We start from the raw sequence: 103,081 nt of genomic DNA on the forward strand, positions 1-103,081 counted from the left end.
TACCTTGAAGCTGAACCTTTTTTTTTTCCCCATAGAGTGCCTTTTCCCATGAAAATTAATGGTATAGCTAAGTGCTCAAGTGTCCTTTTCATAGAGATTCAGGTTGGCTTTGGAGGCAAATAAGGAAAAAACTACACATGACAACAAACTACTGGCAGACAAAAAAATCTCAAACCACCATATTTTTTACAGAAAGAGTATAGGAAAAATTGTTCCACATATTTTTAATATACATGGACAGTGGGTGGAAATTTTAGGAAAGCATATATTTCCTTTTTAACTTTAAATATATTATTGTTTAGTTAAGGAAAGTAAATTATAAGGCACATTTAAGTCCTGCTTATGATAAAGTGTGTGTATTGTCCATGATACAGATGATCTGATAAAGATATTTAAAAACTGACATTAAATTTTTGCTGCTTTTATTACATTATGTATCTACCAGATTAATAGATTATAGCAACAGTACAAATGCCATGCATTTATGAATCTGTTGCAATAACAAACACTCTTTCTGAGCCTGAAGTGAGAACCTTGCAGATGTTAGTAGTTGGTAGTGCATTTCTGTTCTCAAACCTGCTTTCTCTATAAAAAAAAAACCCAAAATTATCCAAACTAAGTCTCACACAAATTCTAGAGCTCACAATGACAATTGCTGCTATAGCACACTAGCCTCACAAAGGCAAATTGTCTGGCTACCAAATGCAACTCAGTTTTGTTATCAGAGTCTTCTTTTTCTCTTCTCCAGAGTTCCGCCTGGAGATTGTGTTAAATTATGAACACTTCATTCTCCAGGTGGAACTGGATGCTTTTATGTATTAGAATATGATATGCTCAAGACATCTGAGAGCTCCTATATTCTCCTGACATTTCATCATAATCACCTGATCCATTTTAGAGTCAGTGAACTCTTCTGACAATACTCAAAGTGCATTTTGATGGAGTCTATATTTATACGGACTGTACCTCTTCATTCCACGGAGCTTACTTGAATCCTTTCCCAAGGATTTCCTCTGCAGGCAAAGCTCTGACTTCAAAAGGTGGTTGCTCTTTCTTAGATTCTTTACCCATAATTACACCTATTACACTGGTCTTCTGTTTCAACCTCACTACCCCGACATGCTTTTCTGACACGCTGAGGTTTGCCAATTTGTACATCCCTACGAGGACTGCAAGCAGAAATGTAAGAATGTGAAAAAACCAGAATTGTATTAAATGAACTAGATACTGTAAAAAGAACATATGATGACACAGCTGGAAATAAGCTGTCTATTAGCTAATAGGATTAGGAATTAATTTCCCCCTTCCAACAGCTTATGCCTCACTTGTCCACTATGGGCAACCAAATACCTTATCCTGAAAAGCTTTGCTTTCATCCCTAGTATAGTGAAAATAGCAGACTAAATTTTCAATCCTTGCAATTATTTAAAACTTTCTGATGGGTAGCTTTCTACTAGAAAATGCTAATTACACAAAATCTAAAATTTCTTTTCCTAAAAATCTGTTGACAGAATATAAGCAAACCACATGTTACTCTTACCCTCTTGACTACTGAAATACACCCAAACATGATACAGAAACCCCTGAAGTTAAACAATGGAATAAAGCAATACTGAAACAAAACACCTAAAGTGTATGTTTTACTCCAAACATTTTGAAAAGCCCTTTTAGAAATCGTAAAAGAGACTTTTCAGAATTTTTGTTTCATGGAAAGTTTGAATTCTTGCAGGGAAAAAAAAGAAAAAATTGAATAAGTTAGATCAATTTTTAGTCTAGCAAAACAATTCAAATATTTTTGGGAACAAACACTTTGAGTTATAACAGTATTTTAAGATCACAGCTACACCAGACTGTTGACATTTTTGAAAAAAAATTGTTATATGAATAAATACAAGCACAGAATTAGCAAGTAAATATTAGTTAAGGAATGCTAATGAGAGATAACCAGTTCTAAAAAGAAATATGAAAGGGGGATCATGAAGTACAAAAAAACAAAGAAGGCAGCTGTGTTAAACTTGCTAGAGGTGAAACAGCCTACCTTTGCTCCACTGGAGCAGATCTGTAAATGGTGTAGAGAGCAGCACAGAGCATGAGAACGAGTTAGCAAGTGAAGGGCACATGTTTTGGAGCTTTCATTGACATGAGCTGAGAAATACAAGAAGTACAGAAAGAATTTATAGAGAGTAAAATAACAGTAATGAAACAATAAGCTTGAGGATGTGGGATGTAAAACTGTATGTACAATGGGACAAAAATATCCAACTTGCAGTATTTATCCATTATGAAAAAAACCCTATTTTAATTATTTACACCATCTCCTATATGTTTATCAGACAGAATCTGTATTCTGTCTACTATCTAGAATTCTGTCTACTATCAAGAATGTGCAGACAAAAGGGATTAGTGACTACCACAAACCAGAGACTGTCTTAAAATTCCTATGGTCTATGGGGATTTCTAAGCACTTCTTTCCAGAAAAACTGAAATACAACTCCTCTCTGCCGGCGCAGAGAGGAGCAGGAGGCGCCTCGACGGCAGCGAGCGGAGCGGGGCTGGGCCACCCGCGGCGGGACTCCCGGCGCTATTCCCCCGCAAAGAGGCGCCGGGGACGCGGCCGAGCCGTCCTGGGCCCCGCAGCCCCTCACCCCGCACATCTACCAGACCTCGCCGCGCCGGGCGGCCGGAGGAGGGGGGGCGGCCCCGCCCTCTGGCCGGGCGGGGCAGGCGGGGGACGGCCGAGGGCAAAGCTGCTGTCGGCCAAGGGCGCTGGGGAGGGTGAAGCAGCAGTGAGGAGCCGCTGACTGAGGAGTCTCTGGGAAGCGTCTCTCTGCTCGTCGTGTGTCCCTCCCGCGCCCGAGGCAGTGGCGGGGAAGGTGACTCGGGAAGATGGTGACCGTGGTGACGAAGCTGGTGCACTACCTGCACCTGAGGTAAGGGCGGGCGAGCGCGGCCACCGCGCTGCTCCTCCCGCCGGGTGCGACACCTGGGCTGTGCCGGAGCCGCCGGGAGGGAAACCGCGGCGCGGTGCGGGAGCGAGTGGCAGTGGCAGTGGCAGTGGCGGGGGTGTCGCCGCGGGTTGAGCGTGTCCGCTCCCGTCGGTGCCTGACCCGCCGGCCGCTCTCCTGCCCGGACTCTTCCCAGCCGCTCCCAGAAGCGCGTACTGCGGCACAACAGGAGAACAAAGCGTGTCTGTGGAAAATACCCGTTATTAGTTTATAGTTTGGAAAGTTGATGTCTCTAAAGTACTTGTGTGGCGTAATTATAATAGCATGGATTAGACAAATTGCATATTTTTTCTTTTTTTTTTTTTTATACGGCTTCTGTCATCCGTTTAGTATCATGCATTCTAAATAGCATTTAGCCGATAAATACAACTATTTTTGACTTGAATGGAGAGAAAGCAAAAAAGTATGCAGTCCTGGTGATGTTCCACTTGTATTTTGTTGAATCACAGTTTTCCTTACGTATATGAATACTTTATGTGCATCAAAATAGTTGATCAAGGGGAGCATGCACTGAGCCAGAAATTTAATTTGTGAAAGCAGCGATATTTTGTTGCAGCATCCTCACATAAGGCATACCAGCTCTGGGAGCTGCTTTAATTACCTAATTTTTTCCAAGTTAGCCAGAGAGTGGAAAAAAGGGCAATCAATTATACTGTAACTTTTTATTGGTATGATTTAAAACTCAAGTCCTAGAATACCTGCAGTCTCTCGTTTTCTGGAGTTTTTTAAACAGTTATTAAGATAATAGTACTTTAACATGAATTACGTGAGAGAAGTATGTAATGTCACCAGTTTTTAACCTGTTTTTTAACCGCTGTTTAACCTATTCCGCAAGTCTTACCAAAATCACAACTCTAATTTTATAAAATTTGTGCAGTTTTATGCTGCATTCCTTTGCTGGGAAAATAGAGAAGGAAGTCAAGAAGGAAAAATCTCTGCCAGTTTCTTACTCCTGCCTCTCTTTTCTTGCCCTCCTCTGAACAGTGGTTATTTGTTTAGCAGCACATTACTGCTGTTTTTGAACAAGAGGTTCATGACTCTATTTGCTTTTTAAACATCAGACTAAAAGACGATCTCAGCCTCAAAGACTTAATAATATAACAGGAATTAGGAAACTGCTTAATGCATAAAGCTGAATGAAAGTGGCAAAGCAATAAAGTTGTGTTCTTTAACCAGCAGCAACCTGATCACTGTCAAGTGTTTTGTGGGTATCATGAGAAAAGATGCAAAGAGGCTAACAAGTTCAATAAACTTAAGCTCTTCTCGTGCTGCATGAGCATCAAGAGATTGAGAAAGCGTGAAGAACATATCTGAAAGTTTAATAAATGCGTGGTTAGTGCCTTTTCCGAAGGCGGAATTTGAGTAGTTTAGTACTGGGTGAAAGAAGTCAATAAAATTAGGGGAGATGTTAAAAAGCCCATCAGTTTGCTTTTATGGGAGAAGAAGAGCCATTGGAGATGTGGCTGAAAAGGGACTCAGTAAATGCAACATTTGAAGGACTGGAATTTATTAGACCTGAAGGTACATGAGTTAGGATAAAATTCCATTTGTCAATGCTAAATAAGGGCATAGCTACTTCACTGAGTTTTGCTGGAGTGGTAAATAGTGGCAGTATTTGACAGGACATAAATGAGCAACAGTTGTTCCCTGGAACCAGTACACATCAACAAGTGGGCATATTTGCACACAGAACAGATCAGGGAAGGGTACTCTGTCATCTTTAGTGAGTCTGTAGGCTTAAAGTGCAGATTGATTTTAGCAAATTCACCTAATACTTTTGTCCATTCATATCACAAAATTGTGACAGATAGGGAGTGGATGTTTCAATCAATGTCAGTCAGGCATAAACAACTACTATTAGGCATTACCAAGTGCTTATTATTTGTGTCCCTTAGCAAGTGACCAGCAATATAAAAATGAATTCAGAAAACAGTGATGTAGAAAAGAGGGCATACATATGAAATTATCTGACATATTCCTGAAATACTGTGATTTCTGATTAAGCCATTTTATTAGGATTCTGGCTAGTCATGCAATAATATTTTTTTTACTATTAATGAGAATTGAAGTTGTTAAAAATCAATTAAGTGCAAGGAACCCCAAAAAGTAAGCTGTCAGACTGAGTTAAGAATAGTTTGGTAGCTGGTGTGCTGGGAAAAATGCTTATCAGCAGCATTATGACTTTTTCTCCCCCTACACAGAAATCCGAAGGGTCATTTGTCACTTTTGTATTCCGTGTAAATTCTTAACCATTGAGGCCTGGTCCATGAATTGGATTTTAAGGTTATGCCACAGTTAAGTGAATAAATACTGTGCTGATATATAATAAGAAAAATAAATTTAAACATTAAAAATTCTACTTAAGAAATTTCTAAGAATACATTTTGTGACAAGATTAGATTATACCAGTAAAATAGTACACTGGGCAGCCCAAACAATTAATATAATCAGATCCTAAGAGAATAGAAACTATGCCCTTAATTCAGTACTTACTGAGAAGCAGATAATTAATTCAAATCACTTTAGAACTTGCATAGTTAGCAGAAATGTGGACATCATAGCAATCTGTCTTTGAATTTGACACCTTGTGAAACATAGGATCCTGAAGCTATAGGAATAATACTAAAACCTTGGGTACTATACAACTATTCTAAAAAGTACCCTTTCTGAAAATCAGAAGTAAATACATTGAAATACAATACTCATAATGCTAGAAGAAATTGTGTAGCAGTACTTGGTCTCTTATACTTATCTCAATTAATTAACCCTCATAAAGGATGATTCTGTGCCCATTTAAGTCCCATTCAGCTGAGTCGTAAACTTCTGATTAGTTTCAGTCAGACAAAAGCAGGCTCACTGAATGGGAATGGATCAGCCAAGAAGCTAATTGTAAAAATACTAAATTGGGTTCTCAGCAAGGCGAGATGTTTTCCTATAAATATACTTTTTGTAATTATCTCTACATAAATGAAGGTTGTGCAGCAAGTGAAAGCAGAGCAGTGTACAAAAAAATGAGATGAGCAGTGATTCTTGAGAACAACAAACAAAGGAGATGGCAGCAGATAGAGCAGTTCCCAATGACAACATTGGGCAACACAAGCAAACCAAAGACAAAGACATAGACTTATGAATGTAAGACTTTCACAAGGAGAGTGAACGTTCAGTGCTACCAAGGAGATTTGCACAGTAAATTGTATTGCAGAAATTCAAACTGAAGCAGGTTGTGGTAGTTCTTCATTTTAGGAAATTCAAATGTTTAAGCTACAGAGGTGGAAAAGTGCAGTCCCAGACTTGAAGTGCCTTTTTGGAAGTTCAATATTTTTATCAATTAACTATTAGTTTTTATAACCTGACTCTGAAAGTGGTCACGTAAAATGTAACGAGATTTTTAGTTGAAGCAGCAACTAATAAGGCTATTTTGGAGCTGTCTTGAGGTTCCTGCTTTTATATGTGAAATTTTTATATCTTTAAAAAGTTGTCCAACAAATAAAAAAACTTTTTCTTGTACTGTCAGTTACATTTTACTTCATTGCTCTGATTCCAACATTTTTGCACTTAACCAAGAGATCTTACTGAGGCTGTGTAGCTTTGGTATGTGCCTGAACTTAACTGTCCACTTCTTTAAAATCCATTATTTCTATCTGCATGGTTTAAGATGTGGCTGATGGACTGAATCCTGCCTGAGGAATGTTTCTAACTGGCCTAGTGCATTTTTCTCAAAGAAGTCTAGTTTCAAAAATTTTGGACAAGACACTGTACTGCGGCTACTCCAACACCTCAGCATGTGGCTGTTCATGGTTAGCTTGAGGAAGGAGCATCTTTTCTCAGCCTCTCTCCTGAGAGGATGAAGAAGCAGAGAAAGGAATACCTGCTTAGAGGTCCAGTAAAGGTTGAAGCTGCTGCTGTTGCTGTTACAAAAGCACACAGTCTGAACCTCTTGGTTCAGCATCCCTGGCTACCATACTTGGGCAACGTGTTTCCCTGTGAAACTTCTTTTTCAGAAGTTTCATGTCCCTCTTAGAGCATCCCAGGGAACAAACTACCATGATTTCCGAGTCCAGCTGAGTGGGGGCTTGGTACCGGTGTGGTCATCTCTGATAGTCAAGTAAAGGATACAGGGTTCTGCTGAGTGCTGCAGGTGAGGTTATAGAGCTCAGGTGTTATTTTATGGCTCTTTATGCTCTTGCACTAGCATACAAATGGTCTGCATGGACCACTGGCTGGTCTTTTATTCTTACCAACCCCTCCTCCCCCCCTCAAGCCAAAGGTATACTTGTACATGATGTTTTTTTTCATTCGTAAAATTATAGATTAAAATAATTATCATATAAGGACACAATAGGCCTGAAGTGATGTTGTTGACTTCTGAAGTTCTTGAATTAATTTTTTTTAGAAGCTTTATGAGTCTTTAACATATGATTTTTTTGATATCTAACATAGCCACTCTCTGTTGTCTCTTATACCTTAGTGTAGGAATACAGCACAGAAGGATGCCAGGTTGAAAAGAACTTTCTATCTCTCTGAGAGGGATAGAAAGCTTATAAGAAGGTTACCATCTTTTATCCATGTCATGAACATACTGAGCTTTTTCTAAAGATTAGGTTCTTTGTCCTTCTTAATGGGTGTGCTAGAACCTTGTTCCTTTTGATATTTAGAAATGGATTTCTAATTTTCTACCCACGGTTGCCAGTGGAAAGTTTCTATGTATTTCTTTTCCATTGACATTGTCCATTAAGTGAAATTGATTGTCCCACCCATGATAGCTGTGTTTGTGAGAACTCACAAACAGCAGTTTTATTGTTGCTTGTTGGCTTCTCATGCTGAGTAGATTCTGCTCTTTCCCATGTGATTGTCCATGTTTGACCACCTTTCTTGATTTTGAGTGATTGGAAGTGACACTATGATTTTAATTAATGTCTGATCAATGTTTGTGATTATATTAAAAAACTGCTATCTAGTCCGATATAGGTGGATATACATAGAACTGCATATACCTTTTTTATTGCTGTACAACACTATGTTTGATGGTTGCCTTATGACCAATTAGTATTCATTTAAAACTGATGAGTCCCCTGGCTTATAGCGTAAAATCTGGTTATTAAGTCTATTAAATGCATGCATTTGTGTATAATTTTTATTTTTCCAGTCCCCTTATTAATCTGTTTTTTCCTGTATAATATCCTGGACTTTCTCTAAATTGATATCCCTAATTTCATTCTGTGAGTAAATTTCACATGCTTCTTTCTGTGCCAAAGTTATGAATGAAAATGTTAAATAAAAAGATCATTAGTAAGAGGAAACCTTGAGAAATTTTAATAGTAAGACTCTCCCAATTCATCAGTTTGCTTTTCAGTGTAATATATTACTGTGTCTTTTCAGATAAACCTTTCCCCAGTTTACAAACTTCCACTGTTCCTGATCTCCTGTTTAACTGTGTACGTAGTTATGTTCCTTATGAGTTACAGTATCAATTGCAATACTGAAGACCATATAGGGTGTAACTGCTGCAGCTCCCCCATCCTTAATACAAGTTATTTTATTATCAAAATCTGTATTTATTTTGGTAAGGGTAAAAAATGTCTTGTATTTTATCCCAGGTTTCCATTCACCTCTGTGTCTCAAAATGTCCTTTCCTTTGAACTTCTTGAAAAAAGACTTGCACACTATCAAGCTCAGAGTAACTGGTGTAAAGTTGCCAGTTTTTCAGTTTTTCTCTTTCTAAATTATATTTGTTATATTGACATTCTCTGGTACTGTGGCATCACTTGAACTGATAGATTTTTGTAATTATTCACCACTGAATTCTTAGGGGAATTGTTTCAATATCTGGGGCAGAAGATTATCTATTCTACCTGCCTTAATTTTACCAAACCTTAAAAACTTTGCTTCCATCTTGAATGAAATTTAGTATTATCCACAGATTTTCATAGTTGTCTGGCTTTTGCTGTCATTATCCTGACAGAATATTGAGTCAGAGAGTTTTGGTGTGGCCATGTCAACATTGTCTTTTATCTCAACTCCATTCTTACTGTGCAGCAACTTCACTGCCAATTAACTTTTCTTTTTCTCTATACTGTCAAAGAATAGTATACATAATTCAGTTTGTATTGCTAAGTGTCCTGTCAACTGTCAGGACTCAGGACTTTTGGCAATTCTCATTTTGTCCCTATACTTTTTTACTCATCCCCTGCTCTCCCTCCCTCCAACCCCCATCCTTTCTTGTAGACTTTTTGCTCACACCTTATATAGTGTTTAGATAAATCCATTTATTTTTTCAATCAAAGATGCTGCACAGTTCTTAGTTCTTTTTATGGAGCTGCCAACTCCTTTTCCTCAGAGCATACTGAACATCTGAGAAGCCTGTGGCGAGGCTGTGGGACAGAGAACTCAAGGTCTTACACTTGGAAATCATTTATATGTAAGCTCGAACACTTATTTTTTTTTTAAAAGTGTCAGCTGTGAAAAAGCATGCACTCAGCAAAATGCTGTTAGTTGTCAATTCAGGTCATTTTGACTAAAAGGGATTACTAAATGATTGTATGTCAGCTCTGCAAAGAAGTCACCATCCTCTATCAGCACATTTGTCTCAGAAAAAGAATATTTGTTCATCGCTGCTTTGAAACAGCTTAAACCACTTTCTGATCAATCTGTGATAAATGACAAAAAAATCTCGAATTAAGAGTGCCAATCCAGCAGTTTTCCCTCAATTGATCTTAACTAGATCTTTGACTAAAGAAGGCCATCACTAATATTTTGTTATAATTTATCATTTAATTTCTCACCACTGTGCTCCAAGAAACATAACCTGGGACACTCACCACTTCTTTTTTTCACCAGGCTTGCCAGATGCGATAGAAGGGAAGAGAGACACTTGTACTGGTTGGAGGTGGTGGGTGACTCTTGCCACCGAGGAGAAGGCTGGATGGTGGTTATTTCTCAGACAGTGTTTTCTCTTTCTGGTACTACCTGTCAAACCAGACGTTGCCTGGGTAGACCATGTGGTGGCTTTTCTAACACTGGAAGGAAGATGATTCAATAACTGTGTAGTTGTTTTCCTCAGTCTGTTAGGGAGTAGGGAGTACAACAAGAGTATGTGTGGCATCCACTTGCACCTTCATTCCCTCACCCTTTCTGCTCAGATGCTTACTTCCTTCAATCCTTCCTGACATATCCTCTCAGCAAAAGTGACTGCAGTAAGTAATTGAAAACCCTGATATTATCTTTTTTTTCCCCCTGCAACACTGATCAATAGAATCAATGGATACTTGATTTCTATCAGGTAATATATATAAATTTTTATCAACCTCATTCCTTCTTTGTGTTTTCAAAAACTTCCTTCATCATCTCTTGCCAAAAAAAACCAAACAGTGTGGCATCACAGTCCATCAGCTCAGAGAGAAGGGCTGTATCACTTTAATAATTTTTCTTTTTGCACCACAAATATCAAAATAACAAACAGTGCTGTATAAAGTAAGATTTCAGAGGTCAGAGATTTAAATCGGGAGCTTGAAGTACAGTGAAAAACAACAGAAAATCAACTCAAGAAAAAAATACAGGCAGGCACATTTTAGAATGTGCTTACTAGAAGCCAGCAACCCAGAACAGCTCTTAGCCGCTGTGTGTCCTGCTGAGCTGTGGGAATTTGAATGGTTGTCAGATGGAATAATTAGAAATCAAGACATTTTTCAGAATTACTGATATGTTAATCAAGCAGTGTTATGGCAAGAACTCAGTGACTTTGTGAAAAAAAAAACCAGTATATAGTTGCAGTTGTAAAAAAATATTGTTCCCATGGAGCATAGTAACAAATAGTGAGAGAAAAGAAATGCATGTCAATGACAGTGACATTAAAAATATCCACCCAGACTGAAAAGCAGAATACAAGAAAAAAGTAAGTGTCAAGTATGACATTTGGAGGCAAGCTGAACACAAAGATGTCCAGCAGAAACGAAGTAGTCATAGGCATTCAATAAATTTAACAGTTTTAAGAGCAGAAATCTTTATGTTTCGTGTCCTCCCAAAAATAAACTTAAAGTCAAGACAAATATTATTTATGGAGTTAAAAATTCTGTTTGTTTCTTCCTTATGGCCAGTCAAACCTGGGCAAAGATATTTTTTCTTATTTTGTTTAATTCTGTTTGTTTAATACTGTTTTCAAAGTTGGAATGTTTGTAGGTGGTGGAGTGGTGGATCTCCTCTTACTGGGGACAAGGGCATGCACTGACTTCATGGACTTTATCATAATTCCTGAGGCAAAACTAAATGGCCTGGGGATTTAAACCAAGTAATGAGAACCAGATCTACTTCCCCTTGCTTACACGTATCTTTACCTTCATTCCCTTTCTCTGGAATTAACATTTCCTCTTGCAAAAATGAGAGGATCTCTTCCCCTCTGCAAACCAACCCCTATAGTCCATTCTATAACAGTATCCAATTTTAAATTTTTCTCCAAACCCCTGATTTCTGGAGATGGATTATATATTATTGAATCTGAGTGTCAGAACCTGCAGGGAAACATGAAAGCAGCCTGGGACACATCCTCAGCATTGTTTGTATATGATTTGCATTGCAGCTGTACAGGGCAGCCCGGTGAAGGAGATGGATACGGAAACGCCAAATACAAGAACTGTACTAACAGCTTGGTGTATAGTGCTGCATCCCATACTTAACTTGTAAAGGCAGGAGTCAAAAAAAGGCAAAAATTTCAATAAAAGCTTAATTTTACCATGTAAAAGAAGAATATAAATATATAAAAATATTGTTCTTTGTCTAGCATTGAATTGTCAGATTTTACTTGATGCTAAGAACTGGTAGTCATATTCAGCTTTTTAAAAATGCTAATTATAAAAATGGAGCATAGCTGAATGAATGTGACAAAAGAAGCATTTGTGAAAAAATATCAACTTCTGCAAAGGAACACAGACTGCTAAAACATGTGTTTTTGGCACAGAAATTACGAATTCCAGAAATCAACATTCAACAGTGTGTTTATGAGAGTCAAATGCAAAGTTTAAAAAAACTTCAACAGTATGTACTCACTATTAAATCAAGCAGAAAACATAATTTCATTAAATAATACAACTGACAGAGGAACTACAGAATCAGAACTATGATTCTTGTCAAATATTTTGCCACATAAAGTTAGGAGGAGGAGTGGTTTTACAGTACTTTATCAAAAAATCACTATTGACTAGTGCATTTATAGGAATATTTATTGTTTGAAATAAGATTCTGAAACTCCAATATACAATTTATTACGATGGACCTAATGTGAAAAAAGCCTTAAGTGTCTATGAAAAGTTGTGCCAAGTGGGTTCATTAGATCCCATCAAAATTTGTAATAAGAGGTGGTCTCATCATGCAGGAAGGTGAAGTAGTGGTTCAGTTCATGCTTTGCCAAAGTGTGACTTTGAACTAGTTAAATGGTTCAGATGATCACTCATCTGAAAGGGAACTGCTTCAGTTGAGAATTGGGATACTTGCTGGAAGATTACACTTATTCAAATGACAGCAAGGAGAGATGACACTCAGTTATCATAAGAGTGTAGTACATTAGTACTTCAAAAAAACTTCTGTAATACTTTTGATTGGATACAAAAAGTGAACAAAGATTGCAAGTGCAAATAATATTCAGTGTAAAGAGGGCTAGACCACTTTTAATAAGAATTGTAAACAAGATTAATGCTGTTGCAGCAGTATGTTGTATGTCCTCTTTGTCTTGGACCAGGAGAATCATTTTTTTCTTCTGAAGGCTGGTATGTGATACACATTTAACAGCTGTTAAGGAATAACAGAATTCCAGCACTCATTAGGGTTTCTGATTGCTGTGAATAAGAAATTACCTGTCTAGAAAGAAAGTAATGTGTGTTATTTTTTACTTCACAAACCTTACCCTTTCCTCTGCGAGGAAAGGAGTCTCTTTGAGCCTCTCTCATAGAAGAGCCAAATTCCTCTGGGTATAGATGTCCATTACAGTCCAGGTTGCTCAGATGTGCAGATGACTGTACATATGCAGAAAGACAATTACAATCGTGACATCATCTGACAACTAGGAGAGAAATGATCTTTAGAACTAGTATTGGTCTATCTCAGATGATTAAATTGAGTCTTTACCACAGAGGTGAGATGCAGGACCTTCACTCCTGGACATCACTGGTGTGGGATCGCTACAGCAAAGGCTAGGTGAAAGAGGAGAACTGATCACCCATGTATTTTTCCTGTAGGAATTTATAATTCTGTAAAAGCAATTTTGGTCCTCTCTGTTCTTCACAGTAGAGAAACATATGGCCCCACATTTGGTGGCCAGTACTAGCAACAGATTAACATCTTAAATAAACACTACATTCTGCTATTATGACAGTAAATGCTATTAGACCCGAGCATAATGAGACAAAAGATTCCATAGCCAGAGGAAAGCACATATTCTTTGCAAATTAGGGACATGGTATTGATTTATAATTACATATATGAGATAGAATGGTTTATATCTCCGATAATCTTTAAAGGCTACCATCTGCCCCTAGACAAACTTAAGATAGAAACTTAATTTGGATAAAAACCTACTTGGATAGTTAATTCAGTTAAGGGATCATTTTCTAATAAAGTTGAAGGATTGGGCTGGATGATAATCCTTTGAACTACCTGCAACAGCAAATTTGTCCTAAGCTTTTGTTCCCCACTGTGGCATTTGGCCTTCTGGTAAGTGATATACCCAGTATGGTCAATAAAAGCTGACAGAAACAAAATTGAAGGAATTTTAAAAAGCTACTGCTATTTTAATATTAATAATAGCAATGAAACTCAGCAAAATACAAATGATAATCCTAAAAGAACATTAAAACATGTCTTTGTTAAATGCAGTAATGATATGAGGTAAGTAGATGTTTTTAAGATTAATTTAAATAAGAATTAAGAATGCATGCATGTGTACACATACTTGCTACAAATGGGATCAACAAAGATCTTCAGTGTTATGGGTTAAGACAGACATGAAATTAGGACAGAACAGGGATGGTTAAGTAAATGTCATTTTGAAGTGTCTTAGTCTCTCAGGACTGTACTTCTGCTCCTAAGCAAAAGCAGTTTCCATGCAATGAACTGCCTGGTATTTACTGACTCCCCCTGTGCTCTTTGCCCTCGGCAATTTCCACTGAACTCTCTCACACAGCAGAGTGTAATGTCCAGTTCAATTTGATAAATAGGAAATCATAATAAGCTGTTTATAATAGATTTAAGTGTAGTACCGGATGTTATGGTTTTTTTCAAGGTGTCTTTAGAGCTAATGCAGAGATACCATTTTAATGTTCTGGCCTTTATGATGTTGTCAATTTAAGTATTTACATCAGATTTGTAAATCCTTCATGACATTTTTGCTGAAGGAAATATTACTTCATCTACTGTGCTGCTAACAACAGCATAGAGTTTTCTTAGGTAAGTGAGAAGTTCAGGCCAGTGTCAGAGCTTAGCTACATTAGCCATTTGCGGTGAAAGAAAACCCTCTATTAATGCTTATGCGGTAGGATTAAGATGACTTGAATGCTGTAATCCTTCCTGTTTGACTATTGGCATCATGCTGCCATCTGACAACAGCTGTTTCCTCCTTAATCTGATGGAAAAAAATGGTAGTAGATTGTTACTTGCACCATTACAAGCTCAGTCGTTCCAATTTATGTTTTAGTAAATATGCATAGTGTATCATAATAAAAGCCTTTGAAATGTATCCATGTATTAAATATAGTATAGTCTTGTTTATTTTTGGCATCTGCTTTAGTAAGTACCCAAAGAACCATCAGACATTGTTCTGCACCAGCACTTTATTTTTAGTTCTGTAGTTAGGAGCATGCTCTATGGAACAGCAGGATCCAAAAGTTGTCATGAGGAAAAAAACAGGCATTTGGGGCGTATAAAAAAAAAAAAAAGAGTAAGCATTGCATGTCATGAGACTTTGTAATCACCACTCTTGGCAGAAGGCCAAGCACAGAGTTTGCAGAATCTTTTGAAGCTACTGGAGCTGGAGGGTCCTGCCTTCAAACTGGATATCAGGTTGATATTTCTGTATTTCCTGGCAGCTGCTACTTTCAGGACACAAAAATATGTTTGCCTCAACTATTCCCTGAACTTCAAATTGTTGGGATACTTAGGTGAATCTTGGAGTTCCAAAACTCATCCATGAGAATCCGATTTGAACACTGTTGGATCATAGTCCCATAGGTGCTGCTTTGACTGACAGCTACTGGTATGTGCACATATATTGAATACATTTGGTATGGGAGATAAAGTAAAAGCTTGCTAAACGACAAAGTATTCCTTGAAGCAGATGACTGAGCATTTGTATTTTTTTTAACAAAAGTCTCCTTTTGAGTTGGTGATGCACAGAAGAGTGACCACTGTTGGTCGTGAAGTAGGAGAACTTAGCCTGAAGATTCTATCCCTCTTTATGTATGTTTTCTGACTTTAGTTTGGGGGCACAGTGAAATGGAGACATGGATAAAGGGGAGTTAAAAACGACTCATATTGAAAATCAGGCAAATAATTCTGTACCTTTCAAGATTATAAACTTCGTTATAATTTCAAGTGAAGTCCTTCGGATAGAAAATGCAGATGTCAGTATTCACAAGAACAATGAAGGCTACAGACAGCACTGGGTTTGCACCCACCATTGTCCAGCACTGTGTATGTGTGCTGTAGATCATCCTAAGGTTACAAATCTCTCTAATACATAGGAAAGGGGGAAAGGAATATGTGAGTGTCAGCTTGGGAACTGTTTTGCTCTGATCCATTATTATCAAAAATCATGATTATTGACAGCAGAAATAGTCAGTCAGCTCTGAACTTCCAGCAGCAGAACTCCCAGCTTCTGTGAAAAATGGGCTTATGGCCAAGGTCTCCCAAAATCCATCTACACTAGCCCAATAGCTGTTGAGGAAAGTGAAAACAAACCTTCTGTCTATTTTGCAAAACACAAAATATTCCTAATAGCAGGACAGAAAGTTAAAATGGTCCTACTCTGCTGTCTACTCTTCCTAGTAGATAAGCACTATGAAAAACAAAATTCCTTCATGTTTGAGGTTGATGGTTCCACAGGCTGGAACACACCATGAACTGGCTGCACAGAGACTGAGCTTCTCATTCACTTCTAGAATCATGCTCTGGAATTTATGCAATACTAATTTGTAGTTCAGAGGATCTTTGAACATACTCTTGTATTAGCAAGATTCATGCTGAGATTGTTAACGTAGCAAATCATTTGATTTTGCAGTTCTCCTTTGTATTAGCTGCTTCCAGTAATGAGACTTTTCATGCAAATACGAATATTTGGGCAAAATAAAAAACTGCAAGCCCTAATAGATGAAATAAAATATTGCAGGTATTTTCATGACACTGCAGAATGTATGAATAGTGATCAAGTGTTTAGGAATGAAACAGAAGGAAACAAAATACAGAGTGCTTATATTAAAGATCCACTGTGTAAACTGTATTTAATACCATCTTAAAGCAGATGAGTTCTTGTGAGTATTCTCAAGGGGATTTCTTTTATTTGCACCATCTACCTTGGTTTAGTTTGAAGTAAATACAGCTTAAAATTCATTCTTAGGTTTCAGCCCTGCTGACTCAGATGTAACACCAAAACCAAACAATCAGCAAGATAGTCTGTGAATGTAATTTTTTGAAGGCATGTGATTTTTTTTGAAGGACGTAGGAGCTGATAATATATACTGACATTTTACAGTGAGAACAGATCTTTTCTTAGAGAATATTCCAATCCAGAAGTATTCTTATTATTTTTACCTTTTACTATCGCAAAATGTATTTCACAGTTTTAATTCTTTCACTCCAGATGTCACTCAAAAAGTTGGAGTGATGCAGAGGATGTCTTTCTTTTTGTCCATCGACATTTTTGATATTTACATTTCCAATCAGGGCATAAATGCAACAGTTTCACTGACTAAAATGCACCATTAAAATTTAAATGCATGTTTATTTTACGAATACATAATTCACTGAATTAAGATAACACCAAACATCCACTATGAGCTAAAAACTTGGCTTGCAATTTAGAAAGGGGCCTGTGTTCTGCAGATAAGTACACTGTCAGTGTTACTCCGTGTTTAAAATGTTTCAGCTACAGGGGTTAGAATTGAAGAATTGCTTCATTTCTGCAAAGCAGGAGCCGGGCGACCTGTACATCACAAGATCGATGTTTAGGACTGAGTTCCTGAGAATTATTTGTGACTGCATGCTAAATGTGATCCAGATTTCCATAAAAGATGATGTTTTTAAATCTAATCAGGAAATTGTATCCTCAGAAAGTAAGTTCAAGAAATTCAATCATAATGTAAACAGGATGTGTTATTTTTTTAAAAAGTTAATTTTTAAAATAGTGCTGCATGATATAATTATAGAACATAAAAATATTTTTCCTAGTGTTCTATATACTGAATCATTCTTTCTGTTTTTTGTCATTCATATGGATTTACACTGCTTCCATTGTTACAAGAAACCAGAATTATTTAAATTATGGTCTATTTAAACAGACTAGTAGCTCTATTGGTTTGGATGAAAAGTTCATCTACCTGGTATCCTACCATACAAGAGTTTTACAGAAGGGATGATATTCGCAATGCTTTCACCAGCTTGCAACCAGATGTAACCAGGCAATTCCTGAGCCAGATGTTCTTTCTATGTGTTTAGTAATAGTCCATGGCTGTCTTTTCTGCAAACATGTTCGGTCTTGCCGAGAGCTTGTGTAAGCTTTTAGCTTCACCAGCATCCTGTGGCAAGCAATGGCGCTGTGTAATGACACTTTATGTGAAATGCCACACCGTGCATTTTGTTTTGAATCAGTTTTTTCATTGTAGTTATACTTAATTCCCCCTAGTGCTGGTATTGGAAGAGATAGTGAACAATCCATTGAAATTACACTTTTTTTTCCACTTTGATGTTTGTTTCTTGGTAATTTAGGTCCCTGCCTTCATCTGTAAACCACCTTCCCTGCTGTCTTTGGTTTTTTTGTGGTGGCTTTTTCGTTTTTGAGGTTTTTTTAATTGATCGTAGTAATTTTCATAACTGGCAGTCAAATCACTAGGATTACTTATATGAGCAAGGCATATTCAACTGAGCCATGAATTAGAAATGGTATTTAATATAGTTTAAATCTGAATATTTTTTAAACATCAACACAGTTTTCATTGTATTTTGATTGGATGTTTGGGACAGTCAGCCTCTTAACAGGAAACCTGATCTGACCGTACAATTTAGGCAAATACTTATTCTATATTAATGCTCATTGTTTACTTCGGTAAGAATGTGTTATGCCAGAAGAGTTTGCCATGTACTTTTATGGCTTAAAAGTCTTTCTGACATACACCAAGAATAATATAGTAAATGCTATTGGTAGATTTGTAAGTGTATTCCCAGTATTCTTCTGTACTTTGCAGTATGCCAATAATTTAAGAATGAAACATTATCATCTATTACAACACTTCTGTACTTTCAGTCCCTAAATATGAGTAATACAAAATACAGTACACATACTGGGTCCTTGGAAAGCAACTGTGATGAAGCTTTATTTTGAAATACTAGCTATGCTTTTCATTTAAGTACTTATGTGCAGTCAAAAGAATGAGAAATTAGGTTGACTAAAATAGTTACAATATTCTAAACTGAATAGGTAAAACTAGGGAATTCTACTGATTAAAGCAGTGTACTTGAAACATGGCAACATCCTACAGTTATTACTCTTTCACAGCTTGTTGGCAGCTAAAAAATGATGTACCTGCTTCAAGGGGAAAAACATTGCAGTTTTGCCCATGTAGTAGTACTTCAGGCAGCACTTAAGACATTTAAGACTATTATGGTTATATATTGTAATATATATTTCTCCATAACATTACAGCACACATTATACATTGTGCTGATTCTTTGTGAAAATATCTTCCTGTGATTACTGTAATGAAATGCATTTTGGATAGATAGTAAACCGATGCTTCCACAAATACATAACTCTGACACTGGTGCTAGGAAAAAGCAAAATCTTCAGTTTAAAAACTGCTCCTATGAGCATCTGCTCTTAGAATAACAATAATCTTTTATAGCAATTTTGTCCTAATTCTTAGTGATGCTCCAAAGCAACTGAAGGGAAGACACTAACGGGCTAAGAAAAGAAAAAAAGAATGATTTTTGTGGGCATGCAGCTTTCCCCCCTTAACCGTTTATTCATGGCCAGGATGCCCAAAACCAGTGTAGAGACATGTGGTGTTTGTGCTGTTGCTTTGGTAAAACTAAAACTAATAGATATCTGGAGGTTCAATGGCTGAAGATTAATTTTCCCAGTATTTGCAAGTGCTTTTCGGGCTTTTGCACTCTTGAAAACCTGCCTATTTCAGTGAGAAAAGGGGTTTTTAGAAAGATAGCTCTACTAGTAAAAGCCCTACTCTGGCTGCAATAGAAAATCGCTTCATACTGATACAGCCACCTAAATACCTGAACAGGTGTTAAATGTTACAAGTACTTCTATATTGATAAAATTTATCTACACTAAGGTGTTTTTTCTTTACCCATGCTGCAAGAGTCAACTGGCAAAATTAAAGTGTAGAAAGCCACAGTGAGAAAGCCCCCATTCCATAATTCCTCTAATTCTTTTGGGAAGTGCTCAAAACTTGGGTACTCTTGACAAGTGCCAAGCCTGAACTGTAAATGCTATTCTGAATGTGAAAGGGAGAGGGAGCTGACACATGGTAATCCCATCATTTTGGTGGGAGCCTTGGGGGGAGTAGTGAATCCTTGTGAAATGTCACATTGCTGTTCCCTCCTCCCATCAGTTTTTTTATTTTTTACCCAAAGGAAAGGGTAGTCTAATCTTTTACCTTAGTGCTATTTCTCAAAAGACCTATATAGTGCTAAGAATGATGTTGAAATAAATGGTGATCTAAGCAAAAAATGCAGAAAGAAAGCAGAATAAGAAAATATTGGTTGTCCTATACCCAATGAAAAAAATAAGACAAAAAAAACAAGCCACAGGGAAAAAAAAAATTAAATATTTAAATATTGCAAATCTCTTATGAATCCAAACCCCAGAGAGCAGGCAATTCACTCGTGAATTTATTTATTTATTCCTCAGAAGAGAATTTACAAGCCCGATAACAGGCTGGTGCACCATCCAGCTCCAGCAGCAACAGGCCAGCAGCAAAGCCAAGGGACTGGTCTTGGTAGGAGCTGACCTGGTTCCTGTCTCTCCTGTATCCCCTCAGAGACAAACATGAAAGAGCCAAGGTGTTGCAGCTGATGCTGAGCTTACAGGACAGGATCTAGTGGCTGAAATATTAGTCCTGGAAAATCAGGAGAGGCCTAATGTCTGACTCTTGTGGCGTCACTATTTTGCTTCATGTTCTCTGGCAGTCGAAAAGCTGCAGTATTCTACTGTCCTGTCATTTATAACCCCATTTCCCAAGTTTTTTTCACCCTTTGATGAAGTAAGGCTACCTTCTTCACAAGCACTGATGATCTCAGCTATGGAAATCTGATCATTTCTTGTCCTACAATGTAGGCATTTTCCATATAATTTATCAATTTGCCTTTTATCTATTTATCAATATCTATAATCTCTGTTACCATAAAAATGGTAACTCATACAATCTGTGGTTATGCCAATTAAGCAATTAGAAAATTCGGAGTGCTGATCATTATATATCTGTATCTGCAGGCAATGAGGCAGAAATAACATTTGTATAATAGTTGAGCCATGCTTGTTTGTGGCCTGTGTGCTGGTTTTGCCATGTTTGTGATTTGTCCTTCACCTTGCAGTTTGAGCTCTTAAATCCAGATTATATGTCATAGCACAGAAAGAAGCAAAACACAAGTAATGTAATTTTCATGTGACTACTGCTTGATTGTCCCTAACCACCTAAGCTAATAGAAATGTGATTTTATGATATTTATAATAACAGTGTTATAGTTTGGGGAAAATTGTAAAGTCTCCAGGAGTGGAGGTACTTGTGTGTAATTGAAGCTTTTGTACATCAGCCAGCAGGTGATGAAAGCTCCTACAGATGATTATCCCCTCATGTACTTCTTAAAGAAGTTCCAAAACAAAGTTAAAATAATTAGGTACTAAATTCCTTCAAGAGCAGCAGAGCTTATGGTATCAGAGTTATCTTCTTTGTAATGTTTTCCAACAATTTTCACTGTCATGCCTGCTCTCATACGGGATGAGTCTCTTCTCAATGAGAATTTGTGAAAAACTTGAATTACTGAAAGTGCTTATTCCTTGCATCTCAGTTTTAAAGATGGTAGAAAATGTGCCTGGAAAAAGTGGTGAAACCAAAGGTTTATGCAGCTGGTTTACTATACCAGGATTGTTAAAATGCTTAATTACTGACAAAGAGAGGATAGGCTGTCTGGAAACGATGTGCCCCTTCAAAAATGTTACCCTTCGTTAAAGCAAAATGCAATCCTCAGCTCTTTGCCTCTTCTGTCTGTCTCTCCTACACAAAAGTTCACAGTATAGAAGATAATGCAGCACTTTTTTATGGTCAAGAAAGGATACAAAGGAGATGCTGATGGTTCTATGATATTTTAAATTGTCCTGAGATAAGAGATGGATGGACTCAGCTAAACTCTGAGATGGAAATATTAGTGACCAGATTATAGTGCCTTCTGTCAATGTGTGTTTATTATTTAGTGAAAATATGCCGCTCATAGGAGGTGATTGTCCCACTCTGCTCTTCACTGGTGTGGCCTCACCTTGAGTAATGTGTGCAGTTTTTGGTACCACAATATAAAAAAGACAGTAAGCTGTTAGAGAACGTCCAAAGGAGGGCAATGAAGATGGTGAAGGGCCTTGAGAGGAAGCTGTATGAGGAGTGGCTGAGGGCACTTGGTCTGTTCAGCCTGGAGAAGAGGAGACTGAGGGGAGACCTCATTGAAGTCTTCAGCATCCTCACAAGGGGAAGCAGAGGGGCAGGTACAGATCCTTTCACTCTTGTGACTAGTGATAGGACCCAAGGAAATGGCATGGAGCTGAGTCAGGAGCTGAGTCAGGGGATGTTTAGGTTGGATATCAGGAAAAGGTTTTTCATCCAGAGGGTGGTTGAACACTCGAACAGTCTCTCCAGGGAAGTGGTCTCAGCACCAAGACTGTCTGAGTCCAAGAAGTGCTTGGATACTGCTCTCAGGCACATGGTGTGATTCTTGGGGTGTCCTGCACAAGGCCAGGAGTTGGACTCGATGATCCTGATGTGTCCCTTCCAATTCAGCATATTCCATGATTCTGTGATACTATGAAAATGTATAAGGGATAGTGTTCCTTGATCCTGGGAATAGCTTTCTGTCTCTGAGAAGGATGCATGCTTCCACTGATGCAAGTTAGTACCACTGTTTCTATTGATTTTCAAGTGCCAAGATGTAACCAAGGGCAGCCAAGGGCTGCAGATGGCTCCTCATCAAAGACCAAACACCAATGCAGCTGCACGTTGTGACTGCTCACTCTGACCCCAACTTCCCTGTGGCAACCATATGGCTTGGAACCATTCCCTGGATACTCATCTTTGTCTCAGTGTACATGTGTGCATCCTCCTTTGCAAACCACCCCACTTCCACAGATGGTTTTGTGTCGTGCACTACTGTTCTGATTTTGTTTGAGACTCTATTAATGTCTCCCAGTGAACCTATGATTGTATTTGATAGATTGAAATTTCAGGAGACTTGATTGTCTCCTTGATGCCCTTGTAGTATTTATGTTATGTATATGTCTACATTTACGTACATTTGCACTGCTTTTCCACATATGCGTGCTTGTTTAAAAGATACTTCAGCTTCTCTCTCTCTTTTTTTTTTAATTTCTTGACATATGGTGAACAGTATTGTACATAATGTGAGTTATTAAATGTAAGATACTATAGTAAATCAAAATAAATCTACCCACTATAACATAAATACAATTTTTTTTGGGGTGAATATCTTCCAGGTGAACTGCAAATGTTATGTGTTTCCTGCAGAAACTACACAGATGATATCCTGATGTGGCCAAATGTTAAAGTTTAGCCTTCTCTAACACTAGCAATTGCTTCCAAAACACACAGCAGTGGTAGTATATTCTTGCCTTGTATTTCTGCAGCTCTGTCTGAACCTTGCTCTACAAACCTGTCTATCACAATGTCTTTGCAATAAAAGATGAGCAAATTAGCTGCAACACACAATTTATTAAATTTAGTCATTTGTGAATGTCACAAATGTAACCCTAGAGGACTGAGGCCTTACAGGCTACAAATTTGTTGCTTTCTTTAAAATTCTTTGTGACTTGTGTGTGGCTATGCATCAGCCTATAAATACTTATGAACTTTGCAGTTATTTCTTGGTACAGGGTGTTATAGAACAGCTATAATAGTACTGTGAGGTGTTATTATTCTTGCTGTATGACTGATATTTTTTTCAGCTTTTTCACTGGCTTTCAATCACAAAGAAACAAAACCTCAAATATTTATTTCTTGTACAAATTTTATCACAAGTATTCATGTTAATTCTCCTTGTATTTGTTATTCCTAACAGTTACTTTTGAATACCTCTGAAGAGTAAATAAAAACATCAGAAGTACAATCAGGAACAATATATATTTTTTTCTTACAGTTTATATTTATAAATTTCTTGGTTCAAAATTTGGCCAATCCTTATTACAATAATGCTATTGAAAAATAGCTTCCAAACATCATATATTTACATTCAATTTTTTCAAAATTGCATGTGCTAAATGTCATTGTCAAAGCTATCTTATAGAAAAGATGTAAAAAAAAATTGGTTGTGTCTGTTAATGATTTTTTACAGAGTGCAAGTGTAACAGAAACAAACCTGGTAAGTTAATGAAATAGGTGAGGCAAGCGAGAATGTGAGAACTTCTGTTCTTTCTTTCTCATTTGTCTCTGACACTTGCAAACATGTTAAAGAGTTATTGTCCCATTAATATGGTATATCTCAAACCGTAGTTAGGATCTCATGTGTAGTCAAAGTATGGTACCATTCTTTTGGATTTTAGTTAAATTTCTGGAAAATGCAGTTATGAGTTGATGTGAACCATTTTTAAAATTCATGTTGAATTCAAAAGATTGTTTCAATTCAAAATAGCAAAAATAACACTGACAGCTTGAAATAGTCTGTATTAAGGATGGCTGGATTTGATTGAATTGTGTAAAATATGAGAGAAGGAAACATTTTTCTACGATTTGTTTGGGATGAAAGAAGATGATGCAAAATGAATATTTTTCTCAGTAAGGAAGAGCTAAGAATATTTTGCTTTGTGTTAACTTGAAGTTTTACTGGGTGATCTTCAACCCTTATAGAGAAGTGGTTTTCTTTCTCACAGCCCATGACTCAGTTGTTCCTTTCTTTGTTCTGAAGCATTTCTTCTCAGCGCATAATGACATTTCTGGATAGCTCTGGCTTGCTCAGCTTAGGATTGTGTCACAATTGTCGTGAGCTTTTCTGACTGACTAAACTCTTCTCCTTTGTTGCTGCTCTGTTTTACTTCGCCAAATGTTTTTGTGCTACAAATTCAGCTGTGATCAAATCTGCAGGCAACAGCAAAATTAGAAGGGTGGAGGAAGAATCAATGTGCAGACTGACTTAGTTAACATGTGTGGGAGGAAGCATGATTTCAACCTCCCAGCCAGATGTAGACTGAAATCACTCTCCCAGCTCCTACTCAAATCTGATCTAAAGTGGGGGGTGGTGGTATCTGACATGGACTGTAAACCTGAGGGATAGATACAGCCTGTCTTCTAAAGCAGTAAATCATTCATTTATTTTCAAGTGTATTCTCTGCACTTGCTAGCACCCTCTCTGTCCTGCTTGATGAAACTTCAGCTGCTCAGTTCATCCATTGTTACACCCCAAATACTGAATACAGGGGTCTACTTCCTGACCTAAAGGAGAAGAGAGGGTGGAGCTGTGGAGTTGTGAGCTACAGGAGTCTTCTCCACTCCTGCCTCTTCAATGGGTTTGGTGTTGTTGGATGTTGTTGTTCTCGTCCAAGAGAGAAGAGACAAACCCAGGGTTTCTGACCTTCATGAAAGTAGCCTCACAACGACAAAGTGAATGCTCCCTACCACTCAGAAGCGTAGTATCTCAGAAGACATTTCAGAAGGGGTTTCCTCTGTGTGCTTTGGTGTACAAGCCATTCAGCGGTTCTGCTCAAACCGGATCAGACAATGCATTATATTCAGATCAGTCACAGAAGGGACTAGAAGCACCAATGTGAGAAGCAGCCATGAGAAAAGCTAGTGTTTTCCACAATACTGTGTAATATAGTCAGGAAAGTATCTGTGCTGTCATACAAGTTCCTAGTTGCTCTACAGAGTTCAGAGTCCTCATGCTCAGGAAAAATCAGTTCAAATTGGAACAGATGCACAGAGTCAGGAGGATGGAAGATCTCCCTCTGAAAGAGAACCAAAAGCATGTAGTGTGTTTAACCCAGAAAAATTCTTTTTGAAGAGTTATACAGCTGCCTTGTATAAATGTAAAACAGGATTGAACAGGAATATGAGATACCATGCTCCACATTTTTTATTTTCTCTTCATTTTCATATGCTAGCAGTGTTATGTCTGCCTCTACAGTGAATGCATTCAGTGTGTACCACATCTAGGTAACACTTTACGAGAATTAAGCAGGACCAAGGTCATTACATTCTGAAAATACAACTGTATTTTCATAATTGGTGGCATATGTGAAGTTATGGTTTATAAAATCAAAATTGTATCAAAACTAGCTTAAGAGAAAGGTGGCATTCAGAGTTATCAGTGAAAATCCTGTAGTTCCCAACACTCGTACTGACTTTTCCCTTTCCAAAAGTGGCATGAAACATCAGTTGTGGTATTAAGTTTTCCACAAAAGTTCTATACCTCATGTGGAGGTACTGCAAAGTGTACTAGATTTATCATCTGTTCTGTGGGCTAATGGATACAGAAATCCGTGCCATTTTATCCCTATTAAATCACACACCAAATAAAAGTAAACATAGTGATGGAGCAGAAAATTACGTGCTGCATTTTTTGGTACCTTTCAATGTAATTGAACGCATGGTGAATAATCCTTATAAATAGCTAGATATTGTTAACCCTCTTAGTATGGATGGGGAAAGGGAAGCAAGAATTGATGTGAGGGTTTATGCAAGGTCACACTACAAATAAATGTGGATAAATTACCCCTACAGAAACAGATATACCTCTCTGGGTAAAATTCAGCAGCTGTTTCACCATGAGTAAATCATAAAGCAAATGAGATGAGAACTTCCACCACTCAACTCCTGTGCTGTGATTTACATAAGGTAAGCAGATGGGCTGCAATGGACAAGATCTGAATTTCTCCAGAGGATGCATTCAAGAAAAACCAAACTGGATAAATTAGATTAAATTCATGTACTCATTAGTTTTCATATGGTTAATCTCAAAACCAGCACTGGTAGTTCAGTACTGTTTCACCTTTTGCAAAATCATCGAATTAAGAATTACCGAAGCAGCCACCAGAGTGCACCAACTCGCAAGAAAAGCGAACAATCTAAGAAGTGTTACTCCCTTTTCTTCTGCTTTTTTTTTTTTCGCTATGGGAAACAAATCAGCTCTTTAAATATGTGTGTGGAGGGCAGTGAGGAAGCAGGTGAAAACTCGGAAAGCTGGGAAGGTATCACTTCTCTTACATTTGCCCATATCTTTGCAGTTGTTTCAGTGACAACTGTGTCTTGCTTGCTAAATTCCCCCATGTATGGAACTGCTACCTTATAATACTGGACATCCTTTTTCATAAAAAAAATCCTATGAAAATTTGATTATGGGTTACACATTAGCTTGTGGGATCAGACCATAAGAAATGTTCACCATGTGCTGGCTAGCAAACATGTTACCAGCTTTCTGTGTACATGTGTGACTTCACCCCTACTTTTTCTATTCAGGGATATATAAGCTGATCTGAAACACCTTCTACATATCAGTACTGTACATTTGAAATACTGACTGCTCCACATTGTTTATGTCATATGGCGCACATTGTAACTGAACGCTGTGTCTTCCATATTTTGAAGATCAACATAAAAGCATTAAAGGTATAACTTTTCAGACAGATGGGCAGTCCTGGAACATGATTCATCTTTATGTGCTAAAATGGAGGTCTAACATAAGGCAGAGGATTTTACCCTCTAAAAGTGCATTTCTTTCCCAGACTTTCAGTGGAGTAAAATCAGTTGTATGGCTGTAGACATCCAAGAGTAAAGTAACCTGTAATATACATTTTTATATTATTCATAGTATTGGTTATTAACAGCTGCAGAACACTTTTCACATATGTGGTTCTTTAGGTAGTGGAGTGCAGCAATACATGAAGTGTGAAGCTTAATAAGGGTTAGATTTCATCTTACGGTATACAAACAACTTTCCACTGCAAGTCTTTTCTGCTGGCTGGCTGGAACCCTGGAAACATAATTTGGACAAGGGCAGTGCTGCCGTTTTATTTCACTGTGAGTTAGACGAGCGAGCTGATGAGACATTTTCTGCTCAGTTTAAAATCCAGCTGAACAAATGTTAGAATAAATAATGCAAGGAAAAGGTTGAAACTCTCCTGCATTAAAAATATACTTTAAAAGTTCAGTTTTTCTTTTATTGCAGCGCTGCACTGGTTGTCTAAACACTCTGGCATTGGTTCCAGAGGGATTTCTGGACCTCAGCAGGAATAAATCCATCTACTGCCATTGAAGTCAGCCTGTGAATTCAAATTTGTCAGCTGACCCGTTACTATTTCCTCGAGCCACTTCTTCTCCATGGGTTGCATTTTTACCTGCTGATAATTAACATATTAGGAACATGGAATGTGAAAAATCACCCTAAGCGTTTAGATAATGTACACTCATATTTATACAAAATATGGAAATAAATGTGATTTATTTTTTTATTTGGGAAAATTTTAAAAAGGAAAATAAATCGTTCTGCAGTGAAGACTCAAAAGCATGTGTTGAACACATGCATATTCAAACCCAACAAAGCAGTGATGAAGGATGGCACTGCTGAGAAGTCATCTTTTCAACAATTGCTTTGTAAAGAGAGCACTAAGCATGAGAACCCTATGTGATCTGCTTGGCTTTGGTGACTGATTATATTGAGTGTAAAGGCACTGCATGATATCTTAATATAAATATTTAAACTCTTTGAAGGAGTCTTGGATTCTGTAGCAAGGTAGACTGATTTGCAATCTCCTTTCTCAATGATGTCCTCTTTTTATCACATAAATGTAAATGCCTCAAATGGTGCATTCTTATCTAGTTGATTATAGAATCGTAGAATAGTTTGGTTGGAAGTGACCCTAAAGATTCCAACCCTTCTGCCGTGGGCAGGGATGCCACTCACTAGATCATGTTGGTCAGGGCCCCATCCAACTTGGCCTTGAACACTTGCAGGGATGGGGCATCTACAACCTCTCTGGACAAGTTTTTCCAGTGCTTTACTACCCCCTGAGTAAAGGATTTCTTCCTAACATCTAAGCTAAACCTGACCACTTTCCCTCTAAAACCATTTCCCCTTTTCCTGTCACTATCTACCTGTATAAAAAGTGTCTGTCTCTCATTTTTATAAGCCCCCTTAAGGTTCTGGAAGGCCTCAGTGAGGTCTCCCCGAAGCTTTCTCTTCTCTATGAACAACCTTACTTTCCAAATAAGCATGCCTGTGCCTTATTAAGAACACAAATATTAACTGCAAACTCAGGAATTAATGACTGTTTATACCAGCGAAAAAGATGAGTGATATTTTTGTGAGTTTACAGCAATAATATATCTGTAGGTCAAAATTGTTTATCTGGCTCTACTGTAAATTGGGAATAATTTAATGAAAGAAAACTATGCTGGTGTTGTGCTGTCATAACAGGACTGAGTTTGAGCCTATCAAGTTGTCAGACATAGTATGGAAAAAATTGTGTCTAGAGGTAAGCTCCTAAATCCACTTCTATGTTTGAAGCGTGTCATAATATAGACACATATAAGGAGGGAATCAGTATCTCTGGTCGTTTTATCAGTAATTTAATCCCTATTTTTATTTATTAATAGAACATTTTTTCTTTCCAGTTCTTTACCCACCCTCCTTGTGATATACTCACAAAAGCTTTCTTAGGCTTTCTTACTCCTTGCTCTCCAGTTGACTGGTACAAACTCGTTCTGGGTTTTGCCATTCTTAACCTCCCCCCACCCCAAACAAGGCAGATTCTTCCCCTTCTCCATTTGCAGCAAAATTGTCTTTTGAGCAGCACCTAATAATGCTGCATTGACTACATCTTGTTACTGCATTCTTCTTTTTATGGCAGTGGCGAAGCATGTTATGGTATGCCTTAATTATGATGTGTTTTAAGATGCTTATCAAAAAAAAAAAAGTTTACATTTTTGTTCTTATAACACCTAATATATATTTAGTTTGGGCAAAGGGCTTTGGAAAGCACTCATTAAACATGGAATGCTTTAAATGTTTTACTTTTATTTGTTATATTTTAGCTATTTTTTTAAAGGAAGTTTTATAACTGAGTTGGCATTCAACCAATTAACTGAAGTTTTAGACATGGCCGTGTCCTAACGACTCTGGTATTTTAATTTTTAGTTTTTCTGGTTTAGTTTAAAAGAAAAAAGTTGGATCCTTCAGAAAATAACTTTGCATTCTGCATATGCTGTTTAACAATTAACCACATGTGCATTTAAAGAAAGAGCCAAGTGCACCAGCATAGGAGTACTGACATACATTAATATGATGTTTTCTCATCTCATGCTAATGTATTTCTAAAGTGAGCAGTGAAAACTGAGGAGTCTTGTTTGTATGCTTATGTGAAAAGTTAGGCTAATTTTTGCCTTTTGGACACAGCCTGAGATGTGGAGAGAGTGCAGTACCTTTGCAGTGGGAGTACAGGGAAATCTTTTCACAGTGCTAAGTTTTGCTGTGGTTTCATGTCCTTGTTTTTGTGAAAATGTAGGTACATGCAGACAGTTTTCCTGTGCTTGTAATACTGGGACTCTTCTCAAAATTTCATCGCAATTTTGCCCTTTTTAAAGAAATCGGGACTCCCTGTTTGGCACTATGTAAAAGGCCACCCTTTTAAGAAACCTATTGGATGAAATTATCCATTTAAATCAATGTCACAGTTCAGTTAGTCTGAATATGAGCCCTGTAAAGTCACCAGCTGTAAGTATCTGATCTTGCTCAGACATGACGGGAAGTTCTGCCTGTTTGCTTCTCTGCTGGAGCGAACTTCACAGTAGCTGTAGGATGAGATTTCTGTGCTGCTCCTTCTTGGCAGCTCTGGGCTGGAGAACAGCTGCACAGAAAGTTGTATCATCCATCCGCAGCTTGCGTGCAGCTTTCCGATTTAGGTGTACAAGTTTTAAATAAGTGAAGGTTCAGAACTTGATGCTTGTGTGCTCCAGAACACTTCACATAGCCCAGCACTGAACTTTGCAGATGTTTAATTGCAAGCAAAGTTGTTGCATGATTTGTTTGTTTTAAAAGGGAAAGGTAAACACTGCAAGTTCCACTCATACTGAAGTTGATCCATTCACTTATAGAACCAACCAATTCAGACAAAATATATGCTTTTGTGAACTAGGGCACAGATTACAAACCTAAATAGTTTGTGTACATTTACATGTTGCCATGGAAAAAAAACAAACAGGTTTGAGTGTTGTGTTACAGGTCTTGCCTCCCAATTCAAAACTAATACCAAGGCAGTGAGCCCCATCTTGTCAGAGTCTGTGCCAAGGCACAGAGGAGGTTGTGCCCACCAAGAAGTTGGACCCAACACTGCCCTACTCTGGCTGTTGCTGGTTGGTAGAGTGTGGCATGGTAGAGCGTGCTGGTTGGAGCTAATGGCAGCTGGTTTAAGGCCCAGTAGCTCTGAGGCAGCTCACCTGTGTTCTTGTGTGACGAAATCACCTGCTGTGATTTTTATAACCATAGCTTGTAATCTAAAAAAAAAAACCCCAAAACTCCAAACCCTACTTTTTGTGTATGAAAAGTTAAACCACTCACAGAATAATGTTGGGATTCACTGAAATGGATAATGTACATAGCACACCCTGAACACATTCCTTGTTTTTCTTATCACCGTGCTGCCTTTGCCACACTGCAGCCTTGGAGTGCAGCAGCTCGCCCGTGGCACGCAGAACCTACGGCCTGGCCAGCTGACCCGGGGCTGAAAGGGCAGCGACTTTTCTTTAATTGTCGGACTTCGCGATGCCTTCAAGCAGACTGGACCCTGCCCGGAGAACGCCGGTTTCCCGCACCCCGCTGTGTGTGGAAGCGCACGGAGCTGTAAAGCGGCCGGGGCCCTCCGGGCACCGCTCCCGGCAGCCGCTCGGTGCCGCCGCTCGGTGCCGCCGCCCGGTGCCCGAGCCGGGAGGAGGGGCACGGCCCCGCCGGGTCGCAGGAAGCGCTGCCGTCACCCGGCCCTGCCCCGCTGCGCCGTCGGCGGGAGGCTGGGCTGCGCCGGGCCGGGGCCGAGCCGCCCCGCTCCGCCTCGGGATCTCCAGAAGGGATGCGACGGCGTACGCCATGAGCTGGCGGTCCAGCTCCCGCGGCGTGGTCCTCACCGCCTACCACCCCAGCGGCGGAGGAGGCGATGCCCCCGGCGGGTGAGTGGGGTTGCGGGGAGCCCGGCGCGGCGGTGGCAGGTGCGGAGGCGGTTCCAGCTGCGCGCCCGCCACGGAGGAGGAGCGGAGCCGGCTCAGCGGAAAGCTGCTACGCGGGAGAAGGTGTTTTCTCCGAGCCCGGGGGCTAAAGGGCTTGCCCGTTTCTGCGCCCTGTCCCGGAGCCTCCCAAACGGATTTTCCTTTTTTTTTCCCCCTTCCTTTCCACCCCTCTCTGTACTAAGCTCTGCACATCGTGGAAACCCCAGGCATTTTGCTGGTCTGCCGAGAGCCGAGTGCAAACAGCAGCTGCAGGCTGTTGTTAAGGTGTTGGTAGATGAGAAGAGCCCCGTGGCCGCCCGAGTGCGTTGTCGGTGCGAAACCCAAACTGTTCCTGGTCGATGCGGTTTTAGGCTCGGAGTGTGGAGCGTCTTGCAGCGGTGAACGCTGCTCCGGGCCCTCGGGGGGCTGGACCCCAGAGTCTTTGGGATCAGGCTGTGGGTAGATTTTCATATAACCTCTTTGCGCTTTACTGCTTTGCATTGTTATTATTTTTTTTTAATGTGATAAACGGGAGGAAGGTGCAGGTTAAGGACGAGGTAAACTTTTTAAAGCATTTGTCATTGAAACTGATAATGGGCAAGAAGACAGTTCCACATACTTGAAGGCTGAGGACCTCCTAGTGCTTCACAGCATGTGTTTGATAGAGGCAGAAGGCACTGCTGGCTTTTCCATAGTAATGGCCAGAGATACTGCTGTGTGAGTTTTGTTTTTGTGGCCCATTCAGTCTTGCCTTTTCCTTGCTGAAAACTGTCAACAAAGGTCCCATTGATGAAGATGGGACTTTTAATAATGCTGAGAAGTCAGCTGAAACTGGGAAGGTATTGAAACTGGCACAATGTTTCCATATGTCCATAGGAAGAGTGTGTGTGATCAAAGGGATTATGGTCTGGTTAAAAGAAGATAGAAGGAGGTACAGCAAGTCGCCCTGCACAAAAGATAACTGATGCAACATGATCTGTCACACCAAGAGTCCACAACAGAAGCAAGGACTGAACTGAGAAATACTGCCTACCCCGTGTTAGAACCACAAAGCTATGCCTCTCTTTTTATTGAGGTGCTTCCTTTTCCATAACTAATGCTATTTATCAACACCACTTTAATTCTGATGGCGTCTTAGCTACATCTACGAGGGCACTGCAAACCTAGTTGTTTCCTACCGAATGTAAAATATGTACTTTTTTGTAAGAAATCACAAAATACGCAAACTCAGTTATTGTTTGTGGTGTTTTTTACCTCCCATAACTCTCCTCAAACTCCCCTTGGAGGAGGAATAAGATAAAAAACGTTTTCCTTGCTCCTTGGGATAACTTCTGACTAAAGATCTGTGTATCTGTAGACTGTTAACATTGGTTCCCCCTTTTGACATGTAGCTGCCTGAATACATGGTTCTAGGCTGTCAGACACTTAGCCCCTAGAGGCCCTGGGTGCATGAGTACAGTCCCGGAGGCCTCTCTGTGTCTTAGAAACTTATTTCCTGTGCTCATGCCACGCTATTAGGAGCAGCATTCTCATGAGATTCCCACCCCTCTGCAGCTGCTTCTGGGGATAGCCTCCTGGGTAAACTGAGATATTGCAGTGCAAGTAATAGTGATCCTTCACCAATTTTTCTGTTTTGGTATTATGGGATGGGGAAGTAAATGTGAAAAGTGGTTTCATTTCTGTAGTTATAGCAAACAAATGTGCATCTTTAAGCTGTGCAGAACAGAGGATTCCCACAGTTAGTTTGCCTGAGTTCCATCACAGCAGTATTACAGTTTTCCAGGCCATGCACATTTGCCACTTAGTTCATTAAACTAAAATCCTAAAGGACACCTCTCCACCTTTCTGCTGTGCCACTTTCCCCTCTAAATTTGGACCTTAGGTCTGTGTCTCTTGTTTTCATTAACCAGGATCTCAACTCTGTGTCCTGATTGATCTGCTCCCTACTGCCTTGCATCCCCAGTGTCTTCCCACTTCTGAAGAGAGAGAAATTGCAAATATTTTCATGAGAGCAGAGAGGGAGGAGAATGACCACTTGTAACTTTTTGGTCTTTCTAAAAGCAAACAAACAAAACTTTCCTGAAACCTTGTAACATTTCTGTGGGATTTCTCACCCCCCACACCCCGTTATTCTAACTCCTTTCCTTCTTCATCAGCATTCCTAAGATGTACAGAGATGCGTGATAATAATAATGTCCAAGCCCATATAATTCTGAAACATATTGTGGAAATAAGTTTTTCCATTTTGCTCTTCACGGTATGTAAGTGCACCAATTCTGCAGTCCAGATTCTGTATTTTATTGCTAATGTCAAATTGAGCTTATTTTGCCTTTTTAAAAAATAACAAAATGAGAGCAACTTTCAATATCTAGGTTAGCATCTCTCCGCTAATTTGAAAACTCTGCAATTTTTAAGAGGAGTCAGAACATTAGGAAGCCAATGTAATATAGTGCCAGCTGTAATGAAGCAGCCCTTTTGGAAAGATTAATAGAGACACTATGTTGAATTATTATTTTCATGGGCATTCAAAACAGTGCATGTTAGAAATTGCTTTGTCTTTGGAGGGTTGGGGAAACATGGGCCTGGTACATGCTGGAAAAAGTGATACATTGGTTGTGCTCCAAACAAAGTGACATCCTAGGAAAGGGCTGTACTTCCTATCCATTTTTTTTCCTTCAGGCATATGAACATATCTTGTTTCATAAGACTTCAAAATTTTACTGATCTAATAGATTGTTGAGCTACTTGTCTCTTCTGGTTTTTTTGGTGCTTTTAAGGCTCAATAAGCCTGTGAAATATTTACTTTTTGGAAAGGCTTAGCTTACCATTGGTTCAGTAGGCTAAAATCTAGAACAGTCTCAATGTGACTACTTCCAAGTTTGTCCATTTAGGATTACCTTAACAGTGGTGATACATAAGATGGCATCAGAGCTGTTGTCTTTGGCAAAGGGAAGATATTGATTGTGGGTGATTTCTGTGGTATACCTAAGTATTTATCTTAAGAACTTTCTCAGAGAAATCAAAAAGGCAGAATACCCAGTATGAAATTCAATTTCAATTGCTCTCTTGTCCATATTGCCTAAGTTTCCTCACTTCCCAGTTTTAACCTGTTAGATACACTAATGCCTTATGGGTTGTCATGCTATTTGCATTTTGGACTAATCTCTTTTTCTTTCTAATATCCATGCACTAACTTTTAAATAAATCCTTCTTGGTCTTCCCATGGAAACATTTGTTGTTGAATGGGCTGTGGAAAGTAAGAGTGAATCAGATAGGTTTCGGTCCAATACCCTGTTTCAATGACTGCCTGTAGGTATATCACCCTCATACATATGAAATCCAAACCCTTATGCATAGGTTTCCAATGCCATTTAGGTTTCTGGGGAGTTTTACCCCTTCTACTCTGGCAGAAAGGACCCCAGGTCCTGTGTCATATTTGCCAGCCGCATATAGGCGTTTCAGGTAACAACAGTCAGTCTTCTCATATGGCTGCGTGGGCTTACCCTTAGGCAATGAAATGCCATCCAGAGAGTCTTCTGTAGGACTGTTTCTGTCCTAAAGAGTGAGCAAATGTGTGTGTATATGCAAATATAAATGTATGTAAAAATTTTTTTTGAATGTGATTGTAAGACTAAGACCAAGCCTGGAGTATTCAATGCATAGGGAATAGGTTATAGCAAAACTACAGGTGAATGTGCATGAGGCAAATAAACTTCTGCTACACAGCATTTTCAAGAGCAAAGCCTAAAATGCAAACTGAGTAATAGATAAATGATTTTAAATGTGTTGGCCGCTGGAGGTTGACTTGATTTTCTCTCCGTACCTCTGTCATATCTGGGATGCTGCTATTTTGTTTTCTCCTGTGGTGCACTAGACTGTCATGTGACAGCTGCCCTGTATCTCTGTTTCCAATGAGTCACTGTGCTTGCTCACCACCAGCCAGCATGTGCGCTTTTGCTGCCACTTCAGTGCACTGTATTAACTTACATTGGAACACCAGTTTGAGTTTTGAAGCTTTGCAAGCCAGTGCCTGTTTAACTTCGTATGCTTCCAAAGGGCCTGTGAATCTTTGTTTTGCTGATGACTTGTTAAGAAAAACTCGCGTGTCACAGAGCCTAGGACACGGCTGCTCCTCCTCAGAGGCTCTGCAATTATATGCACTCTCCCATCTTTGCCTTATTTAAATCTTGCGTTTGGTTTACTGGTACTCACTTGCAAAATGAGAACAATAACTTGAGTTTCCCTGAGATGGAACCCCAGACCAGTTCTAGAAAGAGTTTTGTAACCCTTACGGACACTGTAAGAGAGAAGATTGCTGCCACCCTAGGTCTCCTCTTTTGAGTGACACCTGCTAGGCAGGACCTGCAGCCCCTGAACATCACCATCCAACTTCATTACTGAACTCGCCTCTCTCTGGGAGAAACCATCTGAAGCTTGGATTTGTGTGGCAGTGAAACCAGGTGGTCTCAGTTGGGTTTTGTTGTAAAGAAATGCCCCTTTTTGTGGGTTACTGTGTAAGTCAGTGTAAACAAAAATATTTATTTGTGGGTTACTGTGTAAGTCTGCATAAACAAAAATGTTTATTTTTATATATCTTTGTAAATATGGGCTTTACAGATTTAGTAGTGGTAGCGTCTGTATTTACTTTGGGGATGGCTGACAAGTGAGGGGCATAAAACTGTCTGTGTTTTCTATAGACAGTTGTGGTCTAAATCCCTGACTCGCTTTTTGATCTCCCTGAGTAAGAAACCGGGTGATAGATGTCCTTTGAGCCTGGAAAAATGACAGACTTCTGCTATGAATTGCCCACAATATATGATTTTTTCAAACACTGACCATAATAGACATTACAAATCACACATATAAGTGGAGTTTATTCTTTACTTACCAGAATAATCTGCCTCATTCATTGTTCAAATGTTTGCTCAGTTTAATCTCTGAAGTCTTGATAGTTTGCATCTTAAACCAAGAAGAAATCTAGTGGTAAGCATGAAGTCATGCCTTTTTTCAAGGGCATTTTCCATCTCCATTATTTCAGAAAGAAAAATTCTCATTCATTTCCCCCTCTTTTTCTATGAGTGACTCACTCTTGGAATTAAAAACCAGAGAAATCCAGTATGAAGGACTAAAGCACTGTGAGGGGTACATATAATGCTGTGTACAAGCAGTGAACTCACAAGCTGATTACTCACAACTGCCTTAAGTTGGTGGAGCATTTTGCAATTTCATTTGCAATCTGCTAGTACAGCATGAATTTCAGGTCCCCTGCATCATCACAGCAATTGTTGTTCCTAACCCCTGTAACCTTTCATGATGTCGGTATGGATGGCTCAGCACAGTACCTTCCATGTGTTGCTTTGCCTCTACAAAACCAGAAAGATCTATCTGCAAAGCAAAGATCTATCCCACTACAGCTGACTTTATGAAATCATAGCAGTCTTTTTATCTGCTTTGGGTTTTACATGAGCACAATCTTTATCTGAATGCATTAGAAAAATCTTTTCTGCTTTGGGTTTGCTTGCTTATTTTAGCAGTGTTTATTGTCTGATGCTTACCAACATCCTCAGATAGGGCTGACAGGCAACAAGTCACTAAACTGCTTTATTTAGAATAGCTTTTGTGTCTTTTGTACTTCATGCATGGATAAATACGTGGTATACAGCAGACCCTTAATGTGTTGCTTAGATACTGGTGTATTAATCCCAGTAACTTGATCTACTGTCAGCAAGATGTGATATCTCAACATTTCCTGCTTCCTTGATTCTGGATTCCCATTTCATGGGGTTCCCCATTTCCCAATTTGCACCTTATTTCTTCTATGAATTTATCTTGCTCCTGCCTTCAGTTCTTGCTATATCTATCTCTCTACTCGATTAAAAAGCCCTCCTAGTGCCTGTTACCTATTGTCAACTTGCTGCTCGCTTTTATCTTCATAGGTGGAACAAATAATTCTGTTTGAGCCTTTGTTTCTTCCATCTGAAAATCCTTTTTGTGACACTTTTCTTCATCATTTTCAGCATCTGTCTTTACACTTGTCCTGCTACTTTTCTTCTCCTTCACCCCCCAGCCTGAATTACATGCAGTGCTTCAGTGTCAGTCTCATGAGTGTCACCAACGTAGGTAAAATCACTTCCTTGCTGATAATTACCACCTTAGCCCATTGTATATATTGCAGTAATGCCATCTTGTTTTTCTAAGAATCTAGAACTCCCTTTGAGTTGCATGCCTTTTCTAAGGCCTAAATCTGCTGAAGCTTTGCAGCGCAGTCTTCATTGTGTAGACATGATCTCTGTTTCTTGTGCTTGGACATCCATTTACCATCTGTCAGTATGATGAAACAACATAATTTCAACAAGCCCAGTTCACTAGGTGACTTAGATTATTCTGTGTCATGGGTGTAGATTTGATTTAATGTCCTTCGCTATCAGTGCCAACAGTCTATTAAGTTCTACTTCGGGTCAGGCCCTTAAATAGATACAAAATGAGAATAACTGCTGAATCAGTAGAGCTGCATAGCAGAAAATAGGAAAATCAGGGCTTCCTGTATATAGGCTTTCTTTTTTATTTTAATGACATACAGAGAAGGAGATGTCTAGCTATAAAGAATGTGAAACTTAGAGGCTTTTTGAATATTTTAATTATGGGCTTTCCCTTTTTTGCTTGAGTGTGTACAAATCTAGATGATAACAGAGCATAATACATTATATTACTAGTTGTGCTGTTGTAAACCTGTAGACTTTATATAAAACTGGAATGGAACTGAACTTCTGATGAGCAACGTGCCAGAGGAGCTGTGTAAATCTTAACTCCAGCATTCTCTCTAAGTGTGGCATCAAACAAATAGTTTTTAATTGCTTCTTTAAGTTACTTTTCTTTGATAAGCAGAATTGTTGAACTTGTTTTTCAATAAGACTAATGGCATTTTCAGTCTGCTGATATTGGCCCTTGATTAAAAGTGTTGTAAACTATTATTATTGCCAATATTTTACTCTTGTTTCGTAACTATTACTAGTGAAGCTGGAGATAAAAGCTGTGTTTTAAAAGGTTTTAAAAGGTTACTCACGCGTGTTTGTGTAACATTTGCAGTGCCAGCACTTTTCTCTATTGTTAGTGCTTTTTTCACTAAAGTTACTAAATGTGCACCTTCATTTCATTTTGTTTCTGAAATGCTACTGCTGAACGGAGGCCATAATTTACAGCAAGTGATAACAACAAAGTTACTGCTATGAGCAGGATTGCGGATTCCTGCTGCCCATGGGTCACTGACTGTCAGTCCAGACTCCTCAGTAAATCTACTTAGCCAGGGGAAGAAAAATTCCCTGCTTATAAGTTGAGTACTTCCAATGTGCCAACAGTCTGTTTTGTGAGGGCTGCTGGTTTTGCAGTGAGCTCACCTCCGCCTTGGAGTTGTGATCTCAAGCTAATCATGTTCAGGCAGGGAATTTAAATATTTATAGCAAAATAAATAAAAAAAAAACCCCACAGGGTTTGGGTTTTAGTATTTGGATGTGTAAAAAATAGACAGACTTGCTTTATTTCATAAGAACAATTTTAGAAATCATTTTCTGAGGTGTATTTTTGATGATATCCTGAGCAGCATATGGGATGAGCACTCCTGCATTCCCAAGAAATCTGATGTTATGAACTTATTCTTTGGTTATTGTTTCATTCTAGGTCTCTTGTATTACAGCAGAGTAAAAGCATGCACAGAAATAATTACTTACCTGGTAACACACCTTCCTGTGAGGGTAAGCTGATCAAAATTCCCTCGTTCTGTGACTGTTCCTTGCCCTTCCTGATACAGCATCCCAGTCCTGTTAGCCTAGAAAGGCTTTCTTGATTATTTCATATACTTTATCTGTCATCTTTCTGGGCCGCGCGGGGCCACGCTGCCCTCGCTGGCCGCATGGCGCTGCCACTGGCGGGGATTGTGCCCTCGTGGGAGAGGAGAGGGGGAGCTTTGGAGTGCACAGAGGTTTGCCAGTCCGGTTTGGGGGAGGGGAGGGGTGTCAGGCAGGCCCTGGGGGTCCTCAGACTGGCAGGAGGGTGGGCGGGGCAGTCCTGTATGGAGTGTCGCAGTGCGAGGGAAGATCTGTGGTAACACGATGGGGGGGATGATAAGGTCAGGGTGGATAGTGGGTTCTTCTGGAGGGTTGGGGGATTTTGGCCAGGCTGGGGCCATGGGAGGCACCCGAGCCCCGGGTGGGTGCAGGGACCGAAATGGTTTGTTTTTGGCTCACCTGCGGCTACTGCCCAGGTTTGGTTTGTTTTGGATTTATTTATTGCGTCCTGAAAGGGTGGTCAGGACAAAGGGATGTTCCTGGGTATTTCCCTGGGATTGAGTATGGATGGGTGGCAGAAAAGTAGGGAGTGAAAGGCTTCCGTTTTGGTGGGAAAGAAGCCTGTGTACCCATATGTGGTTGCGAGCTATGCTGGTGTTGGTACATGCCGTCGGTAGGGTCTCCCATGCCACACAGGTCAAAACTGAAGGGTCAGATATAATACGTCCATGGGCAGGATGAGCTCGTTAGCCTTCTGGCAGCCATCCTAGGAGAAGGACAACTCTAATTCCAAACTCAGGCAGATAGAGCTCGCTTAGCCCTGTAAGGCCATCCATCTAAGAGAAGGTCACTCTAATTATACCTACATCCTGAGGACCTCACTGCCACCGTCCAAGCTCGCTCAGCCCTGGCAGATGAACCTTAGGATTAAAGGGTGGGTTCAGTTCCACCCATACTGTGTCTCACCTAAAAAATCCATTGTGCAGGCTCGAAGGTTTTACCCACATTTGTAAAGCCCTGCAGCGACGGGCGAGGGTCGAAATGGCAGGTTAAAGGTGCACTGGGAGCCGCAGATCCAACCCTGCATGCAGGCGGTTCAGGACATTGTTCACTAGAGACTGACCCCGGAGATGACAGTCTCTTTTGCAAGCATTCTGGATGACCAAGCAGCCTTTTTCAAGGAGAGCACTGCTTGCTCCACTTGGAGAGGGGCCTAGATAAGGTGGTCTAACCAAAGCTCATCTCCACCCTCTGCCTGGTTGGTTAACCGCAGGCCAACGGGCATCTTCTTCTAAAGCGGTCACACAAAGATCAAGAGACAAAGGCACAGACCTGCCCCCAAAGGTGTACCCAAATTGCCCCAAATCTTCGTTCACGAAGCCTAGCCATGATGATGATCTTTCTACAACAACCTTCTTTCCTAGGGAGGCTTCTTAGGCCAAAAGATAATAATAAAAATGTGTTAAAATGTTTCCTCTGCAGGGCCCCCAGTATGCTTGGAGGACTTAAAACTGTTTGAGGTGAAGTATTTGAGGAGGAGCAAATGTGAATGTTTTTATCGTAATTAGAAAAATGGTTGAAAAAATAAGAAAGCACCAAAGTAGGAATAGCATTGTTTTCAGCAAATAAATAAATACTTTATCATGTACTCAGTGCCAAAATGCAGCAGAACAGTTGGCTTGTTTTGCTTGATTTAGCATAAGTACAAATCTTCAATTTCCCACTCCTCCAACTCCTTCTTCCGGTTCAGCAGTCCCTAAACCACCTAGGCAGCTTTTATTCTGGCTTTAGGAAGTCAGATATTTTGACTTTGCATCCCTGTTTGAAAAACGGGAAAATACTTAGGATGGTGTGTGAGAATTCTTTGGTCAATGTTTAGCAATATGTGCTTAGTAAAGTACATTGCTCAATTTTCAGTATTTTTAATCAGTTGATTGTTTTTAGCAGATTTATATGTATTTGTGAGAACAGTGGTGGGACTCAAGGCCACTGGTGAAGTATCATCTTTATCAGAAATTCTCTGCCTTTAATAAAATACAACAGCAAGGTCCAGGAGTATACTGTATCCAGAGGAAACAGGGAGCTTTGCCCCAGTTTAAGAAAGTGCAAGATTAGATTTTAGCTGCACATATAAAGCAGAAAGTTCTTATAGGCTTGTAGTAGCCCAGGAATTCATATAATAATTGTGGTTATAGCTGTAGTTATGAGTCTGTGATCCCAAATACAAAGCAAGAGGCTTGGAGCAGTAACCAGAAGCTTTGGGTGCTGAACAGTGAGGAAGCCCTATTGGTGCTGTCACACACACAGCTGTGACTCACTGGCTGGTCACAGTAGGAGACCAGAGCTATGGTTACCACGGGCCAGTGGAAGATGTTTTCTTTCTCAGCAGTTGCTAAGAGGATGAGAGATCTAACAGCTCTGTAGTGTAGCTTCTGGAGCCTCACATCCTGCTTGCCTTTGCCACAGCTAGATAAGGGAACACTAGTAATGGTGTTATTGTTGTGGGAATGGTCATTCTCAACATTTCCAGGCATGGGCTTTAATGTCCCACTAAACTCATTCTGCTGACTTGGCTGTATATCTGCTCACGAGAAGCCTGTATTTCAGGTAGACTTGAGAGGAATATCTTCTTGTTCTGTTGAAAAGAGACAATATTTCATGAAACTTTTTTGTTCCTTTCAGAGTGTCTCCTAAGGCGTGTTCCAAACAGCAGAGGTTTTGATGTGCAGTGACAGTGGGTGCAGGTCATGGCCCTGCTAGGCTGAGATAAGTGTAAGCTGAAAAGAGTGAGGAACACCACTGAAAGTAGAGTTTCTTTTTATCTCTCACACCTTCCTAATGTTTTTCTTGCCCAGGCATTGGCATTTCCAGGCTGACTGAAGTAGACTGAGCTGGATTAAAAAAAAAATCCAACTGAAAGCAATATTTTTTGCAAGTGTTGTTTTCAGGCAGATTAGTTCCATAACTGAGCTCAGCAAGTTACTGCATTAGTGGTGGTGTTGGTATAAGAGGAGTGAAGGAAACACACAGTGAAGGGAGATTTGACAGAAGCCTCTGGCAGCAGCCTACATCTGTGCCAGGTTAATGTAATCATTATGGGGCTGTGATTTGACAAGTTAACTCATTTTTATGAATCCTAGTAGTGGCTATGGCCACATCCTGTGAGAGGCTTATCTGATATCATTTAGCTCCATTGATTCAGTTTTGCTAAAAATATATTTAATGGCTTAACTTTGTACTGACAGGTTTTTAGTCAGTTCAGGTACAGCTTGTCCTTTGATAACCACTCTGAGGCTACCATAAGCTTCATCTCCAGCTTGTTTAGTCCTGACTCATACCATTCAGTGATTCAGTCATGTGCATGGCCTCTACCTGCAAAAGGCAGGCTGTGATGTGAGAGATCCTTAGGATCCAGGTACACTGCACAGCAGGGAACACCTGAACTCCTCTTACAGAACTGCTGATAAGCTGCCTTCCCCTCATGTGTCACCATGCAGCCTGCCTCAGCAAAAGAAACAAAAGCCCAGCTTGGATTCCCTTATACTTTAATGAGGTTAATTAAAGTGCAGTTTCTAAATTATGGTTGTTCGTCCATTGATAAGCTCTTAAAAGCTTGCTGATTTATGCCTTGTTTAAACACACCTTTCTTTGCTCTGAACTTTGCACCAGAGGGATTGCTTTGGTTTCCTTGTGCCCAAGGCAGTACATGAAAACACAATTGGAAATGAGCAGTATAATCAGAACAACTCATATGATTTCCTGTAGGAAACACAATTAACTTTTCGTTTTAGTAATATTTTTTAGTTTAAGAGTAAAAAAATATATGACACTTTACGAATATAAGTAGTTGATAATATTATGTATTAATGAAGATGTCCAAGCATCTGTCCAGCGGCCCAAATTCTGCCTGCCTTCTCCTTTCTGAGAAGGGTATTTACACTGTGGTATTTGTTCTCCTTTGAGGTGAAAGCTAAGAAAGAGACTGTATTTGCTAGAACTTCTTACTGTGGATGGTACATAAAAGAACAAACTAAACCAGAATCTTTTCTCCCATTAAGTAGGAGCTGCTTATGAAAGTTTATGGGAAATGATTAGCTTCATGCTTGAAACCTGGTATTTGGCACTTTTGACTTCAAATTAGAAAACAACTTATGAAGATGTATGATATTAAAAGTTATGTGATGTGTTCCGGTGTTTTGGTTTTTGGGCCTTGCTTGAGTTTTTGAAAAGGTTGTTTAAGAAAGCTTTGTCATCCTGTTTTAGGGGGTGTAAGGAAGACATTAATATTGCTCACTGTCCATTTGGAGAACTATTTTATATAGATCTCAGTAAACACAGACCTCAGTTTACGTTGTTATAATTCCTATTAATTTTAAATATAGGTATGTACTTAATCTCTCTGACATTTGGATTAGGCATATATTCAGTTTTGATTGCATGATTTTGAAGAAGTTGCGAAGTGAGATCCAGTTCATTGCTGAACATGTTTTGTACTTACCCTTTTTTTCTTTTTTCGGATACATTACTCATTTTTTAATTGAACGATACATTTATGCCAGTATATTCTTTGTAACATTGCTGAATGATTTTCTGTCTGGTGTTAAGAAATTTTAGTCACTTACCTGTATTTTAATTTATAACATGATTCTTCTAAAGACTGATGAAATTTATCTGAGTCAAAATATTAGTATGAAGTTAGATTTTTTTTACTCAAGGTGGAAAATCAAAACTGTTCAGGGAAAGATACCCTAAAATCATAAGATGCTTTTACAAGTAGGATAAATGCTTTTTGTACTGTAACCAGTGAGGGAATTGTAGTATTTTAAAGCTTTGATTTTTGTTGTTAACTTTTACTGTGGTTGTGGGGCTTGTTGTGAGCTAGCCAGAGATGATTCTTTGTCCCATTTCAACCTGCTACTGTCACAAGAAGCCATTGTTAGTACTTTAAACAAGGAAATTACTTAAAATAACTCCCAAAGTGCCATGTTATCTTCAAGAGAAGAAGCTTACTGATATGTAAGCTGCTTCCTAGCTGACTTCACCAGCTGTGGAGGTCAGAGTGTAAGTTTCCAAGCCTTCCTCCTGATCCCCAGAATACAATGTATCCCCTACTGACAGCTGTCCACCAGGATCAAAGAGCAGCTTGACAATTTTACCTCAGGACGTCCACCAAAATGGTTTTCAAGCACTGTGAGTCCGTGTGTCATCAAGTCTGCTTCTAACTGCTTGCCATCTGAGAAGGATGTGAGAGTACAGCTACAGTGAGTAGCTGGGACTGTACAGTGAGTCATGGGACTGTCAGCTGTGCCGGGCTGCTAAAAGGAGATACATATACATTTAGTTTCTTAAGGAGGAAGCTTGTGACCTTATGAGCAGAAGAGGATATTGCTTTATATTTTTCCATTGTGAAGGATCCCTCATGCCACAGGTTTAGCTTTCTCAGAGCACTTGCTTTGCATGTTTGTCAGTAAACTGCTGCTGCTAGGCAAGTGGGAGTTTACCTGCTTGTTACCTAAGTGAGCTCTTCATAACACTGAGGAAATTGTTAAAGGTAAGGAGATATGAGCAAGGGATCTTGCATGTTCCTTCAGCTAGGTACACTGAGCTCTGTTGGCCTCTGATTCTCTGGCTTAATAGTTTGGAAGAAGGGCAAGGTGTCTGGCATATCCAGTTATTGGCAGGCTCTTATGTGAATAACTACTGCACAGATGTGACTCTGGACAGTCTGGTTCACTAAAGAATACCTTGTGATAGGGTGCATTAGGATACCTAATGAATTTGGGGATTAAATGGGATTAAGGGAAAGCTAAGGGCCATTCCAAGTCCTCTGTAGAGTTCTGGGAATCCAAGTCTTCTGCTGTGTCCTGATTAATGAGCAATATTCTGTGGGAAGTGGCTTAACGATTCAAAGGGTTGACTGTATTACTTTGAATGTCTGCTGGTGGAAGAAAGTGGAAGAAAGCCTATCTGATGGCTGGAGGTGTAGTGCTGAGGTGATGTGAGATGCTGATGCCATTTTCACGGATGTAAACCCATTGCTATTTCTTCTGAATAAAGAATTATTCTCTGCTGTGACCTCAGAGGGTTGTCATTTGCATTGGGCTGGTGAAATGATTCAGTTGTGCGTTTAGCTGGCTCTGCTCAATGTTATCACATGATCATCTGGTAGTCCTGGTAGCAATTTCCCATTTAATCTCTCCTAGTAAAGAGATACCATTCCATGAATTGGACTGAATGTACAATGGGCTGGCTGCCTTACTGCTTGTACTGTCTTAGAGGGGTCTGCCAGTAAGGATGGGGAGATCCCAGGGTCTGGCACATGATTGTTTTGGGGTGTGGATTTAGGCTACTCTGAGAAGAATGCTCAGAGGGTAGTGTTGGCCTCTTGCAAGGTGGGCTGGCCTGGAGGTGTTTTGCCTGGGGGCATCCCCATGGGACACTGAGCTTGCACTGGTGTGAAGCTTGTGAGAACAGAGAAGGAATTAGAGCCAAAGAGCACTACTTGGGCACTACTGGGGAAGAGGCAGCTTCAGTGTATTACCTCATTGTTTAAAAAGACTGCATATATACTTGGTAATAAAAAGTCATATTTATTCTGAGAGCATTGTACAAACAATTTTAATGGATTTACTTCCAAGTAGGTTGTAATGAAACAGCAAAAAAGGGAAAATTAAGTCCGTTCTTAGAGGGCCCAGTCCATGAAAATATCCCTAAATTTGTCATTGTACCTCCCTGACTTTCAAAGATGAAGAAGATTTGAGCACCTCTGGTGAAAACACTCAACAAGGAGGGTGGAAGCTATAAAGTACACACGCTGGTTTTGCATTTAGAGAACTGAGAATTGAGAAATAGAATTATTTAAGTATATGGACATTTGTTCTTCTTTGAAAGTCTCTTTTTCATCTTTATGTTAAAATGTGTTGTAAATTTCCTGTTACAGAGTTTCTACATCAGTTGCTATTGCTATGTTGACTTTCATTATGTGTTTTAAACCCTTTTCATGCTGACAGGTGTGTGATTCCAGTTCTGTGTCAGTCTGTCAGCACTTTTTTAGTTCTTTATAAATGCAAGACTTCGTCCAGGTGCCTTATTTTGGCAAAGGAATTATTCTTTATCCTCTGAGGTGGAACTGGCTGCTTATATAATCAAATATTTCTTGTATCCAAGTAAACTTTTAAGGTTGCAAGTGTGCATTTTCGGTGGAGACAATATTAAAAAGGAGTTTAATAACTCTGGTAGGAAGGGACTTAACTGTGCCACCCTGCCTGACCTCAGAGGGTGTATTTGTCACCCAACTCGGGCCCAGAGATGTTCAGTCCCTTCATTGCCTCCCCAGCAGTTACGCTATGTACTGGTTCCCTAATTTTTTGTGTGTATTAGAGAGCACTTCAGAGCTGGAAAGTCAGTTGGATCCTGCCCAGCATGGTGAAGTGACATGAGGACAGAGTGGGCAGGTAGAACAACTGGAAAGCTGAGTGGGGCACGATGCAGCTTCTGCCCAAGTTTGCCTCACATCTGGTTCCCTTTGCTATCTACAAATGTCTCTGCTCTCTACACCGAGGTCAGACCCATTCAGACTGCCTTTTGTTCCTCCACTCACCCATGCCCTACCCCTTTCCCCCAAATTGCAGGCTGAGAATACTGTCATAATATGATATTTTTGATTTAATTGAAATGAGAGTTTTCATATATGACTTAATATTGCATGCAGCAACTGTTTTTTATTTCCCTGTGTACATATTATACTCTATAAGAACATATGGTATTCATTTGTAGATGTGTCTCATAATGGGAAGTACAGCTGTCTAGCATGAGGAATTTGGTCCTGTAACTAAAAATCACAGATAGCAATACTCAAGAGTGCATTAACATTGCTCTTGCTCTTCTGTACACTGTTTATGTACATATGGCAAGAGAAAATATGCATTTGTATTTATAGAAGCATCTGCATATGGATTGTGCCTTATTTCAGGCTTTCTGTTACATGCAAAGCATTGTATTTAATTTTCCTTGATTATTACTGGGATCTGTAATCATAGCTACTTAGTGTTACAAGTAAGTGCTATTTTTACCCTGTTTACACAAAGGAATATGTTTGAAGTTGAAGCTGGGGATATAACCACTAGATACACAGGGAAAGTTAAAAGAGTTTTGAGTAAAAACGATATTGCTTTTACTTGAATTTTTTGCTGGCAGTTAACCCTCCACTCAAGTGTTTTGTTTGGGAATGCAGAGTAAGAGTTCTGGCTAACATTAGTGATGCAATAATTTAAAAAAGTCAATATGTTTTATATAACTGATTGATATCTTTCAAAATAGAGTGGTATTTTTTTTTTAGAAAAATAATCATGGGGAACGTTATCAGCTGAAAAACCACAGGGGGCACCTATATGTTAACTTAGAAATTGGTATCTCTCATGTTTGTAAAATGCTAGTAAAGAAAGGGGTGTTGGTTAGGAAAGAAAACAAAGGATATTCCTAAATAATTTCTATGAAGAACTATCAACTAGATAATTTATAAATCTAAAAAAGGGCTTTTTTTTTATATATATACTATCAGTATTTAATATTGAAATCCCAGAATTCTTACAGTCCTTGTCTGCATCCTCTTTGATGAGTGTAATTTAAATTAGAGTTGGTAAGAACTCTTTTGGTCTTCTGTTTCTTTTTTTCTCATTTTACTAGTAGCAGATTTCACTTTCTGACCAATCTTGAACATTTCCTCTTGCCACCTTAATATATGAACAACCAGTTTTGATGAACTGGCTGCCTACGTACCCACACAGAAAGGAGACTGCTTACACCAAAAAGAATCATATCTAAGAGTTAAAGAATAAAAAATCATTTGTGATCAACTAATAATAAAATACATATGAGTTTTTTAGGTTTTATTTTTCTTTTTGAACAGTTGTTTCTGTTAAATGAAACAACTCGGTATTTAATTTGCATGTTTTGTTTACTTTTTCTTAATTTCAGGTATTCATTTCTTGTCTGTTTTCCCCGTTCTTTGGTTTGTATTGTGTTCTCTTTGTTTTCTCCTCTCTTGGAACAAACCAAGACCTCTTTCAAATCCTTTCCATTGAAGTTTTGGTTTTGTATTCACATCCCGATGCTCAGACCTTGTGGACAGGTAGCACAATACTGAACTTGGTAGGCTAGCTTCCAAACTTGCACACAAACATATTGTATATTCAGGTTGGTAGCTGTATATCTATATATTTAATTTGTAAGTGAAGGGACATACCTATGCATAGCAGTACCAGTAAAGCTTTGCAGGAGTCTTGTTTGAAAAAATGGACATTTTTATATCTTTTCTGGTGATGTTGAGAAAACAGAGGTGGTGTCAAAGGGGGAGTGGGAAGGAAATAATCTGTAATCCAGAGCTGCTTTCTGCTTGCTTGGTTACCTACCAATATTTAAAAACTACCAGAAAAATGAGGAGGGAGGTAATATATGAGTGTAATTCTGTTTTATTTAGTGTGTTCCTTGCTTGGTTATAGGGCACTAAATTTTGGAAGTACTCATTAGCATGGCTCATTATAGAGAGTGCTGCAGACAGTTCAGCTGTTGCACCCCAGGAACAGGAATTTCCCAGGAATATTTGCTTGGAAGAGGGAATTTGGTAGGAAAGGAGACGTTGCAAAGACGCACAGCTTTGGCAGTTGCCCTGGAGGGTAAAAAGTAAGAATTGTGACTGGTGCCCTTTTCAGTCTCTTTTCTTTTACTGAGGTGACAGTGGACTCTTTGGCTGCCCCCTTTGTGTGGTGAGACTGTGGGGATGGGTTGTGAAGGAAACAGCTGGATCAGGGCAGATCTGCATTGCCCTCTGCCTCTGCCATGGCACGCTCTGCCTGAATCCTACTAGAGGAATTCCTCAAAGCAGCTTTACCTCATGTGCACAGGCATGTGCACCATTATTGTCTTGGCTCCTCTGACAGTGGGTGAAATTCTAGTGACCACTTTTGAAGCTGGTTGCAAACACCTCCTTGCTTATGCTAAGCATAAACTAAACCCAGATGGTCCATCTCTTGCAGCATCGTTGAGGTCTCCCTCTCTCTATTCCCTTGCCTTTAAGCATCTCTGATGCTTTGCTTCTGAATAGACCTGTATCCCTCAGAATACTTGAGTACTGGCCCACCTTGCACATGCTAGTCTTCTCAGCCCTTTTTGTTTTTGCCTCTCCCTTTCTTGTCCAGCTTCTGTGAGATCACTTTTATCTACTCTGTCTTGCTGAGAATTTGTTGGTGGTTTGTTTGGACAATAAAAACATTTTCCTTATAAAACGTCTTTAGATTCCTGCATGGATTTCCTTGCCTGCTGTTTGGAAATGCTCGTACAAATTAATTTACAATTTATTCTGAGTGTAAGGATTATATTGTAATAAATTGACTATGAATGTGTGCCAGTTTCCTTCAAGCATAAACAAAGTTACTGAATTGTGCTGTAAACCTTATTTTTGCAAGTAACAGGGTTATAGGCCTAACTAATAGGTCCTTTAGCATGGTAAGAACTAATGATTTTAGAGAGCTAATTGCTTTTAAAGACACAAAAGTGACTTGATTATCATTTCATGGCTGTAACTGTACTTTACTAGATGGTCTTGGTATTTGCCAGGATAGTTAAATCGGGCTTTGTTGCCATGCTTATTTTTTCCAGTGTGAAAAGAAAAATAAATTATTTAAATCTTTCCTCTCTATGCCTCTCAATAATGGAATTACAAATACTGTATCTGTTTCACTTCCTGGTTTATTCTCTTTGATATTTGTGGAGCCTGAAGTGATCTCAGACAGGCTTTATTCTCGTCTTTGGGAGAAGATTAGTTCCAGTGGTTCTCTTAGAAGATTACAAAAAAAGTGTACTTTTAAAATGTGTATTATATGCTTGAGTATTTTCCCAATAAGTAGCATGAGGGTGCTTACAGAAAACATATTTCCCATAGAATTTTGTCACTGATATGAAGTAGAGAATGAAAGAATCAAAACTGCAAAGGAAAACATCTGTGCCCATGTGAAGCCAGGTGATGTAGGAGGCATTTGGAAGCGATGAGAAAGGTCGATCATGGGACAGAGCCAAAAAAGTGACAAAGGAGATTCAAGTGAGGCCTTTCTTTCCTTATTTTCCTAGCTGTAGGCATTTTTTTTTAAACTATAGCTTTAAACAAAATTAGGCTTGAACATACTGGAGTTTGGAAATTGCCTTGTGGTTTTCATTCAGTGGTACTCGAGGTTCTGTAAGCTTTTCCGGTTCTTCCAAAGGTCTGCACAGCTTGCAAACCTGTTCTGACATGTTGCCACTCTTGTGATTTTACCTGTACAGGCCACCCACATTCCCTTGTCCCCTTGTTTTCTCCTCTGGTGGATTTTGCTCTCTCAGGAATAGCTGTTTCTCTTTCTGGAGTGTTAGATTTTGAACAGCAGTTGATGCATATGGGCAAAAAAATAACATTGTGAATTCAAAACCTTTGAGACTCTTCATTCAAATGGTATGAAAGTTTAGCTAAATTGTGATAATTTTATTGCAAGTCTGATAATATGTTTTGTTGTGATGTTTTGGAATTCTAAAAAACTTCCAAATCTGAGTCCATGAGACTTACCTTTTACTAAAAGAAATAAGCAGGCTTTTGTATTCTATGGTTGGAGAATAAAGCTAAATATGGTTGGAGAATAAAGCTAAAAGCATGCATTGAGTCGAACAGCTTGGATGCTGGAATGCAGCAGTCCCCCCACAAATGAGGAAACAAAACTGCTGTAATCATTTTGTGGTGGATGAGCTTTATGGCTGCAGATGTCAATCCTGAATTCTTTCTCACTTTGTGTGGAGTGGAACAAGGTCACGTTTTTCCTGAAACAGCCTGGGATGGCATATCAAATAACTCTTTTGGCAACCATTCATATATGTATATGTTACAGTTCTAATGCCTCTTTTGATAATAAATCATTTCACATCATCAATTATGCACGGGGGGGCCAGTGATCTATATGCTCATTTAAGATAGGGTGTGTATATGTCCGTGTACCATAATTATAAAGTATCTAACCAGAAATAGAAAATAGGTAGAGTCTAAATGGCTGTGTAGGAACATCAGGTCCTACTAAAGGAAATGTCATGAAATATTTTAATCTTCTTAGAAGTGCTGCATATAGTTCAGGCAGATTTAGTTTTGGCATCGTATCTGGAATCTTCCATTTCTGGTATAGTGGATTAGAATATTAAGTGTAATAGCCTGTGTCATTGCCACAATTTCCTTCCTGTTTTCTTTAGTGACAGGCTAGGGTTGCAAAATCAAGAATGTGCACTAAAGTAGAAAAAATCTCATATAAATAATAATGAGGATGTGGCTGGAAGCAGTACAGTGTATATATATACTTCTTATAGTCTGGCAACCTTAACTTTGGCCTGTTTTCTGCTTGTTATTTATGGAGGGATTTAAAATGCCAGTTGGTGTGGTTTCTGGGTTTTTTTTTTTTGTTTGTTTTGTTGGGTTTTGGTTTTCTCTGTTGTCTTTTTTGTTGTTGTTTTGTTTCTTAGGTGTTTTGTTTTGCTTTGCTTTGTTATGTTTGTGGTGGTTTTTTTGGCTTTTTTTTGTTTGTTTCATTGTTGGGGTTTTTTTTTTGTTAATCTCCAGAGCAGTTTTGAGCAGGTATTAACAGCAGCTGATGGAATTTTAAAAAAATTCCTAAGAGACCTGATTCTCTTTGCTCAGCCTTTTTTGTGCTCATTTAGAAAGTTTTATACCCTCTCTGCAATCACTTTGTACTCTTTGGAAAGAGAACAGAACTTTGCCTCAGTTTCTACTTCTCTGGCTTTTTGTTGGAGCTTAATGGGGATTTGGGCAAGTTTGATTGCAGTTTATGTTCAGAATGTTCCATAAGGTCACAGAGTAGCCAAAATAAAACGATTTAATTATGGAGAGAAGGAGTGCTAAGTGTCAGTTCACCAAAAATACTGGAAATTCTGTTACATCTTTACTGTTACCTTTACATGTCCTGTATGAGTTGCAGGAGGGTTTGCAGTCACTCATGGAAGGAGTAAATGACACAAAAGGTAGAAAACAGAGAGTTCAGTTGTTGCAATGAGTGACAAGTTTTAGGAGCTAGAATGAAGAGCAGCAATACAAGCCCACACTGAAGGTTCTCTAATGCCTTCTGAAAGTTATGAAGCATTTTAAAAGGAGTGAGAAATATTTTTGCATTGTTCTGGATACCAAATGTCCAGACTTGTATCTTCGTGTTGCTCAAGGATTACGTGCTGCTTATGAAAGGTTGTGATACTGGCTTTTGTTTGATGGGAGGATTTAACTATCAGTGAAATAGAAAGAATCTTTTTAATATGTTAAGCCTTGTAAAAAGTTGAAGATGTTTCCATTTAAAAAAATTAATTTATCTTCATTTAGGTAGAGTCACTACTCTGTGGCTTTATGCAAAATTCAGTTATTTTAAGACAACCTGCTTTGATGGGCATATCAATTCCAATTTGATTTTTTTTTTTTTTTTAACAGAAGACTTTGAAAAATGCTCAAAACTTCACTGCAAAATCCTGGATATTGTGTGAAGGGGTGGTGTGACAAAAATTTCTCAAACATCAGGTTGAAACCATTACTATAAGTGATTTGGTAATAAAAATTCCTGATTTAACACAGCCTTAGAATCAAGGCCTTGCATTATCTTTGGGATGCAGCTTTGCCTACAAACCGTGAAAAATCAGGATGCCCTTCTGGTAGACACCATGGCTATAGGAAGGTCTGGCAATTGCTTCCCATGCCAGTGTCCCAGCCAGGAATGGAAAGCTGAAGCCAGGCAACTGCTGTACCCGTTAGATTAGAGCTTTCTTGATTAATTCAGTTAAGAAGTTTTTGCACCTTGCAGTGCTGGTTGGCTTCTTGAAAGAAGGGGAGGGATAGGGGGAGCTTTGGGTTTCGTAGCTTTACTTATTCCCACAGTTCTTGTAGGTCAGCATTCAGGATGAGAAGTGGGACAGGAGACCACACTGTTTCCCTCTTCTTATCTCTTTAGTTGTTTTGATTTAAAAGGACTTAGGAGGTCCTGTATTTATATTTGAGATCACAACATCTCGATGCGATTGCTTGGTAAATAGTTTTCCAAATGAGCCACTGTACTCATAGGCATTTTTTTGTTGTTTCAATCTAGCTAGCCTTTGTACAAACTTAAAATTACTTACACAGATTACTGTATTTGTAACTCCTATGTCAGCAAGACAATTCTGCTTTGAGAGTGCTACTCTATGGCCACAGTGCTGGAGCCTATCACAAACCCTCAACAGCAGAGCTTCCTTTTATCTGCCTTGCAGTATGCTATGGGGTCAGATCTCAATCTTTAACACTCAGTGGTCCAGTGGTGAAAGACTGCAGAGATCTGAGTATTATTCTTGTTTCTGTCACTGATTTACACCATGAGCTTGAACAACATGCTTCACCTCCCTGAGCCAAGTACTCACCCCTTTTTTCCCTCTTCTCACAGTCTTGTTTATGAGATTAACACATCTAACCACATGTTGGTATCGTGCCCAGAATCAATGAGCCTCAGTATCACCTGAGGTATGGCTGCAATAATACTGCTCATTGCTTTTATGTAAATGACCAAACTTAGACTAGCTTTGGGACCAATGACTCCCTTTGCATACGCATTTCAGAAGTTGCTGCTGTAGTGCAGCTATAGTCAGATGTATTTCTGTCATTTTATATAACTCTGGAAGTAAAGTGCTAGTTTATTGGAGAACTGTAGAGTGCATCCGAAGGGGCAGCAGTGCTCAAGACATTGACTGTACTGGAATTCCAATAGCAATGGTTAATGGCTAGGATTTAAAGAAGCCTCTAAGGCCAAACATTATATTTTCAATGTACAGCTTAACGATGTGTAATAGTTCAGTTTGACAAGTAATTATCTCACTTAATGTTGTGGTTTAACCCCAGCCAGCAAACAAGTATTATCACACAACCACTCCCCACCAGGATCATGGGAGAGAGAATTAGAAGGGTAAAGGCTAGAAAACTCATGGGTTGAGATTAAGACAGTTCAATGGGGAAAGAAAAAGCTGTGCATGCAAGCAAAGCAAAACAAGAAATTAATTCACTGCTTCCCATGAACAAGCAGGTGTTCAGCCATCTCCAGGAGAGCAGAGCTCCATCACATGTAATGGTTGGGAAGGGTTTGGGAAGAAAAACACTATCACTCCAAACATCTCCCACTTTTTGCTTCTTTCCCCTCTTTATATACTGAACATGATTTCATGGTATGGAATATTCCATGTATCATGGATATTCCATGGATCAGTTGGAGTTGGCTGTCCTGGCTGTGTCTCCTTCCAACTTCCCATCCACCCATCCTCATCACTGTAGCAATATGAAAAGCAGAAAAGGCCATAACAAAATAAAAATAACAAAGTATCAGTAACAGAACCATTTCTATATTCTCAGTCCTGTGTTCAGCACAAATCCAGAACACAGCCTCATACTAGCCACTGTGAAGAAAATTAACTCTACCCCAAACCCAGCACACTTGCTGATGCAATGCATTTTCTGTACTGTTCTCAGTGTTGGAAATCAGCTGATGCAAATGTTTGGAGAACTCTTAGTCTTGTAGAACATTGAATTAAAGACAATGTTTAAAACCCACATACATTTTGTTTGGCAGCTGTGGAAAAAGGACCATATTTGTTTAGCACCAAAGAGTTTAATCTGAATTGAAGACAGACCCAGTAATTAAGCAGATGGTCTCTTCCCTTGTTGCACTTATGACACTTTTTATAGGTGTGTAAGTTTTTATTCAGGAAAGATCCAGGCCTGAATTTTGAATTCCAAGATTTGCCAAAAGTGGGTAGAAAAAAGGACCCTGTACAGAAATTCCTAAATTGTAGGCTGAAAAGGTGTTTGTCACTCCTCCGTTTCACTTGCGTTTCATCCATTGTTGCATTTGTTTTAAAAGAAGAAGATAACAGATTTTAGAAACTGGTGTCTTTTTGCTTTGGCTCGTACAGTATTTAATAGCTGGACTTTGTCCTTTCCTAGAGTCGATGTGCTCTTCCGCAATCATCCTGCTAGAGGAACTGCACATCTCTTTCAGCAGTGTTAATCTTTTATGTTTGACTCAACAGTGTATTTATATTCCTTAGTTTTTGTGACCATAAATGCTCTTGCATTTAGTATTTCTTTATCTATATGCATACCCACATGTATAGTATATAAGAATACCATAAAATTACACTATAATTATAATATACAATTACAATGTTTGTATAGTGCTGTAGAAAGGTCCAAAATTATTACCTAGCACTACAAAAATGACAAATATTATATTTTTTTCTCATCACTCATTGTTTTAGAACACAACATGGTCCTTAATTCTTAAGTGAGAAAAATGGAAGTAAGGGCAAAATTAGCTTTCTACAATTAATCTGAAATGAGAGTGGAAGTGCACTTTACTAACTGATTAATCTCTAACTGTTGTAGTTTACACAGGACAAATATCAGTTATGAACTGCTAAAAAGGCACTGAAACAGACAGGGAGATTTAGACTTCACAGGAAAGAAGATTAGGAATAAAGACAACTGAACTATTATAAAACGACTGTTGTTGAAATCAAAATCGGGTTAACAGAGCCTGAAAAAACCAGCATTTTTGTTACGGTGTAAAATAGTGATTAATGTAAAGAGTCATATTTACTTAGAGGCTGAGAGGGGACACAGTTGGTCACAAAAGTAAATGCTGAAGAAAACATTTTCACACAGTTCTTCTCCCTTAATTGCTTGACACAGTATGAAGCAAATCAGTACTTAGAGAAATAACCCAAATCTGGTTTCTTTCCTTGTAAATGTAATGAATGGTGTTCATTACAAGAATTGTTTTTAATGGCCCCGCTCTGGAAGAGCTGGAGTGTTTCTTGTCACATCCTTGATGTTTCTAATACATAAATGCATGTCTGGTGGGTGGGACAAGAAGATTAAGTCTGGTGAGAAACTGCAATAACTATACTGAAGAATGAATTTTATACCTGGGGGCTCAGTTTTGTACTGAGATAAATAGGCAAAAGTCTCATTGGCTGTGAAGGGCATGTGTCTGAGTATGAGAGGTTAGAACTAACTGTGTCATTTGCAAGTGAGAGTGTTGCACTACTCCCTCTAAAGCTATTTGAAGAGTAAACTATTTACTAATGATTGGGAATAGATTTTAATAGAGTTTGAGAGTGTTATAAGTGAAGACCTTAATGGAAGTATGAGTTTTCCGGAGGGAAAGAAACTGCTGGTGAGTAAACTTACTGTTTAGTAATCTGAAATGCTTGAAAATTACTTCAAGTGACTGTGTATGTTAGCAGTACCCTACGTTTTCTGTATGAAGAAAAGAGATCTCCTTTGAGATACTTGTGAAAAGCAGCTGTTGTCACATTTTAAATAGACAAAGTGGATGCTTGATAACAATGTACTGGAGAAATAACCTGTTTTCTGCAACTGCAGTAATAGCTTCTTTTTTTTTGTAATGAGCTGTATTTATTTCCTACTGATAGTTTTTTGGATAGCAGTCTTTTACAAAACTTTAAAGCTTGTAACGTGAGGCATTTGAAATACTTCAAAAAATTTTTTATTAATCTATAAATGTAGATTAATTATTTTAAAAAATATATCTCTTGTCCAGATTCCTTATAATATTATTACTAAGAGTGATCACTTTTCCCTTGCTCCTCTCTGTTCTTCTTGGCCTTAACGTGCTTCCACCTGTGCATTTTTATTGTGTAATATGCAATTAGTGCTTACTAAGCATAAGTTTGGAGAAGGATTGAATTTAGTGGAAGGTCACAGCAGAAACCCCATGTTCTTGCTGTTGTCAACAGATATCTGAAAATAAAAATCTTAATTGGCAACCTATTTTTCCATATACTGTGAATTTTTAAAATTATTTTTGTTTTCTCATCTACACCAAGCCTATGGTATCAAGACTGTCCTCATTATCCTCAAAAGGTCTGTTTTGTTTCTGCCTCTTTGTGCACAGGAAGGAGTTCATAGTAGAGACAGAGATGAAGATGCCAGGAGCCACTGCTGTGCAGATTATGCACCAAATACTGTTTCACTGATGTCTTTCTCTGGTGGAGTATGCAAGGCAAGAAACCTTGAACCAAGTGAAGTGAAATAAGATCTGATGCGTTCTGAGAGCTAGAGCTTTAGCAGTTGTTTTCTCTCAGCCAGAGCCTCTCTCTGTCCTAGCCCACAAAAATATGAAATGTGACTGTGGACAAATGCAGATGGCTTTGAAAGGGTTTGCAGTCCAAACCATAACGGGTGATAGGGATTGACTGAGTCTGATGAGAGAAGACAAGGAATCAAGGAATTTGTGAGTGGAGCGGGAGTGGTGTGTCACTTGGCTCCTGAGGAGCCCAAACGCTGCTGGGGTTGGGGTTGGCAGCTGAGAATGGGCCTAAAACAACACGTTGAAGGAGAGATTTGAAGATTCACAGCAGAGTGGTGGAGGTTTTGTGTGAATATTTCTTGTCAGGATCCTTTGGTCATTCATGTCCTTCTGTCTCTGAGGGCTTTCATGACAAGAAGTGGTGTTACTGCCCGCCTACAGTTGAGAGTTCCTGTATTGGTTCGTTAATGGCAGATGGAAAGGTCAGGCTGGGAGGAGCCTGACAAGAGAAGCCACTTACCTTTGGTGGAGTAGAGCAGCCCTGTGACCCTGTGACCAGAGACTGAAGGGCAGGGCGCTGTCTCTGAGAGTTAATATAGTGTTTGTGATGTACAGCAAATGCTCGCAGGACCCTGAAAATGGCCTTGAGTGCTCTTCGTGAGTGTCAGCTGTGAATTTTGGGACACAGGCTTCTCTTCTCAGAAACAGGATTTAGTCTGGGGAAGGTGACAAGCTGGCTTCTAAAGAGGGATCAGAGGAGCTCTGCCTTCAGCATGGCGCAGAGCCCATGACATGCTGCAGTGTATCCCAGCTCAGCCTGCCAGAATCCCCCAAAGTGCATGTTTTTAACTTATCCACTCTGTTAGTTTTATTTTTTGCATTGTGTGCTATGATGGTTAAATTTCAGCTGAGGCGGGTCAGTGAGAGCAGGTTGTTCCAAAGGTAAAAGGCCACGGAAGAGTTGCCTTGCAGCTCCAGAGGGTTAAACTAAGTGACAATAAACTGAAATCTCACCTCCCTTAGGCAGCAGTTCAAGTGTCCAGAGTCTGTGAGAGAGACTCAGTCTGCTCTGAGCACCTCCAGGTGAAGAAGGTAGGAGGCCTGGGCAAGGGCTGGGAAGTCTGACCTGCTTTGGCCACACTCAGTGCTCATGTTGCCTGGTAGGGACGCTTCTGCCGTGTCTCCATGAACATGTTTCTGCAGTGATTAGTGTTGGATTCACGAGCAGCACATGTCATGCGTGGCACACACCTGTCAGGAGAGGTTAAAGAACTGAGATAGAGATATTGTATTTATTGGGTAACATGTACTACTACCATGATGGTGTTATTGCCATTAATGCAGAAGCTAAACACTCCTTTATGTTTTTTTTTTCCACCGGGCTTTCAAGTAAAGGCAGGTTAAGGAATGGTGTTAAGGCGCATATTATCTTGGTAATTAGTTGTCATTTATTAACTTGCACTTGGAGCAAAGAGGCAGGGCAGGTGGAAACTCAGTGTCCTTCCGTAAGGCTTTTTACCTTTAGAGGCAAAGTCCATATGGTCAGGATTTCTTATCAGAGAATCGAGCATGTGTGGCGTGAAAGGATTTGTGACTTGGACACACAAGGGGCTTATCTTCAGAGAGAAAGGTATGGCTTTTTTTACTTAGGAGCAGCTAACAAGCGTCAGTTGTCCTGAGATAAAATGCAAGGACGAGAGACTTTTGTTTTAATACTATATGAACTCGCCAAGTCAGCCAAATGGGATGGTAGGACTTAATTTACTGCGGTTACACTCTGATAAATCCACAATGCTTGATCTTTGATATGTTTTTCTCTTGGAATAAGTTATACTTATTATTAAAGCCCAAACCATGCCTTCTTTTTTAGAATATGGAGATAAATTCAGACATAAAAGACTCTGAGGCTCTTCCTGAAATACTGAGAGCTTACTATCTTTTAATACAAGGAAGAATTTAATACAAGGAAGAACCAGTTACACTAGTAGAGTAACTTAGTTTAGAAAAAGATCGCTGGAGATCATCACATTCAATCTGACCTCCACTATAAGTAGAACCAACTCCAAAGTTAAATCAGGTTGCTACTCATGTAATGCACTTATACGCTGGATCAGTCTGTGGCTTTTGATTCGGTATATTTGACTGTAAGGGTGACCTGTAATTTCAGTGATATCATTAAAACCTTTGCCCTTTTTAAGATGAATTCCCTACTAGGTCAGTGGTCATTTTTGCCAATGACTTGATGAGGTCAAGATGAGACCTGGAGGTTTCAGCTTATTGGTTTCTTTTTTTCTAGTTGCAGCTATACTTAAGATGAAAGATTCCTTTTGGAAGCCTTAGCAATATACATTTGGTGGAGTGAATCAGAAACTAGTAACGCCAAACTATAAATATGGTAAGGTTTCAGTCAAAGAGGCAGCCAGATGGAAACAAATAGTTTCTGTGGCCCTTATTAAACATTCGGACTTGCCAGTTTACTTCACAAACTGTAATTGCAGTAATTCTACATTGTCCTTTCCCAGCTGTAATCAAGGTCATAGATACCAGAGTAAATATTAATAAAAAATAAAGGCAGAATAACAAAGGGAAACAGTAATTGTACTGTTAAGCTATAAGATTTTACTCAGGCAGAAAAACACTTTTGAAAAATTTTTTAAGCGGTGATAGGAAGATATGTACCATAAGGTTTGTGGAACTGACTGTTGTGAGTTGAATTAAAGATTTGGTAACCAGGATTACTAGACCTTGGATTCATTATTTCCTTTTTAAGACTGACGACTCTGTCATTCTGGATTGGAAGATACATATAGCAGAAATATTAAATTAAAAATATATTCCAGATATTAAAAGTAATTTTTGATATCTTGGTTTGCTTGTTGATAGTGGTTTGCTTTGATACTTTGGCACAATTCATCAGCAGTTGCCTTCACAGATATTAATATATCTTGTATCTTAAGATGCTAACCAAGAATTGCTTTTGGGTTTGTTTATAGCCGTCGATCTGGCCAGTATACAATGAACCATGACCATTCCAAGAAGATCCCCGATGGAGCATCGTTTGACCGCTCGGGATCCCAGGACTCCTTGGATGAACTATCTATGGAGGACTACTGGAAAGAAGTTGAAAACATCCATGAAACCAGAGGAAATAACCATGAGGAAGGAGTAGCACTTGTAGTGAAAGAGCCAGATGGTAACGAAATCCATTGCTGTGAATGATCATCAGTTTGCTGATTTAGGAATTTCTCTTCAAGTCTTATTGCAAGAGATAGCACCCACTAAACACAAATCATAAAAAAGAGGTCATGAATATCCACTTTGAAAACTCTGTTGCCTCTGATGCATATCACCAGAAACAGGCAGTGCTCTGAAAGAGTTTTATTGGACATAAGTAAAAGGATGATTTTCCTTTGAATGGTATTTGCAGAATATCAGAAAGGTGCCTGTTCTTGCGAATCACAACAATTGAAGCTTTATTTGCAGTTTACTGTTAAACTAACTCACTCTTTCACTCTTTGTGTATGTTGTTCGTTATTGTAGCTATTGTGGATAGAAACCCCACGCTTTAGAAGACAAGCCAATGATTAACCAGTTTAAGTTTAGTGAGTAACTTTCTACGCTTGTAACTGTTGTGATTGTTCAGTTGTATTATTTTGTTTCTCAGAAGCATCAATTATGGGCCACTCCTTAGGTCATGATCTTAGAGGTTGGGCAGTTTCTATTTTCTTTTTTTTTTTTGTCTCTGACAAAAGAGGAACAGTCTTCTCTCAAATTCCAGTCTTCTCTCAAAAATTACTTTTTAACAGAGCAGTATCTGTCTCTCTCCCATTCTTACAAGAGACTTACAGTCTCAGTAAATTAAAATGGTGAATTTTGCATTTTGATATGGCCTCCACATGAGTGAGAAGAATGAGCTCCATGAGCTTTCAAAGGGATTTGCACTTCTGCCTCCTTAAGCATTTTGAAATGGCACTGCTATTTACAAGTACTCTGAAGAGTGTAACCACGTGGCCCCTGGAGAAAGCAGCAAGGCTCCCAGCCCTTGTGCCCAGGGAGCAGGGCATCTGACAGAGCTGTGAAGCTTTCTCCAGAGAAGCAGAGCCCATTGTTCTGCAGTGCATGAGCCTCTTCTATTACCCCAGCTCACTGGTGTGGCTGTGCCTTTAGGCTCTACACCCCATTTCCTTTTTTTTTTTTTTTACATAGCTTTCTTCCCCTTAGTTACTGCAGCTGACTCTGGCATGAAGCCCAGGTGAGTCAGCACAGTTGAGTTATAAGCTTAAGCATGTGTTGCTATGCCCTGCACCTTGCCTAATGTGCAGCAGCTTGCTTGGATACAAGTACTCCTGAATGTGTGGGATGCTGCACCTGGATGCTGGGCCTGCCGAGGGGTGGGGGGGGCATGCTTGAATCACAGCCATACAAAGGCAAGGCAGGGGACAGATGAGATATACCTTGCTCACACCTGCTCTGAAGAATGGGTGTAGCCCTTCTTTCCAGCCCTGATAAAATCTGAAAGTTTTGTCAGAGGTTCAGGGTTTGGCTGCCCAGCCATAGCAAAATCCATACTTAAAATCTGTTGTCTGTTTTCTGAATGCTGTTAATATTCAGGTGCCCACTTGAATGTGCACTGGGCACAGTGGGAAACTCCAGTCAGTGGTGAAGTAGACATGCCAGATTTGGAGTATTTTTAGATATCTGATAAATGGAAATGTTGCTTGAACATTTGAGAGGGTTGCTGGCATTCAACACAACCTCAGCTGCTACAGACAGAACTTAGAGTTTTAAAGAAAATATCATTAGACAGATACGGGTTTCAGAACCAGAAGTTTTGCCATCAGTAACAGTATTCAATAGCTTTCTCATCTTTCTTGTGCAGTGATCTGTCAATAAAGGATACCTTATCAGCTATAAGAATAAAGCAAAAATTGTTTTGTGGGCTGTCAGCAGGCTGGAGACCATGTCATAAGAATTGATGAAAAAATAGCATTAAGGTGACTCCTGTAGCCTAGTTTGTCCTTCGTTAAATTGAGCTAGTGGAGGGCTGTAGGATTAATGTGTCAAGAAAAGTGGGCAGAACCATGTCAGTAAGGGAGCAAAAAAGATTGAATATTGAACTGAAAATCAATGAGGTAGTGATGATCAGAGTTTTTCAGACTTCCCCATACAAATTTATATCTAGGTACATTTATAAAATGGTATATGATTTAATAGAAATGCTGTAGATTATTATAAAGATTGCCACATAGCAATCTGTATTGGATTAACTATTTTAAAAGCTTTGATATCATATATTAAATCTTTTGAAGCTCTTCAGAAACAATAGCTTTTTTCCAAGTCATGGTAGTATAAGTAATTATTCTTAATTGCTTATCCCTGTAGTAGTTTCCCTGGGATTGTATTAACTCTATCATGTCATTAACATCCAGTGTGCTTGGCAGTACTCGAAAGCCAATTTTTTTGCCTTTTTCCCTTTGACTTGCTCAGAGGGAGAACTAGAAGAAGAATGGCTGAAGGAGGCAGGTCTGTCAAATCTGTTTGGAGAGAGCTCTGGTGACTCCCAGGAAAGCATGGTGTTTCTATCCACACTGACCCGAACCCAGAGAGCAGCAGTGGAAAAGCGAGTAGAGACTATCACACAAACACTGAGGAAAAAAAACAAACAGCACCAGATTCCTGATGTCAGAGATATCTTCAGGCTACAAAATGACTCAAAGGGAAAAGTAAGTTCCTGTCTGTTGTTTTGTTTGATTCTGGCAGAGAGAAGAGGAACATGCAGGGGTGGGAGGAGAGGAGAATGACACACAAAAGCGATATTTCCAGAAGATTTTTCACTGATTTCCAAGGGAATTTTTGACTAAATTTACAGGAATGGTGTTCTTCCAGAGTTGATATTGCATTAAGTGATTTTAGTAAGTAAAAAGAAGTATGTATATTGGCCTTGTGTTGCTTAAAGGTGATGAATAAAACAACCAGTCCATAGTCAAGACATTAATCTGAATTAACTTTCATGTAGATGCAAAACTCATGACAACAGTCACCCAAAGAGCTACCAAAAGCCCACTTTTACCTTTGGGTGGTAGTAGCTCTTACTTACTGGTGCTCGTTTCCTTTTTTTTTTTTTTAAAAAAAAAAAAAAAAAAAAAAAGGAAAAAAAGAGACATCAACCTAACCTCCTCAGTTTTGACTAGGTCTTTATGCTTATCACCTGAGGGCTTAAACCCCGTACTAACTCCCAGGGCCTTTGTGTGTTGTTAAAGTGTGTATGGGAAGTTGCTCTGACAGGTCCTGAAAGGTCCCAGTCTCCTCTTGTGGAATGTTGAACAGAGTTCCTCTCCATATGTAGGAAAGGGAAAGGAGGGAAATGGAGACTATGGTTAGAATTCCTTTTCTGTGGAGAAGGGTATATGTCCTGCCTGCTCCCACAGACCACTGAGATCTTCAACCTGATGGATATGCATGGCCAGTTTACCTGACCTCAGCTCTGTCCCTTATTGTCACTGCTGACGGTGCCATTCAATGCAGTGGTGGTGGAAAGCACCGTGAATTTTGAGGAGATTTAACTTCCTCTTTCCCTCAACAACATCTTCTTCTTCATCAGCTCCTTTCAAACTCAGTTGCAGTGAAATGTAGTGGGGGGAGTTTGTAAGCTCAAATGTGTGTTCCAGAGGCACAGCTTCGCTTTCATTCTTTTGCCATGCTTGTGATTACAGAAGGGATATTAACTCCATAAAAGCTTCCCAGGATCTGCTTTGTAATTGACTCTACCTAAAAATTACACAATCTAATAGCAGAGCAATTTAGGTAAAATATCATATAGCTTAAAGCAGTATAATTTCTCTTTCAAGGATGTTATTTCAGTAAAGCACAATAAATACTCATGTTCCTGTATTTAAGCTACACACTGTAATGTTTGAAAATCCTACGTCACAGTGTTCAGTAGACTTGTGTGTCTCTTAAACTGCATGTTTTGATATTGAAGACATCAGTGAGAAGAAATGCAAACAGACAAATGATTATAGCCATATAAGAAGCGTAACACAGAAGGTTAAAAAATTTCTTAAATTCAGAAATAATGGAAAAAAATCCTTCTAAACCTGTTTCCTTAACAGAAATAAAGTAAAACAAGTGTAGTCCCTCAAACCTGTGCTGCATTCCTTTCTCCAAAGCAAGATAATTACTCAGAAATCGTTGCTTGTGGTTATTCAACTAATCTGTCACAGAAAGTGAAGTAGCTTTTACAACCTCCCTAGGTAACTTGTCTCAGTATTTGTTACTTTTCCATCGTTAGAAAGCTTTTTATGTAACAAAAGAGGACTGAAGCCATCTGCAGCTGTATGAAGTCATTCCAGTTTAACAATAGCCTCCAAAAATCCTGTAACCTCCCTTCATCTGGAGGAAAGCAGGAGGAAAGGTAAAACAATAGTGTTGATGTTTTGCATCAACACAACTGTGTTGATGTCGCTCCTAAATTTCCTGCCATATTCCCAAAGAGAAGCTAGGCTTTTGGTATCTTGACAGCTTCCCAGTCTGCTTCTGCTGCTTTATTAAACAGTAATAATTTTTGGGGCAGGAGTGCTATCTTTTTCCTCCTCTCAGAATCACGAGTTAAAGAAAAAAAAGAAAAGAAAAAAAGAAGTGAATATACACATCATGCTGGCAGAAGAAATCTTTAAAACTTGAATTTTTCTTCTCAGTAAGTATGGAGTTATAAATTGCTTGAGTAAAGTACAATTAGAAATCTAGAGTGCTAAACATTCATTGTTAATTTGCATTGCCAAAAACACAGTAAAAATAATGCAGGGGTAAAAATGTATATGGGTATATGTATACCCATATATATGGGCATAGATTTTCTGCATGTTCTGAAATATTTTTGCCTATAGTAGGAGTCATCCAGTTCATGGAATCTGACACATCTTGAGACTGGGTAGGTCTGCATTTTAGAAAGGAGAGGATGGTTCAAATCCTTTCCCATTTTGAAGTCTCTTCACAGTGTCCTGGCTTTGCTGTTGAAAATCAAAGCTGAAAGCACAGATAATAATGTCAGGCTGCCCTGCAAAAGGGATGAGATTGCTCTGTAGGGGAGGTGACTAAGATTTTGCAAGAGGAAGGAGTTTGGAGTCAGTCAGTGAAGTCAAAATGTCAAGTCAGTCAAAATGTCTCCTCCGGATTCCCTTTCCATATCCTTTCCAGTGCAAACTATGGCTTCAGGTCAAAGACTGCATTTTCTTATTCTTTGTCGCTCTGGGAAATTAAGTCTTTCACCCACTTAGCCTTCTAGGAAGAGGAGAAATTGACTTCTGTTTTAATTACCTGGATTTCAGAACCCCTTGGACTTTGGCAAAGAGTTTTCTGCTGAAACACTTCTGCATACCCCTGTATTGCAGGAGGGTGTGGTTTAATCCTGCACAAGGTCAAAGGAGTTTCTACAAGCATGCATTTGATTTTTATAGGCATGCATATTTATTGTTTCTTTCTTAGGTCTGTGATGGAAGTGAACCCTCAACTGTGAGAACAAGTGAAAACAAAAATGAAACGCACGATGGAACAAAAGGTAATGCCAAATGACTTTCTTCTTTCTTTTTTTTTCCTTTTTGTTTTTGTAGGCATTCAACTACACAAGCTACTACATGGGTCCATATTTCAAGTAACTTTCAGCAAAATAAAATTAAATTCTAATGAGGAACCTGTTCTGAACTGCATTGTTGGGGTGTAAAATTTTAAGCGTGGCTGTAGATAGTGTCCTTTGAGCCATCTGAGAAACCCGGTTTATTACCAGGGATCATCTTATAATTGAGCTGTCTGAGAGAGGTCTCCTCTCACAGTTTATGCTTAAATCTTTCCTGATCCTTAATTTCTCTCTTCTGGTCTATCTCTGTTATACTGTACGTAAGCTCATCTGTGCATACGAGACAATGAACCTAAATGGACTATAAACATGAAAAAACAGTGAGAACTGGCTGTATATCTGCAGTTCAAATTAAAAGAAAATTTTGGGATGGAAGAAAAATGGTTGCTTACCTTCTTAAGGAAAATGGGAAGGAAATAACCATTCCCTATGTGTAGAACTGGATTGTGTTCAATGGCGTGTAGATCACACAAGAAGGGTGCAGTACCCATGAAAGACCCCTTCATCTCACTGCCAGGATAAAGCATCACAGAAGACCTTAGCTGATTCTGTAGTTTCTGTTTTGAGAGTGTGAATTTTGATGAAAGACTTTGATAGAGCTTTCTGCTGCTCTTCAGATCCAGTAATGAAAAGGTGGCTGTCCTGCATCATCTTAGGTTTCTTCAAAGTAGAGGTTGCACTATGTCTATTATACCACCATACCTACCACTGTAGAGATCAGGACATTTACTGGCAGCCATTTAAACTTTAAGATTGTTATTCTGCTTTGTTTATATGTTGGGGTTTTCTATTCTTCTGGGGGGCTGGATAGCACATAGGTTTTAGACTGAACCCTATAGCCACTTAGAGCAGGCAGATCAAGTTCCCTACTGCAAGTTAGTTATCTGTAATTAAGCCACCAGATAAAATTCTGCTCCAGATCTAGAATACTGATCAGTAGTATTTTGGAAAAATTTTGACTTTAGGATTAGACTCGGGAAAACAGCAATGGACAATACAGGATATGCATGGAAGTTGAAGTGGGAGAGATTAATATAAACCAGTCCTGAATAGCACCAATACTGTGTGTTTTCAGAAGTGTGTATTTCCTTCCTTCCTTCTCAGCAAACCTCACTTCAGTCAGAACAGTAAAAAATTGGGAGGACTGCCAGACAGCTGGTTCAGCACAAGGGAAGGAAGATGCCTGGTGCTTGTGTCAATAAACTTCACTGCAGGATTCAGAGCTGGAAAATTACCAAGCAATTATTACAGAGTTTTTATCACATCTGGTTCTTTTTTTCCCAGTGGCCCTGATGAACCCTTCAGAAATGGGAAGTTCTGAAAGGCAAATCCCATATGCTAGCTCTTGTCAGCACAGATTGTGATGCGGATGGCAAATGCAGCCTGCTTACATCCTGATACACTTCTGCATTTGTCAACATGCTGAAATGGGCTCTGCTCCCAGGATTGGAGCAGGAAGGAAAAATCAGTTCAATTTGCAGTCAAACCATGGAAGTTTGGTGGTGTTAAAAGCACTGCACCTGTTTCAGTGCTGTGCTATGATCTTTCCTCCAGAATGATGAGCAAATTAGTGTTATACAAACAGTGAATGAATTTAAGGCAAAAGCTAAGCAGTGCCTGATATTTCAGAGGTACTAAATATTTATGAAATCCAAATCCAAAGATGTTATTTTAAAATGGGAAACCTCTTTGACAGAGAAGTAGTCCTAGTTTTACCTGAAAAAATGTGAACATCATCTCAGACATTATTAAAAAAACTTAAATTGAGATGTCTTAAAACTGCTCTGGCAAACAATCTTTCTAGCCATACTCCAAAGGCGATGACTCTGTTCCTAATTTGATATTTGAGTGCTGCATTCCCAAGTGCTTCTGCCAAACTGAAGATGTTAGTTGTTTGCCCTTAGAGCATATTTGAGCTGTGTGAACCTGTATTCACTTCTCCTTTCTTACCAAACTGACACATCTTGTTTCTTGACCAAATAGTGCATGCAAACTCATAGAATAATACAAAACCATTACATTTTTATTCTTTTCTGCCTAATCCTGCTCAAACAGAACAGTTTAATGAGCTCCTTAGATTTTTTGTTTGTAGCTGCATATCTGAGTTTTTTTTGAAGGATGCTCACTTACTGGCTTTAAGGGTCTTTGTTTCGTATAGGTACGGAGTATGTCTACAGGAAACAAAAAGAAAATTCAGAATCGTGTGTTAAGCTCTTAAAAGACATTATCAATTTAACAATCCATGACACTCACTAAAGGCCTGCAAAGCTAGCAATATGTTCAACAGATACAAAAGAAAAATGACTGTGTTCGTTGAGACCTCTCAAGAAATAAAAAAGAAAGAATAAAACAGATAAAAAGTCAAATATTCATTATCTTAAATAGGGTAGCAGCAAAAATCAGTTTACTGTGAGACTGCAGTTGTCTTTCTGAACACAGGATTAGCTCCAAGGGAAGAATGATAGATAAAAACCTTTGTATAAGGGCAATTTCAAAGCATAACAGTCTAGAAAATGGATGAAAGAATTGTGTGTACCGTGTGTAATATGAGGGTAAAGAGCAGTGATGTTTGCTTCTTGATAGGGAAAAAGACTGAAATGTGGTTGTGTTTTTTAATTAAAGGGTTTATTTTTGCTTTTCATTTTACATGATAAGCAAGGAACCTATAGCCAAAGTGATAGTGTCAGTGAAATGATTAAAAAGTTTTTTATTTTCTATTTATAATCATCTATGAACTGGCATTTTAGAGAAATGCTTTGTCGGTCAAAAAAAATTGCTCTACCTTTCCAATTATAAATTAAGATCTATCAGCATAGCTCCATTGGGGTATACTCTAGATTCTCTAGCAAAACTAGGAAATAGCAAAGTTGACACTTGTGATGTTTCCTTGTTTTTTTTCTTAAGAATTCCCATCATTTTATGTGAACTTAAAATAGCTCTGTGAACCAAGGAAAGGGTATGAAACTCATGTAAAATATGGTTTCCGCATCCTCATAGACAGTATTTACATTTTATGTATCACATTTACATTTCTCGCATGAAATATTGCATGTAGTTGGCAGATTGGCAGAACATCAAAGCTGCTTCCTCTTACAGATGCTGCCTAGTTAAGGAATGCACAACAATAGGAGCAAGGCTATACAACCAAGAGGAAACTCCCCACAACAGAAGCATTTCCAGACCTCTAAAATGTGCACAGCATTGCCAAGACATCTGCTTTACACAGCACCTTGGTATGACCAGAGTACTGAAATAGGAGCTACTGCTTTTCTGTTTGTTAACATCAGATCCCTCCTAGGCTGGTAGGAAGTATGTAGGTCACGTATAGGCTGCATTAGCACGACAAAAGTCTTGGGGGGATGGGGAACTGTTTTCATTCAGTTCAGATGCATTAAACATTTTACTTGATATACAGGGATACACACAGGGAGGCCAAAGATTGGAGTCAGAGATGAATTTGACCTCGGATGTGTTTGCTTACTGAGGACTCATGTATCTCTGTACCAAAAGGAACAGCTCTAGTTTCAGGATCAGCTTAATCTTTAGCCTATGCCCTAGGTAATTTGGGATCTATGGAAAGTGAGCAGAAGCCACTCTGGAAAAAGCAAGTAATGAGTAACACACACAACAGGCAAAATTTGGAAATGTTTCTTAGGCTAAATTGTCTTTGATGCTTTGTATTAAACAGTGTTATTTACAATATAATTTTCTTCTTGCTTCTTTCATGGTATATTTTAACTTCAAACTGAAAAGCAATGGTTGATTTACTGTGAAATCGGGCAACTTCTTTTTCTAAAAGCAGAACTGCCTCTCCCTTTTGTTCCTTCTTTATTTTTTTTTTAACAAAAATGTTCTAAGTTTATCTAGTATTTTCTTTAAGGAACAAAGAAAAAGAAGTAAGGCCATTGTTGTGTACTTAGTCCTTCCCTGTATCATGGAAACACGCCCAAACAGTTTTGAAGAATCTAGACTTCTCGGTCTGAGGTGAGGACAGGAATGACGGAACAAATATATGATCTGTGTAATCCCTGTTATTCCCAGATGTTAATGCTTTGGGTCATAGAGGACACATTCTCTTTTGCTTTTGAAATTTTAAGAGCAGAAATATTTGCTGATTTGGTTGCGGGATGTTACAGTCTTTGAGGCTGGAAAGTGTTTGATGGCAAGAAACGTCTGAAGTCAAAGCTCTTTGGCTCTGCAAGACTCTGGGAGTCTGATGTTTGTTTGAAGTGGATTGCTCTATCTTTTCCTAATGGATAAATAGGAGAAAACCCCATGCCTTGGCAAAATTATTGAAGAAAACCTACAGAAGCTGAACCCTTGTCAGAAGCTAAATTTCCAACTGACATAAAAATTGCAGAAAACAGCAAATTTGCAAACAGAAAGTCCATCCCTTACACAGCATTTACTTCTACTTAAAACTTACTGTTATGCACTGAATGGTGCTCATTGGTGCTGCTGTTGATTTTTAGGATTTTTTTATGGTGTTTTCAGGTCCAAAGTTCAATCTTGGAACAGATGAGCAGAAGAGCATGCTTGAAGTCATGCCATCTTCGGACACTGACATCAATTTGGAGATATCATTTGCAGAACAGGCAGCTAATCTCAAAGACAGCTCAGTAGGCAATATGTGCAAGGGTGGAGGGGGTGACACTCTTCTCCCGGTAGGTGTTTCCTATTTTTTCCTCTTTGTTTTTATTAGAGGTACTGTTTGCCTGAAATTTATCTGATAGTGAATGAAATAGATTTAGAAGAATTTTGCCATATTCAGCTTTGTGGAGATAGAGCTTCTCAAGATAACTAATTTTTTGGAAATAGTATTCTCAATAACATGGAAATAACTACTTTGATGCCTGTTTATATCCTTGTATAACAAAATTCACTCTGTATCTAAGCAATGATGAACTGGTAATATTAAGCTGGAGTAAATGGCTTAGTGGTAGTTGTACACAAACTGTGTCCTTACTTCATTTGTTTACAGCCCTTTTTCCTGTTATCTGAGGGGACATCCTTTATCTCTGTAATAAAAAGCTCTGTTGTCAATTAAAAAGGGTTGGTGGATGACTGCGGAAACCTTGTGCAGTTATCCAGTGCAGGTAGGCGAGAGATGAAAATGAAGAACAGAATCGTCTAGGAAATTGAATGGCAGGAAATTAAGGATTAGTTTGAACTGTTAATAAAAAATGGCTCTTTCTGAATGAATCCATATAAATACAAAAGAAAATCCTCTAAGGGATTTTGTTGTTGATCCTCAGAAATCTCTTTGAGGATCTCTCCCTGCCTAACAGTTCATGAACATGCAGTTCATGAACATGCAGTTATGACCTGTAAACTACTGACTGGTGTGAAAATCCTCTGGTTTGTTTTGTTGTTTGTTTTTTTTCCCCTAACATTGCATGCAAACACCTCTGAGTAAACACAGTTTGTGAAGTAATGTTTCGCTGTTCTTCAAACACTTAATTTAGATAAGGACATGTGCAGTTGTTCAAGTAGTAATTACCCAATGTATACTAGTTTAAACATTATAAACCAGACACTAATGGATACTTACAAATGGATTCTAAAGTGTTTGAGTCATGTTTCTGTAATGCAACCTATAACAAGGAGATGAAAGCTCTACTCTAACTTCTGTGTATATGTATATATGCATAATACATACACTAGCTCTACTTCTAGCTAGGCTTGTGAAGGATTGGTCAAAGACATGGCTATGGGATTTCTTAGTGATAAAAAGAGCGGCAAAATTATAGGAAAATGAAGGGAGTTACCTATTAAATTCTACAGTTTGTATTTATTGGTTGCACTTTGTCATTGGCAGCTATTTTTAAACAGACATGTTTGTGCAAGTCAATGAAAGCTCAAGGTGGGAAACAGCTACATATCTGCCATTTGTAAATTGTGTTTATATTTTGATATCTGCCCTTGTAGTCATGTGCCATAACCACCAATCATCTGTGCTATTGCTGGGTTTGTACAGGATGAGAAAATAATTCTGGAGTATAATATATCTTTCCAAATGGAAGAAAGTCTTGTCAGCCTTCCTGCTCTGAGTCGTGTACTGCTAATGTCAGGAACAGGCAAGAGTCTTACTTAGAAGCCTACTGGTGAGAGATGGAGTTAGAAAGCTCAGTGAGCTGGGAAGTCCCTCTCGCTCACCTTTTCAACTGAATTCCTTATACTGATCTCTGACTGCAGCCTCTGAGCATTTAGCACAGTAGAAATGAGCTGTAATTAAGTATCCCCCTTCCCTAAGAAGAGAACCCTTTTATTATTATTTATATGGTAGTCAAATATTTTATTTTGTGTGCATAAGTGCAGGGGGATTTCTCTTCCAGTTTTACATGCATAGGATTGTTCATGGACAGACATTTCCACCACTATAAATTGGAAAAAGATGCAGAATTTGGAGGAGTGGGTAGGTGGCACGACAAAGCCAGACTTTCCTTGGGGGTACCAGGTAAAAGGACAAGAGGTAATGGGCACGAGTGACTAGCAGAGAAATTTTGTTTTGCAAAGTAAAGAAAGTCCCCATGAGAGCATTTAACAGTGAAACAGGTGCCCACAGGGGTTTTTTGGGAGTTTTCAAAATTCATTTGAACGGCACAACAAACAACCCAATCAGTCTTTGAATTTAGCCTTGCTTTGAGCAGGCAGTTGAATTAGATGACCTCCAGAAGTCACCAGGAACCTGAATCTTCCTATCATTTTAAGATCATCTGCTTTTCAACCTGTTTGAGGGATTCTCCTGTGATTTAGTCAGTAACAGGAGGCTTCATGATGAAAGGTTGTGCCCTGAAGGAAGCACAGCCTTTGAGCTAAGTAATTTGTCATGACTTGGATTATTCACCCTGCTGCAAATCTCTGCTTTTAGAATTTCAGACTGCCGAAGGACAAAACAGGTACCACAAAGATTGGTGACCTGGCCCCTCAGGATATGAAGAAAGTCTATTCTTTAGCACTGATTGAATTAACTGCTCTCTATGACATACTTGGGACAGAATTCAAGCAACAAAAAGCTGTAAAAATCAAAACCAAAGGTGAGTTGGTGTTTTGTGTTCTGAACAAAATGCATCTGTTTTAATCCCGCAGAACAAATGCAGTTTGTTCAGAGAATCACAGAATTTTTATTTAGTATACGAATGTAATATAGGTCCTGAGCAGCATTTAATTTTACATCTTAACTCAAGGCACCCTCTAAACAAGTTTACTGACATAGTCTCTCCAGCTACTGCACCCTTGTTTATTGTCTAAAGTTAAAACTCAAGTCAATCACTAAGCAGATAGGCTAAGGAGTGAAAAGGGTAAGTATCATAGTAGCATGCTCCGCAGCAAGAATTGCCTCACAGAAGTTTGTATGTGCTGATTTATTCCCAAAGAGCTCTTTGGGAATGTGCTCTTCTGTGTATTTTTTTCCAACTTTCCTGAAGGTAGATATTGGTCTACTTTCACAGTTGAATTTAGTGGTCTTAAATGTCTTTTCCAATCCAAATAATTCTGTCATTCTGTGAGTCTACCTGACTTTTACTTTCATTGCCCTTAGTGGGAGATGCTGGGAGCCTTTGTCACCTACTTCCTTGTTCTGTCTGGCAAACTTTCCTGTGTCATGTAGGCCTTGCCCAACCAGCATTAGGCTATCATGCAGCTTTTATGCAGAATAGCATCATATTAAGTGGAAGATTTAATCTTTAGCAGAGGATGCAACTCTGCATCAGCAACAGCTGCAACACATCTCGTTTTGCTCTGCAAGCGATTGGAGCATATGCATAATCACAGTGCTTTTCTTGGAAACACAGAAAACATGGAAACTAATTTCAAGATGCTAGAGGTTTTCAGTGCTTTGTTTTGTTTTCGTATTTTTGGCTTCTGCTAAATGCTTTACAAGAGCTCAAACTGTGTTACCAGTTAATCACAAGCCTCCTTTGGCCATAACTCTGTTGTCAAGGTTCTGTGAATGGGATAGTGCAATAGCTCACTTTAAATAATTGAAAGCAACAGAGAGCATTGAGATATACAAGGTACAATGGATTCTTCAGAATACACTCTTCACTTTACAATAGTAGAAAATAACTTTTTAAGTGCAAAAGGCATACACAGGAACATCTACAAGAACTTTATCCCTTAAATGCATTTTCTTCTTGAAGAAGGCAGCTTGTGATGTCATTAATAATCAGACACAAAACGCTTTCTTCTCATGTGTTTTGGGTCTTGATTTTAACTGCTTCTTCATACAGAATTTATTGGCTGAATTTCATTATTATCTGAATGGCAGGAATTCATGTAATGTTGAATTGATTAAAAACTTTTCTGAAAGTTAAAAAAGGTGGGCTAGACTCATGGAAATGTGTAGGAAATAGACAATGATCTGTCACTTTTTCTTCCAAGCAAATCTGCTTTTGCAATATACTGTCTTCAGTGCCTTATTGCTCTACCTGACCGTCACCTCATCACCCTTGAAGTGTTCTTGGACCAATTGATTCATACAGTGGTGGGTCTACTGGCTATTCCCCTCAGTGCTGAGTATGTAAAAGATGATGAGAATATAGTTCTTTTGGGGAATGCTGTGCTGTTCCAAGCCCTGCCCTTCTATTGACCTTCTGTATTTTTTTTTTTTACTTTTATTATTGACAAGATCTTCAAGATAATAAAGCTATGGGGTATGGATATTGACTGTATGTATGAGTCTGTTGTATTTTATAGATAGACTTTTTATGCTCACAGAGATACAAGAACTTTTTGATTTGGCATTGAAACTGATCTTTCTTTGATGTATATCACATTTCTTCAAGGGCTGACAATTTTTTTTAGTAATTACAGCTGTTCTATGTTCGATATTGGCATGGCATCATACCAAGCAGCAGTAGTTTTAACTACCTGTAGTGTTATATGCGGTTTCAGAAAAATTGCACATACAGCAATTATCAGTACTTCTGACAGAGAAGTTCTATGTCAGCAGACTTTGGGTTAGTTATTACTAGTAGAGCTCTCTTTTAATAGTCATTTACTTCTGGGTCATAAATACATGGGAGTCCCATTTACTTGAAGAATAAGGGTGGTTTTGCATCAGGGCTAGATTAACTGGCACTAGATTTCTTCTCTTTTTTTTTTTATTTTAATTTGCATTGCCTTAGCACTATTGTAAAGGCTATTTTCTAACCAAGAATTAACTGTACTTTTGCTTTTTTAAAAAAACCCACAAAAGTAATTAAACAAACCTTTGGTGAGTTGGTTATCTTACTCTTCTGCCAGTGTTGTATAATTCAAGAACATGGAAGTTGAAAAGCTCCTGTTTGAAAACTATCATAGAACGAAGTGCTCAGAGTAACTCTGAGTGATAATTATATTTGTCTCATTTTAGTAGCCAAGTTCTGGATGTTTTACTCTTTCCATTTGCATCTTAACTATAATAACTTGCATTGAGTAATGAAGATCTGCATTGCAGGGTCATCATCACACCCATTCTGCAAACCAGAACCACGCAGATGGTTCATTTATGCAGTTTGTTTCACTGTGCTGCAGAGTGTGTGAATGGCAATTTGGAGTCAAAACAGAAGACTCCCGAGAAAGAGATGAATGAATCCTTTTAACCAGAATTCTTTGTGTAATAACTTGATTGACAAAGACATTAAAACACTTTGAACAAAAGGTCAATAGCTCTGAATGTATTGAATAGACTTATTGCTTCAGAAATACGGGTTTATGCCATTATCACATCTACTGGAACAGATGTGGATAATATCTCCATTTCTTTTGCTTTATTCTTCAGACTCTGGCTTGTTTGGTGTCCCACTGTCAATTTTACTGGAACAGGATCAGAAGAAGGTTCCAGGAACCAAGATCCCACTGATTTTTCAAAAGGTAAATAGGCATGAACAAGTGAACTTGTTACATGCCTGCAGATGACAAACATAACCTTTTGTCCTGGATTTATTTACTTCCTGTAGCAGTTTTCAGTATAATACTCTAATCTATCAAAGTTATTGTAACTTTTATTTGCAACTTTACTTACTAAAGTTCAGTAAATGTGATACTTTTCTTTGTATCAGACATATTTTGAGTCAAAGTAATAAATTTAATTTTTTATTACAACTGATCTTCATGATTTAGTCAAGTTTACTAATAAGCCTGTAAAAACTAAAAATCAGTGTCGGAACCTGCATCAGCCAAATTCCATTTCATAAAGGTGGTGTAACTTCCATCATCAGTAAGGCTGCCTCCTTCTTTTTTTTTTTTTTTTTTTGTTTCCCAGAGGAAATACTTGAAATTCTGTAGAAATTCTCAGTCCCCCAGGCTGAACCTATATTTCTAGGAAGTGGTTTTCTCCTTTCAGAAATTATTTGGACCACAAGACAGATGTTATGGGAGTGGGAACCATGCTGGATAAATGCCTCTGGTGGTGACAGCAGTCCTTTTCCAGAAGACTTGTTGCCTTAGTACATGGGGGTATGCTTTGGCCCATATCACCTTGTAGTAATGGGGAAGATAAAGGGAAAGATAATGGAGACCCTGGATTTACTGCCCATGCACAGCAAGTCTCATTTCGTGAGAAGAAAAGAGACCACAGTGTGTGGACCTGTCCTAACACTGACAGAAACTCATCAATGTTTCAGTATGTTTGTGGATGTACTTGTTATTTTTTGAGAAACAGAAAATTCAAAGTAGTTTTGCATCATTCTCTGAAAACTACTGCTGTGTCATTCATGCCAGAAATTACTTCCTCAGGATCATAAGAATACATTTCTGGAAAAGAGGCTATCTAGAAAATAAGAAATCAAATTGAAAAAAGTGATTGATCACGGTGCTATCCTAGCACTGTCATAAGCATAGTTCTGCAGGAAGAAAATTCTACATAAACATTAATCACTTATAGATGTGATTTGTTTTGCAAGCTGCAGATGTCATTTGGAATACAGTTTTACTTTAAATGAGAATATGAAAATAAAAAAGTTTCCCATTTCTTCTGCCTGTTCTATACAGCACATGCTTTCCAAGAATGGGGGATTTATATAAAGTGCAAGAAAGAACATTTTTGTGCATTCTGCTTTTTAAATGTACCTTGTTTATCACTAAAATGAAACGAAGCAAGCTAATAGGAGTGCTACTTAATTAAAAACAAAAACACACTGAATTTTATTTAATTGAGGAATTTCAGTTAAAAATAATGACATCATTTAACCTAGGGGGTTTCTGACTGGAAAATCTGAGGGTAACAGCAATCTGTGTATCTCTGTCAGAAGTTTCTGCTGACAGTAATTCAAGTCTCTGGCCTGCTAATGAAGCCATGCAAAGCAGCCCTGATAGAGGTGAGGAGGGGATTTCCCATAGGCAGGAGGCTGGTGGTTGCCAGCAGCCACCTCTTGGCCAAGGGGAGGCTTGTCACTGTGTGTGAAGGAGTTGTGGTCACCAGTAATGCCACCAGATCTTGCCTTCCCCAGACATTGTAATGATGCAACTGTGTTGCATAATTTTTCTTATTCAAGAGCTGGCACAGGAAGGCATGTAACAAAGGCACTACCCTAGTTAAACATTGTGAGAACTATTAGTGCTAAAATGATGTCATCAGCTTTTGACGTTTACAGATTTCTCTTGTATACTCTTAAATCCCTCCTTCAGTGAATGCTTCTAGGAATATCTTTTAGAGAAAAAGAATTTATGGTACCTGTTTGAAGTACTTTTACAGAATTTCTGCAAATTAGCCATGTGTAGGATTGCAAACCGTTGAGTTTGTTAGAACATCAGAATTTTCATATTGGAGATTTCTTTAAAGCCTAGAAGTTCTTAGTTCTTCTCTAGTAAAGTCCTGAAGAAGAGTATTTATGAGAAAATTAATACTGCATCTCTAATGTTACCTTAATTGTTTTGATTTGGAGACATTTTACAAGTGTAGTAATTGGGATTTGATTTTGAAGGTAGAGTAATTTTTGGAAAAAAATCTTCTGTCTTCAGAGAACACTTGAAGGAGGTAAAAAGCATACAGTTTTCTTTTAATAAAATAGACAAACTCTTCTTCAGTAGTACTCATAAAAAAGGTAAGAACCGTATTAAAGTTTTCTTTAACAACTGTAATCCATTTACAAACTGTTTGTTCCTCCACTTGTTACACATCTGTGTGCACAAATGCATGCATACACATATGCTTACGGAGATACAAGCATAAAGGCTCCAATATATCAGAACTGTCTTCCAGTAATTTTTAACTGGCATCTTTGTTCATGCAGTTTGGTTTGTGTTTGACAGCTGATTGCCCAGATAGAAGAGACAACTCTGGAAACAGAAGGACTTCTTAGAATACCAGGAGTTGCAACAAGAGTAAAGGTAAAACATTGCACAGATTCTTAACATCCCCCAAAATGTATCCGTATTTTCTGATTTTATTTTATCATACAAATATATTCTAATTTCACATTGTTATGAAAATCTTCAAAAACAGAAAACAAAATCTCTTTACAAAGAAAACTGAGTTATATTAGCCAGAGAGCTGATGGTTTCATCCAGTGTAGTCTTAGGGAAAAGACTGGTGTCCAAAATTGAAGGAGAGTTCAAGCTGCATTTTGAATTCAATTGTGCCTAAATATCATTAATTCTTGGCATGAGCTTTTCGGCCCTTTGCTTTTTCCCTGAACTAGCTTAATCATATGAACAGTTCCTACACAGTCTTTCTACCCCAGGAGGAAGCTTTTCTCTGGCATTTTGAGCCCATTTTAGTAGCTAGACTTAACCTATGTTATAGGGCAAGGCAGGCAGCACACACTGAAGAACTCTCACATTTGTTTTTATGAACAGCAGTATAACTACTCGGCTCACCAAGTGCAATCATAGAATCGTAGAATCAGCTGGATTGGAAGGGACCTCTGAGATCATCAAGTCCAACCCTTGATCCGCTACCGCCGTGGTTTCTAGACCATGGCACTAAGTGTTAGGCACGTCTGTGCACAGGGACACTTGCAGAGTGAGTGCCAATTACATGCAGACTCTTCCCCAGTATTTGCCTTAACGCAGGAAGCTAAGTACACAGTATGATTCTTGCCAAGAGTCAATGTGTTAAAAAGACGCTCTGAACTGGCCTTAAATTCTAAACAGAAAGGACCATTTAAGTGGATTCAGCTGTCCGAAGACGTCTGCCAGCCTCTGTTGTGTAGAACTTGGTCTAGCAGCCGGTTCATTAGAAACAACTAAAAGAAGGAAATGTTATGGAAATTGGTTTTCTTTATTTACCAGTAACTAAGATACTAATTTTTTTCAGTTTTCCTCTGTTCTTTATTTTCCACTTCTAATCAGTTCCACAAACTGGAATGATTTTCTTTATTTAATTGTTTATTTGTTTATTCTTTGATTTTATTAACTTAGTATGATTTCCCAGTGAGGGGATCATTCACTATTTGGCTTTCATTATTTTTTTTAATTGCTTCTTTAAATCAAGCAATTGTTTTGTTAGCAAATATGTTAAGTTCTTTTACTTATGCAAATAGAAAATTTTAAGATAACTAAAGACTGATTTTTTCTTTGTTTTCTTAAACTGGAAAAAGAAAGTCTTTTCCTCATTATGTAGTTTTATACAAAGGCACAGAAAAAATATTTTACTATCATGTTCTATAGATTTTAGAGTTATTATTAAAAGATGCATTGGTTATACCCATAGCTAAATACATTTACTTTAAAATCCAGGCATTGGATCACTAGGACACAATTGAAATTTCCACTCTTGTCTCTCATATGAAACAGTTCATTTTATCTGTATGTTTAATACTGCATTTGCTGCAGTGATTTGGTCTGAATGTGGATGGAGGAGCTGATGAGCCTCGGGGGAGAATTTTCATCTCTGTTTCTAAAGCTTGCTTTTTTTGATGACCAGGAAATCATACCCACTTGACTTTAGACATCTGAGTTACAATCATTGCACCTTTGAACCCCCAGCATAGTCAGTGAAGACTATGTCTCTTAAGGACACTTGAGAACATCCAACTTTTAATATCAATCTAAGTGTCCACATTTTCTTTGGAAATAGATCTTTTTTCCATTTTGACAAAGTTAAATTTAATAAGAATGATATCTTAAAAATGTATCTGGTATCATGTCTCCAGTGTGCCCTTCTTTTCCAGATTAATAATTATGGCCATATTTTTCCATAGCACATACTTTGCAAAACAAGCCAATGTCTCTGTCCTCCTTTTCTGTCCAGAGTAACTGAGTCTAGAAGAAGGGAGTGACTTGTGAGAGGTGCCTCAGGGCCACTGGCCCTATATGGAGGCTACTTCCCACTCTGCCAGTCTAGGAAATAAATGAAGTGGATGTGAGGCCTGGACTAATGCCTAGCAATAGACGAAGAAGGACTTGTTCCCATTTGTACATCTCTGGAAGCCCAGTTGTAGCACTGCCATGGGAGCAGGGCAGGTATATGGTAACGTCTGCTGCCAACAATATTTCACCCTTTCCCAACCGTTAGGATGTACCACTGAGACTTTCAGTACTGTTTATTCTGCTGCATAACCTCATGATTTGCAGTACAGCCCCCTTCCACAGAGGGCACATTTGACATGTGCAGTGCTAGGCAAAGCTGTATGTGCCCAGCAACATGGAGTTCCCTATAGATGGCAAGACCCCCAGCTATTGAGTCACATCTTTTCCCTGTGTTTTAAAAAGAGAACCAGCCTCACCTTACTGTGTATTTTGATAGGAAACTGTGTGCCAACACATGTAATTGCCATATTTTTTTCTATGAAAATGTCCATGCATACATTACAGCAATACTTTTGGTAGTAGTTTCAGAATTGCTATATATATCAGACATGTCTTAATATTTGAGGGGAGAGGAAGTCATGACTCTTACGTGCTTGAGTGTGTTATCTGTTTCTTACTGTATATTCCATACGGCCCTGAGGCAGGCCCTTGAGATTCTTCCTATATGATTTGACTGCTGCCTATTACTACATGTTTGCTTGCAGTACTTCTAATCCCCAATTTATCTTTTCATAGCAAAAGATCAGTGGCAGCTGGAGTTAAGTGATATGTCAGATGTCCTTTTTCCCCTCTGTTTCAAAGTATGGAAAGCATTGCTGCATGTGTGATGTGTGACTTCCAGCAGCCGAGTGTTACTGGTGCTCTCTGTATCTACTGCCTTTCAGACTCTTTGCCAAGAACTGGAAGCAAAATTTTATGAAGGGACTTTCAACTGGGAAAATGTAAAGCAGCATGATGCAGCAAGTCTTTTAAAACTCTTCATCCGTGAACTGCCTCAGCCACTTCTCACTGTAGAATATCTCAAAGCTTTCCAAGATGTACAGAGTGAGTAGTGTCCTTTCTGTCTCAGCTGAAAGAATTGATACCTGTGCAAATAAGTGCCTCTATGCTGTAGCAGTATTTTCACTAATAATATGTAAAACTGAGAAACAAATTGAATAACAACAATGCGAGTTTTCCTGAGAAAAGACTGGCCATATTTTTACTAATGTACAAATAACATTTTTCATGTAATGGCTATTTTAGTAGTTAACACAGAAAATGAAAACACATTGTCACTTTCTGATGTTTCTGATAGTTGTTAGGAGGTGTAGAAGGGTTGTAAGGAAATTGTGTATGACAGTATCAGTTTATAAATAGTGTTTGCTTCAAAAGAAAACCACAGCAAAGATAAGTAGTTCTGCAGAAAATGTAACAAATTATAATTTATACTGTTTAGAGTCTTTTATCTGTTTACAATGGGAGAAGTTAAAGCAGAATAGTCAGAACTGCTGATCATCCATGGTCCCATGAGGTCAGCAAGTTCCAGTGTAAATGTCCTCCTTGCCAGCTGGTCACAAAGACAGCAAACATACCAGCTGTAATTGAAAGAGACTGGCTTGGTGATAATGAATCGGGAGTCAGAACCCACATGCGTTAACTTCCCGGTCAACACAGGCATGCAAGTTCTGTTTCACTTCCCTTCAGTCAGAGCAATGGCTCATTCCTAAGAGTTACTTTCACAGAATCACAGAATATTCTGAGTTGGAAGGGACCCACAAGGATCATGAAGTCCAACTCTTATGTGAATGGCCCAAACCCATGACCTTGGCATTATTAGCACCATGCTCTAACCAACTGGGCTAATCTCAGGGTCAGGGAATTCCCATGGACAGGCAGACAGATGAATATTTTTAAAAACTGTGGGCTATGTCAGTCTCCCAGTTGTGAGCTGCCTTTCAATGCCTTTAGGGTGGTGGGAGTAGGGGGCTGGTGCTTTGTCCTGTTACGTGTATTGTTGATTCTGCAGTACTGAGTGGCAAGTTAAAACTGGCCAGAATGCTTTCAGATGATGCTGGCAGCAAATGACTCCAGAAGACTGTTCCATTTACTGGGTACTGATTGGAGCCAAGAGGGTTTCTGCTTCTCGCTCCTCAGCTGTCTGAAGGCTTATGTGGTTTTATTTACCCAGAAATACTCAGGTGCCAGGATCCAAACCACTTTCTACATTGAACCAAAGGATTTGATTCAAAACAGACACAATACTTCATAGCCTCCCATTGTTTAAATTTTCTGCCTGTCTTGTTGGTTACATGTAATAAGATTAGGTGGAAGAGAAAGAATACATCATCTTTGTGACAGTAATCGGTGTTTTTCATGATGCTGTGACTAAGTAGTGTTGTTAGAATTAAATATTTAAATGACATAATTTAAACAATTTAATTGATTAATTTAAGTAATGTAAGCAGCTAAAATTCAATTGTTATTAAGGTGAACAGACAGAAACCCCCAATTTAAGTAATGAATTTTAATGTTTTGCAATTGTAGTTTTGCTTGCTTTCCTAGGAAAATGTTGATTCTCATTGCTTTTGGAACACTGTGACATATAGTGTTTTGAAAATGAATTTAAGCCTTACTTTTAATGTATGTCTTTCTACAGCAGGTAGATACACTGTTCTCACTACTTTATATTTTAAATGACTATACCATTTGCCACTCATTTATTCAATTCCTTAATTTTTATCATGGTATAAAGTAGTCAGTAATGGTTTGGTTTTTTAATTTCCTCAATGACCTTTATTATTTTTGTGGTGTCTCCCAAGTTGATTTGGGTGAAAAGTATTTCAAATAGCAATTCAGTTGGAATCCCAGCAGGAAGCATGTCGAATTTTGAAATAGTGTGATAAAACTATGTCAAATGCAGGTACCTCTTTCTTCACTTGTATTATGTATGGCCTGATTCATTAGGAGTCTGCTGAGAAGACTTGCCAGAGCATGTCCTCTAAAGCATGACAGGAGGAAGTTTATCACAAGTGGCAAATATGGGAGAGTTAGGGCTTCCTGCTGCTCAACACTGCCGTAATGTAGGAGCTCTTCTAGGAGGTGGAGGCGTGTAGGGATGCACTCTTTGTGCATCTTAGGTGAATGACGTGCCACTGAGCAATTGGTAAAAGGCAGAACTAACATTAGCTTTCTTTAATTATAGCTTGCATCATTTGGTACAGCATTTACTGCTGTAGATAAGTGTTAAGTTTCTCTGCTCTTGGCTTTATCCCCACTGCCATGGCAGCTGCTGCTGCTTATGTTGCTGAAGGCCTGCCTTATTCTGTAACATGCAATATTCATTCTGTGACTTGGGAGACCATATAACTGTGAAGGCAATCAGAGAAACTGTGAAAGCAGTTTTGAATATACCTTTTCATATGTTGGGGCACAGGCTCAAAAAGGGAGGAACCGTTAGCTGACTATTTCTTCTTGTAACATTGCAAAATAAAGAATCACAAGGCATCTAGAAAATATTGCCAGAAGACTGCTGAGTCATACAGCAACTGAATCCTAAAAGAACATTTGGAAATGAGTATCAGAAAACGAGGGTCTGCTAGTCCTTTCTCATACCATGACAATTAGCCATGTGTATGCGTTCAGCATTTTGTAAGAGGTTTCCACTTATGCTTTTTGAAAAGTACAAAGAACAATTTCAAAATACTGAGGTTCATGTGCTTCACTGGCAGATCTTCCAACGAGGAAACAGCAGCTGCAAGCTTTGAATCTTTTGGTTCTCCTTCTACCTGAAGCAAACAGAGACACTCTGAAGGTTAGAATTGTTAATACTATTTTCCTGCAGAAATATTTTGTCTGTTTTTTTGAATCCACTGTTATGAATGCTGTTGTTTTTTTAACATTCTTTTTTTTTTCAGTTCAAAGTTAATGGTGAAACTAGTGATTCTTTTTTTTAAATATATATTTCACAGAACTTCAGAAAAAAACACCCTTAGGACCCTAATTCCTCCCAAATGACTTTTAAGAATGTGACTTGAAATTTTTCCAGGAGATTGCAGTAATACTCTCCCAGCGAGCAACCTTTTCTCTTAGAAATTTTGTTCCTTTTTTTTTCAGCAGCAGTCATTATTTCCATTGCAAAAAATAAGCAGAATACTATGGATGTGAGTTTGCTCTTATGAAGTGGGTTTAGCTCTTCATTTTTATTCTCCACTTTTCTCTGTGCTGTTTGTTTCTACTCTCAATAGACTAGAAATTTACTTCCTGTTGCTATTTATAGCACATTATCTGAAGTCTTCCAATTTGCGATTGTCCTTTTGTAGCAAAGCTAATAATCTTTTTTCAGAATATGCTTACTATTAAAACTGCTACAATCAAAAATGAATGCAGGATTTGTGTAGGATGCAAAAGATCATCTATTACAGGCAAAAACCCCGTACTAGGTCTTACTGTTCAAACAAGACTTTCTTTTAGTTAGTAAAGAGTACAGTCAAGAGGGCTTCTGAGCTGAGTTACAAATATCTGGAACTGAATTAATTTAAAATTGCCTGTCATTCACAATGCTTTACTCACAAATTGTTTACCTTACAGAACTAGCCACTCCATGTTTCCATAACCATGACAGCTGGCAATTTAAGAAAAGCCAACAGTAATGTCTTCACAAGCATCTGTGGGGATACTACTTATGCACCTCTACAACAAGGGTTTTGAAAAAAATCTTACTGTACAGTGCTTCAAATGAATTGCTTTTGAAAATGTTATCTATGATAATAACAAGAATGTTTTACTTCATTACTTGAAGGAAACAAAACTTGCATTACAGTCCTGTGAATAAAGATATACATACTCATATTATTGATTGTTTTTAATGTGTGTTAGGAATTAAGAGCTTTTTCAAAAAATATGTAACATCATGTTTCACTTCTATGTTCATGTTCAATTCTGCACGTTTCACTTTTCATGTGCAGAGTTGAGCTGTAAGTTCTGCTATTATTTCAGGTACTGCTTGAATTCCTCCAAAGGGTAATTGATCATCGAGACAAAAATAAAATGACGTTAAAGAATGTTGCAATGGTGATGGCCCCAAACCTTTTCACGTTTCATGGGTTTGGCTCAAAGACTATTGAACAAAGCGAGTTTGTTATGGCAGCTGGAACAGCAAATGTCATGCGTTTTATGATTCAGTACCAAAAACTTCTCTGGACAGTAAGTACATTTTTAGGCGGGGCGGGGAATGATGAATTTCACAAACAAGTTATTTGAACAAAGAAGTAATATGGAATTACATCCATGATTTAGAGAAAGATCAGCCCCATCCAGCTGGGTTCTTGCTTATAGGTAACTCTTATGGGAGCAAAACAAAATCGTTATATCTGATGTTAAGCTCTGATGGTCAGTTTTAATACAGTATGTACTATATGTGAACTCAAAAATAAGTCCCTGGGGGATATTTATATTTGGTCTACCAGTATACAGTGTTGTGGGCAATTCTTTTGAGCTTGAAGATATTTAGTAGGAAGTATTTTAATTCATTTGCATTTTGGGCCAAACTTAATTATTATATAAAACACGTTTTGATAAAACATGAAGTTGTATCATGGTCTCAAGCAAAGCTCTGACTTAGATAGACTGGAGAAATTGAAGCTTTGTTGTCCATTAGCAATTTGAAACAATTTTGACCTTTGCTGCATATGAGGAAAAATAATTATCATCATTGTGCACACTAAGTGTCAACTAAATTTTGTTGGCTGAGGAAAGTAAAAACACTGTATGATTCCACCTCTCTTACCCTCCACACAAATAGAGTGGTTTTAAAATCATTTCACAGTTTTATAGTATTTGAATCCGTAATTATTACTGGAAATAAATGCTATTTTTTGAATTCTACCTGATAATTTGTCCATTTAGAAAGTATTGATAACTTAGTTACTTAAGAAAATTACATAGCTGTTCCTACTTACTATCTATATTCACCTAGATTCCTAAGTTTATTGTCAATCAAGTGAGAAAACAAAACACTGAAAGACAGAAGAAGGAGAAAAAGGACAAAGCTATGAAGAAACTTCTGAAAAAGATGGCATATGACCGGGAAAAGCATGAGAAACAGGAGAAGACTCCTAATGATGTAAGGAAGCATGCATCTGAAATTCTTTATTAATAAGACCATAATTTATAGTGAAAAAGTGCATATGACAGAGACGATATCTACATTTATTTAACTGAGAATTTCAATAGATAGCAAGTTAATGTGGCTTTCATGGTTTGTGGGTTACCAGCATGACACATTTAGAGGACTGTACTGTTTTTTTGTTTGTTTTCTCAGATTTTTCAAAATATTTCTATTCTGAAAAATTGTATCTCACAGGTTGTTTCAATTTGAGCATCTGAAAGAAAAATATATTAGTTCTGTATCTGCAGAGGAAGTTAAGTGCTGTGACGACTTAGTATTACTCTATACATGTTTAGGTTCCGTGCTGCCCAATAAAAGTCACAGCAGATCATGTGTTTACTTAAAAACTAAATATCTAGATTTCACTATATTATATTTAATAGTATTTGGAAACAAATCTAACTTTTAATTATCCTTCCATCTACAGAAGTTCCCCAACCGCTGAACTCTTTGTCTCAGTCTTTAGCTAGAACACACACAACTTACCCAACCTAAGAAACCCCAAAGGATGAAACAAATGTAAAAAGCTGATTAACTGCCTCTTATGCAGCTATTGTCCAAGTGTCTACTGCCAACTTACCCCAGTGTATATGATCTACAGTTCAGAATCTCTCCATTAGGTAATTAACTTCTGCCAGACCCATCAGTGATCTCAAGGCATAAGTTTCAGCACAACACACTTCACATATTCTTTAAAATAAAAAAAAATCCTGTGGCATTATAGTGTTAATTTCTCCTGTGGTTCAGAAAGATTTTAGTTGGACTGTTCCCACTGCCATCAAAAGCTTAAAAAATACATATCATGTACATTGAAATTATTTATTATTTCAATGGGGTTAGTATTTACAGTTTTTTGAAACTTATTAGCCTGGGGTTAGTATTTACAGGTTTTTGAAACTTATTAGCCTATACATTATTCCAAAGTTAGTTTAAATACACAGACAGGTAACACAAAATACGTGTATCCTGATAACGTAATGAACATGTATCAGATTTGGGTGGTATGAAAATACCCCCTTGAGGGTTGGAGTCACAGTGAAGATTCTGGTGAGGTAGAGACATCTTGTGGTCACTGGTAGAAATTCAGCGCTATGAGCAGTCCACAGCTTTCTTATCAAGTGCGTGTGTGACAGACTTACAAAAAAAGAGTTGTCATATGCTCATAAAGGCATTTTTTTAAAGCTTTTAAGCCAAAAAAGAAAAAAAGAATGGAAATGAATATGCTATATTATCTCTCAAATCTGGTATGCTACTTTTTTTTTTTTTTGAATGTGTAAATAGCTAGATTCTTTGAACAACTATATCCAGAATTTGCTGGAGACTTACATTTCAGTGTTCCGACCTCATTTTGCATGCAATGTTTGACACATATCTTAATTTCCAACATTAATTAATTCTCCAGGCATCACTTTGCCTTACTTTCATATCTGTCTATATGAAGGAATCTGTATGCAGAATGAAGACTTACATAAAGCTCATTAAACACTGGTATTTGTTTTTCTCAGTCTAATAAGAAGAGAATTCTTTGAATTCAGTTCAGTTGAGTTATGATGACACTTAATGCTGCCATCCTGTGTTCACTGTAGAAATAACAGCAAATGCACCGAAGTAGGCAAATGCTGTTGCAAGTTCAGATATTGGATTTTTTTGTAATTCAGTGCTGTTGGTCTTCTAGACTAAGATATGCCTTTTTAATCCACTTGGGAGTTAGTGCTGAGGTCTTTTAGAGTAAATTATGCCTTTTCAATCCACTGGAGAGTTAGAACTTAAGCATCACGTAATACATTCTTGCTCAAATATAAATGTAAAGTTACTATTCAATAATTTTCTTTAAGCTGTAGAATTCTGTGGGGCTTTGGTTCAAAATTAAATGGTACAATTTTTCAAAAATCCTTCATGCTTATTTGAAGCATTCAGTAATTTTGGGTGCCTGGGAAGATATTACTCTTAAAATCATATTAACAAATTGATAAGGCTTCATTGTGAGTGACAATTTTATACATTCATTCTTTAAGGAGAATTTGTGGGGTTTTTCCCCCCCACTCCAATTTTCAATTTATACTGCTTTAATTTAAAATTGAGGTGATTTTTCCTGTACAGTTCCTGAACTGCATTTCACTATTAGATGGCAAGTGAGGCACCCAGACTTGGGGTGAATTGCTGCTCCAGTGAAAACTTTGCAGCTTTTGAAAGCTAATTTTCTTGTGTGCAGCTGAATAAAAGCTAAGGAAAAGTTGCTGTTTTCTACCACTTGCTGTGGCACCCCACATGATTAAACATAGATGGACAGAGCTTTAGTCACTTCCATACTCTCCATAAATCAGTATCTACATTCTTAATAGCAGCTCATTTGGATAGAATTTCATCTTATCTCTGATGAGGCCTCTCTATCAATCACATTTCCCTCTTTAAGACAGAGGTTAAATAGCATTTACTGCAAACTGCAGGTGAGATCTCTGTACAGTGCTGAGAGTGGTTAATATTAGAGGGCTTGTGAGGGTTAATTGCATTTTGAGATACCTATGCATACCTATGGCTCCAAGTCAGTGTTGGGGATTTTTTCTGGTGTTGTTGGGCTGCATAATGCTCAAAAAAGATGCCCTCAGGACTGGAAATTTACCCACTAGCTTTACCCTGATTTATACCATCTGTCATTGTATTCCTCTGTATGTTGCAATTGTTCCAAAGAAAGGAGCAGTCATGTTAAGAGCACAATGCAATTCTAGTAGACTTAGCTGCTACAGGTTAGTAAAACCATTGTATCCTTGAGCCCTTCTATACAAACAAGTTTGTATAACCTGTTTGAATTTACACAGAATAATGTTTCTGACTCTTGCTAAATTTGTTGCTCACTGCAGTGTCAAATTATTTACTAAAAAAAATTGCTACCTGCTAAATCATTTCTCTTTGTATAGTTTTGCAGTTTTTTGTCCCGAAATAGGTGCAACATTTTGCAGCTCAAAGAGAACAACTGTTTTGCATATTTTTCAGACTTTGCTTCCCATGTAGTAAGATCCTTTTTAAAATCAGTTTTGTTCTTCATAATGCTCATGTCCCATTCCTGCTTGGTATAATTTGCACATTTAATAATTATATATAATATTCCATCATTACTGAAAATACTGCATAGTCACTTAATTTCTCTCTTCATCTAGCCTGATAAATATTTAAGTGTGTCATGCCAAATGGAATAGGAGAATCTGGAGGAGACCTACCCCAGATCCTATAGCCAGGGAGCTGCTGTTCTTTTGTGATATATAGATTCAAGTCCCTCTGACAAGAAGGGGTTTGAAAGAAGATGAGTGCCTCCCAGGTGACTGCTCTGCCTGCTGCAGACTAAGCATTGTAGGCCAGTATTTTCCATCAATTAAGTATGTATCTTCTTCATGTTTTTTCTTAAGAGGTTTTCTAATTCAGCCAGAGGCTGCAGTGTTTTAAATCTCGTCCTGAAAGAGCCTGTGGGGCAGCAGAGGGAACTTGCAAGTGTAGGTGACCACTCTTTAGTGTATTGTCAGTCATCTAATGGCTTATATATTGTGATGTGGAGCCTCTAACTTGGATGTTTTGAGCTGTGCTGTGCAGAGAATAGGCCCTTCTGTGATTCTGTTCCTAGATGTTTTAGGCCACATTTTTTTTACCGCCAACTAGCACAGTGAATGGGGTAGGGGATGACCTGGTTCTGTTCTCTCTCTAGTTTAGCATGATTTCTTCTGTAAATGAAGGTGGTGAAAGTGGCAAAATGCATTCATTAGCTGAGCTAATAATGATTTTATCTGAATAAACAAAGTAATTATTCTGTTTGATCTGTGACCATTAATTTTAGAGCTCTGTGGATACTTTTTAGTCTTTCTCTCATATACTCAAAGCAGGTTATTTTTTAAATAATTTATAATATGCCTGCTGTATATATTAAAAAAAGAAGTTATCCAGCTGAAAGTTGGAAAAACCCCATTAAAATCAACTGAGACAAAATGTTAAAGATCTGTATAAAAAATAAAAGCTAATTTAAATTTACTGTGCTGAATTTGGTGAAAGACCAGCTAGGGATGTCTGTGATGTCTGTTCAGACATAAAAATTTCATTTTGCCAGGATCTCAGAAGTTTGGAAAGAGGCAAAAAATTTTTAAGTGAGAGTTAGCAGATGACTAGAGACACTTTTTCCATCAGTGAAGACCCTAAAGAAGAGATTTGACAAATTTAGGGATAAATCTCAGGGAGATCTCATGGATATCTCTTGCAATCTTATGAACCTTTGATTCCATGATTACTACATAGCAAATTCTCAATATGATGTTTCTTTTAATGCTTTAGACAGAAATAGGTATTATGTCTAATATTTTAAAATCAATAGATAATAAGACTAGATATAGAAGGATTGTTTGGTTAAAATTACTTACTGTAACTCCTCATTTGTGTAGTAATGAGCCTTCAGCTTTCTCAGGAAGCTGTCCTCCTGATTCTGCTCACGTTTATGCTTGTTCTATATTCATTTAACACTGATGACTTCAGAGAAGCTATTCTAGATTCACAGGTGCCCAGACTTGTTCACTGATTATGGAAGAAGAAATGTTCAGCTTTGCAATTGAGTAAATGGAGGTGAGGGGGAGAAGAGAATGAACTCTCATAATCAACCTTGAGTACTGAGACTCTTACTTTCTTTTCCTATCAAAATGAGTACATTTGGGTAAATGATAATGTAATACGAATAGAAAAAATACCTCGAGATTTCCAGGAACAGAAATTAGAACCTTATTCACAAATAAATTATGCCTTTTGTAACTTCAAGTGTCATGTACCTGCAACTTGAACAGAAAAACTGTTCTTTGGAGCCCTCCTTCTCTGTAGCTAATATGATTGATATTCATCATCCAGGACTTGTGGATTGAAATAAAATACAAATCCATTATATAGTCAGACTTGCAGGTTGGCTAGCTGAATATATTCTAGAGAAAAAAAAAAAACAGGGAGAAGAAGCTGCAGTAGTGAATATCTATTTTTTAAAAAATGAAATTTGCAAAGAGGAAAGAGGAATCACTTAAAGTATACTGACCCATGAGTACTTTGTGATTTATTTTTTTTTTTTTTTGGCATGAAGTTCAGGTTAAATGAAACTGGAGAGGTTTCTTCTGGAAGTTTTAGCAGAGGGTTGGTGCAGGGCCATTGCCTGCTTTCATGCCTACAGCAAGACTTTTCCATATCAATCTCACATGCTTCTTATCATACCAGAGTGTGTTCTTAATATAGCATAATTGTTACTGTTATTCATAATGTCTTTGAAAAATAATTAAGCACTACTGTTCTTTTGTTCTGAAGTTCTCCCTGTTGTTAAAAAGAGCTTTGAAGGTCTGATGTAATTTACTGAATTACTGCGTAGTTATCATATTTTTGTAGTGAAGTGTAGTAGATAGTGAAGTACAGAGCACTGTACTTAGTTACTTATTCCATACTGTATTTTGAGGAGCTCATCAAAGCCAGCTGCTAGCAGCTTTGTTCCAACACCATTATTGCTTTGCAGACTGATGTTCCTCAGGGAGTGATACGGGTGCAAGCGCCTCATCTTTCGAAAGTTTCCATGGCAATACAGCTGACAGAAGAACTGAAAGCCGGTGATATAGTAGCCAGGTTTCTCAGCCAAAAAAGGTATAAACACGTTTTTGTTTTGTTTCAAGAGAAGTGTCTTTTCATTTATTATATCAAGAAAAAAGTTTTAAAGTACTTCAAGTCCTGGTCAGTTGATGATTTTTTTGGCTGAATGTAGCCATCAAAATACATGCTTGAGGAATTAACTTAATGTTTCTAATGTCATTAAAGCTCATGAAGCCTTAAGGAATACATGAGTGCTGTTAGTAAAAGATTGCTGTTGAATTTGATGGGTCAGGAATAGTTTTGTAATTTTCTGGGGACAAGACAAGGGAACTCCAAGAAAGTAAGTCTAGAAAACAAAGAGATGAGGAAAGGAGAAAGTAAATATTTTGTAAAATAATGCATTGATATATAGCAATATAATAGGCATTGGGGTATAATAATGTGCAAATGTCATGCACATGCAATGATTTAAAAGGAAAGCTACATTTTAGTCATCCAAATCCATTTAGAAGGGGAGTTTTAATTAAAAATAAAAAACACCCATGTTCATCATATATAACTATTTAGCTAAAGCAATAGTATGGTGCACTAGATGAGAATAAGAAGCTGCTTTTTCCTAAATGCTGTTTTGAGGTTTGCATTTTTGTCAGAGAGTTATTTTCTGGCTGTGCCTTAGCCTATATTATTACTATTAAACAGTGAGAACAATAGAATCCTTTTGTGATATAGTCACTTTATTCTTCCACTCTCTGTTTTTTACTTCTTTTAGTTGCAGTACAATTAAAACAAGCAAAAATGTGGTTTCTCCCACCCAACCATAAGACTTTTTCTGAAATATGGAGTGTTTGAGGGGAATACTTATTTTTGCAACAGCAGTGGAAAAAAAACCCAGAGGGTAAATATCAGGCTACTCGCTGATAACAATGACATTCTTTTCTAAACCCTGCAGTTTCTTTACATTTATCCTATTTTACCTTTTCTATAGTGTATTATTCACTTACAGGACTATTCATTTGCATTAGTATGCAAGGGTATTCTTGTTCCCTGACTATCGGTAAGTATACACACAAATGATTTGTGACAGGTACACTGCTGATGTTAATTAGCATAATTTTTCCCAGACGCGTCTAAGTGGCTGATCTACAAGCTCTTCTGCAGTATCATCACTCACTGTGCTTTGTTCCTTACAGTGGAAACGTCCAAACACTCAACAAAGAAGAGGTCTTTCTTTATGAAATAGGAGGAAATATTGGTAAGAATGGCTTCTGAACAACTTATTTTGCTAGAATAAGATTCCTTGGCACACTATCCATGGGCTTCACTGTGGTTGCATTTTTATTCATGTCCCTAGTTCTCCCTGACACTAAAGCAGACAGTTAACCTTGTGGAGAAGGCAGCAGAGATGTTGCTGTGATCATTATATTAGTAGTAGCTTATTATCTGCCCCAGAGAAAGATGGCAGCTGAAACAGATGTTCCTGATATGTATGTACAGTGAAGAAGCACAAAAATGTTGAATAGAAAGGTACTTGAAGTTCATTTTATTCATCCCTTTGTATTGAGGGATAATAAGTGAACTTACAGTCCTTCGTGCTCTGCATTTGAGCACTGCTTGCAGGTTCCTTTGGGGGAAAAAATGCTCAACCAGAAAGATGACCTAGTGATAAAATTTTCCAACAGTTAGTCTTTCCTGCTCTGTCTATTCCCGGCTCTCTTGATGAAAGTAGGTAGGAGATCAGCAAGGTTAATGCCAAGGATAGTTCTGAACACAGTTCTGAAATTTTCTTTGACAAATGCAAGAGGATTTTTTCATTAGGAATCAGTTTCTAATCACAGTATTTTTCATATGCTTGGGAAAAAAAACCAAAAAAACCCAGTATTGGATTGGACTTACATTTACTTTTTTCTTGTTAACTGTGACTGCTAAACTTTATTTGGAGTTATAAAATTCCATGCAGTACTTCTGTGCTCTGCAAGTTTAAATCCTGTATGTAAATTGCTACTTCTAGCATTTTTCCTTTTTACCTAATCACTGTTATAAATCAAGTTTTTGTGTGTGTGTCTTAACCAAAAGACTTAATTAAAAACAGCACTTCCGTATTTTCCTGAAACAAATATGTTTCAGTGTTTTTATTAAGTTAGATGGTGAAAAAGAGGTTACTGAGATAGCTGGAGGCCAGATTAATGTATTATATGTTCTCTTGCTTATCCAGTATATATGTACATTTTCTATGCCTTTTAAAGCAGGTTGTGATCCCAGATGTAAGAGTTTTTTAAAGCAGAGGAATATCTCGTTTATTGTACATAAGTGTAATCATTGCAGAAAGAAAGATTTTGTAACAGAATTCCAGTGAAACTGAAACAACATACTATTACTTTAAACATGTGACAAATTGTATTTCTCTTAGAGAAAATACACGGCTAGTTGCAGATTTATTTTGTTATGAAATAGGTTAGAAAGCTTAGATGTTTTCTCTGTCTGAATAGTTTACTTCCAGACAATTTAAACTTTAATCAGCCCTTACAAATCCTAGTCCTTATTAATACTCTCAGTTCAGATAAGAGAAACTTGCAGACTTTAGCTTGCTGTACAGACTTAAGTAAACCAGCTGTCCTGACCTTTGCCATTTGTCTCTCTCTGCTCGATGTGACTGACTCATGCAGAGGAAGCCCAAAGTGAGAAGACTCAATGGGCTTCTCAATGATACGCTCACATCCGTACACTTAGGCTCATAATTGTAGCGTGCACAGTGCTGTGATCCTGTCCCCTAGCAGATGGAGCCACTGAAGTCTCCAGACATTTTTCGAGTACTCAGTACACTGTATGGCTTCAGGGTACTGAAAAGGACTTCTGCCACTGCTTTGTGACTGGGACTGGCTGGACAGGGATATGGCAAAGCACTATCTTTGTGCTCTCACTGCCTGAACATGCTGCACTGTGTGAGTGAGAGAGAGGAGAGAACCCAGTTCAGTAGTGTGGGCCATACAGCTCACATAGGTTGGTATTAAAATCCTAGAGGGACCAGTGAGACTGAGCCTGGTTGAGCAGGAAGTTTTGCCTTCTTGCTTGCCCTGCTAAGGGAATCCAAGGAGCTGGCAGAGGAACTCAGTTGCAGCATTGCACCTCTGCTTGCCTTCTGTATCAGGAGTACACATACCGGAAACATCTGTCTGGCAAATGGGCCATCTACCCCAACCGTCTGCACAGTGGAGTAGAAGAGGGGCTGTGATGTAGAGCTGCAGATGCATGAGATAGTGCTTTGCCTGTAGGGGAATGGGAAGAACATGCAGATCTTGATGGATCAGCATATGCTATTTTCATCATAGCTACTATGCATAAATTAATTGCTTGTAATGCACCAAGAACAGTGTATTACTTTTCCCTTCTAGGACAGAAACTATTACAAGTACTGTGCAGAACAGCATAGCAGGACCAGGGTAGGGAGTAACACCTTCGTAGCAAGGACAAACCTTGCACAAAGCTAGTACTTAAAGAGGGGAAAATAACTTGAAATTTTAATGGGCTTCTATGCAAACGTGAACCTTGTATTTGCCCATGAGAGGACCAGGGCATTACTCCTTTTTTCCTAAATCTTCACAGAGGGGGGGCTTCCATCTATATGGTCTGCGTGAAGAATCTGACCTAGAATGTGCCACAGAGGTGGCACAGCCTCTACTCTCCTTCATTTTTCCTCCTGTCCCCCTTCTTCCTCAAGGCAGATGGACAGGGTAAGATTACTTCAAGCTTTTAGGTGCACTGTCCTTTTTTTAATACCACAGAGAGACCTTGAAAACCTAAATGAAATGAAACAGTGACAGGACCTCTGAAAGTTGATTCCTTTCTTTTTTGGGACTGTTGTAACCACATATCTCTTATATTTCTAGGGGAACGCTGCCTTGATGATGATACCTACATGAAGGACCTATACCAGCTCAACCCAAATGCTGAGTGGGTTATAAAACCTAAGCAGAGCTAAGCTCACAGCTAACGGCAAAAAAACAACCTGTGGACTTACATTGTAAGGCTGAATGTTTCAAAGGGATAGTGTGTCCTTTCAGCATTCAACTGTTATTTATATTAATAGAACCTTATCCAGTTTTGAAAAAAAAAGTGATGGAAACTCAGCAGTCATAACCAGTAAATGTTCAGTTTTACTTGCAGCAAAATTTTGGAGATAGCACAGTTTTCCCATTCATATTTGAAACAAGCATAAGTACCTTAAATATTTTAATGGCACTAATCTACCTCCCATCTGGTAGTTCTTGTTGCAGAAGAATTTATTTTTCAAACAGATGTTTAACCTGTTTATATTAGAGATTTACAATCTGTTTGTGTAGACTTTTGCATTCATATAGGTCTTTTCAGTGCTAGTACAATAGAGAACCAAATTGTTATCAGCACTTCTGAATGGTACAGTATTAAAAATACCTAAACCCAGTCATATGAATTTCCCAAATAAGTGTGAATTTCACAGGAGACAACTACAAAGCAATATATTTTGTCTTTGGAAGTCCTAATTTTAAAGTTTGATGAAAACTATTTAAAAACAACTGTGAAAATGCTTTCTGTGCAGCTTTTTTTTGCTAGATCTTTAAAATAATTTTATTGTTATTCTGGTTGATTGTACTCTTGAGATTATTAAAAAAAAAGAAAAAAGAAAGAAAGAATCATGTGACAAGGTGAGTAATTTTTAAAGCTCACCACTCTTGGCATTGTCCATTCTGGCATATTGTCATGCACTAGAAAGACCTTTAGGTTTTTCAGCAGTGATGTGCAGCCATGTTACATACACTGGTTTCAGGTGTTTTGGACGTCTGATAGATTGAATTTTGTGAACTGCCAAAACTTTTCAATTACTAGCACAATAAAAACTTTCAAGAAGAATAAAATAACTGTGGAAGGAAACTGTAGTCTAAATTTCATAGGTAGGAAACCACCATACCTTTCTCTCAAAACCAGTGTAAGGGTCTACTGTGGAGTTCACATAGGCTTTTTGGATATTACCTACCATCAGCTCTATGTCTGGTCTATCCTGGATGAGGCTAGAAATCGAATTCTGATTTCCCTGATGCTGATAGATGCTGTCTAAACCACTTCCAAAATTAATAGTCCAATGGAGAACTATTGCAAATCCATTGCTTTGCAGGAAAAGACTGAAAGCTCCCCATGGAATTTAGTGATAATGAGTTATAGTCTGATGTGGCTTGTTGCAGCACAAAGAGCTCCAGAGCCTGGAGCTCCAGAGCCCCACTCCCCCAGCAATACTTTGGGCTCATGAGCTTGTGTACTGCTTTACAATTTATTTGTAAACTAGCTCAGCTGTGCTTAAGTGCTTACACCTGCGTGCTGACTACCTGAAATAACTACTGTGAAATTATATCCATGGAATTAAATATGCTCTTTCAATGCACACACAGAATTTATATTGACCTCATAGGGAATATTCTACATACAATCAAGGACTGAATTACATTTTTTTCGTGATCAAAGATGATTAAAGGAATAAAGCTCTGCTGAGCTTTGGATATGGGCCCTGACTGTGTTGACAAAGTAGCTACTGGAATTCTCCCTTATATATACAAGCAGTGAAACAGAACTCTGAAAGGTCATAGAAAAATTAAACATCTTATGATTAGCTATCCACAGCATATGAACAATTTTGGGGGCATGAGTATTTATTGTTTTTTAAAGCCAAAGTCTGTCTTCATATGAAAAAGAAGCACTGACTGATTCTGAAAAGCAGGATGAGTAGAATAGAAAATTGTTTTAATATGACTGTACTGCCCTCAATGCTCCATCTAGTTGGGTACTCCTGCATGGTATAGTGCTGTGCCACTATGGGCAAATCCATCAAGACAAATCACTTTTGTCAAAAGAACAAACCACACTCCCTGTTCTTCAAATGTAAGGACTAAGTAGAGTAGAAAAACAGTACAGTGCTTAGGTAAACCTTTATAAATCTAATGTAATAATAATGTAATAAATATAAGGTTTTTTTGTCAGGTAATACAAAAATGAAGTGTGTTTTCATAGTACATTATAGTTCTGTAAAAGATTACTTGTTACTGGAACTCTAGATGTTATTTTAATCAGGAGCGAAGTGCAGATGATAGGAACAGCTGTACAGTTTCAGTATAAAATTGTAACTGCCCTGTGGCTATGATCTTTTAAATAACTTTGTTTCTGGTTTAGTGCCATTATCTTGTGTTTTTTTTTTTTAATTTAAAAAGCTCTTTTATAATTAAATGTTGTTTTTTCTGACTTCTTTTCTCATTTGAATTCTTATATTTGTATGTGAAACATATCCAATTAACACTAAGCAATGGTTATTTTTTAATTTCACACTTTACATCTTTGTAGATAGCTTGTAGCTTTGTGTATGACAAGAAACATTGATAAGTTAGAAAGAGTCCTACAACATGAATGCCTGCTGGAAAACAAAATAACTAGCTAGAAGTTTTGAACTTTGGTGCAATCACACTACACCTTAGCTAAATACATAATATAACAATTACTGAGTATATGTGAAGGAACAGCAACCCTCTCAGCATTTATCAAAAATACTGGCTCGTAATTCCTTATAATTTAAGAATTAAATTAGGGCACTGTGCTGGTTTAAAGGTAAACCAGCAGGAGAAATGAACCCAACTCCAAAGAGATTATAAGTCAGAGTTACAATTTAATAAAAATAATATAATAAATACAATTATATGGACAAACAATTGGTTTTAACCCACAAAACCCAGATGTGTAACCCAGCACCCTAGGGCATCAACTGAATGGTGTTCATTGGCCCCTGTGCTGAGCCCCATGTGGTCCCCCTGAGTCCAGAAGTAAGAAGAGAGGGAAAACCTGTTGGTGAGAGTGCTGGTCACAGTCTGGTTGAGGGTGGCGATCGCAGTCTGATCGAGAGTGGTGGTTGCAATCCGATCAAGGTTCTGGTCCTCCTCTTGATCCAACAAATGGTATCAGAAGTCCCAAGACCCCAAGATTATATACCTTCAGGTTCAGGCAGGAATGCCCAGTATCTCCCCCAAGGTGGGGAGTTCCACAATGGGTGATTGTGAGGACGGGAGCATCCTCCTATCTCACAGGCCTCTTAACACCCAGTTTATAGTCTGAGGGGTCAGGTGTGCTCTGGGCAGCTGCTGCAAATGGTCTATTGTTAACAGTTTCTGAAAAATCACATGGAGGATGTAGAATACACAGTTTGGGTTGCACCCACACAGTGATGAACTGCTCTAGGCTGCTCTAACTAGGACAGGCACAAGGGAGAAGTCCAAATCACATTCAGGTAGGTTGATAGAATCTTTTATAATTAAAAAGACTGTGCTGCATGGGTTGCTTATTGGGGTAATTTGGCAGCCCATCATCGTTTGACCGCTGACTTGGAAAACATGTACACAGGGCTTTTTTCACCTAGCTGATGGATTAATAATTTTCACACTAATGTGCAACTCTGTCCCTGCAGAGCAGCAGGGATGGGGAAAAGGAAGGAGCAGAGAAGCAGGCAGTGGCCCCTCTTACCGCTGCCTGAATGTGGTGGAACACGTAAGGATGGTTTTATGCTCAAAAAATCATCTTCTGATGTATTTTGGAGGAGGGGAGAGGGAGGGGAAGGGTCCACAATGCTTGTATGGGGTGTAGATCCCTTTCTTGCACTTCCTGTTTGACTTCAAAGACTGCAGAGTTTGCGCTCATTTTCCGTAGCTTCCTGTACTTCCCCACCTTGTGTGAAGCACAGGCATGTCCCTGGCTGTTATGGATGCAACAAAGAAAGGTGTCATCCCAACCACCTGCCCCCTATGTGAGCAGCAGCAAGGCAGGAGGGAGCATGGCAGGTTTATCTCATGTTGCAACTCAACAAGCAACATCTGTGAGTGTACCTGTGAGACATCAAGAAGGCAGTAGGGAGCAGGAAGATGAATGTGTCTGGATGTGTTGGAAACAGTGGCTGAGTTTCCAGTGGGCTTTTACTATGCAGTGGCATGACTGAGATGGATTCAAGGGTAAGGAGATGCACTTTTATGCAGTGACCACCAACAAAGAAGGAAATATTTGAGAAAGGCTTGCTTGAAACTTTTTCCAGACCATTATTTCTTTGTCAAACGTTCTTAAAAGCAATGGAACGGTCCAGTAAAATACACTCTTTTCCTAAGTATTGAGATAAATTGCAGCAGCAAGTTAACTTGGCAAAAGATTGCTAAATGAATGATTTCTTTTGTGTCACACATGCGCTTCTGTTTTTGAAAGGTTGCCATTCAGAACCTAATTGCTAATCTTATGGCAATATTTATAATAATATTTTTTTTATGTAGAGCAATGCTTTAAAGATCTTCAGACCACTGTGTTTTCACACAGACCACATCTGAGGCAGGTAAGTACTTATCGTCCCCATTTAACAAATGGGAAAAGTGTTCATAAATGACTGGCCTGCAGCTAGAAGGGGTGAAGTCAACCTGATTTGTAGAAAGCAAATCTCGTCGTCCAAAACTAGTTTTAAAAATCTGCTATATTGCCAAGAATATCAGCATGGCAATGATGAATATGACTACAGGGGACTCTTTTAATAAATACAGTGCTGTAATTTTTAGCTTGGTTTCCAAAGGAAATTTGTCTGGGGTAATCTTGCTGCTTTGTGTGTCTTCCTCTAATTACTTTTGAGTCTGTTGGCAGACTGCAGTCATTTTTGGCAAATGGAATGGGAGGGAGGGAATGTCTCAAATAATAAGCTTCTATGAGCTTCATAAAACTAGGTACTATGAGTCCTTGGTTCAATGGGAAGATGACGGCATAAGCTCCACTTTTATTTAGGTACCAGAACAGAAGCGGGAGAGACATCCACATGCTCTGGCCATGGAGGAAGACTGTGCTCAGAGCTCTCAGTCAGCCAGTGAGAAGTGGCATTGGGTATTTGAAGGCCTGAGGAAACACTTGTGTTGCCTTCTGCTTTTTGAATTTTCTTTGCTGACATGACGTGGGCGATTGTTGCTGAAGCTACAGTTGTCCTCCTGGCCTGGCTTTTGTGGTGCAGCTTCTCTGTAATTTCTGGTTAGTACAACTCATCTCCATCCCCTCCTTATGGACTGAGCAACTAACTGAGCACTTTACCAGCCTGAGCTGTACCCGCAGCTGGTGGCATGGGCGCAGGTGAAGAAGTAGGTGGAAGTACCTCTCTTCTCTCTGCTTGTAGGGCTGTTGGGAATTACCTTAATCCTGGAGAATAATCAGATCTAAAACTGGGCAGTATCAAAGGACAGCGTTCACATGCAGGATTTAAACTGTTGTGGGAATATAAATTGCGATTCAGAACTGTTCTGAATCATATGGAGGAGGCGGTGGTGGTTCAAAAGCCTTGCAGATATTACCACTCTGTGATAGTACCTTTTGGGGTTACTGAAAGGATCCCTCATTCTCCCTGTGGCACTGTAAAACCAATAGCCAGTGCCCATTGGCATGAGAGCCTCAGTCTCTCTGTTTTCTCTGCCAAATGAGCTTTGCCCTCTGTGTTACCATTATGCCTCTGTAATGCGGTTACTCTTGAAAATGAATTGGCTCCCTTCCCGTGAGCAGTCTGCTCACATGCTGTGTTACTAGATCAGGTCCTGCAGGTCAGTCAGTTCTGTGCTTCTTTCCCGAGGGATTCCCTGTGCCTTCAGAGAGGTGAAAGTGCCACCTGGCTATTATGTTGGCGTGTATTTGCTGTCCGGTGTCATTCTCTGCCCGCCGGGGAGAGGCGGAGGGTCAGTCCTACAGCACGCGCCTCTATTCCGCGTCCGAGGGCCACCCTCGGGGGGAGAAATCCCTGGAAGCTGCCACGGGCGGCTGTACCTCGGTGTCCTGGCCTGACCCCGGCCTGCCGCAGCCGCGCTTAATCCCTGGTTTTTCTCCCTTGGCCACGGCGGGGCGGCGGCAGGTGGCGGTGCCGGGCCGTGCTCTGCTCGGCTCCGAGCCCCGCGCCCCTGGCTGCGGGGCGAGATCGCCTCCCCCGCAAAATTCGAGCTTGCTGAACGTCGGGGTGCGAAACGGAGTATGTACTGTCTAATCATCTCTTGGCACTCTTTTTTTTTCTTTTTTTCCCCCAGTATAAAAAGTAGTAAAATGCTACCTTTGGTACTCCCCAGGGGAGACCTTATCAGTTTCTATGATTACATGAATGAAGGAAGGTGAGGGTTGGTCTCTTCTCCCAGATAACAAGCAACAGGACAAGGGGAAATGTCCAGGGAAGGTTTAGATTGGATATCAGGAGAAATTCCTTTACTTAAAGGATACTTAGGCACTGGAACAGGCTGCCCAGGCAAGGGGTAGAATCACCATCTCTGGAAGTGCTCAAAAAATGTGTAGATGTAGCACTTGGGAGCAGAGTTTAGTGGTGAACATGGCAGTGCTGGGTTAAGGGTTTCACTCAATGATCTTAGAGGTTTTTTCCAACCTAAACTCTTCTATGATACTGTACAGCACTCTAACTACATATACCTCATCTATACTAGTGGTCACCCATGCGTTCCTGTCTGCTTTCATGCCATCCATCCTGTCAGCTGCACTAAGAGTTCTTCCACTTCTTGAAGTCATGCATTTAAATTAATGTGTTTTTCTCATGCCTGTGGCTGAACATGCAATATGTACCTGATGTATCTCTGGACACAGTGGAACTGTGAGGCTAGAAGGCTTTGCATTAGCAGAGAATCATAAGCTTGCATGGATTACTGGAGTATCCCTTGCTGATTATCAACATGCAGATGTACAACACACTCCAAATGATCCAGAATAAACAAGGGAACATGTATTTGCTTGGAAGGATCTAGGTTCCGGATCCTGAGCTGTGTTGGATTAGCAACTGGAATCTGGTTTCTTGCTTATTTACTTTCCCCCCTGACATAAGAAGAATTATTT

At 38.7% G+C, this 103,081-nt stretch overlaps 1 protein-coding gene across 3 annotated transcripts; it reads left to right on the forward strand.

The window, feature by feature from the left end:
- The first annotated feature begins 2,774 nt into the window (after positions 1 to 2,774).
- ARHGAP18 (Rho GTPase activating protein 18) lies at positions 2,775 to 98,449 on the forward strand. 3 transcript variants are annotated; one of them, XM_051792178.1, is made up of 15 exons: positions 2,775 to 2,930; positions 60,581 to 60,780; positions 63,075 to 63,310; positions 66,072 to 66,144; positions 70,714 to 70,883; positions 73,091 to 73,256; positions 75,983 to 76,074; positions 78,454 to 78,531; positions 81,339 to 81,498; positions 84,165 to 84,247; positions 85,432 to 85,638; positions 86,411 to 86,557; positions 92,118 to 92,242; positions 93,379 to 93,440; positions 96,073 to 98,449. In XM_051792178.1, exons 1-15 carry the CDS (start codon positions 2,887 to 2,889, stop codon positions 96,162 to 96,164), a joined length of 1,935 nt encoding a protein of 644 aa, XP_051648138.1. In that variant the 5' UTR covers positions 2,775 to 2,886; the 3' UTR covers positions 96,165 to 98,449. The 3 variants fall into 3 exon arrangements, with proteins under 3 accessions (XP_051648138.1, XP_051648137.1, XP_051648136.1); XM_051792177.1 differs by lacking the exon at positions 2,775 to 2,930 and adding an exon at positions 31,465 to 31,636; XM_051792176.1 differs by lacking the exon at positions 2,775 to 2,930 and adding an exon at positions 59,097 to 59,217.
- Positions 98,450 to 103,081: the final 4,632 nt, after the last annotated feature.

Source organism: Manacus candei, unplaced genomic scaffold (assembly GCF_025592945.1).
Source record: "Manacus candei isolate 608988 ecotype Guabito, Panama unplaced genomic scaffold, ASM2559294v1 h1tg000034l, whole genome shotgun sequence".
Taxonomy (NCBI): Eukaryota; Metazoa; Chordata; class Aves; order Passeriformes; family Pipridae; genus Manacus; species Manacus candei.

Excerpts from the sequence above, each read along its gene's own strand:
- ARHGAP18 (XM_051792176.1), top strand. The coding sequence starts at position 59,126 with ATGGTCAGGATTTCTTATCAGAGAATCGAGCATGTGTGGCGTGAAAGG. Across the intron at positions 85,639-86,410 it reads ACCAAAAACTTCTCTGGACA|ATTCCTAAGTTTATTGTCAA; the intron begins GTAAGTACATTT and ends ATATTCACCTAG. Across the intron at positions 93,441-96,072 it reads TGAAATAGGAGGAAATATTG|GGGAACGCTGCCTTGATGAT; the intron begins GTAAGAATGGCT and ends TTATATTTCTAG.